Source organism: Mesoplodon densirostris, chromosome 16 (genome assembly GCF_025265405.1).
Source record: "Mesoplodon densirostris isolate mMesDen1 chromosome 16, mMesDen1 primary haplotype, whole genome shotgun sequence".
Lineage (NCBI taxonomy): Eukaryota > Metazoa > Chordata > Mammalia > Artiodactyla > Ziphiidae > Mesoplodon > Mesoplodon densirostris.
This window is the reverse complement of record NC_082676.1, coordinates 49591679-49735857: the sequence shown is the minus strand read 5'-3', so window position 1 is coordinate 49735857 and position 144179 is coordinate 49591679. Positions and strand designations below refer to the sequence as shown.

The following is a 144179-nucleotide window of genomic DNA, read 5'->3' as shown; positions in this document are numbered from 1 at the left end:
ATTTCTTGTATCAACCAAAAATAGTGGGCAACTCATCATTTGCCCAACACTCAAATATTTATTGAGTGCCTCCCATGTATTAGACACTGTAGATACTAAGGTAAATAAAATAGTTAGCTTCCCAGCCCAGAGTCAGATGGTAGGTACTAGGAAATGGAACAGAAGCTTGGACAGCTGCCTCAGTTGAGGAGACCATGAGGAGGAAAAGGTAGACACTGGATACCAGAGGAGCAAACATTTGAATTGAACTGTGAGCTTCTAACATGCATGGCAGAGAGGGCAATGCGATTGTTCCCATGGTCACAATGGAAGGGGAGAAAGAGAAATCTCAAGGAGACACAAGGTTTCCTCCATTGAAAGTGTGCAAAGGCATTTCTGATGCATAACTTCAGGCTGGGAACCCTGGGCTACAGAGGCCACCTGCACTTCTCAGTTAAAGTTGATGATGGGGGGAAATTCTCTGGTGGTCCAGTGGGTGAGACTCTACACTCCCAATGCAGGGGCCCCAGGTTCAATCCCTGGTCGGAGAACAAGATCCTGCATGCATGCCGCAACTGAGAAGATGGAATGCCGCAGCTAAGAAGTCCGCATGCCGCAACGAAGATCCCATGTGCCGCAACAAAGACTTGGTGCAACCAAAATAAATAAATAAATATTTTTTTTTTAAAAAAAAGCTGATGATGCGACACCCAAACACAACTCAGTGCAGGCAGCTCTACTGAAGTTCACAAATAGATGCCTGCAGGCTGGCCCTGTGCCACAGACACCTGTACGTATGTTACCTCTCTGAAGATCTTTACATTTAAAAAAATTACTTAAATTTTTAAAATCGGGGATTTTCCACAAAATCATCTGAATTTTGTCAAAAATCAGAAGACCTGATGATTTGTTCCTGATGGTACAATCAGCTGGAGTAGGTACTGGCAACCCTTGTAGACAGGTGTCCATGCTCCAGTGTGTGGGGACCCCAGCACTCCCTGTTACCATCCTGACACCAAAGCCGCAGGCCAGTCACCATTTGCCATCACACTTGCCCTATTCTTTTGTTCACACTCAGATGCGCCATTTATTTATGTCAAGTTCCTGCCCTTGTAGGCATTTCTATATTCAAGTTAGTGACTGCCAGGCTAAGCTAATAAGCTGAGACAGAGTTTCCTGGTGATCCCTGGGGCACGAGGGGAGCTCAGGATCCTTAGAGGACTCAGTGCTCTTTAGATCAGCCTAGAATTGTTTGAGATCCACCTCACCGAGGAGATGGTGTCCTTCCCATTCCTCACATAAGCTGTAAAAATTTACCTGAACCCCTGCCCTCTTTGCCCTCAGATGACAGGCTAGCCTTCGTTTCCCTCCCCCCACTGAACCCCATACTTCTCTTTGGGGAACCCTCATCATCCACCAGACCATCAGCTCCATGAGGGCATGGACTGTGTCTATTCTGTTCACTGCTAGATCCTGGGCACCTAGAGATTCTCAATAAACATGGCTGGATAAGCAAATAAAATGTCTGTCCTTCATCCAAGATTAATCATCCTTCTGACTCTTAATCCCACTCCCTTCAAGCATCCTTGGACGCTTTGCCCTAGTGAGGGTCTCCCCCAAACCCAGCATCAAGCGATCACCTTTCCTGTGCCCCAAGGAAAGGTGAAGTTTGAACATTCTAAAATTCAAGGCAGTGTAGATGAGGTCGGCAGAATTCTAAGACGACACCACGATTTCCTGCTCAAATCCCCAGGACTGTGGATATGATGCAAAAACATGCCTGTGATCACATTACCTTATGTGGCAAAAGGCATTTTGCAGGTGTAATTAAGGTTACTAATTTGTTGCCTTCCAGTTCATCAAAAGGGAGATCATCCAGTGAGCTTAATATAATCATGTGAGCTTTGGGCTTCCTTGGTGGCGCAGTGGTTAAGAATCTGCCTGCTAATGCAGGGGACATGGGTTCGAGCCTCGGTCCGGGAAGATCCCACATGTTGCAGAGGAACTAAGCCTGTGAGCCACAACTACTGAAGCCCGCATGCCTAGAGCCCACGCTCTGCAACAAAAGAAGCCACCACAATGAGAAGCCTGCGCACCTCAACAAAGACCCAACACAGCCAAAATAAATATATATATAAATATTATTATTATTATTATATTGGGGGTTTATGAACAATGTCTGGCTCCCACGAGGCAGGCTGTATGTAATAGATAAGATAACATTATTTTGGGCCAAGATCACACAGTTATTAAACGGAGCCAGGATTCAATCCAGGCAACCCGATTCCCAATCTGTGCTCTATGCCACCATGGCCTGCCACCTCTCCGGGATAATCACCAGCAGCTTTATTATATCATAATATAATTGTGACACTAATGCATGGGACTTCCTCAGAAGCCCCAGGAAGAGTGCTCAGGCATGAGAAGGGACACTGCAGGAATTCACAAGAAGCAAGCCTCCAGGACAGCTGTGCTCCCAGCCCCAAGCAGAAGAGATCATCTCGGCAGTTATCATCGCTGAATCCCTCAACTGCTCCCAACAGATGGAAAGGATTAGGAGGCAGGGACAAGGTTGGAGCCCTGGAGAACACTAAATACTGGTGCAGGACTTTTAGAGCCTTGGTATCAGCGATTTCAGCTTGGTTAGCTTTTTAGGACACTGCAAACAAATTGGATGTGGAGGGGCAGGTGCAGGGAGCAGCCTCTGGTCCTGGAAGGCTGCCATGCCACCTGCAATGGGAGAGAGCAGAGGAGGAAGCTCATTAAGCGTCCCCGGATCATTAACTCTTGGTCCCCAGCAGCACAATCACTGAGTTTGGACTTTCCCTTTTTGTCGGTCTCTCTGCAGGAGTCCCTGGGGGCTCCAGCCTGGGCCGGGGCGCTCATCTCAGGAAGAAAGTGGTACAAACCTCTCCTCTGGACAGAGGAGTTAGTAACCATTGTTATTTGGGTAGAATAACAAAGACTACAGTTTACTGAAAGCAGCTCTGCTCAGGTGGGGAAACTGAGGTTCCGATAGGTTAATTAACTTGCCCAGGGCACAGTTTGAAAGTGGAGGAGCCAGAGGCCAAAGCAAACCCATCTGATGTCCAATCCATATTCTTAACCATCACCTTGCCCTCCTTTTTGTAGGATGGATAATAACAGTTCTCCATGGTCAACGAGAATATCCGAGAATGTACTTCAGGGGCCTCAGGAGCAGGCAGCGGGGTGCAGGCAGGAGGAGAGCTGGGCAGACGGCATGGGTTATTCAGGTAAAGCATCGATGGCCCCTTGCTCAGTAAATAAATTTGTTGGCTGATATTTATTGAGCACCTCCTATTTTTGAGGCCCTGGGGATGGAGGGGGCAAATGGGAGAAACTGGGTCCCAGCTCCCGCGGGGAGGGTAGGGGAGAGGGGACCGCGACAACAGTCATCTCAGTTGGTGGTGGGGACAATGATAGGATGGAAAAAAAGGACGAGGCACATAGTAACAGCGACACAGACTGCAGGGCCATCTCGGAGACGCTCCTGGGGAGGTGACACTAGGCTGAAGCCAGAACAGTGAGAACTGACCCCTGGGGAAGTCTGGGGAGAGAGAATCCAAGGGAAAGAAACAGCAAAAGCCCTGACACGAAGAACAAATCTGAAAGCAGCAGCGTGTCTGGGGAGCAGGAATGACGGGGGTGGGATGAGAGCAAACCAAACAACTGCTGCCCCCAGGCTGACTCCACGCCTCTTCTCTGACCCTCACACTTGGATTCTACTTTTCTGTGTCAGGTTTGCAGGCCAGGCTCTAATGGGTCCTGGCACAGGTCTGGGCACAGGATCGGTGCTTAATTGGTCTTCACTGAACAGATCTGACCTGAACCCACAGGGAGAAGGTGGTACCTGTCGGCAGGGTTTGGGTGACAGCCCCTAAGGCCACCGGGCAATGAGGTCAAGCTTTGCTGCTGTAATGAGATGGGAGCGACCGCCCAGCTTGGCTTCCCTCAGAACTGGGGATTGTTTAGGGCTTTTTGTGCGGAGTCAGGGGTCTGCGTCTTGGCTGCTACAGGATTAGGCAAAGCGCTGTCCTCTCTGCCTGCACCCTCCTCCTGCAGGACCACGTGGCTCCCTCACCTCTTTTAGGACTTTCTTTAAACCTCACTTTGGGAGAAGACTTCCCTGATAAACCCTCCTCCAAGCTCCAGAACTTTTCTCCCCTTTCTCCATCTTATTTTTCTCCGGAGGACTTATAACTCTTAACACGCCATAGATTTTACATATTGACTTTGTTTCTCGCCTGTCTCCCCAGCACTAGAATGCAAGCTCTGTGGAAGCAAAGATATTTGCTTTTTGGTTAATTGCTGTGCCAAGCTCAATAAATATTTGTTGCATGAATGAGTGAAAGAACAAACGAATGAATGTTACCAGAGCCAGATGACTTGAGGCAGAAGAAGCATCATCTGTAGGACACCAACTAAGCAGGGGCAGCCCCAAAATAAGACAGTTTGCATTTCAATAAACTTACTCAACATTTGCCAATTAGCACATCTAGGAGGAAGCTATTTCAACATGTACACTTTGTGTTTTATGCTTCAGTATTATTTTTATTTTGAAGTAACAGTGGTGATCTGAGGAATGAGATCTTTTCAATGCTTAAAGTCTTCAAATCCAGCCTTAAACATTGCAGCTCTCCATCCTGCCCAAATTTATCTATCAAACAGAGCCCCCTAGTGAAAAACTCAACTTCCATTGCCTGCGTATTTTTTAAACTTTCCTCTAAAATTCAGAGCCTTTCTCAGTTCAATCTCAATCTTTCCTTTGACTTAGTTTTACCTAGCTTGGGTATGGTTTAGTAAAATGCAGATTTCTGGGCCCAGTGGGTCTGGGGTGGAGCCTGGCCACGGACTTTGCTGTGAGAAACACTGGTCTCACTGCTGTGAAGGATGGATTTAATGTTGGTATCCATCGGGATGTGGGGTAAAGGAGGGGGACTCAAGCACTACAATGGTTAGTAAAAAGCGCATATCCTCCAAATATCCCAAGTAGGCATTAAAAAATCCTAAAGTGATGAGGAGTCCAGGAAGAGAAGATGGGGATCTGCACAAGACAGAGCAGCAAGTGAATTTCTCCCTTGCTCCTGACAGTATTCCATCCCCGACCTTGCATCCTGCCTGGTTACACAATATGGCTACTTCTAATGCTGCATGGGAGAGACTAAACTTTGGGAAAGACTGTTTATTATTGCCCTGGGAGAAGGTGTTTCCTACGGCCTATAAGTTTTAGGCAAAATCATCCCCTTGGATATAAGCTTGGAGGAAGTAACTAGATACCTGAAAATGTTTAAACATCACAAATATCTAGTCAAGGTAGGAAATCAAAACAGCCCTTGGCTACCTTCTCATATAAACATCCACCACTGCTACTGAGTGTGGATGAAAACATGGACACCAGGGTCAATTTCTGGCTATTCCACTCAGTGGCTGTTTGCCCTTGGAATTTAATTAGTATTGCATGCCTCAGTTTACTCATCTGAAAAATGGAGATAATGCTTGTATCTACCTCATTAAGCTGTTTAAGAGAATTAAAGTTCTTAGAACAGTGCCAGCCAGAGTAACAGCTGTTCTCTTCATTTGAGATTCTGGAACCACTCTTCTTAGGTCATTCTCTCGTGCCATGTTTTGGAGGGAGTCACAGGCAACTCTCACTCTGAGTTTCCTCATCTGCCAAAAGGAGATGAGAACAGCTGCCTTTGTTGCCTGGGATTTGACCCAGGCATTGCTGAGTAGGCTGGATTCTAGATTCAACATTGAATGGGAGGAAATGCAGGTAAGTGGAATGCGGCGAAGGGGAGGGTGTGGCTGGAATGAAACAGGAAATATGGCATAAATGGAAGAGAAATGAGTGGAGCAGGCAGCAAGCAGAGGAGGAGTGTGGTTGAAGTGGGACGGGGTGTGGTGAATGGGGGAGAGAGGAGGGAGGGGTAGTGTGAGGCAGAATGGAGGGAGAAAGGAAGAATTGGTGAAGTGGGGTAACATCAGATGGGACCTGCCTCCTGACCAACATGGGGTGCCCCAGCATAGCTGTTATCTGACAGGGTATCAGGGATGGTGTGGGGAGGGGGACCTCAAGGCTGCCTTCCTGATACAGGTGCAAGAATGGATCCCCCTACATGCTTGAACTTCCTGACACTCACCCACTTCAAAGCTCACCAAGACTTGTGCTTCCCTCTCCCTCAACCTGTAGAGCAAGCTCCCAGAACCTGGCTATGACCTCAAACATTCTTTGACGACCTCAGTGAGGTGCTACGACCTTTATGCTATGATTTCACCCATGGTTCTGGTCTAGTAACTAGCAACAGAAGCCTCCAGGCTTCCAAAATTAGCCTTCATTGGTGGGGACAAATCCCAGGCAATGAGGGCAGCTATTCTCATCTCCCTTGAAACTGGTGGTGGCGCCCCATGTCCCCAGCTAGTGTCAGAGCCTTGGTGAGAATCTGCATTCCCAGAGTCCCACTGTTAAGTCATTTTGGAGATGAGCTGACAAATGAAGTGGGAAACAGACTCTAAGGCATAGCCTCCAAGGAAAACCCATTGTAGATTGGAGCTTGCTACACCTCACCTCAGAGGCACTGATCCCATCTCAGGACACAGCCTTCCTTTTCCCCCTCCTCAGACAGGGCTCAGAACACGCTACAGAGGGAAGCTCAGATTAGAATCTTCAAATATCTGGGAGTTGGCCAGCTCTCGGCACATACAGGGTTGTGAGTTTACTAATGAGTTCCGAGGTTGAGTAGGGCTTGGGCTGGTGGGCAAAGTGCTAGGAGGCATATAGCAGGTGGGAGGTTATATGCTGGGACTCTTTGGTTGCAAAGAATAGAAATGATACTCAAACATAACTTAAGCACCCAAAAAGTAAACATATTGCTTCACATCCCAAAGAAGTCCATGAGTTTGAATGCTTCAGATATGAATACAGAGAGATGACATTGATATAGATATACATATAAATATAGACATAGATGATATAGATATACATATAAAGGTATTTATACATATAAATATTGATATAGATATATAGACACAGCTGCTCAATTTTTATCATCAGCTTTTCCCTCCCTTCCTCTGTCCCTCACCTCTGATCTTACTTTATTTTCAGGTATACTATTTCTACATGGTAGGAAAATGGCACTCAGAAATTTCTGTTTCAATGGTCCTTTTAGAACTAGAGAGTCTCTCCTCAGTGTCCATGTTGATCCCTCTAACCCAACATGGCTTAGAATAAGCTGCAGAGTCAAAGAGCCCTCCTGCACCCCTCCTCTCTGCTGTGGGAGTGGTGGACACAGAACTCACATGCCCAACCTTGAATGTGGGTAAAAGCCTGGGCCTTGCTACTGAGGTCTCAAGACCCCTTGATTGATCACATCGCTAGGCTTAGATGGAGAGAGGAAGGGGAAGGTCCCAGAAGTAGAGGACATAACAGTCTTTTATCAGATGAGGAGGTGGCACAGAGCAGAGGATATGAGCCCAAGGCTCTGATGAGCACAAGTAGCTTGATTGCCCAATGTGTGGACTTGGACGAGGGTCTTTGTTTCTTCCCTCTGTCCTCTCTCCATCCATTTCTCTCATTGACATCAAAAAAAAAACTTTTTATTTTAAGAAATTGTAGATTCACGTGCAGTTTTAAGAACAAAATAGAAAAAGATCATAGAGAGGAGCTTCAAGATGGCGGAAGAGTAAGATGCGGAGATCACCTTCCTCCCCACAAATGCATCAGAAATACATCTACATGTGGAACAACTCCTACAGAACACCTACTGAACGCTGGCAGAAGACCTCAGACCTCCCAAAAGGCAAGGAACTCCCCCACATACCTGGGTAGGGCAAAAGAAAAAACAGAGACAAAGAATAGGGACGGGACCCGCACCAGTGGGAGGGAGCCGTGAAGGAGGAAAGGTTTCCACACACTAGGAGCCTCTTTGCGGGCGGAGACTGCGGGTGGCGGAGTGGAAGCTTCAGAGCCGCGGAGGAGAGCGCAGCAACAGGGGTGCGGAGGGCAAAGCGGAGAGATTCCCGCACAGAGGATCGGTGCCGACCGGCACTCACCAGCCCCAGAGGCTTGTCTGCTCGGCCGCCGGGGCGGGCGGCGCTGAGAGTTGAGGCTCGGGCTTCGGTCGGAGCGCAGGGAGACGACTGGGGCTGGCGGCATGAACACAGCCTGAAGGGGTTAGTGCACCACGGCTGGCCGGGAGGGAGTCCGGGGAAAAGTCTGGACGTGCCGAAGAGGCAAGAGACTTTTTCTTTGCTCTTTGTTTCCTGGTGCACCAGGAGAGGGGATTCAGAGCGCTGCTTAAAGGAGCTCCAGAGATGGGCGTGAGCTGCAGCTAACAGCGCGGATCCCAGAGACGGGCATGAGACGCTAAGGCTGCTGCTCCCGCCACCAAGAAGCCTGTGTGCGAGCACAGGTCACTCTCCACACCTCCCCTCCCGGGAGCCTGTGCAGCCCACCACTGCCAGGGTCCCGGGATCCAGGGACAACTTCCCTGGGAGAACGCACGGCGCGCCTCAGGCTGGTGCCATGTCCCACTGGCCTCTGCCACTGCAGGCTCGCCCCGCATCCATACCCCTCCCCGACCCCGACCTGAGCGAGCCAGAGCCCCGGAATCAGCTGCTCCTTTAACCCCGTTCTGTCGGGGCAGGGAACAGACGCCCTCAGGAAACGTACATGCAGAGGTGGGGCCAAATCCAAAGCTGAACCCCAGGAGCTGTGCAAACAAAGAAGAAAAAGGGAAATCTCTCCCAGCAGCCTCAGGAGCAGTGGGTTAAACCTCCACAATCAACTTGATGTACCCTGAATCTGTGGAAGACCTGAAGAGACAATGAATCATCCCAAATCGAGGAGGTGGACTTTGGGAGCAATGATATATATATTTTTTCTCCTTTTCCTATTTTTGTGAGTGTGTATGTGTATGCTTCTGTGTGTGATTTTGCCTGTATAGCTTTGTTTTTATCATTTGTCCTAGGGTTGAGTCTGTCTTGTTTTTTTTTGTTGTTGTTGTTGCCTGCCTTTCTTTCTTTCTTTCTTTCTTTCTCCCTTTTATTCTGAGCTGTGTGGAGGACAGGCTCTTGGTGCTCCAGCCAGGCATCAGGGCTGTGCCTCTAAGGTGGGAGAGCCGAGTTCAGGACACTGGTCCACAAGAGACCTCCCAGCCCCACATAATATCAAACGGTGAAAAACTCCCAGAGATCTCCATCTCAACACCAAGACCCAGCTCCACTCAATGACCAGCAAGCCACACTGCTGGACACCCTATACAAAACAACTAGCAAGACAGGAACACAACCCAACCCATTAGCACAGAGGCTAACTAAAATCATAATAAGGCCACAGACACCCCAAAACACACCACCAGACGTGGACCTGCCCAACAGAAAGACAAGATCCAGCCTCATCCACTAGAACACAGGCACTTGTCCCCTCCACCAGGAAGCCTACACAACCCACTGAACCAACCTTAGCCACTGGGGACAGACACCAAAAACAACGGGAACTACGAAGATGCAGCCTGTGAAAAAGAGACCCCAAACACAGAAAGTTAAGCAAAATGAGAAGACAGAGAAACACACAGCAGATGAAGGAGCAAGGCAAAAATCCCACCAGACCTAAGAAATGAAGAGGAAATAGACAGTCTACCTGAAAAAGAATTCAGAATAATGATAGTAAAGATGATCCAAAATCTTGGAAATAGAATGGAGAAAATACAATAAACGTTTAACAAGGGCCGAGAAGAACTAAAGAGCAAACAAACAGTGATGAACAACACAAGAAATGAAATTAAAAATGCTCTAGAAGGGAACAATAGCAGAATAACTGAGGCAGAAGAACAGATAAGTGACCTGGAAGACAAAATAGTGGAAATAACTACTGCAGAGTAGAGTAAAGAAAAAAGAATGAAAAGAATAGAGGACAGTCTCAGAGACCTCTGGGACAACATTAAATGCACCAACATTCGAATTATAGGGGTCCCAGAAAAAGAAGAGAAAAAGAAAGGGACTGAGAAAATATTTGAAGAGATTATAGTTGAAAACTTCCCTAATATGGGAAAGGAAATAGTTAAGCAAGTCCAGGAAGCACGGAGAGTCCCATAAAGGATAAATCCAAGGAGAAACACGCCAAGACCCATAATAATCAAACTATCAAAAATTAAATACAGGGGCCTCCCTGGTGGCGCAAGTGGTTGAGAGTCCGCCTGCCGATGCAGGGGATACGGGTTCGTGCCCCGGTCTGGGAGGATCCCATATGCCGCGGAGCGGCTGGGCCCGTGAGCCATGGCCGCTGAGCCTGCGCGTCCGGAGCCTGCGCGTCCGGAGCCTGTGCTCCGCGACGGGGGAGGCCACAACAGTGAGAGGCCCGCATACCACAAAAAAAAAAAAAAAAAAAAAAATTAAATACAAAGAAAAAATATTAAAAGCAGCAAGGGAAAAACAACAAGTAACACATAAGGGAATCCCCATAAGGTTAACAGCTAATCTTTCAGAAGAAACTCTGCAAGCCAGGAGGGAGGAGCAGGACATATTTAAAGTGATGAAAGAGAAAAACCTACAAGTAAGATTACTCTACCCAACAAGGATCTCATTCAGATTTGACGGAAAAATTAAAAGCTTTACAGACAAGCAAAAGTTAAGAGAATTCAGCACCACTAAACCAGCTTTACAACAAACGCTAAAGGAACTTCTCTAGGCAGGAAACACAAGAGAAGGAAAAGGCCTATAATAATAAACCCAAAACAATTAAGAAAATGGTAATAGGAACATACATATCAATAATTACCTTAAATGTAAATGGATTAAATGCTCCAACCAAAAGACATAGACTGGCTGAATGGATACAAAAACAAGACCCGTATATATGCTGTCTACAAGAGACCCACTTCAGACCTAGGGACACATACAGACTGAAAGTAAGGGGATGGAAATCAAAAGATGGAAATCAAAAGAAAGCTGGAGTAGCAATTCTCATATCAGACAAAATAGATTCTAAAACAAAGACTAGTACAAGAGACAAAGAAGGACACTATACAATGATCAAGGGATCAATCCAAGCAGAAGATATAACAATTGTAAATATTTATGCACTCAACATAGGAGCATTTCAATACATAAGGCAAATAGTAACAGCCATAAAAGGGGAAATTGAGGGGCTTCCCTGGTGGCGCAGTGGTTGAGAGTCCACCTGCTGATGCAGGGGACACGGGTTCGTGCCCCGGTCTGGGAGGACCCCACGTGCCACGGAGCAGCTGGGCCCGTGAACCAAGGCTGCTGAGCCTGTGCATCCGGAGCCTGTGCTCTGCAACAGGAGAGGCCACAACAGTGAGAGGCCTGTGTACCGCAAAAAAAAAAAAAAAAAAGGGGGGGGGGGGAATTGACAGTAACACAATCATAGTGGGGGATTTTTAAACCCCACTTTCACCAATGGACAGATCATCCAAAATGAAAATAAATAAGGAAACACAAGCTTTAAATGATACATTAAACAAGATGGACTTAATTGATATTTATAGGACATTTCATCCAAAAACAACAGAATATACATTCTTCTCAAGTGCTCATGGAACATTCTCCAGGATAGATCATATCTTGGGTCACAAATCAAGCCTTGGTAAATTTAAGAAAATTGAAATCGTATCAAGTATCTTTTCTGACCACAATGCTATGAAACTAGATATAAATTACAGTAAAAAATCTGTAAGAAATACAAACACATGGAGGCTAAACAACACACTACTTAATAACCAAGAGATCACTGAAGAAATCAAAGAGGAAATCAAAAAATACCTAGAAACAAATGACAATGCAAACACAACAACACAAAACCTATGGGATGCAGCAAAAGCAGTTCTAAGAGGGAAGTTTATAGCTATACAAGCCTACCTTAAGAAACAAGAAACATCTCAAATAAAAAACCTAACCTTACACCTAAAGCAATTAGAGAAAGAAGAACAAAAAAACCCCAAAGTTAGCAGAAGGAAAGAAATCATAAAGATTAGATCAGAAATAAATGAAAAAGAAATGAAGGAAATGATAGCAAAGATCAATAAAACTAAAAGCTGGTTCTTTGAGAAGACGCACAAAATTGATAGACCATTAGCCAGACTTACCAAGAAAAAAAGGGAGAAGACTCAGATCAATAGAATTAGAGGCTTCCCTGGTGGAGCAGTGGTTGAGAGTCCGCCTGCTGATGCAGGGGACATGGGTTCATGCCCCGGTCTGGGAAGATCCCACATGCCATGGAGCGGCTGGGCCCGTGAGCCATGGCCACTGAGCCTGCATGTCCAGAGCCTGTGCTCCACAATGGGAGAGGCCACAACAGTGAGAGGCCCGTGTACTGCAAAAAAAAAAAAAAAAAGAATTAGAAATGAAAAAGAAGAAGTAACAACTGACACTGCAGAAATACAAGGGATCATGAGAGACTACTACAAGCAACTCTATGCCAATAAAATGGACAACCTGGAAGAAATGGACAAATTCTTAGAAATGCACAACCTGCCAAGACTGAATCAGGAAGAAATAGAAAATATGAACAGACCAATCACAAGCACTGAAATTGACACTGTGATAAAAAAATCTTCCAACAAACAAAAGCCCAGGACCAGATGGCTTCACAGGCAAATTCTATCAAACATTTAGAGAACAGCTAACACCTATCCTTCTCAAACTCTTCCAAACTACAGCAGAGGGAGGAACACTCCCAAACTCATTCTACGAGGCCACCATTACCCTGATACCAAAACCAGACAAAGATGTCACAAAGAAAGAAAACTATAGGCTAATATCACTGATGAACATAGATGCAAAAATCCTCAACAAAATACTAGTAAACAGAATCCAACAGCACACTGAAAGGATCATACACCATGATCAAGTGGGGTTTATCCCAGGAATGCAAGGATTCTGCAATATATGCAAATCAATCAATGTGATACACCATATTAACAAATTGAAGGAGAAAAACCATATGATCATCTCAATAGATGCAGAGAAAGCTTTCGACAAAATTCAACACCCATTTATGATAAAAACCCTGCAGAAAGTAGGCATAGAGGGAACTTTCATCAACATAATAAAGGCCATATATGACAAACCCACAGCCAACATCGTCCTCAATGGTGAAAAACTGAAACCATTTCCACTAAGATCAGGAACAAGACAAGGTTGCCCACTCTCACCACTATTATTCAACAGAGTTTTGGAAGTTTTAGCCACAGCCATCAGAGAAGAAAAAGAAATAAAAGGAATCCAAATTGGAAAAGAAGAAGTAAAGCTGTCACTGTTTGCAGATGACATGATACTATACACAGAGAATCCTAAAGATGCTACCAGAAAACTACTAGAGCTAATCAATGAATTTGGTAAAGTTGCAGGATACAAAATTAATGCACAGAAATCTCTGGCATTCCTGTACACTAATGATGAAAAATCTGAAAGTGAAATTAAGAAAACACTCCCACTTACCATTGCAACAAAAAGAATAAAATGTCTAGGTATAAACCTACCTAAGGAGACAAAAGACCTGTATGCAGAAAATTATAAGACACTGATGAAAGAAATTAAAGATGATACAAATAGATGGAGAGATATACCATGTTCTTGGATTGGAAGAATCAACATTGTGAAAATGACTCTACTACCCAAAGCAATCTACAGATTCAATGAAATCCCTATCAAACTACCATGGCATTTTTCACAGAACTAGAACAAAAAATTTCACAATTTGTATGGAAATACAAAAGACCCCAAATAGCCAAAGCAATCTTGAGAAAGAAAAACGGAGCTGGAGGAATCAGGCTCCCTGACTTCAGACTATACTACAAAGCTACAGTAATCAAGACAGTATGGTACTAGCACAAAAACAGAAATATAGATCACTGGAACAGGATAGAAAGCCCAGAGATAAACCCACGCACATATGGTCACCTTATCTTTGATAAAGGAGGCAAGAATATACAGTGGAGAAAAGACAGCCTCTTCAATAAGTGGTTCTGCGAAAACTGTACAGCTACATGTAAAAGAATGAAATTAGAACACTCCCTAACACCATACACAAAAATAAACTCAAAATGGATTAAAGACCTAAATGTAAGGCCAGACACCACCAAACTCTTAGAGGAAAACATAGGCAGAACACTCTATGACATAAATCTCAGCAAGATCCTTTTTGACACACCTCCTAGAGAAATGGAAATAAAAACAAAAATAAACAAATGGGACCTAATGAAACAGAAGCTTTTGCACAGCAAAGGAAACCATAAACAAGGTGAAAAGACAACCCTCAGAATGGGAGAAAATATTTGCAGATGAAGCAACTTACAAAGGATTAATCTTCAAAACATACATGCAGCTCATGCAGCTCAATAACAAAAAAAGAAACAACCTAATCCAAAAATGGGCAGAAGACCTAAGTAGACATTTCTCCAAAGAAGATATATTTGCCAACATGAAAGAATGCTCAACATCATTAATCATTAGAGAAATGCAAATCAAAACTACAATGAGATACCATCTCACATGGCCATCATCAAAAAATCTACAGACAGCAAATGCTGGAGAGGGTGTGAAGAAAAGGGAACCCTCTTGCACTGTTGGTGGGAATGTAAATTGATACAGCCATTATGGAGAACAGTATGGAGGTTCCTTAAAAAACTAAAATTAGAACTACCATACGACCCAGCAATCCTACTACTGGGCATGTACCCTGAGAAAACCATAATTCAAAAAGAGTCATGTACCAAAATGTTCATTGCACTCTATGTACAACAGCCAGGACATGGAAGCAACCTAAGTGTCCATCAACAGATGAATGGATAAAGAAGATGTGGCACATATATACAATGGAATATTACTCTGCCATAAAAAGGAACAAAACTGAGTTATTTGTAGTGAGGTGGATGGACCTAGAGACTGTCATACAGAGTGAAGTAAGTCAGAAAGAGAAAAATAAATACCATATGCTAACACATATATATGGAATATAAAAAAAGAAAGAAAAAGAAAATTGTCAGAAGAACCTAGGGGCAAGACGGGAATAAAGATACAGACCTACTAGAGAATGGACTTGAGGATACGGGGAGCGGGAAGGGTAAGCTGGGACAAAGTGAGAGAGTGGCATGGACATATATACACTACCAAACGTAAAATAGATCAGTAGTGGGAAGCAGCTGCATAGCACAGGGAGATCAGCTCGGTCCTTGTGACCACCTAGAGGGGTGGGATAGGGAGGGTGAGAGGGAGGGAGATGCAAGAGGGAAGAGATATGGGGACATATGTATATGTATGACTGATTCACTTTGTTATAAAGCAGAAACTGACACACCATCGTAAAGCAATTATACTCTAATAAAGATGTTTTTTAAAAAAGAAAAAAAAAGAAAAAGATCTATGATCTTTTTCCCCGGTTTTCCCCAGTGGTAACATCTTGCATAAGTAGAATGTAATATCAAAGCCAGGAAGCTGACACTGATACAATCCACCAACCTAATTTAGATTTCACTCATTTTACATGCACTCGTGTGTGCATTTAGCTCTAAGCAAGTTTACCATGTGTGTAGGTCTGTGTGACCGCCACCACAGTCAAGATCCATTACCACAAGAATTCCTTGTGCTGTTCTTTCATAACCAGAGCCACCGGCCTCCCTCCTCTATTCTCTAATCCATGGCAACCTGGATTCTCCATTTCTATAAGTTTGTCATTTCCAAAATGTTATTTAAATGGAATTTCACAGTTTTTAAACTGTGGGGACTGGCTTTTTTTTCCCACTCAGCCTAATTCCCTTGAGATCCATCCAAGTTGTTACATGTATCAATAGCTTGTTCCTTTCTATTACTGATCAGTAATTCATAGTATGGGTGTTCCACCGTTTGTTTAACGAGTCACCCATTGAAGGACATTTGGATTACTTCCAATTATTGGTTATTATGAATAAAGCTGCTATGAACATTCATGTACAGGCTTCTTTGTGAATGTTAAGTCTTCATTTCTCTGGGACAAATGCCCAAGAGTGAAATTGCTGGATTGTATGGTAAGCACATGTTTAATGTCATAAGAAACTTCCATACACTTTTTTGAGAGAGACTGTATCATTTTACATCCCCACCAGCAATGAATGAGTGATCCAGGTCCTCTACATTCTCACCAGCCTTTGGTGTTATCGCTATTTAAAAAGAAAAAAAAATTTAACCGTCCCGATAGATACATAGTGGTATCTTGTTGTGGTGCTAATTTACATTTCCCTAACAGCTAATGATGTGAACGTGTTTTCACATGACCCTCACTGACTTTTACAGGATCAATCTTCAGAAAGTTTTCTCACTTGGTAAATGAAGATAATAATGACAATAGCACTTCTCACACAGAGATGCTGTGAAAGTTCTCATGAAGCACTTGAAGAGTGATTGGCACATAAATATTCAAGAAATGTCAGCTGTTACTTTCCTGTAAGAGAGGGGTTAATAGTACAAGCTGCAGAGTCAAACAGAACCTTATTTTACTGTAGCTGAGAATCCTCTCCCTAAGTCTTACTTTATTGCTCTATAAAATGGGAAGAATAACATTACTTACCTTACAGGGTTGCTGTGAAACTCAGATAAGACATGTAAGGCACTTACTACACTGCCTAACAAGTACTTAACTCTGCTTTTCCCTCAAGTATTCAGTTTATCAGAGGCTCCTATTAAGCCTTGTCTCCTTAACTGACTCTTCATGCCTCTCCCTTCATTGCTTTCCAGTCTACCAGGGTCACTCTGCGGGGGCTGGGGTGGGGGAATACTGGATACAAACTCTCCCTCTGAGGATTATTATTCCACTGAGGCCCTCCACTGCTCCTGAAGAAACAACAGATTTGGCTGGGGAGCTGGGTGAGATCACATTTATCTAAGAAGCTTCCAAATGAAAACTAGCATTTGTACTTATTGCATTTCACCTCCAAATTTGATTACATTTCTCTTCTGCTGTAAATCTGCCTTTCCCTCTGCCAACTTATTATTAAAGCCAGGATGGAATTGGTGGAGCGATACGCAAAATTTCCATCTTGGCTTTGACATTCCAGGAAGTTACAAACCAATTACAGCTGCTGAGCCTCAGGCCCTGATGAATCACAGAGCACAGCAAGGGATGGAAGGGGCCAGAATGGGGACGTTGGGGAGGCAGTGAGCTGGGAATCAAAGGTCAATTAAAATAAAATGGTCAATTTTAATTTGAATGTCTTGCTTATATTCACATCATTTTCCCATAAATGAGAAAGTAAATGAAGCTTTTTCATTTGTGTGGGTGGAGTGTGTATTTTTTGAGGGCAATGACGGGTTTCGAAATGGTTTCAGGGTCTCAAAGACTTGAACATTTTTTTCTTTGTTTTTTTTGCGGTACGCGGGCCTCTCACTGTTGTGGCCTCTCCCGTTGCGGACCACAGGCTCCGGATGCGCAGGCTCAGCGGCCATGGCTCACGGGCCCAGCCGCTCCACGGCATGTGGGATCTTCCCGGACCGGGGCACGAAGCCGTGTCCCCTGCATTGGCAGGCAGACTCTCAACCACTGCGCCACCAGGGAAGCCCAAAGACTTGACATTTTAAATGTCCCAGGGAGAAAAGAAATCTGGTGACCTGTCCAAATGTCAGCAGCTGCCTAAAAAAGAGCCATCAGCCCAAGCCTTAGGGGTGTGTGGGTCTAATGTCATCAGTTCCAGCTTTGGGAATAAGCACCTCTGGGTTTGGGGCCTGGCTCCACCACTTAATAGCCGTAGGAGCTTAGCCAAAGCATGAGCAACTTCTCTGTGCCCCTACTTCCTCATCAGTAAAATGAAGATAACAGTGCCTACCCCCGCTGGTTATTTTAAATATTAAGATAAATAATGTACCCAAAGTGTCAAGCACATTGCCTGTCCAGGTGTTCAACGTTATTTCCTTTCTCCTTGATCGGTGGACCTGAAGCCAAACCAGATGACCTCAGACAACAACAGTTTAACTAGATCTTTATTTAGTGGTATTCGCCTTCCTGATGGGGACCTAGGTTTCAGGGCGGTTTTAATTTCCTTCACATGGGCTCCTTGAACCTGTTCCTCTCCCAGAGTCAAATGGTGGGAGGGGTTCAGCACCGTGGACAGCTGCTTGCTAGATTATCATGGAGTTCATTCACTGGCTAGCACTTTGGCTCAGGGTTCGAAGAGTTGCTCTGAGCTGTACAGTTGACTCGGTGTTAGGCTGAAGTCTTGTGGCTTTGGCTGTCATGAGTGGGGAACATTTGCTTCCAAGTTCGTATTTCTCTTCTCCAGTTCAGGTCAGGGATTCCTCCAGAAGGAATTCCCAGTCTTTTCTTTGGGGGCTGCTCTGTCTGCAGGCGTGGGTTGCTGGTACGGGAAGGGTGAGACAAAGGTTACTAGGGATAGGACTAGGAATGGGAACTACTCATGATAACCCGGGACAGTGTAGCTCAGGTGGAGAACTAAGAATTTTTTGAGAAGAGCCAAATTCATATGAATCTGAAGGATGAGGAAGAGAGACAAATGGGAGAATGCCTAGCAAATTCAATAGCCAGAAGAGTCAAGTCCACAATAAAGCAAACTGCAATGCATGGATCAAAGTGGTTCAAGAATAAGACAATGAATAGCTAGTGGGCACCAGAATGCCCTTACGAAGTGATGCATAGAATATGCGGAGAAGGTATTCGTTTTAAAGGAGCTAGGTCAGCCTGTTGAAAGCAAAAGATAACCCACCAGGGAAACAGAGACCAGAAATGGAGCCAAGTCCAGATTGGTGGATGAGGAGCAATGCAGTGGCAGTGATTTATTGTCTTTTTCCATCTCTCCATTGACCTTTCCCAGGACACTGAGAAAAATTCTAGCAAATGTGGTGGTGATGGGAATTGCGGAGGGTTTCCAAGAGGGAGGCAAGAAGCGTTTTTTTCCCCACTTCTTTCTCATATTCCTCATCATGCCACAAACCATTGCCTTGGATGAAGAAGACAGAGCAAAAATGTGTACTTAGGGAAAAGTCCCAAATTAAGTCACAGTATGTACATGGGGAGAGTTCAGTAGCAGCTCTAGCTGAGGAGGATGAGGTCATGGTGTTAGTCTGAGATTGAAGGGAGAAGAAGGTAGAAAACAATATCCACACATAACACACCTCTGCCTGGCAGCAATCAACACCTGTTAATTCATTTGCAAGGTTTGGCTCCTGAAAACACCTGCTCCTCTTTTCCCCAAGCATCTGATGTTGTCCTTGAAACCAGAATGCCATGTTCCCAGGGAGAAGCAGAGACACCAACAAACACAGCTGGCAGGAGTCACCCAGCTGACCCTCACTCCTCCTTTCAGCCCTGTACCTTTGCTGGTGAGGCCAACCCACAAGCTTCTCCCTCCCTCTGCCCACAGCTAAGACCCACTCTGCAGGAACCCCTGGCATTCATGTTTGCCAAGGAATCCAGCCACATTTTATGTGACCCATGCTCTGAGGGATCAGGTGAGGGCTCCAGACCAACAGAAGGGAAATCAGAGGAGACCCCTCACCCCCCTCCTGGACCCCTGCCCAGGCCTCTCTGTCTTTGACTGTGCTGCTCCCAGATCTGGTTTAGGTCATACTTGAAGAAGGTTTTCTCATTTCTCTCTGTATCTGTGGTTCTCAATGTGTGACCACACTTTGGGACCTGCAGCATCACCTGGGAGCTTATTTGAAATGCAGATTCTGCAGCTCCACCCCAGACCACAAAAACAAAAACTCTGAGAATGAGGTCCAGCAATCTGCTTGAGCAAGCCCTCCAGAGGATTCTGACACACACTGACGTTTGAGAACCCTTGTCTACAGGAATCACGAGAAGATGCCTCAAATTCCATGATGTGCAATTTTTCCACTGTTCACCCCAGTTGGTGAACTCCTGGATTAATTCCAATTTTTTCTTACAAAAACAAAAAGTCTCTATCGGACATTCTCTCATATACATCTTCATGGACCCATGCAAGTATTTCTGTAGGGCACATTCTTAAAGTGGATTTACTAGGACGAAGGATGTACATACACTCAAACACTGACAGATATGCCAAATGGACCTCTCAATGCACCAACTTGCATTCCCACCACAGAAAATGAAAGGGCATGTGTCCTCCACAGTCTTTCCAGCTTCAACTAAGTGTTCTCACTGTTTTCATTTTCTTTTCCAATCTGAGAGGTGAAAATGATATCTTGTTTTGATTTGCATTTCTTCAGGAGTGAAATTGAGCATCTTTTCTTATGTTTATTAGCCATTTTAGCATAGTCTTTTTTTGGTTATCTCTATTTTCAGCAATCAACATGCATGACTTATATAATAAAAAAAAAGAAAGAAAGAAAGAAAAAAATGCTGGGCCCTTCTTTTCTGCAAAGTGCTTTACAGTCCATGAAGGAGCCAGAGGGATGTTTTATGGCTGAGTGTAGGGTGACCAACTGTGCAACGGTTTGCAGGGGTGAGAATGGGGGTTCCTGGGATACAGAACCCCTAGTGCTAAAACTGGGAAAGTCCCAAGCAAACCGGAGTGAGTTGGTCACCTAGTTGGGTGATTTGCTCAGGGCATCACACAGCAAATCAGCAGCCAGCCTTAGGGGAGGCTCCCAGACCCCTGATCCCCAGTCTAGGGCTCCTCCTTCACCCCAGGCACCTCTCATGGAGAAACAGAAATAGACATGGGTGTGCTGGGTGACAGGACTTGTCAATCTCACCCAACTAGACAGGAGAACCCTTTTGCTCATTTACCTCTTAAGCCCAGTGTGTATCACAGAGCCTGACAAAGAGTTGGTAGCTAGAGTTAGACTAAAGTCATCATCACAGGGTTGAGGAGGGAGAGACCCAACACTGCAGGACAGTCCCACCCTCGAATTTCGATCGCAGTTGATTTAGGGTTTGGAAGGCCTATTGTCTTCATTGTACTACACCAGTTTTTTGTTTGTTTGTTTGTTTGTTTGTTTGCGGTACGTGGGCCTCTCACTGCTGTGGCGTCTCCCGTTGTGGAGCACAGGCTCCGGACGCGCAGGCTCAGCGGCCATGGCTCACGGGCCCAGCTGCTCCGCGACATGTGGGATCTTCCCGGACCGGGGCACGAACCCATGTCCCCTGCATCAGCAGGCGGACTCTCAACCACTGCACCACCAGGGAAGCCCTACACCATTTTATATAAGGGACTTGAGTGTCTGCAGATTTTGTTATCCGTGGGGGTCCCTGGAACAAATCTCCCATGGATACCGAAGGATGAATGTGTCCTGATCACAGAAAATTCAAATCCATCCAATGACTTTATAAGGAAATGTAGTTGAAAGACCATGGGTTTGGGACAGATTTGAGTTCTAATCAGCCAAGTCCAATCACTTACAAGCTACACAGCCTTGGAAAACTGCTCTGATCCTCAGTTTTCTCATCTCTAAAATGGAACACATAATACCTACATCACAGCAGAATGGTTAAGACATGAAGAGGACATGAGGAAGAAAAGGCAAAGAGGGTAGATTATTCTTTCCCTCAAGGTGGGAAGAACCAGCACTGGGGGAGGCTGGCACACAAGAGAAGGAGTGGCATCTGCTTCAGGTCTAGGACTGAAATACAGTCCACACTCTCCTCACTACTACACACTCCCTGGCACAGAGCTGAGTGTGCCCGGAGAAAGTCACTTTTCTTCCTAGAAAGAGCCCTCCCCTTCTAACTGTGTGGCCGGGGGGCTGTGTCTACCCAGAGGAGACATATTTTGCAATTGCACACAAAGGCAATCTATAGGCTGGCAGCAGCCCTGGTCTGCAGCACCTATTTGTGGTCTCTCCATTGCTCCCACCCAGAACATGGAGAATAGTTTCCTCTCCTATGGACCCCAGTGCTGGGTCAGGCTAACCCTGACAGGTCATCTGAGGAGCAGTCTTTTGCTCATTATGAATCATAAATCATTTGCAAAAGAGGACGCTGCCTAAACGCTGGCATGAGGTCTCTGTGAACTACTATGTAGGCAGATGGCTGCCAGTTAAGGAGGGACTGGCCATCGTAGATTAAGTAGGGCCTCAAATGGGGCTTTGTTCAGCGAGATTCCGGCTCTAAACCCTGACACACCTTTATCCCAGCCTGGCCTCATGTATTTACGGACCCGACAGGAACCCAGCTATGGATGCTGGGGGATGTCTTTGGGTAGAATACCAATCTTCCCAGCAGCCAGCCCCTGTTCAATTAAGAGAAGAAGAAAAGATAACTGCTAACTGTTCAGTTTACTTCCATCCCTACAAAGATCCAACCCAAGGGAGAGGGTAATCTAATATATTGTGAGTGATTTAAACTCATTTAAATAAAACAAAGAATTCTGCAGCAATGAGCTGCAGAGAAAACAGGGGTTTGATGACTCCACAGAACAAGCCAAAAATGTGGCTCAGAAAAGAGAGGAAACCCACAGAGGTGATCTAAAGTATGTCTGCTCAACCAGCCAGCTAACCAGCTAAATGGACAGGCAAACCAGGACCAGGAGATGAGCCTGCAACACCTTTAGAAACCAGGATGGATGGGCCTTAGTTCTGCTTTCAATGATAAACCGGAATGAATTATCCTGGAGGAGGGAGCGCCGCTATCAATTAAACTGAAATTATATGCTGATAAAAGACCTGTGTGATAACAAAAATTAAGCACATTCATTCGGATGCTACACACACATCTCACACCCTCTGTTCAAGGTACAGGCTCCGCGTCCGTCACATCCGCATAGACACGGCATCTGCACTCCCTCTGATGCCGTCAGATGCAAAACCCCTCTCCCTCAGTCAGCACACCACTCACCCGGAGACCACCCAGAGACAGTGACTCCACACATAGATCCCCCCAACCCCAATATTCATGCCCCACCCACCCCAGAGCCTCTCATGTACCAGTGGCCAACTATCCATGCCTAACAAGATGATGGAGATTCTGCAGCTCTAGTGGTATCACTCCACTCCTCAGGAAGGTACCACCCCACTGTGGCCTTGCGCGGTCCCTAGCTCAGATCATAGTTCTGCAAGCACAGCTCTGCCCTCCCGAAGGGGATAAGGACCCTGTCAACCAGGGGCTCCACATAGGGAGTCAGGGAAATGTAGTCTCTGGCTGGGAGCCATGTGCCTTCAGACTCACTGCAGGGGGGTTTGAAATCTTTTTTTTTTTTTTTTGTCTCAAATTCCTCTCCTCCATTCTTTTCTTTTTTTTTCTTTCTTACTTTTATTTATTTATTTATTTAAATTAGTTTCTGCTTTATAACAAAGTGAATCAGTCATACATATACATCTGTTCCCCCATCCCTTCCCTCTTGCGTCTCCCTCCCTCCCACCCTCCCTATCCCACTCCTCCAGGCGGTCACAAAGCACCGAGCTGATCTCCCTGTGCTATGCGGCTGCTTCCCACTATCTATCTACCCTACGTTTGGTACTGTATATATGTCCATGCCTCTCTTTCGCTTTGTCACAGCTTACCCTTCCCCCTCCCCATATCCTCAAGTCCATTCTCAAGTAGGTCTGTGTCTTTATTCCTGTCTTACCCCTAGGTTCTTCATGACATTTTTTTTTCTTAAATTCCATATATATGTGTTAGCATACGGTATTTGTCTTTCTCTTTCTGAGTTACTTCACTCTGTATGACAGACTCTAGGTCTATCCACCTCATTACAAATAGCTCAGTTTCGTTTCTTTTTATGGCTGAGTAATATTCCATTGTATATATGTGCCACATCTTCTTTATCCATTCATCCAATGATGGACACTTAGGTTGTTTCCATCTACAAGATATTGTGAATAGAGCTGCAATGAACATTTTGGTACATGTCTCTTTTTGAATTATGGTTTTCTCAGGGTATATGCCTAGTAGTGGGATTGCTGGGTCATATGGTAGTTCTATTTTTAGTTTTTTAAGGAACCTCCATACTGTTCTCCATAGTGGCTGTACCAATTCACATTCCCACCAGAAGTGCAAGAGTGTTCCCTTTTCTCCACACCCTCTCCAGTATTTATTGTTGTTAGATTTCTTGATGATGGCCATTCTGACTGGTGTGAGATGATATCTCATTGTAGTTTTGATTTGCATTTCTCTAATGATTAATGATGTTGAGCATTCTTTCATGTGTTTGTTGGCAGTCTGTATATCTTCTTTGGAGAAATGCCTATTTAAGTCTTCTGCCCATTTTTGGATTGGGTTGTTTGTTTTTTTGCTATTGAGCTGCATGAGCTGCTTATAAATTTTGGAGATAAATCCTTTGTCAGTTGCTTCATTTGCAAATATTTTCTCCCATTCTGAGGGTTGTCTTTTGGTCTTGTTTATGGTTTCCTTTGCTGTGCAAAAGCTTTGAAGTTTCATTAGGTCCCATTTGTTTATCTTTGTTTTTATTTCTATTTCTCTAGGAGGTGGGTCCAAAAGGATCTTGCTGTGATTTATGTCATAGAGTGTTCTGCCTATGTTTTCCTCTAAGAGTTTGATAGTTTCTGGCCTTACATTTAGGTCTTTAATCCATTTTGAGCTTATTTTTGTGTATGGTGTTAGGGAGTGATCTAATCTCATACTTTTACAGGTCCCTGTCCAGTTTTCCCAGCACCACTTATTGAAGAGGCTGTCCTTTCTCCACTGTACATTTCTGCCTCCTTTATCAAAGATAAGGTGACCATATGTGCGTGGGTTTATCTCTGGGCTTTCTATCCTGTTCCATTGATCTATCTTTCTGTTTTTGTGCCAGTACCACACTGTCTTGATTACTGTAGCTTTGTAGTATAGTCTGAAGTCAGGGAGCCTGATTCCTCCAGCTCCGTTTTTCTTTCTCAAGATTGCTTTGGCTATTTGGGGTCTTTTGTGTTTCCATACAAATTTTGAAATTTTTTGTTCTAGTTCTGTGAAAAATGCCAGTGGTAGTTTGATAGGGATTTCATTGAATATGTAGATTGCTTTCAGTAGTAGAGTCATTTTCACAATATTGATTCTTCCAATTCAGGAGCATGGTATATCTCTCCATCTATTTGTATCATCTTTAATTTCTTTCATCAGTGTCTTATAATTTTCTGCATACAGGTCTTTTGTCTCCTTAGGTAGGTTTATTCCTAGATATTTTATTCTTTTTGTTGCAATGGTAAATGGGAGTGTTTTCTTGATTTCACTTTCAGATTTTTCATCATTAGTGTACAGGAATGCCAGAGATTTCTGTGCATTAATTTTGTATCCTGCAACTTTACCAAATTCATTGATTAGCTCTAGTAGTTTTCTGGTAGCATCTTTAGGATTCTCTATGTATAGTATCATGTCATCTGCAAACAGTGACAGCTTTACTTCTTCTTTTCCAATTTGGATTCCTTTTATTTCCTTTTCTTCTCTGATTGCTGTGGCTAAACCTTCCAAAACTAAGTTGAATAAGAGTGGTGAGAGTGGGCAACCTTGTCTTGTTCCTGATCTTAGTGGAAATGGTTTCAGTTTTTCACCATTGAGGACGATGTTGGCTGTGGGTTTGTCATATATGGCCTTTATTATGTTGACGAAAGTTCCCTCTATGCCTACTTTCTGCAGGGTTTTTATCATAAATGGGTGTTGAATTTTGTCGAAAGCTTTCTCTGCATCTATTGAGATGATCATATGATTTTTCTTCTTCAATTTGTTAATATGGTGTGTCACATTGATTGATTTGCGTATATTGAAGAATCCTTGCATTACTGGGACAAAGCCCACTTGATCATGGTGTATGATCCTTTTAATGTGCTGTTGGATTCTGTTTGCTAGTATTTTGTTGAGGATTTTGCATCTATGTTCATCAGTGATATTGGCCTATAGTTTTCTTTCTTTGTGACATCCTTGCCTGGTTTTGGTATCAAGGTGATGGTGGCCTCGTAGAATGAGTTTGGGAGTGTTCCTCCCTCTGCTATATTTTGGAAGAGTTTGAGAAGGATAGGTGTTAGCTCTTCTCTAAATGCTTGATAGAATTCGCCTGTGAAGCCATCTGGTCCTGGGCTTTTGTTTGTCGGAAGATTTTTGATCACAGTTTCAATTTCAGTGCTTGTGATTGGTCTGTTCATATTTTCTATTTCTTCCTGATTCAGTCTTGGCAGGTTGTGCATTTCTAAGAATTTGTCCATTTCTTCCAGGTTGTCCATTTTATTGGCATAGAGTTGCTTGTAGTAATCTCTCATGATCTTTTGTATTTCTGCAGTGTCGGTGGTTACTTCTCTTTTTTCATTTCTAATTCTATTGAATTGAGTCTTCTCCCTTTTTTTCTTGATGAGTCTGGCTAATGGTTTATCAATTTTGTTTATCTTCTCAAAGAACCAGCTTTTAGTTTTATTGATCTTTGCTATCGTTTCCTTCATTTCTTTTTCATTTATTTCTGATCTGATCTTTATGATTTCTTTCCTTCTGCTAACTTTGGGGTTTTTTTGTTCTTCTTTCTCTAATTGCTTTAGGTGCAGGGTCAGGTTGTTTACTCGAGATGTTTCCTGTTTCTTAAGGAGGGATTGTATTGCTATAAACTTCCTCCTTAGAACTGCTTTTGCTGTGTCTCATAGGTTTTGAGTCGTCGTGTCTCTATTGTCATTTGTTTCTAGGTATTTTTTTATTTCCTCTTTGATTTCTTCAGTGATCACTTCGTTATTGAGTAGTGTATTGTTTAGCCTCCATGTGTTTGTATTTTTTACAGATCTTTTCCTGTAATTGATGTCTAGTCTCATAGCATTGTGGTCGGAAAAGATACTTGATACAATTTCAATTTTCTTAAATTTACCAAGGCTTGATTTGTGACCCAAGATATGATCTATCCTGGAGAATGTTCCATGAGCACTTGAGAAAAATGTGTATTCTGTTGTTTTTGGATGAAATGTCCTATAAATATCAATTAAGTCCATCTTGTTTAATGTATCATTTAAAGCTTGTGTCTCCTTATTTATTTTCATTTTGGATGATCTGTCCATTGGTGAAAGTGGGGTGTTAAAGTCCCCTACTATGAGTGTGTTACTGTCAATTTCCCCTTTTATGGTTGTTAGTATTTGCCTGATGTATTGAGGTGCTCCTATGTTGGGGGCATAAATATTTACAATTGTTATATCTTCTTCTTGGATCGATCCCTTTATCATTATGTAGTGTCCTTCTTTGTCTCTTCAAATAGTCTTTATTTTAAAGTCTATTTTGTCTGATATAAGAATTGCTACTCAAGCTTTCTTTTGATTTCCATTTGCATGGAATATCTTTTTCCATCCCCTTACTTTCAATCTGTATGTGTCTCTAGGTCTGAAGTGGGTCTCTTGTAGACAACATATATATGGGTCTTGTTTTTGTATCCATTCAGCCAATCTGTGTCTTTTGGTGGGAGCATTTAGTCCATTTACATTTAAGGTAATTATTGATATGTATGTTCCTATTCCCATTTCCTTAATTGTTTTGGGTTCATTATTGTAGGTATTTTCCTTCTGTTGTGTTTCTTGCCTAGAGAAGTTCCTTTAGCATTTGTTGTAAAGCTGGTTTGGTGGTGCTGAACTCTCTCAGCTTTTGCTTGTCTGTAAAGGTTTTAATTTCTCCATCAAATCTGAATGAGATCGTTGCTGGGTAGAGTAGTCTTGTTTGCAGGTTTTTCTCCTTCATCACTTTAAGTATGTCCTGCCACTCCCTTCTGGCTTGTAGAGTTTCTGCTGAGAGATCAGCTGTTAACCTGATGGGAATTCCCTTGTGTGTTATTTGTTGTTTTTCCCTTGCTGCTTTTAATATGATTTCTTTGTGTTTAATTTTTGACAGTTTGATTAATATGTGTCTTGGCGCATTTCTCCTTGGATTTACTCTGTATGGGACTCTCTGTGCCTCCTGGACTTGATTAACTATTTCCTTTCCTATATTAGGGAAGTTTTCAACTATAATCTCTTCAAATATTTTCTCAGGCCCTTTCTTTTTCTCTTCTTCTTCTGGAACCCCTATAATTCGAATGTTGGTGCGTTTAATGTTGTCCCAGAGGTCTCTGAGACTGTCCTCTGTTCTTTTCATTCTTTTTTCTTTATTTTGCTCTGCATCAGTTATTTCCACCCTTTTATCTTCCACCTCACTTATCGGTTCTTCTGCCTCAGTTATTCTGCTATTGATCCCATCTAGAATATTTTTCATTTCATCTATTGTGTTTTTTTTTTTTTTTTTTTTTTTTTTTTTTTTTTTTGCGGTATGCGGGCCTCTCACTGTTGTGGCCTCTCCCGTTGCGGAGCACAGGCTCCGGACGCGCAGGCCCAGCGGCCATGGCTCACGGGCCCAGCCGCTCCGCGGCATATGGGATCCTCCCAGACCGGGGCACAAACCCGTATCCCCTGCATCGGCAGGCGGACTCCCAACCACTGCACCACCAGGGAGGCCCTATTGTGTTTTTAATCAATGCTTGATTCATCTTTAGTTCTTCTAGGTCCTTGTTAACTGTTTCTTGCATTTTGTCTATTCTATTTCCAAGATTTTGGATCCTGGAAATAGAATCTTGGATCATCTTTACTATCATTATTCTGAATTCTTTTTCAGGTAGACTGCCTATTTCCTCTTCATTTGTTAGGTCTGGTGGGTTTTTATCTTGCTCCTTCTCCTGCTGTGTGTTTTTCTGTCTTCTCATTTTGCTTATCTTACTGTGTTTGGGGTCTCCTTTTTTGCAGGCTGCAGGTTCGTAGTTCCCGTTGTTTTTGGTGTCTGTCCCCAGTGGCTAAGTTTGGTTCAGTGGGTTGTGTAGGCTTCCTGGTGGAGGGGACGAGTGCCTGTGTTCTGGTGGATGAGGCTGGATCTTGTCTTTCTGGTGGACAGATCCACGTCTGGTGGTGTATTTTGGGGTGTCTGTGGACTTTTTATGATTTTAGGCAGCCTCTCTGCTAATGGGTGGCATTGTGTTCCTGTCTTGCTAGTTGTTTGGCATAGGGTGTCCAGCACTGTAGCTTACTGGTCGTTGAGTGAAGCTGGGTGCTGGTGTTGAGATGGAGATCTCTGGAAGATTTTCGCCATTTGATATTATGTGGAGCTGGGAGGTCTCTTGTGGACCAGTATCCTGAAGTTGGCTCTCCCACTTCAGAGGCACAGCACTGACTCCTGGCTCCTCAATTTGGGATGATTTGTTGTCTATTCATGTATTCCACAGATGCAGGGTACATCAAGTTGATTGTGGAGCTTTAATCCTCTGCTTCTGAGGCTGCTGGGAGAGATTTCCCTTTCTCTTCTTTCGGGTTTGAAATCTTGTAGTTGTCAGCCTCACATGTCACCCGCGTGGTATTACAGACATTTGTGAATGATGAGTCCTTCCACATCTTGCAAGTTTGGTGGTTGTCATCCATGCAAACGACCTACTCAAATATTTGCAATGTAGACAATCCAAAGAAGAGCTGGACAAGGCAGGGGAGTGTCTAGGGAGGGCAGCCTTCCTGAGTTCCAAAAAGCCTTACAGGGAGGCACTGGCTTTGGTGCATTTCAAAGGTTCACAGTCCAGTTCTCAGTTTCTTAGGCCGAGTCAAGACTCTGACAGTGAACCCCTTTCTCTGTGGTTGACTCACCTGAAACTGAGGGTGGAACATGAGCTATAATTCCAAAGTATTCACTTACAATGAGAGATACAATCGTTCACTCAAGCCTAGTGGCCTGTGCATTCTTTGCTATAGAGAAGGCTGCATGGGAAGCCAAATTATACTGAAAAGTTTGCCAATTAAAAATAAAGCTGGGGGCCTCCCTGGTGGCGCAGTGGTTGGGAGTCCGCCTGCCGATGCAGGGGATACGGGTTCGTGCCCCGGTCTGGGAGGATCCCATATGCCGCGGAGCGGCTGGGCCCGTGAGCCATGGCCGCTGGGCCTGCGCATCCGGAGCCTGTGCTCCGCAACGGGAGAGGCCACAACAGTGAGAGGCCCGCATACCGCAAAAAGAAAAAAAAAATAAAATAAAAAATAAAGCTGAACAAGGACTTCCCTGGTGGTCCAGTGGTTAAGAATACCCCTTCCAGGGCTTCCCTGGTGGTGCAGTGGTTGAGAGTCCGCCTGCCGATGCAGGGAACATGGGTTCGTGCCCCGGTCCGGGAAGATCCCACATGCCGTGGAGTGGCTGGGCCCATGAGCCATGGCCGCTGAGCCTGCACATCCAGAGCCTATGCTCCGCAACGGGAGAGGCCACAACAGTGAAAGGCCTGTGTACCAGGAAAAAAAAAAAAAAAAGAATACGCCTTCCCACGCAGGAGATGCGGGTTCGATCCCTGGTCAGGGAACTAAGATTCCCACATGTCGCAGGGTAACTAAGCCCACGCACTCTGGAGCCCACGTGCTGCAACTACTGAGCTCGCACGCTCTGGAGCCCACAAGCCGCCACTGGAGAAAAGCCTGCACAAAGCAACTACAGAGCCCCCGCGCTCTGGAGCCTGTGCACCACAACTAAAGAAGCCCACGTGCCACAATGAAAGATCCACATGCCACAAGTAAGACCCGACACAGCCAAATAATAATAAAATTAAATTTTAAAAAATTAAAGCTGAACAAAATCAGTTTGGTTAACCTTGCGTGTGATGGCTATGATGAGTTCGGCCAGGACCCAGGGCCTCTGACTTCTCATTCAGCTGCTGGATGCCACCACAGGCTCTCAAGAGAGGGTATGCTCCAGGCAAAAGCACACTTTGCAGAAAGGGTTTTGTCCAAAATCTAAAACTTTTGGCCCATTCCAGAGGCAGGCCCAAGTCCTCCTCCAATGCAAGCCAGTCTTCCTCCCGGGCCATCCCCCTGTGTCTACTGCTTGATCTTGGGTCTTGCAGAAGATCCGGAGATGAGCCACTCAAGTCCCCCTTCAAGAGATGCACGCTGGCTTCCCCGGTGGCACAGTGGTTGAGAGTCCGCCTGCCGATGCAGGGGACACGGGTTCGTGCCCCGGTCTGGGAAGATCCCACAAGCCACGGAGCAGCTGGGCCCATGAGCCATGGCCGCTGAGCCTGCGCATCCAGAGCCTGTGTTCCGCAACGGGAGAGGCCACAACAGTGAGAGGCCCGCGTACCGCAAAAAAAAAAAAAAGAGAGAGATGCACACTGCCCAGCGGCAAGGAATGTGACTGACTGACAGCCTCCATCAGGTGGCTCCTTCAGGGGCCTCAGGTCACGTTCCTCTTGGGCTGTCCCCTGGCCAGTGACTGAGCAAGGCAGTGGTACTATGGCCTGGCCATTTCTGTTCAATTCAGGGCCCCTCTAATGGGCAACCTGTACTCCAGAGCACTCCCTGGGCTGGCAGAGACCTTTAAAGTTCTGCAGAATAGTCGCACGGCTCCTCTGGCCCATCCTGCCTTCTCCCGTTTTCTTTAGACAGATGTTACTCCTGACAAAAGGTTTTGCTTCTAAGTCCACTGCAGCATCTTGAGGAGCCCAGCCTACAGCCATGCTCTAGATCAGAAGTCAGCAAATTATGGCCCGTGGCCCAATCCTGGCCTGTGGCCTGTTTTGTAAATAAAGTTTCAAACTTGTTTGTTTACTTGTTGTCTGTGGTGGCTTTTGCATTGCAATGGCCAGGTTGAGCAGTTGCAACAGAGACCTACAAAGCCTAAAATATTTCATATCTGGTCCAGAGAAAATTTTGCCAAACTCTGCTCTAGATATTAGAGTTCTGAGGGCAACCAAAGACTAATGCAATGAAAAATTATGGTCTCTTCCCATGAGCCTGAGACACCCACTCTGTGCCTCATTTTATGTGTGGTTCTCCCTGACTCACAACTGGTCTCAGACAAGATCCTAAAATAGATAAGGAACTACAAGTCCAGAGTTCAGAGCCTCAAAGATATTGGAAGGTCAAGGGTAGGATCTGTGTCATCTCACCATGTTCAGACTGGCTTCTCCTACTGGCCACTACCTTCCTGACAAAGCTACAAAGCCACCCTGCCATGCCCAGTGTGTGTCTGGCCTTAAAGGGACCTACTTTTAACCATGACTATGAAAATCAGGAGGTGAGGATGTGGGGTAATCTGTTATTGTTACCCAGCAAACCTCCACCACTTTGGGGAACTGTACTCTGATTTTCCTGGGGGAAACAACCCCTCTCCCACTCATAATCATGTGCTTTCTGTAGAGGCTAATCTCACCTCTGAATCTAAGGATGAACATGTGGACTTAACCTGGCCAATCCGAATGTCCCACTCCTCTGGGCACTGTAACCGGATTAGGGATGGGCATATAGGCTAAGCTGGTCTTTGACGAGAGCTATTCGGAGAAGCGGTTTCTCTATTACCATTGCTGAAAGGCTGATGCATAACCCTGGCACTTGCGGGAGCCATCCTGACACCACTTAGGGAGAGCTTGTCTGAGAGTGATGCCAACACCTTAGGGGGGCAGAGTCAAGGGTGAGGGGGATGGATTCCTATGGGTGTCATTTTAGCACCCGGATTTAGCCATGCCTGAAGCTAGATCCAGCCTTGGAGTTCTCAGTTACATAAGCCAACAGGTTCTGCATTTTGCTTAAACCAATTTGAGTGGGATTTTCTGTCACTTGCAACCCCAAAGACCTAACTTGTACCAGGAGTACCTCCAGACCATATCCTCATGACACACTGGGTATTCCAGAAAGAAGACTGGAACTCCTAGAGAGAAGGAGGGAGATGTTGAAAGGATACAAGGAAGAGGTGACCTGGGCTTGTGCCTCTACATCCCCAGAAGCCTGGGCAGAGACTCAAATCTCAGCAATGGATGGTATTTTTATCTCAAAGCCCTCTGTGGTGATGGTGCAGGCATTCTTTTTGCAGGCATTCTTCCAGTTGTTGTGAAGCAATTCCTTCATGAAACACTCTGAAGTTATTTCCAAATCCTCAAAGCTGGGTAACCAGGGGGATTTTATTAGACGTATTTATTCTATAACCCAGCTTCTCACAAGACATCCAGGAGTTTCTTTTTAAGCTGTCTCTCCTCCCTCCCAGGCAGAATTCTCATGTTGCTTCTCAGACATTAAAAATAAGATGAAAAAGCCCCTGTCGTTCAGGTCCAAACCAGCTTAGCTGAAAGGCTCCTGCCCCCATCCGGCCAGCTGGTGGTCATGCCCACCTTCCACAACCTTCTTGTCTGTGCTGAATCCCTTTTTGGCTGACAGCCTTCATCCACCATGGTCAAACAGACTTTTAGATCCACAAGCCTGAGGAAACAGCTGAAATGAAACAAAACTACGCTGTTTATATTTTCATTTTTATTAGACTTTTATAATGATTTCTTATTGAACTGAAGCTTAAATGGCTCAAGACTGATCGTAATAGAACATTTAATTGTTTGCTTGTCTAACTCTCTCAGCCCTAATTAAATATTGTTTTTCACTGAGCAGCTTATACAGTGATATTTTTTTCCTGTCACTGAATAAAACACGGGGACCGAGGCAGAATTCAGATGAGCCCAGGCTCACTCCGTGCTCTCATCCTATTCATTTTTCATCCAACAATGGGAAGCAGAGCCCTCTGGAGGGAGAATCGCAGAGTTCTCAGGAATAGCTTTCGGAGATGACATCAGGCTGGTCCTCAGAGATGACCAGGGTGGTTAAAAGATGAGTTATAAGAACTCACGTTTTCCTTGTAGCGTTTCCTGTAGAAGGTACAGGTTCTTGGTGTTAAAATCTGGTGAGGGAACCATTGCTGGCACCTTTCTTTCTCTAAAACCCCCTTCTCAGCAGCACTACCTTTAGGGTCACCAAAATCCAGCCACGTCTCATCACCTCCATGCCATCATCCAGGTCCAAGCCACCTTCACCTCTCACCCAGATTATTGTAGAAGCCCCTTAATTGTCCTCCTACATTTATCTCAGCCTTGTTACCGTCTGTTCCCGCCACAGCATCTGGACACCTTCCATGGCCCCCTCCCCACCTCAGGACCCTCCAAAGGTTCCCAGCTCACGCAAAAGAAAGCCCAGGTCCTGACAATGGCCTCCAACCTGCTGTTCCTGTTGACCTTCTCTCCTAATTCTCTCCCCTTTGCTCATTCAGCTCCAGCCCCCCCCTGACCTCCTTGCTGTCTCCTTGAATGCTCTTCACGTGCTTCCTCCTTAGGGCTTTTCACTTGCCATTCCCTCTTCCTGGAATATGTCTCTCCCAGAAAGCTGCATGCTCACTCCCTCACTCCTTCATGTCTTCATCCAAATGTCACCTCTCAGTTGGGCCGGGGGGGTGGTGGGGCGGGGCTCTAACCATCCCCTTTAAAATTCCAACTACCACATACTCCCTATCCTCCATCTCGGTTTTATTTTTCTCCATAGATTTTACTACTAACATACCTTTTTTTTTTCTGACATACCTTTTTAGTTCACCTATTTATTTTGCTTATTGTTTATCTGCCCTACTAGAATGTTAGCTCCAGGAGGACAAGGCTTTTCTCTCTGTTGGTTTCACTGCTGAATCCCCAGTGACTAGAAAAATGCCCAGCACTAAGTAGGTGTGCAAATATTTTTTGAGTGAATGGAGTAAATGAATAAATGTAAACATATATAAATGGATGAATAGTCTGTCACTTGTCTCTGGCCACGAATTCCAATGGCCAGAGTCTACTCTAGGCCAGGAGCCTGGATGCATTTGCACTTTGCATCCTAGGATGCTGGGCATTAAAGAAATCTTCCCATTGGAGATGGAGATGCTAAGGGCATCATCCAGTGAGCATCTACAGAGCGAGGTCCAGAGCTCAGAATGAGCCTTAACATTCCAGCCATAAGTGTTTATTTAATCCTGAGGTAAAATGGTGAAAGAGGAGGGAGCTTGAACCTGAGTTCAAAAAGGGCCCTGGTTCATAGCATGAGAAGGGACAAGTTGACTCAAGAAGCTTCCCTGGAGGCATCAGAGGTGAGGACAGCTCAGAGAATACATAAGGCATTGCTGTGAATACCCACAGAGTTTGTGGGTGCTCTGGGAGCCTGAGGAATGATTTTGTCTGTTAGAGTACCAGAAGAATCCAGGAAAATTTTCTGGAGGGGAAGAGGGAAGGGAGGTGATATAGTCAGACCATTCCCTTTGTACAGGCTTCATAAGGATCATGGGGTCATTCTCCAGGTGGCCCATCTCCAGGACCGAAATGACTGAGACACATCCTTCTCCAAAGGCTGTTGTAGAGGGCGTTCCACTTTATCCCCTATTCACCAGGCCCAGGGTCACAAACTTCTTATACAAGAGTATTTTTTCATGAGACTTCACATTTGAGAACCTCATTCAGTTCAATCTAACATTTATTTATTCATCAAATGTTCAAGGTATGAACATTTTACGTTTTGACAGTTGTGTCAAACCTCTCACCAGAAATGTTGTACCAATTTATATTGTCCTTTACTTGTACCTCACACTGAATATCTACCATGTTTTCACCTGCTTTGAAGGGAGCCAAACTTTCCAGAGACTTGTCTATTTGATTTATCTTTTCAAAGTTCTCGTTGTTGATTTGATTAATCAATTCCCTGACTTTTTGCTTTGTGATTAATGTAGGCTCTTATCTTTATTAATTTCTTCCTCTCACTATTTTGCTATTTGTTTTCCAGCTTCTTATTTTGAATTCTTAATCCAATTGTTCTCAATTTTTCAACATTTAAGCATATTTATTTTAGTAATAACAGCTTTAGATTATGGATTTTCCTAAGAATAACTTTTGTCATATTCACATATGTACTTTTATACAGTGGTCTCATCATCTTAAATGTCTAAATAGTCTGTCTTTTCAGTATTGATTTCCACTTTGACAGAAAAGCCATTTTTTATTTTGCTTAATTTCCAAATGGCTGTCATTTGTCTTAATCTAGGCATACTCTTGCTATTCATGTGACCAGGAAATATAGTTTTCAAAATTTTAATTTGGAGATTTGTTGTGAATTTCTTACCTGATACATACATCACATCAGTCAGGATAAATTAGGTTAAGCTGCAGTAACAAACAACTCCCAAGAAATATCAGTGGTTTAAATAATATGGGTAAGCTCAGAGTTCTTTTCATCACAGTCACTCAGGGACCAAAGCTACATTTTGACACATGCTTCCATGATCACAGAGACAGAGAAAAGAGCCTGGCTCTTGAAGCCACTTCTGTGCCCATTTCATTGGCCAAAGAAAAGTCAGATTCCTGAGTTCAACAGAGCATGGATGTCTTATCCTCTAAAGGGAGGAGCACTGAGTGTTCGTGAATAAACATTTTACCATATGCATTCAACAGATACTTATAAAGGACTATGGGGATACCTCCTACTATATACCAAAGATTGTTATAGACACTGAGATCCTGACAGGTAATTTTTAGTTGGCATCCTGCCTTCTTTCCTCATCCACTCTCCAGCCAGAGGTGGCCATGTGACCCAGATATAAATGGAAGTTGGTGAGGTTCCTGGAAAAGATTTTTCTTTTCTGGTATTGGTGTTGCCCTGTCTTCTTCCTCCTTCTCTCTGTCTTGACTGCTAATGTGAGAAAGGCCAAGAGAATCCCGGAAATATTTGCCTTGACATTGTTGAACATCTGAACCAATACCAGCAGCAGCTTACCTTCAGATTTCTCATATGAAGAAAAAACTAGACTCATGTTTGTACAAGCCACTGTGGTTGCATTTCTTGTTGCCTGCATCTGAAAGAATTCATCATATAAACAAGACAGACAATTTCCATCTTAAATGAATGATAATCCTTTGGAAGTATTCTGTTGTAAGATAATAGAAATATATATATTTGTCTCTGACCCCTGGTTCCTGCACAGAGCTCCTAAAACCCCTGTAATTTTCTAAGCGATAAGAGCACTAGGAGCATCTTTTGTTCTAATATTTGGTATTTGACCACAGTTCCTGACACAGAGCTCCTAAATCCCTTGGAATTTCCTAGATGATAGCAGTGTCTTTTGTTCTAATGAGGGGACTCTTGGTGGACTCATGGATGGAGGCTGGTCACTAGAAAGACCAAGACATAATTAGAAGCTTGGAATTTTCAGCCCTACCCCCCCCCATTCTCCAGAGGGGAGAGGTACTGAAAATGAATTAATAATTGATCATGCCTACGTGAGAAAGCCTCCATTAAAAAAATCCAATAGTATAGGGTTTGGAGAACATCCAGATCGGTGAACACATCCACGTACTAGGAGGGTGAAGCACCCCAACTCCACAGGGACAGAAGCTTCTGTGTGGGAAGTGTTGCAAGTGTGGTAGTGGTAGTAGAGTGAGAGTTAAGGGCAAAAGACACAAGAGTGATGAGTTTTTCCAATTCATCTGTAGACATCTGAGAACAATGCTAAATACACTTTCTAAATGCAAAAAAGGGACTTCCCTCGTGGTGCAGTGGTTAAGAATCTGACTGCCAATTCAGGAGACATGGGTTCGATCCCTGGTCCAGGAAGATCCCACATGCAGCAGAGCAACTAGGCCCGTGTACCACAACCACTGAACCCACGCACCCTCAACTACTGAAGCCCGCACACCTAGAGCTCTGCAACAAGAGAAGCCAGAAGCCACCACAATGAGAAGCCTGTGCACCACAACGAAGAGTAGCCTCCACTCACCGCAACTAGAGAAAGCCCACGCACTTTAGCAATGAAGACCCAATGTAGCCAAAAAACATTAAAAAATAAATAATAAAAAAATTTTTTTTATTAAAAAATAAAATAAATGCAAAAAGTTTATATGGTTCCAAATGTCACAAAATCTTTATCCTTAAAAATATGCTGTGATTTTACCATTTATCTTGGGGGTTTGTCTGTCTGTTTCTTTGTTGTTTTGGGGGGGTTGAGGGTTTTGTTTTATTTTTTTCTTCTTCCTTTTCTTCAGTGCTGTGTGCCTTACAGGGTATTGTTGCTCTGGCCCGGGCTTGGGCCTGAGCCTCTGAGGTGGGAGAGCCGAGTCCAGGACACTGGACCACCAGAGAACTCCCAGCCCCATGGAATATTAATCAGTGAGAGCTCTCCCAGAGGTCTCCGTCTCAACACTAACACCCAGCTCCATCCAATGGCCAGCAAGCTCCAGTGCCGGATGCCTTACGCCAAACAACTAGCAAGATAGGAACACAACCCACCCATTAGCAGACAGGCTGCCTAAAGTCATACTAAGCTCACAGATGCCCCAAAACACAACACCAGACGCGGCCTTGCCCATCAGAGGGACAAGATCCAGCTCCACCCTCCAGAACACAGGCACCAGTCCCCTCCACCAGGAAGCTTACACAAGTCACTGGACCAACCTCACTCACTGGGAACAGACAACAGAAGTAAGAGGAACTATGACCCTGCAGCCTGCAGAAAGGAGACCCCAAACACAGTAAGTTAAACAAAATGAGAAGATAGAGAAATATGCAGCAGACGAAGGAGCAAGGTAAAAACCAAAGACCAGACAAATGAAGAGGAGATGGGCAGTCTACCTGAAAAAGAGTTCAGAGTAACGATAGTAAAGATGATGTAAAATCTCGGAAATAGAATGGAGAAAATACAAGAACCATTTAACAAGGACCTAGAAGAACTAAAGAACAAACAAACAGTGATAAACAACATAATAACTGAAATTAAACATACTCTAGAAGGAATCAATAGCAGAGTAACTGAGGCAGAAGAATGGATAAGTGACCTGGAAGATAGAATGGTGGAACTAACTGCCATGGAGCAAAATGGAGAAAAAAGAATGAAAAGAATTGAGGACAGTCTCAGGGACCTCTGGAACAACATTAAACACACCAACATTCAAATTATAGGGGTCCCAGAAAAAAAAAGAGAAAAAGAAAGGGCCTAAGAAAATATTTGAAGAGATTATAGTTGAAAACGTCCCAAGTATGGGAAAGGAAATAGTCAATCAAGTCCAGGAAGCACAGAGTACAATACAGGATAAACCCAAGAAGAAACAACGAGACACATATTAATCAAACAATAAAAAATTAAATACGAAGAAAAAATATTAAAAGCAGCAAGGGAAAACAACAAATAATATACAAGGGAATCCCCATAAGGTTATCAGCTGATTTTTCAGCAGAAACTCTGCAGGCCAGAAGGGAGTGGCACGATATATTTAAAGTGATGAAAGGGAAGAACCTACAACCAAGATTAGTCTACCCAGCAAGGGTCTCATTCAGATTGATGGAGAATTCAAAAGCTTTACAGACAAGCAAAACCTAAGAGAATTCAGCACCACAAAACCAGCTCTACAACAAATGCTAAAGGAACTTCTCTAAGTGGGCAACACAAGAGAAGAAAATGGCCTACAAAAACAAACACAAAGGACTTCCCTGGTGGCACAATGGTTAAGAATCCACCTGCCAATGCAGGGGACAGGGGTTCGAGACCTGGTCTGGGAAGATCCCACATGCCGTGGAGCAACTAAGCCCATGTGCCACAACCACTGAGCCTGAGCTCTAGAGCCTGCAAGCCACAACTACTGAGCCCACGCACCACAAATACTGAAGCCTGTGTGCCTAGAGCTGGTGCTCCACAACAAGAGAAGCCACCACAATGAGAAGCCCATGTACCACAATGAAGAGAAGCCCCCGCTCACCACAACTAGAGAAAGCCTGTGAGCAGCAACGAAGGCCCAATACAGCCATAAATAAATAAATAAATAAATAAATAAATTTATTTAAAAAAACAAACTCAAAATAATTAAGAAAAATGGTATTAGGAATATACATATCAATAATTACATTAAATGTGAATGGATTAAACGCTCCAACCAAAAGACACAGAATGGCTGAATGGATACAAAAATAAGACCTGTATACATACTGTCTCCAAGATACCCATTTCAGACCTAGGGACACATACAGACTGAAAGTGAGGGGACATAAAAAGATATCCAATGCAAATGGAAATCAAAAGAAAGCTGGAGTAGCAATTCTGATATCAGACAAAATAGACTTTAAAATAAAGACTATTACAAGAGACAAGGAAGGACACTATATAATGATCAAAGGATCAATCCTAGAAGGTATAACAATTGTAAATATTTATGCACCCAACAGAGAAGCACAACAATACATAAGGCAAGTGCTAACAGCCATAAAAGAGGAAATCAGCAGTAACACAATCATAGTAGGGGACTTTAACACCCCACTTTCACCAATGGACAGACCATCCAAACAGAAAATAAATAATAAACACAAGTTTTAAATGACATATTAGACCTGATGGACTTAATTGATATTTATAAGACATTCCAGCCAAAAACAGCAGAATACAATTTCTTCTCAAGTGCACATGGAACATTCTCCAGGATAGATCACATCTTGGGTCACAGATTAAGCCTAGATAAATTTAAGAAAGCTGAAATCATATCAAGCATCTTTTCCAACCACAACACTATGAGACTAGATATCAATTACAGGAAAAAAAAACTGTAAAAATTACAAACACATGGAGACTAAACAACACACTACTAAATAACCAAGAGATCACTGAAGAAATCAAAGAGTAAATCAAAAAATACCTAGAAACAAATGACAATGAAAACACGCCAACCCAAAACCTATGGGATGCAGTAAAAGCAGTTCTAAGAGGGAAGTTTATAGCAATACAATCCTACCTCAAGAAACAAGAAACATCTCAAATAAACAACCTAACCTTACACCTAAAGCAATTAGAGAAAGAAGAACAAAAAACTCCCAAAGTTAGCAGCAGGAAAGAAATCATAAAGATCAGATCAGAAATAAATGAAAAAGAAATGAAGGAAACAATAACAAAGATCAATAAAACTAAAATCTGGTTCTTCGAGAAAATAAACAAAATTGATAAGCCATTAGCCAGACTCATCAGGAAAAAAAGGAGAAGACTCAAATCAACAGAACTAGAAACAAAAAAGGAGAAGTAACAACTGACACTGCAGAAATACAAAGGATCATGAGAGATTACTACAAGCAATTATATGCCAATAAAATGGACAACCTGGAAGAATGGGACAAATTCTTAGAAAAGTACAACCTTCCAAGACTGAACCAGGAAGAAATAGAAAATATGAACAGACAAATCACAAGAACTGAAACTGAAACTGTGATTAAAAATCTTCCAGCAGGCGTGGAAAAGGGAGGGTGGGAGGGAGACGCAAGAGGGAGGAGATATGGGGATATGTGTATGGGTACAGCTGATTCACTTTGTTATAAGCAGAAACTAACACACCATTGTAAAGCAATTATACTCCAATAAAGATGTTTAAAAATATATATCTTCCAACAAACAAAAGCCCAAGGCCAGATGGCTTCCCAGGTAAATTCTACCAAACATTTAGAGAAGAGCTAACAACTATCCTTCTCAAACTCTTCCAAAACATAGCAGAGGGAGGAACACTCCCAAACTCATTCTATGAGGCCACCATCACCCTGGTACCAAAACCAGACAAAGATGTCACAAAGAAAGAAAATTACAGGCCAATATCACTGATGAACATAGATGCAAAAATCCTCAACAAAATACTAGCAAACAGAATCCAACAGCACATTAAAAGGATCATACACCATGATCAAGTGGGCTTTGTCCCAGGAATGCAAGGATTATTTAATATACACAAACCAATCAATGTGACACGCCATTTTAACAAACTGAAGGATAAAAACCATATGGTAATCTCAATAGATGCAGAAAAAGCTTTCAACAAAATTCAACACCCATTTATGATAAAAGCTCTCCAGAAGGTGGGCATAGAGGGAACCTACCTCAACATAATAAAGGCCATATATGACACCCACAGCCAACATCATTCTCAATGATGAAAAACTGAAAGCATTTCCTCTAAGATCAGGAACAAGAAAAGGTTGCCCACTCTCACCACTATTATTCAACATAGTTTTGGAAGTTTTAGCCACAGCCATCAGAGAAGAAAAAGAAATAAAAGGAATGCAAATTGGAAAAGAAGAAGTAAAACTGTCACTGTTTGCAGATGACATGATGCTATACATAGAGAATCCTAAATATGCCACCAGAAAACTACTAGAGCTAATCAATGAATTTGGTAAAGTAGCAGGATACAAAATTAATGCACAGATATCTCTTGCATTCCCATATACTAACAATGAAAAATCAGAATGAGAAATTAAGGAAACACTCCTATTTACCATTGCAACAAAAAGAATAAAATACCTAGGAATAAACCTACCTAAGGAGGCCAAAGACCTGTATGCAGAAAACTGTAAGACACTGATGAAGGAAATCAAAGATGACACAAACAAATGAGAGATATACCATGTTCTTGGATTGGAAGAATCAACATTGTGAAAATGACTATACTACCCAAAGCAATCTACAGATTCAATGCAATCCCTATCAAATTGCCAATGGCATTCTTCACAGAATTAGAACAAAAACATTTTATAATTTGTATGGTAACACAAAAGACCCCGAATAGCCAAAGCAATCCTGAGAAAGAAAAACGGAGCAGGAGGAATCAGGCTCCCTGACTTCAGACTATACTACAAAGCTACAGTAATCAAGACAGTATGGTACTGGCACAAAAACAGAAATATAGATCTATGGAACAGGAGAGAAAGTCCAGAGATAAACCCACACACATATGGTCACCTTATCTTTGATAAAGGAGGCAAGAATATACAATGGAGAAAAGACTGTCTCTTCAGTAAGTGGTGCTGGGAAAACTGGACAGCTACATGTAAAAGAATGAAATTAGAACACTCCCTAACACCATACACAAAAATAAACTCAAAATGGATTAAAGACCTAAATGTAAGGCCAGACACCATCAAACTCTTAGAGGAAAACATAGGCAGAACACTCTATGACATAAATCTCAGCAAGATCCTTTTTAACCCACCTCCTAGAGAAATGGAAATAAAACGAAAAATAAACAAATGGGACCTCATGAAACTTCAAAGCTTTTGCACAGCAAAGGAAACCATAAACAAGACCAAAAGCAACCCTCAGAATGGGAGAAAATATTTGCAAATGAAGCAACTGACAAAGTATCAATCTCCAAAATTTACAAGCAGCTCATGCAGCTCAATCTCAAAAAAACAAACAACCCAATACAAAATGGGTGGGAGACCGAAACAGACACTTCTCCAAAGAAGACATACAGATGGCCAAGAGGCACATGAAAAGATGCTCAACGTCACTAATCATTAGAGAAATGCAAATCAAGACCACAATGAGGTATCACCTCACACCAGTCAGAATGGCCATCATCAAAAAATCTAAAAACAATAAATGCTGGAAAAGGTGTGGAGAAAAGGGAAGTCTCCTGCACTGTTGGTGGGAATGTAAAGTGATACAGCTACTGTGGAGAACAGTATGGATGTTTCTTAAAAAACTAAAAATAGAACTACCATATGACCCAGCAATCCCACTACTGGGCATATACCCTGAGAAAACCATAATTCAAAAAGATACTTGTACCAGAATGTTTGTTGCAGCACTATTTACAATAGCCAGGACATAGAAACAACCTAAATGTCCATTGACAGATGAATGGATAAAGAAATGTGGCACATATATACAATGGAATAATACTCGGCCGTAAAAAGGAATGAAATTGAGTTATTTGTAGTGAGAAGGAGTCTGTCATACAGAGTGAAGTAAGTCAGAAAGAGAAAAATGAATACCGTATGCTAACACATATATATGGAATCTAGAAAAATGGTACTGATGAACCTAGTGGTAGGGTAGGAATAAAGATGCATGCAGGCTCAGTAGTTGTGGCACACGGGCTTAGTTGCTCCACGGCATGTGGGATCTTCCCAGACCAGGGATCGAACCTGTTTCCCATGCATTGGCAGGCAGAATTCTCAACCACTGTGCCACCAGGGAAGTCCCAGATTTCACTGTTCTTATTTGCAATAACAGCTTTATTGAGATATAATTTACATATCATATAATTCACCTATTTAGTGTACAATTCAATAGATTTTGTCAATAGTATGCTCACAGAATTGGCAACCATCACCACAGTCTATTTTAGAATATTTTCAGCACCCTAACAAGAAACACTGTACCCATTGGAAGTGCTTCCTATTTCACCCCAACATGCCCCACTCCTCTCACCCCTCCTTCACTCCACTCTCATCCCCAGCCCTAGGCAATTACTAATCTTTTTTCTGTCTCTATGGATTTGACTGTTCTGGACATTTCATATAAATGTAATGATACATTATATGGTCTTTTATGACTAGCTTCTTCCACTTACCATGTTTTTACAGTTCATTCATATTGTAGCATGTATCCTGAATCTTATTTCATTGTATGAATATACCTTGTTTTTATTCATTCATTCATTCATTATTCATTTATTATTTATTCATTATTCATTCATTCAATGTTATTCATTCATTGGTAGATGGACATTTGAATCGTTTCCTTTTTTTCTATTATGAATAATGTTGCGATGAATATTCCTATACAAGTTTTTGTTTGAAGACCTGTTTTTGATTATTCTGGATGTCTACCTGGGAGTGGAATTGCCAAGTTGTATGTTAATTCAATGTTTACCTTTCTGAGAAACTCCAAGCTGTTCCCCAAAGTGGCTGCACTGTTTTGCATTCCTACCCACAGTGTATGAGGGTTCCAATTTCTCCACATTCTCTCCAACCCTGTTATTACCTGTCTTTTTTATTTTAGCCCTTGTAGGGAGTATAAAGTAAAATCTCATTGTGGGCTTGATTTGCATTTCTTTGGCAGCTAATGATATTGACATCTTTTCATATGTTTATTGGTCACATGTGTATGTTCTTTGGGGAACTATTTAAATTCTTTGCCCAGGACTTCCCTGGTGGTCCAGTGGTTAGGACTCTGTGCTTCCACTGCAGGGAGCATGGGTTCGATCCCTGGTCGGGGAACTAAGATCCCGCATGTCACGTTGTGTGGTCAATAAATAAATAAATAAATAAATTCTCTGCCCACTTTTAAATTGGGTTGTCTTTGTATTGTTGAGTTTTAAGAGTTCTTTATATATATTAGTACAAATTTCTTATCGGAAATATGATTTGCAAAAATTATCTCCCATTCTATAGGCTGCCTTTTCATCTTTTGATAGTGTCCTTCAAAGTACAAAAGTTCTTAATTCTGATGATGTCAATTATCTATTTTTTTCCCTTCTGTCTGTGCATTTGGTGTCAAGGTCACAAAGATTTACATCAATATTTTCTTCAAGAATTTAATAGTTTTATCATTTAATTTTAATCTTTGATCCATTTTGAATCAATTTTTGTATATGCTGTGAGATAGAAGTTCAACTTCATTCTTTTGCATGTAATATCCAGCTGTCCCACCACTATTTGTTGAGAAGACTATTCTTTCTCTCATTGGGTTATCTTGACACCCTTGTTAAAAATTAATTGACTGTAAATATGAGGGTCTGTTTCTGGATTTTCAATCCTATTCTGTTGACCTATATGTCTGTCCTTATTGCAGTACCACACTCTCTTGACTACTACAACTTTCTAGCAGTAAGTTTTGAAATCAGGAAGTAAGAATCTTCCAACTTTTTCTTTTTCAAGATTTATTTTTGGCTATTCTGGGTCCCTTAAATTTCCATATGAATTTTAGCATCAGGTTGTCAATTTCTTCAACGAAGCCAGCTGTGGTTTTGATAGGGATTTCATTGAATCTGTAGGTCAATTTGGGAAGTATTGCCATCTTGACAATATTGTCTTCCAATCCATGAGTATGGGATGTCTTTCTATTTATTTAAATCTTCTTTAATTTCTTTCAATAATGTTTTGTAGTTTTAGTGTAAAAGCCTTGCATCTCCTTTGTTAAGCTTATTCTTGAGTATTTTATTTTTTGATGCTATTGTAAATGCAATTGTTTTCTTAATTTCACTTCCAGATTGCTCATTACTAGTGTAGAGAACAAGAATTAATTTCTGTGGATTGATCTCGCATCCTGCACACTTACTCAACTTATTAGTTCTAATTGTTTTTTAGTGGATTCCTTTAGAATTTTCTACATACAAGACCGTGTCATCTGCAAATAGAGATAATCTGAGTTCTTCCTTTCCAATCTTGATGGCTTTATTGCATTTTCTAGCCTAATTGCACTGACTAGAACCTCCAGTATGATGCTGAATAGGAGTGATGAGAACAGACATCCTTCTTGTTCCTGATCTTAGGGAGAAATACTCAGTCTTTTACCACTAAGTATGATGTTAGCTGTGGGTTTTTCATAGATGCTCTTTATCAGGTTGAGGAAGTTTGCTTCCATTCCTAGGTTGTTGAGTATTTTTTTATAATGAAGGGGTGTTGAATAGTGTCAAATTCCTTTCTTCAGCTTTTGAGATGATCATGTGGCTTTTGTCCTATATTCTATTCATATTGTCTATTAAATTAATTGACTTTGGGATGTTAAACCAACCTTGCATTGCTGGGATAAATCCCATTTGGTCATTGTGTGTAATCCTTTTTATATATTGCTAGACTTGGCCTAGTTTTTGTTGAGGATTTTTGCATTCCTATTCATGAGATATTGGTCTGTACTTTCGTTTTGTTGTGAAGTCCTTATCTTGTTTGGGTATCAGGGTAATACTAGTCTCATAGAATGAGTTGAAAAGTGTTCCCTTTCCTTCAGCTTTTTGGAAGAGTTTAGTATCAATTCTTCTTTAAATATTTGGTAGAATTCACCAGTGAAAATTTCTGGGCCTAGGCTTTTCTTGGTGGGTAACTTTGTTTCGTTTTACTAACTCAATCTCTTTACTTGTTAAAAGTCTATTCAGATGTTCTACTACTTCCTGAGTCAGTTTTGGTAGTTTACATCTTCCTAAGAATTTGTCCATTTTGTCTAAGTCATCTAATTTGTTGGCTACAGTGTTCATAGTATTCTCTTATAATCCCTTTTATTTCTGCAAGATCAATAGTTACGTTGTAAGGAGAAAAAAAAAACTGCTTCTTCTCTCAGCTCTCTACTACTATTCTCAGTATTTCATGGCTGACACCCAAATGTGAGAGGGTTTTCTCCACAACAAGCAATTCTCCAATTTTCTGCAGACACCAACTAGATGCCCCGCAGTTCAATAGCTCTGACACTGTCTACTGCGGTTAGCACAGACCCCACAGGCAAAGAACTCAGTCCAACAAGACTGCACCCCCACCCCCACTTCAGACACCAACTGCAAGTCCAGGTTGTTACTTGTGCTTCTGGCTGACTGGCTATAAATCACAGGTTCCCATGACCTCCTCTTCAGGTCTGATAATGTGCTAGAATGGCTCACAGAACTCAGGAAACAGTTTATTTACTAGATTACAAGTTTATTATTAAAGGATACAACTCAGGACAGCCATATGGAAGCGATGCATAGGGCAAGCTATATGGGAATGGGCAAGGAGCTTCCATGTCCTCTCCAAGCAAGTCAACCTCCCAGAACCTCTGTGTTCACCAACTGGAAAGCTCTCCAAACTCTGTACTTTAAGGATTTTTATGCAGGCATGATTGATTAAATCATTAGCCATTGGTGATTAACTGAAACTCCAGCCTGTCCCCCCTCCTCCCTGGAATTTGGGGGTGGGACTGAAAGTTTCAACCCTCTAATCAGGTGGTTGGTTCCCCTGATAGCCAATTCCCCCCTCCCCCAACCCTTAAGAGCTTTCCCAAAGTCACCTCATCAACATAAACTCAGGTGTGATTGAAAGGGAAGTGTTATTAGGACTAAGAAAAGACACTGCTTTCATCTTTATCACTCTTATCACTTAGGAAATTCCAAAGGTTGTAGGAACTCTGTGCCAGGAACCTGATGATGACCAAATACATATTTCTTATTATAAATCACAAATGTCTTGTTTTTCATTCTTGATTTTAGTAATTTGAGTCTCCTTTTTAAAAATCTTTCCTTAACTAAAGATTTGCCAATTTTATTGACCTATTCAAAGCACCAACTTTTTGTTTTGTTGATTTTTCCCTATTTTTCTATGCTCTATTTTATTAATTTCTACTCTAAACTTTATTGTTTCCTTCTGCTTGCTTTGGGTTTAGTTTGTTCTTTTTCCCATTTCGTTTTTGTTGTTGTTGTTTTTTGGCTGCGCAGCATGTGGGATTTTAGCTCCCTGACCAGGGATCAAACTCACACCCCCTCCATTGGAAGGGCGAAGGCTTAACTACAGGACCGCCAGGGAAGCTCCATCTTTTCCCCATTTCTTAGCATGGAAGGGAATGTTATTGATTTGAGACATTTCTCTCTCTCTCTCTTTTTTTTTTTAATGTATGTGTTTACAGCTATATATTTTTCACTGTTTTAGCTGCTTCCCATAAGTTTTGTATGTTGTATGTTGTATCTCCCTTTTAATTCATTTCAAAGTATTTTCTAACTCCCTGTGATTTTTTCTTTAACCCATTGGCTGTTTAGGAGTGTGTTGTTTAATTTCCACAGATTTGTGAATTCTCCAAATTTCTTTCTGTTATTTTTACTCCATTGTAGTCAGAGAACATTCTTTGTATGATTTCAGTCCTATTAAATTTATTGTGGCTTGTTCTGTGGCATATCATATGACCTATCTTGGAGAATGTCCCATGTGTGAACTTGAGAAGAATGAGTATTCTGCTGGTGCTGGGTAGAGTGTTCTATAGGTGTTTGTTAAGTCTAATTCATTTAGAGTGTTGAAGTCTCCTTGTTGATCTTCTGCTTAGTTTTATCCATCATTGAAAATGGGCTATTAAAGTCTCCAACTATTACTGTTGAATTATCTATTTTTCCCTCAATTTTGTCCATTTCTCTTTTATGTATTTGGGGGCGCTGTTGTTAGGTGAATATATATAATTGTCATATCTTCTTGATGTATCAATCCTTTTGTCATTATAAAATGCCCCTCTCTTATCTGTTTTTTTGTTTGAAAGCCTATTTTGTCTGGTATTAGTATAACCATTCAGCTTTCTTATGGTTGTTAGTTGCATGTTATTTCTTTTACATCTTTTTACTTCCAAACTACTTCTATCTTTGAGTCTAAAGGGTATCTTCTGTAAATAGCAAATAGTTAGATCTTGTTTTTAAATCCGGTCTGACAATCTTTGCCTTTTGATTAGATTGTTTAATTCATTCACATTTAATGTTATTATGTATATAGTTGGAACCACTGTTTTTTGAATACCAAGTCTTCCTTTTGTTCAGTTCCTTATTTTGAATTTTTCCATTTTGCTGGAGAGCTGCTTCCAGTAAATTTCTTATGGCTATATGTGGATGGTATCTTTTCTGAGTTTTTGAACACCTAAAAATATTTGTCTTTTTTTCTTATGCAAAAACAATAGTTTGAAAAGGTGTAGAATTATGGGGTCACAATCACTTTTTCTCAGAACTCTAAACTTTTTTGCCATTGCCTTCTAATACTCACTGTTGCAGGGGAACAATATGATGCATCTTTTTTTTTTCTGTCCTTTTTTAAAATTTATTGTATTTTGGGCTGTGTTAGGTCCTCATTGCTGTGCACGGGCATTCTTTTTTAGTTGCAGTGAGCAGAGGCCACTCCTCTCTGTGGCACGCAGGCCCCTCACTGCAGTGGCTTCTTTTTGTTGTGGAGCATGGGCTCTAGAGTGCAGGCTTCAGCAGTTGTGGCCCACGGGCTTAGTTGCTCTGTGGCATGTGGGATCCTCCCAGACCAGGGCTCTAACCCATGTCCCCTGCACTGGCAGGTGGATTCTTAACCACTGTGCCACCAGGGAAGCCCTCCTGTCCTTTTTAATCATCACATTTTAACCTACCTAACTGACCTTAATATTTTTTTATACCTAGAATTTATAAAAATCCACAAAATATATCCATGTGCAGGCTCTTTTTTCCAGTTAATCCTGAGGATAAATCAGGAAAGCCTTTTGACATAAAGATTTAAATATTCAGGTCAAGTAAATTTTCTTCAATTATTTCTTCTCCTCCATCTACTTCACTTTGTATTTCTGGAATTTCTTTTACATAAATATCGAATCATTTGATCTAGTTTGACATCGTATTTGTCCTTTAGGATTTTTGTTTCTTTGTCTTTTTTAACCAAGTTCTAGAGGAGTTTCTTAATAAAGCCTTTTAATCAATTAATTTGATTGTGCTATTCCATTTTTTTAAATCATGCTTTGTAGCTCCAAAAATTCCTTTTGCTTCTCTAATACCTTTTCATAGTATCCTGCTTTTACTTGTATCATTGCCATATCCTCCCAAGTCTCCCTGCAGTAATATGGCTTCACAACATGTCACTTGTTTTGAGTCCTCAGAGTCTCACTCTGATGAATTTCTTCATGTGTTTAGAGAGTTTTCTCGGAAATGAGGTGAAGATAGTTCAATGTCAGTAGCTGAGGGAGCTTCATTAATAATCCCTCACGTTGACGAATTATGAGACCAAAGGAGAAGGAAATTCTACATTAGAATGTCTGTTTATCTAATTGACCTCATTTGCAGAAAGTTGAGATAAACATACCCCTCTGTTTATGGCATATGACCATCTTCAGGCTGTGAAAATCCTTCTTCCCTTATTTTATTTATGCATTTATATAGTTTTTCCCCTCATCCTAGAATTCTGAATGTGCCAAAGTTAGTGCCAAAGGAAGCATATATTAGTTAGGGTACAGGCTATGCTGTTGAGACAAAGACCTAACAATGTGATACCTTAAATAAAATAATAGGCTTTTATTTTCTCTCATACAAAAGTCCAGAGCTGCTGGATTGCACTGCCCTCCTGACACGTGGCTTCCATTTCTGCTCCAGGTGTTATCATTTTCTGGCCAGCAAGAAGGGGGAAAGACAGGAAGTGGAGGGAAACCTGCTTCCTTTTAAAAGATGTGATCTGGGGCTCCCCTGGTGGCGCAGTGGTTAAGAGTCTGCCTGCCAATGCAGGGGACACATGTTCGAGCCCTGGTCTGGGAGGATCCCACATGCCGCGGAGCGGCTGGGCCCGTGAGCCACAACTGCTGAGCCTGCGCGTCTGCAGCCTGTGCTCCGCAATGGGAGAGGCCGCGATAGTGAGAGGCCTGCGCACTGCGATGAAGAGTGGCCCCCGCTTGCCACAACTGGAGAAAGCCCTCGCACAGAAACGAAGACCCAAACACAGCCATAAATAAATAATTAAAAAAAAAAAAGATTTGATCTGGACATTGTACATACCACTTCCTCTTACACTCTCCCAGCCAGAAGTTAGTCACATGGCCATACCTACCCTTAGGAGGCTGGGAAATGCAGCCTCTGGCAGCATAGAGAAGATGCGATAATGCAGGACAGTTATCAGTATCTACTGCAGAGAATAAGATCATCAACCCAGAGAAATAAGTTCACTTCTCAATGCCTCTTAGCACTTGCTTAAGTGTCAACAGAAGTTCATGGGCCAGAGCAGGAAACCGGATGGCCCCCCCAGCCCCAAACCATAGTGAATGATCTACCCCAGGGTATTTCTGAACGCCAGCCATTTTAGAGCCAACTTCACAATTTTTGCCATATTTATCATCTATGTCCCATACAAAATCATGTCGTAGCCTTTATACCCGAGGTGCACGCAGCTTCCCGATCTGTCATCACTCCTGCAGATGCTCCCGACTCCTTCATCATGTCCTCCCCTGGTTAACAAGGAATGTACTGCATCTGGGAACCCCAAAAATACCCTGTCATCCAGGCCTCACCTTAGACCCATCAGATCAGAATCTTAGGTGAGGGTTCTAGACTTCAGACAAATTTTAAAACTCCCCGAGGGGTTCTTATGTGAAATGAGTGAAGAGATCCACTGCCTTAACATTAAGGAATAATCCTAAATTTCCACAAAGAGCAGGAAAGCTTTCTTCCTTTTTATTTCTTAAGAAGAGAGACCCTTCATATATACAATGGAATATTACTCAGCGATAAAAAGAAACGAAATTGAGTTATTTGTGGTGAGGTGGATGGACCTAGAGTCTGTCATAGAGAGTGAAGTAAGTCAGAAAGAGAAAAACAAATACCATATTCTAACACATATATATGGAATCTAAAAAACAATTTTTTTGAAAAGGTTCTGATGAACCTAGGGGCAGGACAGGAATAAAGATGCAGACATAGAGAATGGACTTGAGGGCACGGCGGGGGGAAGGGTAAGCTGGGATGAAGTGAGAGAGTGGCATGGACATATATACACTACCAAATGTAAAATAGATAGCTAGTGGGAAGCAGCTGCACAGCACAGGGAGATCAGCTCCGTGCTTTGTGACCACCTAGAGGGGTGAGATAGGGAGGGTGGGAGGGAGACACAAGAGGGAGGGGATATGGGTATATATGTATACATATAGCTGATTCACTTTGTTATAAAGCAGAAACTGACACACCATCGTAAAGCAATTATACTCCAATAAAGATGTTTAAAAAAATAAAAATTATGGTATATTCTCTCCCCGCCGCAAAAAAAAGAGTGCCTTGCTCAGCCCTGGCTTGGATGAGGGTGGTTCATCTTATAAACCTAACATCACATTTAGGCTTATCCTAGGGGGGTAAGGGAGGCAAGGGGGATTTTTTTTCTTTCAGTGGCTCAGGCAGACAGAAGAGGATGTATATTTTCCCACCGCCATTCACCAGGTCAACAAGCTCCTAACTCCCTCGTCAAAGCTCCAGCCACACGACCTTTCAACATGGCCCAAGCCTAGGTCACTGAGCTCTAGGGCCTTTCCTCATCCACTCCCCTGGATGAAGATCAGGGAAATCCCATCATTAATCCAATTAACACCAAGCACCAGACATTTTTCTAAGTACTTTACATATGTGACATTGAGGCATAAAGATGTTAAACAATTTGCCTAAGGCCAGAGAGTTAGGAAGTCAAAAGCTGAGATGTGAACCCAGGTAGTCTGGCTCCAGAATCCATGATATTAAACTGCTACATTAGACCAACCCTGCTGCAGGAAGGAGGTGGCTACTCCCACCCCTATGACCACAGGTCAGAAAGAAGCCAACTTGAGATTCAGAGTGAACAAACCTTTGCTGAGTATTTAAATGTGCGGGGAAACTTCCACTCCACCGTTTGTGGAGGTTCTGCAGCAACAGAACCTTAAGCCTTCCCCTCTTCCTCTCCTTGCCCCCTCGCCCGCCTGTTCCCCAGGTTCTCCCACACTGGAGCATCTCTGGAACGTCTCTGCCCCAGCCTGCACTCTGACAACCCTCTGGGGGGCTGCCTTCCTCCTCATTCTCTAAGCCCAGGATGATTCAGCCAAGACTGGTCAACTGGTCACCCAGCTCTGACCACAGCCCCTTCTGCTGCTCCCACTGGGGTGGGGAGGAGGGTCAGCACACTCCAGACACACGGTCTGAGCTACTGCGCAGAGGCAGGCTCTCTGCCCTCAGCCTGAAGGGAGGGTCTGGCTGCTGAAGTCCCATTAGCCCAGACACGCAGGCTTGGGAGACTGCAGTCAGGGAACACAAGAGTAGTTGTTAAGTAGAAAGCACCACGCATGTCGCCCCTGTTATTCCCTTTCTGCACTGTCACTCTGACAAGCTCTGACACAGGGGCATTAATTTTTCATGCCACCCTGCTGCAGACACACAGATTTGTTTGGAGCGACAACATACGAAATCCAAATGTGGCTGGAAGCCCAGGGCTAAGATGCTGAGACCACAGGTCACACATCCTGCTCCCACCTCATCCACCTGTCCTGCGACACCTGCAGCCGCCGCTTTACATCTGCCACATCCCGTGGCGCCGAGGAACCAAAGGTGAGTGGCGAGGAGAGGGAATACAATATTCTCCGTGGGTAGCAGGAAAGTGGATTAAGAAAAATTCACTCCCTCAATGCAATTTCTGATCTCATGTTTATCTTCATTTGAACCATCCTGGGTAGATGTGTTTTAATTGCAAGCCACTTCCATTCTTTTTCCAGAAGCAGGCAGGGCATAAATTATAAAATAAATAAATGATTAAGGAACATCTAATTATTGTTATTAGTTTCTTACTTGAAGGTACTTCTAAGCTGCTTCTTATTAAAGTCATTCATCAAGGAGCCACTGTGCCCTTTCTGGAGGCGCTGCTCCCAGGACTGACATGAGGCTCGCTGTCTCTCTCACAAAACCCGCGCTGCGTAATAAACAAGAGAATATTGATGGCTGTGAATTCTTCCCTCAGCCTAAACTCCAGCTTGATGGATTGATGCTTCCTAAACATGGAGAATATTTCTCTGGCCATTCATCAGCCCCACCACAAATACAGGTGTCAGCACGAATAGACGACAGCCTCTAACTGTCTCCCGCAGAGCAGACGTGGAGAGAAAGCCTGCATTTCCCACAAAGGGATCTCATCAATTTTTCATGTGCTGCAGTCCCTTGACTTATTAAATATTTATAACAATGTCACTATTTACCAAACAAGCTACCAGGCTGTGTCCGAGGCCCCCAGAGCCAGACTCCTTTGTGTACAGAGCAGGGACCTCCCTCTGGCTCCCTTCTTCCTTTGGAGAACCTTCTTAGTAGAGGCCGTTGTGTCTGGCAGACAGATTTCTCTGCCTTCCTGCACAAACGCCTCTGTAGGTTCTCCCTAGGCTTTGGTAGAGGGAACTGCGGGGCCGGAGGAGCATCACCCTGCTGGAGACCAAGGCATGAGGAAGCTAAGGTGTCGTGAGTGGGGACTCCCACCGGGAGCCCCCTTGCCATTCCGCCATCCTTGCCACGCTGACCTCACCTTTCCCCTGATCTGCTCCCCATGTCATTCTCTCTAAGGCCACAGTTCAGAGCTCTAATGCTTCCAGGTAATGGCAGATTATGTCTCCAGGCAAGAGACAAAGAATTCATTGGCCCCACAGAGTTTAACTGAGCACCTGCAGGGGCAGGGCGCTGCCTTGGGTGCTGGGGACGATGCAATGCGGCAGACATGGGGCTATCTCCCCAGTACTCATCCCCCACAAGTTTCTTCTCTGCCAGAGCCCATCCTTCCAACCCCCAACACTGGCTGGAAATGCCAGTTACTCACTTCCTTTGCTTTCCTTGCAACTTGGTCACAGGCAGGTAACCAAGATCCTGGTCAATGGGATCTGAGGGGAGGTTTTCAGAGAGCAGGGGGTAGGTCTGAGAAACATTCCCCACCTGGGCAGAGAAAGGCCCTGTCTTTTTCAACTGGATGTCGTCACTGAAGGCCAAATCTGAGGACACAGGCTAACCTGCTGAGAATGGCAGAGGGAAGAGCCTTGGTCCTGGCTGACTCTGTTGAGGCACTGAGAACCCTGCACCTGCCCTGCCTCTGGACTTCCTGTTAAGTGAGGTTTTTAAGATGTCTTTCTTTCACTACTAGAATACCCCAGGAATAAAAAAATTGTTGCAGGCCAGATCCACTACTGGATGCTAAAATTAGTTGGCCAAAGGAGGAGAGACAGAATATTTGCATGATCTAACATTACCTCCCCAAGACATTTATTAAGTTCATAGGGAAAAATAGTAACTTTACAGTGGAGAAACCCAGAAGACACCACCTTAGCCAAATGGCCAAGGTTTTAACATCACCAGTAATAAGACATATCAATGTCACATTCTCCCTCTGATGCACTGCTTTTGGGATATTCTTGCCAAAAAATGCAAAACCTCAATCTAACCATGACAAAGCATGAACTAAATCCAAACTGAGACACATTCTATATAATAACTGGCTCATACTCTTCAAAACTGTCAAGTTCATAAAAGAGTGAGGGCTGTCAATTTGGAGGACCTAAGGAGACATGTCACTTAAATGTAACGTGGGATCTGGGGTTGGTTTCTGGAACAGAAAAAAAGACATTAGTGGACAAACTGGTAAAATTCAGATAAAGTCTGTAGTTTAGTTAATAGTATTATACCAGTGTTAATTTTGAGTTTTAATCAGTATTATGGTCCTGCAGTATGCTGACATTAGGGGAAGCTGAGCAGAGTACATGGTAATCCTCTGAACTAGTTTTGCAACTTTTCTATAAGTATAAAATTATTTTTTTAAGTTTCAAAAAATTAAGCCAAGGACACTCCTAAATTCTGTTTCCAAAAAGTAGCAATTTCCTTAATTCCTGAATTTGCTGTAGTAAAAAATTACTCAGAGATTACACACAAAACAGGACTTTATACAGTGTAGAAGGATTCCCCTACTAGTAACTGCATTACTAAATGCAGTTGAATATGTTAATTATTAAATTCCCTTATTTAATATAGTGTAGGGTACTGGAGTAATAATGTAAAAAAACACAAGTTTTGAAGTAGCAGGCCTAGGTTCATATCCAAGATGTACCACTAATGACTGGTGTGATTTTTAGGTAAGTTATTTTCTCTCTCTGCACCTCAGTATACATATGTATAACACTGAAATAGTGGAGCCTACTTTGTTTGGACATTTTGTTCCTTAGAGCTGACAACACCCAAAATGACTTAAGTAACAGAGCAAAGACAGACAAAGACTCTGATCTCATGGTAAGTATGTTTTGGTAGGACAGACTCATGATCAACTAGTGCTAGTGAATACATAGAGTTTCATAGGTTTGTTTTCTGTATCTGTGACTATTTCTGTTTTGTGAATAAGTTCATTTGTACCATTTTTTTAGATTCCACATATAAGCAATATCCTATGATATTTATCTTTCTCTGACTTACTTCACTCAGTATGACAATATCTAGGTCCATCCCTGTTGCTGCAAGTGACATTATTTCATTATTTTTAGGGGGTAAGGAGGGGGAGGGATAAATTGGGAGATGGGGATTGACACATACACACTACTATATATAAAAAAGATAACTAATAAGGACCTACTATATAGCACAGGGAATTCCACTCAACACTCTGTAATAGCCTATATGGGAAAAGAATCTAAAAAAGAGTGGATATATGTACATGTATAACTGAATCACTTTGCTGTACACCTGGAACTAACACAACATTGTAAGTCAACTATACTCCAATAAAAATTAAAAAAGAATTTCAGAGACTGAGGAGTATTATGAAAATACAACAGGGAAATGAAATAAAGAATGACTGCAGAGCTCTATTTACAATCGCCAGGACATGGAAGCAACCTAAGTGTCCATCAGCAGATGAACGGATAAAGAAGATGTGGCACATATATACAATGGAATATTACTCAGCCATAAAAAGAAATGAAAGTGAGTTATTTGTAGTGAGGTGGATGGACCTAAAGACTGTCATACAGAGTGAAGTTAGTCAGAAAGAGAAAAACAAATACCGTGTGTTACCACACATATATGGAATATAAGGAAAAAAATGGTTCTGAAGAACCTAGGGGCAGGACAGGAATAAAGATGCAGACATACAGGGCTTCCCTGGTGGCGCAGTGGTTTAAGAGTCTACCTGCCAGTGCAGGGGACACGGGTTCGAGTCCAGGTCCAGGAAGATCCCACACGTCGCAGAGCAACTAAGCCCGTGTGCCACAACTACTGGGCCTGCGCTCTAGAGCCCGCGAGCCACAACTACTGAAGCCTGCATGCCACAACTACTGAAGCCTGTGCTCTGCAACGGGGGAGCCCACGCACCGCAACAAGGAGTAGCCCCCAATCACTGCAACTGGAGAAAGCCCACCCACAGCAACGAGGAACCAATGCAGCCAAAAAAAAAAAAATCTTTGAAAAAAAAAAGAAGATGCAGACGTAGAGAATGGACTTGAGGACACGGGGAGGGGGAAGGGTAAGCCGGGACAAAGCGAGAGAGTGGCATGGACATATATACACTACCAAACGTAAAATAGATAGCTAGTGGGAAGCAGCCACATAGCACAGGGAGATCAGCTCGGTGCTTTGTGACCACCTAGAGGAGTGGGAGGGAGACGCAAGAGGTGGGGGATATGGGGATATATGTATACATATAGCTGATTCACTTTGTTATACAGCAGAAACTAACACAACATGGTAAAGCAATTATACTCCAATAAAGATGTTAAAAGAAAAAAAAGTGACTGCAGAGCCGGGCAACAACGACTCTGGATACGGGGGTCCAGAGAGGACGTCCTGGGGTTCCATTTGAGATGAGAAAGGACTTGCCACATGAACATGCCGGGGAAGAGCATTCCGGGCAGAAGAAACAGCAAGTGCAAGGCCCTGTGGTCAAGACACTCAAGTGGCTTCTGTGCCTGCAGTGAAGGAGAGCGACATAAGATGGGGTTGGAGAAGTGGGCAGATTTATTTAAGAGGCTGATGCAGAAGCCCAGTCAAGATACCACAGAGCCTTGGACTTGACTCGGGTGTCATCAGTGGAAAGAAAGAAAAGTGGGCAGGACATAATTGTGGAAGTAGGCTTGGACAGGGCTTGCAAATGGATTAGATGGGGGGTGAGAGGAAAAGCAGAGTCAAGGATGGATCCCTGGCTTCTGGACTGAGCAACTAGAGTGGATGGTGATGCCATTTACTGAGCCCTAGAAGGGGATGGAAAAATGGATCAGAAGCAATATTTAAAGAGTTAATGGCTGAAAAATTTCCCAAGTCCGATTCATGAAGTGCAGGATAGAAACAAACAAAACAATAACCCCACACTAGGCCCATCATAATGAAACTGATGAAGAACAGAGAGGCATCTTCAAAGCATTTAGAAAAATAAAATAAAATACCTTCAAAGGAACTGACTTATCAACAGAAATAATAAAAAGCAAAAGGCCATGGAATGAAAATGAAAGAAAATAACTTGCAACCTAGAATTCTATTCCCAGTGAAAATACCCTTCAAAGGCAAAATAAAGACATTTCCAATCACATAAAAACTAAGAGAATGCATCATCAGCACGGGCTTGAAAAAGAAACATTAAAGGGAATTCTTCAGGAAGAAGGAAAATGATCACAGAAGAAATACTGAAATGCAGGAAGGAATGCAGAGCAATGGAAAGTAAGTATCTTGGTAAATCCAAGTGAATATTGACTTCTAACATTAATAATAATAATGTTAGTTATGACATCTAACATTAACAATAATAATGTTAGTTACATGAGTTATATACACAGTCAGTCATCCCTCAGTATCATGGGAGATTGGTTCCAGGACGCTCCACACCCTGTGAATACCAAAATCCAAGGATGCTCAAGTCCAAGGATGGCGTAGTACAGTCGGCCCTCCATATCCATGGGTTCTGCACACGTGGATTCAACCAACTGTGATATGGAACCTGCAGATAGGGAGGGCTGACTATATGTATGTTAAATACACATAGAATTTGAATACACAACAAATAGCAAATGGCAGAAAGGGTAAAATGGAATTAAAGTGTTCTAAGACTCTGAAGGGGTAAAAGTTACTAGTTTTTCTTAGATTCCTGTAAATCAAGAATGCATGTTGAAATCACAAGGATAACCACTGAAAGAAAAGCAAAAGAATGAATAACAAACAGAGGTGAAAAACTGGAATTTAAAAAAACGATTGATCTAAAAGAAAGAAGAGAAAAAGAAATATAAAACAGGTGGGATAAATATTAAAGAAACAGTGAGATAGTATTATAGATGAAACTAAATACATTAGTGATTATATAAAATGTAAATAAACCAAGCACCCCAATTAAGCCTCCCAACAGTCATATACATACAATTAGACACACGGAACAGGTGAAGAATTTGAGGCACAGGGAAGTTAAGTAACCTGTCCAAGGTTGCTCAGCTAGGAAGTCATGGTACCAGGATTCGAACCTAGCAGCCTGCCCTCGGGGCCTCTGTCCACCTAACACTGCTTTAGGTCAGCCCTTCCACCGGGCTCTACCCAGATTCCTGCAACAAGTTCCTAACCAGGGCTCCCTGGTGCCACATCGTTGCCAGGGTGACCATGCTACGTCACAAACTGGATCTCATCTCTCTCCCAAATTAAAATCTCTTCCTGGATTCTCATTTACCTCAGGACAAATGTGTAAGGTCAAAAAAGGTCCTTCTAGATGAAGCCTCTGCCAACCTCCCTCTCCCTTCATCCACTACGTCCTGCCTTCCTGCCCTACGTTCCAGGAAGATTGGACTCCTGGGGTTTCCAGAAAGTACAAGCAGTTTCCCCAACCTGGAATGTATGAGTCATGCTCCAATGCCCCCTCCTCTGTAGAGCTCCCAGGAAGGTCAGGGTCAGCCCCCCGTCCCCATCCCCTAAGCCCTTTCTCTGTGCCACACACTGTGCTCAATGCTTTACAGGCATCATTCCCATTTAACCCTCACAACTCCATGATGCAAGGACCATCATTCTTCATCTTCTAGATAGGAAGGCAGAAAGGCTAAGTGGATTACCAAGCAAATCCATTAATCCAGTTAGTAAATATTTACTTAGTAACTATCATGGGCCTGGCACTCTCCTAGGTGGTGGGAAAAGAGCAGCAAGCTGAACAAACAGCCCTGCCCTCCTGTGAGCATATATACCATAGGTATGTAGTATACGTTGCATATATATTGTATAGATACTGTGGTTGTTGGTACCAAGTGATATGACGAAAATAAAGTAGGGAGGAGGGAGAGAATGTGAAGCTGGCTGCAGTTTTTTTATAAGGTGGCCAGGGGAGGCCTGAGACGCTGACATCTGAGCAAAGACATAGAAGATAAGGGAATGAGCCATGGGGCATCTCAGAGACAAGGTTTCTGAGCAGAACAGCTGGAAGTGGCTGCCGGTGGGGTGGGAGATGCCTCGAGGGAAGAGCAGTGAGTGAAAGGCATGGGCAGCACACACTGAAATCTTCATTATCTACCAACCAGCCTGACCCCTGACTAGACAGTGAGCCCCGCGGAGTATGGTCCTACCTCCAGACAGGAGGCATTGCTAAACGAAGAAACTTGGACTTTAATTCTGAATAAGACAAGTTAAAGGGGCACCTTCCCCAACACAACCTTTTATGGATTTGGAACCCTGAGGCCGCCACTGACCATCCTTGGGCCACACTGCGCCATCCTCCACCCTGTGCCTTCCCTTCCCCGCTCTCCGAAGGAATCTGACACTGCATCCCTATGCCTTGGGAACAGGATCTGTACACTGTGGGCCTCCACGAAATCTTCCTAAACAAAGGAAAGGTACAGAAGGAGAGCCTGCCAGCGTCAGGGAGGCCTGATTCTAACACTGGTTTCACTCACATTGTCTTCCCACTTTCTTGAAGAAAAACTGAGCTGTTATAAATCCAAAGAGCAAATCAAATTAATGTCACACCACTGCACGCTCTAAGAAACAGGGTGCAAGGTTGATGGGCTATGCAGCATCGTGCCAAAACCTATCCCCCTGGGAGAGGAGAGCCCTGGTCCTCTGTGTGGCAAACGTTGGCAGGGGTGAGAAACATGTCTAAGGCCAGGCCAAGACAAGACTGAATTCCAGAGGGTTCTACAAGAGGAAGAGAGAGAGGACCTCTACCAGATGACCCCTGTGGAGACGCCTGAGACACAGAACAGAGCCACAAAATGAAAAACCGCAACATTCACCTGGGAGAATTTAGGAGCCACCTGGGAAAGACAAAGGAGATCCTGGGGGTTGGGGGGCAAGGGGGCGGCAACAGGCTTCAAGTCACACCCTGTGGAGTGACAGTGGCCTGGAATCACTCGCAGGACCCAGGGCAAGGGGCTTTATCAGGCCCTTGCTTCTTCCAGGAAGACCAACAGAGGAGGGAAACGTGTGCAGGGAGATACTGCTCGTTCAAATATTTGAAAATAATCTTCCAAATTCTAAGGAGACAGAGTGATCCTTCAATACCCGCCTAAAAATTAAATCTATGTATTTTATGGCACGTGAACACTTTCAGACATAAATGATGCCTCTCGAATGATCAGTGTACTACATGGTTACATTCTTTAATACAATCTGAAGCACAGTTTTACTACTTAAAACTAGAGAGGTTTATAGTGCTGTGCCTCGGGTTTTATGGCATATGGTTCACACTCATCCTTGGTTCAGAACAGCCTCCCTGCCCCAACCCTAAACAGTAAGTAACACTGTGCTGTAGGAAAATAAGATGTCCTGTGATCTGTATTCAATTTTTAGGAAAAATGATGGCTGGTGGTACTTATCAAAACTGAAACCCATGCTCACTTTTAATGCTCCTCAACTCGTATTTAATAAGCACTTCCACAGAGGCTAAGAACTTGGAGGCTGGACTTCGAAAATACCTTTGATAATGGTGATCTCTAGTGCCCCCAAGTGGTCATAAGTGATGTGACGTCCTCAATAGGGATTCCCGTCCTGAGAGGTGGTAAATTTTGCCACCTGGAAATTTTTATCAGAACAGGATGGTTGAAAATGAAGATATCAGGGGCAACAGAGGGCCCAGAAAAGAATGGTTCCTTTTATACTATTTCCTCCCATCATAAAAGTTTGGTAGAAGAGGGAAATAATACAAAGCCCATAGGAATTGAGTTAGAATGTGAGTTCTTGTCCAGTTCCATGGCCCAGGACAAATTGCATCTTGGAGAAAATGGCTATATTAATCCTTGGTTGTGAAAATTAAATAAGCATGGATGTGATTTTTTTGCTTTAAAATTTTACTTACAGAGTATCTGTATGTATCCTTCTGTAACTTGTTTTCACTTAACACTACAATTTTAAAGCATTTTGTATCCATCAGTGTAGTACAAGTATCTGCTTAATTTCCAAGGTTAATTAACACCAAAAATACAGAGGTTGGCAAGGGGGAGAAAGAGGAATATGGCTTGAAGAGGGCATCATGTAATAAATTTATTATATTTGTTACATTTTCCACTTTTCTCTTAATTCCAACTGTATACTATATCATCAACTGCTGTTCCAGAAATAAAACGTTTTAAACATAAAAATATAAATTCTGCTTCTTAAAAGTGCGTACACTTTGAATAATAAAACATACAAATAAATAACAGAAGTCAGTGACACATCTCATGCACTTGTTCTAAAATAATTTAAAATGTATGATACACTTTGTTTCCAGCCTCAAGGAAAGACATCCTGCCTTCCATATTACTGTACAACTAAAGAAGAAAATTATACACAAATCACTATGAATGGTGCATGAACAACACCAAAGCATTTTGTATACAGTGATATGACATGCAGCTTTTAAGACAACTATAGAAATTCCAGTGTAAAAACTTAAGAATTCCATCAAGAAACTATTTTTGTAATGGGGCTTGAATTCAATTTTAACCAGTGGTGAGAGGCACAGTTGGTGAGCAAAACTATAGGGGACATAAATGCATATTTAAAAGGCCTACAAAGAGAACTTCAGCTTCAGAAACACTGCCTTCCCCATTTGGTATAATGACACCTCACCGTTTAGAATAGCACCTAGGAAATTTCATATTGCGTTTTCACCATTACAACAGGTATCACTGCTCCAGGCGGCCCTTCTAAGGGAGCATTTCCAACTTGGATTTTTACTTATATATTATTCCTTGAAATGTTGAAAACACCAGGTAAATTCTTTTTTTCTGTAGGCAGCATCATGCTCAACAGGAAGAAACCACCTGAGAAGCACAGCAGCTTATTTTGAAGATGTTGTAGTGCATTCAGCTCACCACAGATTAAAACTAAATTTCATTTGCCTCCACAGGTAACATGTACTGCCAAATTTTTGGATTAATATTATTTGATTTTTTAATTACATGAAAAAATACCGAGGGTTACCCGAAAAAAGACCTCAAATAAAATGCTTCACATTCATTTTTAAACTAAAAAAAAAAAAAATCCTGAAACTACATTCTGGATAGTAGAGAGTGAGCTAAATAGGAAATTGGGCAGCAGCCTAGGGTTTGCTACTGTAATTACTACAAGGTGACAATCGGTCTATCAAAATCAGGGACAGGTTTTTCAAAGCCATTGAAGGCTTTACTTCAGCACTTTCTCAGAGTGACCGCCCTGCTCCCTCAAGGGTCTGGCCCTGCTGTGGCATCCAGGGGAAGGGTTCTGGGAAGGAGGCAAACCCATGGGGCACTCTGCCTGCTTCAGCAAACTAAGGACCACCAGTTCCCACCAGACGGCCAGTGCTGAGGCACACACAAAGCTCCAAGCTCCTCGCATCAGAAAGGCCCCTCTGATTTCAAACAGGAGGTTGATCAGTAGCTCTCAATCTTTTTTTTCTTTTCTCTCCAAAGCAACAGAGAAATCTGAGTCACTCCTGAATACTTCATACGGCAGTGATTCTCGCCATAGTTCTCAGCAAAGGGAGGGTGTATCACAGTGGTTCTCAATTCTGACTGCAAATGAGAAACATCTCGGAGCTTTCAATATAAATATGGTAATTCCTGGGACCTGCCCCTACACTAAGTGTATCAAAAGCTTGGGAGTGGGACCCAGGCATTTTTAAAAGTTCCCTAGAAGAGTCTAGTGAACACTGGCTATCAGAATCTCAGATGAGTCATTCAGAAGAGGCTTGACAGAATCCTGGGGGGAGTATGCATGGGAGATTTGAAAAAGCCTCCCCAGTCTGCTATGGATCTCCCTTGCCCCCCAAATTGGGAAACACCAGTCTTAGACGAATGTGAGATGGCTCTAGAACCTACCCCACTGTCAACACTACTGTAAACTCCACAGCTTAGTCTCATTGTGACCAGCCGTTGGGAAGCTCCAAAGCTTTCCAGAACAGCTCAAGTCTCTACAAAAGTGTTTTAAAATTGTTAGCAGTTTTAGAAGCCACATTCTTCCCTTGTGACCACAATGGAACCCTAAAAGATATAAAAAATTAAGATCTATAGAAAATGGCAGGTTATTTTTAGAACAAAATACTTTAGGAAAGTCTTCAGGCTAAATACAGTATATAAACCAGTGTGTGTTCAACATACCCATTTCCACTCCTGCTTGCAAAATACTTATTTTACATACAATTTTGCCAATGATCAAAAAAAAAAAAAAGAAAAAGAAAAATAGGCAAAGAGAAACATGTGCAAAGCAAGAAATCACATTCATGTTCTTTGATACTGATTAAGCCACATTTTAAAAATTACAAATTCAAAAATAGAGCTCCATAATCTAAGAATTGTGGGTTTTTTTTAAAACTTACGTTGAGTGTAAGTAGTCTGTATTTTTTAATTAGTTGCTTGCATAGGTAGTAAGAGCATGCTTTCTGGGTTAGATGGAGGCCACGCAAAATTATTTTCATTACTTGGGGGAAAAATGACTGGTCATGCTCAAAATGCAGCTGCAAAAACACTTTGGGAGTTGATCAAAAGGCAGTATGAGACTGAGTGTTCATTTAAATAAAAGCATGGGATTCCCCCCCAAAATGTGTAATCAGGTTTAGCAACAACATACCCTTTGTGAAATTGCAGACAGACAGCCTGTACAGTAACAGCTATTTTTTGTGTTTATGTTTATGATATAGGCACTGGTTTGTCAGCAAGTTTTGCTCTTCTCAATTCCAAATAATACAAAGTTCAACGCACCTCACAGAATACATTTTATTGAAACTGTGCTTATGGTTTGCATACTATCTCAAAAATCCAACCCAGAAACACTAATTACCTTTGCATCCAATAATTATTATAACCTACACAGGAAACAGTATCTTCAGCTGTTCGGTAATTTGTCAGAATGAAATTTAACGTCAGATGTCAATCTACTTTTTAAAGCATGTTTATTTGAAAAAAATGAGCTTTGTTCACAGCTCTTCTCTGTTCCTTTTTTCCTAAAGGCTGCCACCTGTTTCCTTCACGTTCTGCTCCTGTTTTTTCATGACAGGTACTTTAGAGGGATGACAGTTTCTCTCCCCACCCACCCTCCAAAATCCCCACATCCATCTCATACAAATGCTGATAACCAAAGTCTAATGTAAAGTGACTCTGTAATGGATTTCCAATCCCTAAGTAGTAGAGACAGCACAGTCTGAAAAAGTGGATGTGACAATAAAATGTCTCCAAAGATGAAGAAGGCCACTTTTGGTTTCCAGAACATAACAGACTTGTTCACGAGGCCCACAAGGCTCAGCCGATCACCAGGATCCACTTGATCTTTCTGCTCAGGAGGACTGTCGCTCCATCTAGGACATCACTGGCATCCCCTGGTTCATCAGCTGTGCTCCCAGGGCTCCTCAGCTACAGCAAACTCTCGAAGCTCTCAGCTTGCCTTTACAAGCAAAGCAGGCCCTCAACGAATGTTTGCAGAATGAATAAATGAATGAATGAATGATGAAAGAATGATTACAGAAGAGGTCAGGGCAGCCTCACAGACAATAACAATGTTTTACCATGCCACAAATACTCCCACATTTCTATTGGTCCAGAGGAGCATTACTTACTTTCAGTTAGGCTGCTTTTAGGATAAGAAAATACAAAAAAGGTGGGAGACGGTCTTGAGATGACATGAGCTTAACAGTTTCTTTGTGCTCACATTATATAAGGGATTACAAAGGCAAGGTGTAGGGCTGTCCTACAGAATGATACAGACTCAGTGCACTCGATGTTTATAGGAAAAGAAATCAAGAATAAAGTTTTTAAAAAGCAAACAAACATTACAGATGCAACGCTACTGTTGGTGATTATTTTGTGCCTACCAGGAAATGACCACTCTAATCAGGCCCACCTGGTTGTCAACCAGGACCCCAGGTCTACCATCCTCAGCAGGTGATTTTTAACCCCAAAACACATACAAGCTCACCGTACCAAACATCACTGGGAAAAGAAAAAACAAAACACCAAGTCACTAACTCTACCGAAGAACTGAACTGAACCAAGTAATAATTTTCCCATAGGGTACTTCATACCACAAAGAGCACCTCCAAACTTTTGGGCAAAATATCCTTTTCTGTGGCTTAAAGGTCGTAACCTAATAATTAAGAATGAAGTTTTCATTGTTTACCAAGCACAGAAATATAATAAGCCTAAAGATGCCTAAACAATGCCATAATACTTCTTGATTTTTTTTCCATTTAAATCTGAAACAAGAACTAAACTCCACAGACATATAGTTTATAGATACGGAAAATTTATTTCTAGATCCCATGGAAATTTAATGGAGTTCGTAGAGTTGTTGTGTTTTTTTTTTTTTTTAAAGACACTAGACATAACAGAAAATCCATTCCTGGAGGACTCAAAGAGTAAAAATACTTACCACTGTGAAAATTAAACTAGATTCTAATTAATGCTTAACTGTTTACAGCCCCCAAAAAAGTGTTATTAAAACACTCTGTGTAGTCAACCTATGATTCTAAGACTGTTTCAGAACTTCAGATAGGAGATTTCAAACAAGATTTACCTATTAAAGAAAGACAAGAGAGTCAGACAAACACTCAATTCCGGATATTGACAACCCCACATTTGGTGCATCTTTTTAGGAAATAAAAGTGATTCAGGAAAACTCGAAGTGGCTATACACGGATCAGGTTGTCAATGTGCCGTTGGACGCAACAACAAGATCGAAGGCAGTCACAGCCCAGCAGGGGAGAGGCTGCTTTGGGAAAACAGACGTCTGTATGGTGAAACGAGAACACCAAGCAAAGTGGTGAGTCAGGATCGAGTGCAATGGGCAACAGGCTCACAGTAAGTGAATTTCATGGAGCACTAGCGTAACTCTCACAAGGCTGAACGTGTAAGTCTTAAACATTGCAAGGGTCTAAAATTCCAGCTACCCTCAACATAAATGGCCTCCAGACCTGCAAGTTACCTGCTAATGCTCAAATTAGCAGCAAAATAAAGTTAAGTAACTTACTGGAAACATTTCCCAAGAGGTATTCATAGAAAAGAAAGAAAAAACAAAAAACAGGGCAGTACAGAATTCATAGCTATGCATGTAATATGTGTTATAGTTACTTCACACAGAGCAATACTGAAAAGGGAGATTATAAATGGATCTGTGCACAAAGAGTTCAGGAAGAACCTGAAGAGTCCATGACTTAAAAAAAAAAAAAAAGTTAATATGTAAAAGCATATAAACTTAGCATGCTATATTTCATGGCAAAGTGACAAATGCTATTCAAAAAGAATCAGAACTGGGCTTCCCTGGTGGCGCAGTGGTTGAGAGTCCGCCTGCCGATGCAGGGGACATGGGTTCGTGCCCCGGTCCGGGAAGATCCCACATGCCGCGGAGCAGCTGGGCCCATGAGCCGTGGCCGCCGAGCCTGCGCGTCCGGAGCCTGTGCTCTGCAACGGGAAAGGCCACAACAGTGAGAGGCCCGCATACCGCAAAAAAAAAAAAAAAAAGAATCAGAACTATGACTCTCTTGACATTTAAAAAAAAGTGAAAAAGAAAGAAAAAAAAGCAAAAAATTCCAGAATACCTCCTAAAAGCCTGAAATTATATATATATATAATCTTGCTTATCTTTGGATTTCTGTGAGGTTCCCTTTTTTTCTAAACAAGAAACGCAACTTGCACTGACAATGCCAGATGGAACATGCTCCATCCTGCTTGTGAGTTTAAAGAGATTGTAAGAGATTAAATCTTCAGCACAAAGAAGAAATAAATGAGTTCTTGAAAAACAGTCACAACTAAGACTGACAGGCAGGACCAGAAGTGTGCATGTAACACTTTGTCACACATCGTTCTAACATACCATCACGAACTGCTGGCATTAGGCAACTTCTTTCCTCTCCAAATTACAAGATGAGGAAACAAAGGCATGCACACATGGTGCAGCATGGAGTTTTCAACTTCTAACGTGGAAAAAAGCAACACCAGAGAAGGAAAATGGCAGATTTATGCATCCAGTTTAGAATCCATTTTTTTTTCCAGGAAATCTTTCAAAGGTGTTAACTGCTCTACTACATTTCAAAATCCCAATGACCTTAGCTAGCAAATTTACAAGGAAAAAAAAAATTTAACTACTAATGACTGCCTTTCCAGCTATCCAATTTGCCACCTCTTAGGACATATCCCAAAGGTCAAGACAGCTTATGGTACAGACATCTTTGCAGATATGAAGGTGGTGAAGGACTTCATTTCTACCTCTATAAACTTCTATCTGTGGCAGTAGGAGAAATGATAGCCACCCACAGGCCACCTTCTTCTTCGATCCTTTCACTGATATGCGCACCCATCCTAGACTAGCTGAGTATATACCTGAGAAACTTTAGTGTTAAAATATTGCCCTTTACAAAGACTGGTAGATGGGGCCAAAGTGCAGAAAGCGACAGTCTTCCCTCAGTTTGTTTCACTGTTAGTGTCACAGTTTTTAGAGCTTCTGGTGCCACACGACAATCCGCACGCAGTGAGGACAAATTCCGCTCAGATGAAACCCAAGTCAAATAATTCATCCTTCTATAGAGCACACTAATGACAGCTTAACTGGTTCACAGGTTTCAAATCCCTAGTGTCCAACAAAAGTCATTAGAGTTCTCTAGAAAGAAATATGTACAATTGCTAAAGGGACCGTCCAGGGTATCGTCTGCAATTATTCCAGTTAACTTGGTATCAATGCTTTGCCTATGGCTGTTATTTGGTTCAATGGCAGAATAAGGCGATGCTTTTAACAATTTGCAATTGAATTCTACACACACACACACACACACACACACACACACGTACGTCAGGCACGTGACCCAAAAAATACAAAACAAAAGCATAGAGGGCTTTGGTGGGAGGGAAGGGGTTGTAAATAAATTAACATCTTTACAGATAAAACACTTGGATTGCAGGGATATCACTGAGGTTTTTGAGAAGGCCGTGCATTGGTTTGCATGCTAGAAGGTAACTTTTTTGAGGATTTCTCAGCAGACTGCCTGCAACCAGGAGACGAGGGCACTCCAGAATCTAGCTGGGATGACTTGGATTTGCGAGCGGACAGCAGGGAATGCTTAGCAGAAGCAGGGTCCTTGGAGGCAAGCTGCTCTTTTCCAACTGCATTCACATTTGGCTGCTGGGAGCCTGGCGCCTGGGAGCCTTTCTCTGCCTTGTCATCCACTGCACTCTTAGAGACAGACTTGACTGAGCTCCCGCCCACCTTCTTGGACAGCAAGGTTGTCTTGCCAAGATCCGTCGAGCGCCGGGTTTCCTTCTGTCTCAAGGCTGACTTGAAGAAGGACAGCCCCTTGTCCTCCGACTTGCTGTCCCTCTTCAGACCGGCCTTCATGTTCATGCTGGGGGAGCGCAGGCTGGCCATGGAGGAGCTGCGGACGTGCTTTCCGTCCCCACTGCCGTCCCCGGCTCTGGCCTGGCTCACGCGAGGGGAACTGGGTTTGGGGCTGGAGGTGACGCTGGCTCTGTCGGAAACCAGGCTTTGTCTGGAGCCCTCTCTGCTTAAGCTCCTGTCTGAAGTCCTGCTCTTCCCAGGAGGGAAGGGGCCCCTCGGGGCAGGGCCTGAGGCTTTTTTGGCGGATGTGGAGGAAGCACTGTCAGCGAGGGAAGAAGCTGACTTCTGCTTCTGGAGCGAAGGAGATGATACGGAGTCCTGGGATTTGGGGGAGGACTCCTTTTGGGGTGCAGGGGAGGAATGCCGTCCACTGGCCCTGGAAGAAGAATCGGCTTTGCTTCGGGAGCGGGAGGGCTTTACAGAAACTTTTACAGGAACAGGAGAAGAAGGAGATGTACTGGAAAGAGATGATTCCTGGCTGGCCAAGACTGGTCTCCCCTTCCGCAAGCTTCTGTTTGGCTCAGGAGCACCTCTGGAGCTGGGGGATCCCCTGGCTGTGCTCTCCGATTTCTTTGCGAGGGAGTCTGGGTGGCTTGGAGGTTTCACCTCTTTGACTGGAGAGCTGTCTACAGAATCGCTCTGATCCACATAAGCAATCTGGTTATTGTTATCAAATGGACCCGATATGGGGGGCAAGGGATCCCCTTGTGCTGAGCTTTTGCCCTGTGTGTCTACAACACTGGAGTTCAACTTGCGGGTGTCTGACTCATCTTTGAACACACCTTCCATGACAGCCAGAGGGGCCCGACCCACAGCCTTGTGCTCCCGTCGACTGTGACTATCGCTTGAGTCCTGGTAACTGCTGGACAGGTTCCTCAAGCTACCAAAGCAAGAGATGGAAACCTTGTCATCCACTGCTTCCCCGATCTTCTCCAAGGTGGAGGCGGAGGTGTGAATCGGAGAGTCCCCTGAGAAGCGGGAAGGGGAACTGGAGCGCATCTGCAGCTTAGCAGACAGGGACCAGGAAGGTCTGATGCAATTTTCATTGGCGGCCAAGGGGCTGGTGACAGAAGATCTGGATGACAAGCTCTGGCGCTGGACACTTCTCACGAACGGTCGAGTTGAGAAACCTCCTGAATGCAGCAAAGAGAGTGTCGTTAAGCTAAACCTACCAAATGTCCTTACTAGGACATCCATCTAAGACGGTAGGAAATCAAGGGGTCTGGGGTCAAGGAGTAGTCGTGTGATTTTAACTCTTCTGAGCCCAGCTCCTTTACCTATAAAATATGGGCACTCTAACTTGGGGATCAGCAAACCACCTTCTTGCTCGACATCAAGGGTCAGCAGACTTTTCCTCTAAAGGCCCAGAGAGTAAGTATTTTAGGCTTTGTGGGCCAGCTGCTCAACTCTGCCACCCTAGTGCGAAAGCAGATGCAGGCAACACAAACAGATGGGCGTGGCTGTGTTCCAATAAAACTTTTTTTTTTACACAAATAAAGGCAGGGGCGATATTTGGCCTGTGGGCTATAGTTTGCTGACCCTTGTTGTAACTCACAGAGCTACTATGAGAATTAAATAAAATCTTAAAAGTCCTGTGCCCAGCAAGGCACCTGGCACTGCACAGCTGCTCAATAAATGTGAGCTGCTTCATTTACAGCTTCTTCATCTTATTAAGAACACTGGGGCCCACAGCAGTGCAGTCCTTGCCCAAGATCACACAAACAGAGGCAGAGCTAACACCAGAACCGCAACCCCTTCCCCCCAACTCAATGCCACAGGTAGGCAGGCCTGTAATCGTTGACTATGAAAGCAATCAGTGGAAAGCCTCCAAGGAAAATATTCATAATTAGAACACTATACTCCTATTTTAAGTGACTTAAAACTTCCACAGAAAATATTCTAAATTCTCCACACACTTGATCCTGTAGCTGTGGTATTAATAAAACTCTGTCTGGATGAGATCCTAAGAGATAGGCCCTGTTCTGTGGGCACCACCCAGCACCACTGCATGATGATGGTGCTGGTATCGATTTCACCAACTACACCGTTTAAAAACAGACTGGGGCCAAACCATATCTAGGCTTACTGTTAAAACAACAGTGAATTCTAGGCTTAAAGGCTGTGTTGAAAATAACCTCTAAATAATAAACAAGCCAAGGTTCACTGGTCAGTTTTTCATAAAATGTCAGGAGCTACAGACAGGAGCTTCAGTTACAGCCCAAGACTCTTTTTCTACAAAAAAAGAAGCAACAGCCAGAAGCAGGGGTAGAGCTGGAGCTGCGATGGAGCTCTCATCTGGCCTTCCTCTTCCAGCCTCCTGAGCGCCACTAGGAGCAGCTACTAGATGTGATGGAACTGGCGACCACAGAATGAGGCTTGCTGGGAGATGAGTCACCGTCCTCGTTATAGAAGCTGAGCTCACTCTCCCCTGCTCCTCGCAGCTCTCAGGGCTCCGGCTGCCCGACCCTCCCCACACCACCTGGGGTCCCTGTGAGAACCGAGGGCTGTTCCGCCACTACTCAAGCGGCAGCTGAAGGCAAAACACCGGAGCTCAATTTTTATCAGATTTTCAAAGCTTTTATACTGTGACTATCTTCAAAATTCCTAAAAACTACCTTTATGCAAAGGCAACGGCTTTTGTTCTAGATGCTTCTGCACCCACAAGGGCACACCACAGATCCCTCCAGGGGAGAGAGCGCGGTGGGAAGGCGAGAAGCTGAGCGAGTCAGGAGCCTCCACGCCAGGCCCCGCACACCAGGCGGCCCTCGGCAAACCACAACCATGCTGAGTCCCCTCACAGCTGCTCTGAAGATTTCAAACAGCCCTTTGAAAAAGAGCATACATTACTGTACAGAGTTAAAGCCCCAGCCTCCACATTAGACCTTAAAAGTGGAAAACAACGGAGTGGAAGAAAGAAGTGCTAGGTCACAGAGGGAGAGCAAATGACCCTGTTACATAAAATGCTCCTCAACATGAGGGAGCCCGTGCTGTGTCCATGAGTTGCCATTTTGGAAATCTGTCACCGAAACCCAGACCCACCATCATCTTCACTCCTTTCCCCAGTCATCTCCACAGACTCAGACAGCGAGGCTAGGGAGGTGCGTCTGGAGGAAGCTGCAGAGGTCACGCTGGCCTGCTTGCTCCCCGGGAGACGGCTCACCCAGTGTTCACACAAGGAGGAACTTGTGGAGCCTGCAGGGAAGGAAGTGGGCGCCGAGGTCAGGCCAGAATCCTGCCTGTGCCACACACGCCCTCACCAAGGGCTGCTGCCCGGGCGGCGGGTGATGTCACCGCCAGGTCAGCACTGACTCCCAGGCCCATGCTGTGCCCGCTCGAACGTCGCCTGTTGGGATGAAAAGGACAGACGCTCACACACGTTTGCAGTAATAAAATCCAAGTACAGGGATGGCTACTTCAGAACGCAAAGTCCGAGTCTTAGTGCTGGCAACAGAATGGAACAGACACAACCGCGCATATATTCATCTATTCTACAAACATTTATGAAGCACTACACGCCAGGCACTGTTCTAAGCACTTGCAGGAATACTTCTGACACAGAGACAAAAAAGCAAGCAGCAGTCTACTGTTACCTTCTTGGCCTGTGTGGTGGAATTTTTAAATCATTTTCACAATATTAATATATAAACACACACACGCATGCACACACAAGGCCACATGCCATTCTGTCCTGTCTGTTCCAGGGAGGCCCTTAAATATATACTGGAGCAACAGAAACTGCTCTTGAAATGGAGAACATGAAAGCACATGACTATCTAGAGTAGACCTCAAGGAGGGTGTCATTTCTGAGCATATCTCAGACTCTGGAAAGCACTGAGGGATGGCACTAGAGCCCTGGAGTTCCCACTTTCTGGGAACTAAGAGCAGCTACGGGCAGACAGCTGTACTGGGTGGGGTTTGACTCCAGCAGGGCTCACTCTGCTTCACTGACGCTCCCTTTTAGCGGCTTCCAACTTACCCCTCACACGCTTCAAGGGGAGCAGGGATTAATAACTGATCACACACTGCCATGTCCCAATCCTCTGTCCTATTCTCTAAACTCCAACTCTGCATTAGGAAGCATACGTCCTCCTGTTCGGATTGCGTGTGGCTGCATCAACATCACGCGTGGGTACTGGTTCCTGCATTTATTAATAAGCACAACACGCTAGATCCCATCAAACTAAATCCAAGCCATCTAATATTTTCATAGCCTTCAATCCCTCCCCTAACAGAATAGGCCAATCTTAGCAGAAAAAAGAACGATGTCTAATAGTGCTTTACCCTTTACAAAAGGCTTTAATGCACGTTTACCTAACCTGTTTCACACAACAACCCCATGAGGCAGGTAGGATCAGTACACCCATATTACAAATGACAAATATGTGGCTTGGGTGGGACATGCTCGAAGATAACCCGACCAAAATGTGGCAAAGCCAAGTCTCAGTTCTATTTCCAGTCCCTCGACTCTGAGAGCAGTGTGCTGTGCTGCTTCTTAGCTCCCTCACTCGTTTATTTACTCCGTAAGTAAACACCACGAGCGTGCTTAGAGCCAGGCTCCACTCCACCTCCATGGGAACTCCTGGTTCACAGCTGCTGGCACATTCCACTCCCATTTCCTTTAACCGCAACCATTCTGGTTTCCACATTAAATGCAAACCTGAGAATTAATCTGATCCAACCAACAGAATCATGAGACCTCCTGGAGAAGTTCTCTGGACCATCAACTACAATCTTCTGCTCTCAAAAAAACCACCCAAGAGTAGAGTGGCCTTACCTGCCACCGAGCTGTTGGCCGACCATGACGGTATAGCTGTCCGCCTCTGGTAGAAGAGGATGTACGCTGTCTGCGTGCAGACCTCGTCTTCCGACAGCTGCTGCACGTCACTGTCATCGAAGCAGTACCAGAGGCCGTCCACGGAGTTCTTGCAGTATGCTGTCAAAGAGAGCCCACCAGCGATCAGCACCAGGGCGGCCGCAATGGCCACTCCACTTGACCCACAGACACCATGTCTTTGGCTCATATAATTAATTCAAGAACTTTTTAAGGCTGCAGATAGTAATACAGAAAGAGGTAAGAAATCCAAATTCTGAATCAAACTCAGGCAAAATGTTTCAAGAAATTCCAAACTATTCCAAATGGATGAAATTCTATTTAATTTTAGAAAACACAATATACTTCTTTAAACCAGTGGATTTCAACCAGAGATGATTTTGCCCCAGGGGACACAGTTTTGACTGTCACAACTGGGGGTGGGGGCGTGGGGAAGATGGGATACTAGTGCAATCTAGTGGGTAGAGACCAGGGGCGCCACTACACATCCCACCATGCGTGGCACAGTACCCACAATACAGAATTACCCAGCAAAAATGTTACTGTACCAGTATGGAGAAACCCTGTTTTAAGGATGTTGTAACAGTTTAGTGTTTCTTAGAGACAGAAAACAATAGAACTAGAAATGATGATATTAATGAGAGCAATAGCTAACATTTGTTTAGCACTTATTACGTGCATCTCATTTGATCCTATGAAATGTGTTCTATTATCATTGCCATTTTACAGAGGCTCAAAAAGATTAACCAGCTTGCCCAAGGTCATGCAGCTGGTGAAGGGCAGGGGCCAGCTCATTACAGGATTATCTAGTCCCGGAGCTTAAAGCCTTATCCCACCCTGCCTCCCTCAGATGGAAGGCCCCTGGAGAACACTGGAGCTCATGAATGCATGCGGCCTTCCCTCCAGTCCAAACTCTAAGCTGAGATAAAAATAAAGAGCACTCAAGTACCAGCAAGGACACAGCTTAGTGTTCATGGAGCCACATCATCCTGTGAAGCTATCAAGGAGTGTGATAAGCTTGATCCAGAAAGGTACACTCTTACAACACTTTCTAAAAAGACCCATTTATTGGGGTGAAAATAAACGAGTGCTAGAATATTTAGCTGAACGCTGGAACAGGCTCAGTAGGGCCCCGGGGGCAGGACACGTAAGGTCCCGAGTGGCACCAGGAGTGACTCCCTCGATAGGCCACAACCACTTTGCTAAGTATGGACTCCTAGGAGACGAAAGGGACCCGGAAGAGAAAGGGCTATACCACACAGGTCCCAAAAAAGAAGAGCAGAAGAAGAACCTATGACTGTAGGGAGGAAAGTCGGCTGCAGCTGTGGACTCACTGGAACCAGACGGCAGAGAAAAGGAGACACAAGCAGCAAATGGAGCTGGTAAAACAGCGACTGCTTGGTCAATGGCGTCATCAGGCTTTGCTGGATGACGACCCAGCTGGTGAGGGGCTGCTATTCGGGAGTGGGAGTGGGAGGCCTGTAAGGGGGAACGCGCCCGAGAGGAGGTGACGGAGCAGCCTGTACCAGCTTCAGTCCGTTTCTCCTCAGGATGATCTGTCCTCCATCACGGTGTGGAAACTAAGGCAGCACAGGGACTCATGAATGGGTCAATGATGTATTTATAAAATAATTCTATGTGCTTTTCTTCCCAGCGCTATTTTCTGAAGTATTTCCTAGACCAGTGCTACTCAAATTGTGGCTCACAGACCAGTGCCGGTCCATGAGATAAGCACCAAAACGAGGTAAGCATTTAAAAACATTCATAGCAATCTGATACTGTATGATACTTTTATTGTGTTTTTGCAGAAGTACTGGTTCATGGTTCATGAAGGATTGGACATTTTAAAAAAAGGTTTAAGAAATTTTTTAAAAGGTTCCTCATCACAGATGGTTTGAGAAGCACTGTTCTAGACTCCTTACACAAGTCAGCCATACATGCACCATGTAATTATAGTTAGAACCAGTGCAAAATAAAAGAACACATTAAAATAAACACTCCAGGGCTTCCCTGGTGGCGCAGTGGTTGAGAATCCGCCTGCCAATGCAGGGGACACGGATTCGAGCCCTGGTCTGGGAAGATCCCACATGCCGCAGAGCAACTAGGCCCGTGAGCCACAACTGCTGAGTCTGTGCATCTGGAGCCTGTGCTCCGCAATAAGAGAGGCCCCGACAGTGAGAGGCCTGCGCGGCGCGATGAAGAATGGCCCCCACTTGCCACAACTAGAGAAAGCCCTCACACAGAAATGAAGACCCAACACAGCAAAAATAAATAAAATAAATTAATAAAATAAACACTCCAAATGAAAGCTTAAAAACAAGATATGTTTAACTCAACAATGCTGAGGTACTTAAAATGTCCTCATCAGAAAAGCAGTGGTATGGCCTAAGCACGGGAAAGGGGTAACAACGCAGCAAATATCCGAGCCCCTTGTCAGTAACAGGCCCCAGGAGGCAGGCGCGAGCACTTCTGGCTCCCTCACATGGTTGCCACGTTTGAATAAGGTTACCCACCTAAGGTCACAGAGCTAGGAATACGTGTCTAGCTTCTAACCCATACTCCTCTCACTAATTTGTACTGCCTCCAAGGCAGTTATGGGTTTCCAGGCACTTTCCAGAGTCTATGCTATACAAAGAGCAACATGAGAAGCGAAAATCTGGCACTGTCCGATTTTCCTCAACAATTTCTTGCTAGAAACCACACAACGGGCTCACCCATATTTTCCTGAGAAACACTGTTATACACAGGAGGTTCTTTACCAAAGCTGAAGCTACATGAACACCAACCAGTGATGCTGGCAAAGGCATTACTTCACCAGCTAATTAGTGAAATTAAATTCCCTCTAAGTCCCTTTCAATTCTCAGAGTCCCCGAGTATATAACTGTGACTCAGTATCAAAGAACGCAGATATGACCGGGAATGCCACAAAAGCAAAAATCCAACTAGACACACAACACTTATGATACAAGTGGCCCCCCAAAATATAAATATAACATATGTAAGACACAAAATACAGTATTAAAATTTGGCTTAAACCAAAACACGAGGTAAAACCTACTGAAGCATTTAATTAACATTAACTTTGTCGTCTACGGACTTTTCAACAGATCCTCTGTCCCCTTTTTCTCCTTCAAGTACTTCCGAGGGCAAGTAGAGGCTGTCCAAACGGCTCCACCACGAGATACACTCCAGGTCGGGATCATTCCCCTCACAAGTGACTGCTGCCGGCAGCGTACTGAAAGAACTAGAACTAAATGGGTTTCGAGGACAAAAGATTGTTGTGTCCAGTCACACTCCACGTCCCCTGTCTCCTAAGGAAGAGCAAGTTGAGAGAGTAACTGTGCTGGGCCAAGGAGGGGGTCTGGGGCCCGAGAGGCTCCTTCACCATGTTGCAGGGTTCTCAGGGTTAACTGCCAGGGAAGAGTCTCAGAGAGACTGAAACACCAACTGGAGGAGCCTACCCTCCTCTACCTCCCCCTACCTTTATGAATCACTAGCACCCTGGGGTCTTGCTGCAGAAACCACTGAACTGCAGAAACAAAAAGTCCCAGAGAAGTGTTCACGCAAAATAGGCTGAGTGAGAAGGATGCAGAAAGCCGAGTCCTGGCCACCTACACAGTAGGAGGACCCTCACATCAAGTCCCCCGACATACAGATGTCCAAGCAAGAAGCCCCCAAATCTACCTGCCTCCCCAGCATGCATGAATGCCCTTAACCCAATAATTCCATTTCTGAGACTCAATCTCAAGGAAATACAGAATTAAAATACAGAAAAGGTGACTACACACAAAGATGTCCATCAGTTATCTTCAAAGTCAAAAACCAGAAACAATATATGTGTTCAACAATGGGGAATGGGGAATATTCAACTGAATATTCTGTGGTCATTAAAAATAATATTTACAAAAATTAAGCGTCTGTTGGGACTTCCCTGGTGGCTCAGTGGTTAAGAATCCGCCTGCCAATGCAGGGGACACAGGTTCAAGCCCTGGTCCGGGAAGATCCCACATGCTGCGGAGCAGCTAAGCCCATGCGCCACAACTACTAAGCCTGCGCGCTAGAGCCCATGAGCCACAACTACTGAGCCCACATGCCACACTACTGAAGCCCGCGTGCCTAGAGCCGTGCTCCACAACAAGACAAGCCACCACAATGAGAAGCTCGTGCACCACAATGAAGAGTAGCCCCCGCTCGCTACAACTAGAGAAAGCCCGCGTGCAGCAACAAAGACCCAACACAGCCAAAAATAAAATAAATAAAAATAAAAACAAACAAATAAATAAATTTATTTAAAAAAAAAATTAAGCGTCTGCCCCATTAGCCCATAAGGGCCTCACGTGTAGGCAGCAGGTTACTAATCCCAATAGCTTCTCCTGACCCTCCAGGAGGAGGCTGCTCTGACCACTCTCTCCTCCAGCCCCTGCTCTGTTCACACTTCAACCACAGAACCTAATACACATCCTGCTCTTTCATTGAAAGTGTGCCTACACCGCCCCAACCACTTGATTACACTCTTGGAAGACAGAGGTCGAGATCTTTTCATTGCCAGTGTGTCTGTGATGTGACACAGCCCAGTGCAAGCAAGACGTAGAGGAGGTGTTCCATAAAGGTTCACCTGAACAGAGCATACCAGGCCAATCACCACAGTATAAAATAATGGCCAAAACTTACAGAAAAACACTGGAAGGAAACACCACATATCAAAATGTTACCTACATACAATGGGATATTATTCAGCCTTAAAAAGAAAGGAAGTTCTGACAGACGATACAAAGTGGGTGAATCTTGAATGCATTATGCTAAGTGAAATAAGCCAAACACAAAAAGACAAATACTGTATGATTCCACTTACATGTGGTACCTAGAGTAGTCAGATTCATAGAAAGAATGGTGGCTGCCAGGGGATGGGGGAGGAGTAAACAGGAAGTTACTGTTTAATGGATGCAGAGTTTCAATTTGGGAAGATGAAAGAAACTCTGGAGATGGACAGTGGTGATGGTTGCACAAAGATACGAACGTACTTAATGACACTGAACCGTAAGCTTAAAAATGGTTAAAACGGTTAATTTTGTTGTGTATATTTTATCACAGTTTCTAAAAATGTTACCATTTTTTGAGCACTAATCTCATGGGTTATCTCTGAGTGATAATCTCGTGGGTTGATGGCACCGTTCCGTCTGCCTCTCTCTAGTCTCTAAATTTCAAATGATGAGCACTATTGCTTTGACAAATGAAAAAGTAAATTTAACCATACAGCGAAAAGAAAACCCCTTCCAAGTCACTTTAAAGACACTATATAAGTGGTTCACAACCACTCCAAATAAGGGATATGGAAGCACAGCAAAACCTTAAACGGGGCATGCAGGTGAGGTCAAGAAAGCAAGTCCTGGGTGAGCCAGACGATGCCACCCATCTGCACACACCATTCCCTGCTTGGGTCAGAGCCCGACCAGACGATCTAACTCAGGGCAGAGAACCAGAGGATGAAAACTGCCCTCACGGTTGGCACACTGCCTGCTGGAAGAGAAAGCGAGGTTCTAAAGCAAAGCAACCCTGTCACAAGCAAAACATGTCGGGAGGAATCGTCAGCACAGGCGCCCGGCCTCTCGAGCTGCAGACCTGTGTAGTGCCCCCCTTGCATGGTGCCGTGATGATTGCACACAGCATACAGGTCATAGATGTAGTCCTCAGGGTCCCGCCCGAGTCCGTAGGGCCGTCTCCATGGAGACCAATGGGATGGCAAACTCCAGCTGCTCTGGCTTCTCTTAACTACGTGAGGTGTCATGTCCAGGCCAGTCAGAGGGAACTTCACCATGTTCTGAAGTTTCATACGCTTGTCTCCTTCCTGTGGCAAGAAGAAAAACAAGTTCTGACAATATTTTCATGCAAGCAGATGGTAGATCAGTTTAGCGTGAAAGGCAGACCATCAACTGAAGTAGGGTTGAGTTACCTATCTGATGTTTCCGAAGACACATACAACACAGGGAAACAGATTAACAGTTTTAGCTAACTGGAGGAACAAGTTTTAATATCACCAAAAATGGAACCAGCGATGATTTACATTTAAGGGATAATGAGCCTTCACATTGCCTTACCCGATAAAGGGTTCATCCTGAAACCTCTGTCACGAAAGAGGCATGAAAAGCAATGGAATAACTACATATGTGAAGGGAAAGCACAGTGCTGGCACAGAACAGCCATTCACGGAACAGGGCCTCTTTCCTTCCCAACTCCTCCGACAAATACGTTAATAGTTAACAGTGACTTAACTTAATATAGTCATTTAGTTGACAATCTTGGGCAATCTGTATTTCCCATTAAGCCCACTGGGAAATCCAACCATCAGTTGAGTAGATATTTACTGAATGTTTCCTGTGTCTATGGGAGCTTTAAAAAATCAATCGGGCACAGATAATGCCCATCCCAAGGAACTATGGACCTACAAAGGGAAGAAAAATATTCCTAAGAGAAAAGTAGGATGGGTCTTGCGTGGTCAGGAAGGTCAGGCTAAAGAACCTGGACCTTGTTCTGCAGTCAAGGGAGAAGCACTGAGGCTTTGAGGGAGGAGGTGATGCCATCAGAGCTGTCATTAAGTAGTGCCCAAAACATGGCAGAAAGGGAAGAGCAGGGGAGGTTATGAAACCAATGAAAAGACACTGCAACTGCAACCAGCTCAGAAGTATCAGAAGTTGGAACTGGCAGGATGACAGCAAGAATGGGGAGAAGGGGACACGTACAGGAGGCAGTGGAGAGGCACAACCAGGCCGAAGAGGTGACTGCCTAGGTGACAGGGACAAGAAAGAAGAGCCAAAGATGACACTGCAGTTTTGAGTTGAGGCGCTGGAAGGGTGATGATATGTCTTCAAAAGAAACAGAAAGCAAAGGAAGCCAGTCTGTGTGTATGGAAGCAGACAGAGAAGCTGGGTTCAAACCCTCAACTGGCCGTCCCCCTGGAAGATCCCAGTGGAAGCGTACAGCTGGGACACTCAGGGCAAGTGCCCACTCCTCACTGCTACAGGAACTGGACCCCAAACCTGTGTGTGAAAGGCCACCCTGGGGACCATGAGCGCGCCCCTGACACATTCACTTCATCGGCCAGCCCTAGACATCTCTCAAGTCTATCCAGGTCTCTCCATCTCCACTGCCGCAACTCCACTGCGAGCCATTGGCCAGCCCTCACCCCACCGGTGACTGCAAAGGCCTCCTTCAGGTCTCCCTGTCTTCATCCTTGTAGCCTCTAATTCTCCACACAGCAGCCTGAAGGGTCTCTTCCAAGCACAAATTTGGTCATGTTGCTTCTCTGCTTCAGAATCCCACTCTGCCTACAAGGACTACTTGACGAGCAGCCCCTGCCTGCTCTTCTACCTCAACGCACGCCTTTCTCCCCCCGACCCCCCGGAGCTGCAGCCACACTGGCCTCAGCTTTCAGCCTCCTACACATGCTCTGCGCCCGCTGCTCCCTCAGCCACTATACATGTGCAGCCCCGCTCCCAGCTCACCTGGTACAGGCCTCCTCCTAATCTTTCAGATGCAAACTTTCTTACGCCAGGCTCAGACTCCTCCAGCGTTTACCTCTCATTTACCTCTCTTACAAGGGGGCTGCCCAGGACAACTCTAACCTTAGGAATAGAGAGCCTCTGTGGGAAAACTGACTTACAAAGCAACACAACTCAAAGCAGATTTTCTTTGTATATATTTATGACTCATCTCCACAACTGCACAACTGCTCCTTGGAAGCAGAACAACATCCATTATTACTTTAGGCAGAAATAGAATTCTACCCACCCCCAAGAAAGGTGCTCAATTTTTTTTTTTAAATCCCAAAGTACACTTACTTGAGCACAACATTTACAAATCTAAAGCAAATCCTCAGGAACAAAGTAAAATATCTGCAGTATGAACTAAAATAGTTAGGATTTAAAGGGTCACAGGATGCACAAACTTTGCTCTGGGAAAGAACAAAACATGGCTCCAAACATAGGGGCAGATGTGTGTCTGTAACAACACAGGATCACGGGATCAAACAGGGACACCAAAGAACTCCCCACCCAACAGCCCACCAGTAAGGGGCATAAGAAACTTGGTCACAGCTTTTTTCCCTATGACAGAGGGTTTCCTTACCTGTCGAAATCTCTTTAGGTGTATAATAAGCACATCAGGCAGAGTCCAGAGGCTTAACGTAATGCTCCCCTGCTGCAGCTGCTTACAGTGCGGGCAACGCCAGGCGTCATCTGGGGCAAGCTGAAAACAAGGAGCACGACTTCTATTAAGAGCCACTTAAGGCAAGACTTTGTTACAGGAGACAGCCAGACTCACGTCCTGGCCAGGGCACGGCACAACTCTGAATCTCCCCAATCTACGTCCGAGGGGAGTCAACAGAAAAGCACAATTAAAACTAAAAGCCGGCTAGAGCTGGCACCCAAACATTTGCTGAACAGATTATATCTCAAAAAGGAATGACCAACTAGGTAAATACTGCACAGAGATGTCAGATGCCACAGAAGCATCTCATGCTCAGCATACTCCCAAACTCAACTCGTCGCCTTTCTATCAATATAGCTCCCTTTTCTCCTCCTCCTGTATGTCCTACCCCAGCAAATACCACAACCGCCCGTCAAGAGCAGTACACGGGGGGTTAACCCAAAGCCTCAAACCCTTCCCTCTTCCTCTGCTCTATGTCCATCCGAAGTAACACTCTCTGCCATTCCTCACACCCGTCTCCTCCTCTCCATCCACCTTAATTCAAAGTCCTCACTCACTCTTACCTGGACTTCCTCAAGTCTCTTAATTGTTCTCTCTCCCCCAAGCATCAAACTGCTCCAAACAATCCTCCCCATCCTGCTACCAACAAGATCTTTCTCAACATCAATCTGAGACCTCGAATCCACGTATGTCACCTCTGCAGGCAAGGGTTTCAGGATGACAACACAGAGGTACTAACAGAGCATGTCTGGTAAGAGAGATTTTTTAAATCTCTAGATTTCAGAAGATGCATCAGATCTGGGACCATCAACACAATGAGGTAAGGGAAGCCACGGGAACAGATGGCAATGCCCACTCAGATGGAAGAGAAAGAAGCCAAGGACAGAATCTTGCAGAAGGCCGATTTTTAAGGGAAACACAAAGGTTGAGAAACCACCAGAACCTGAGGCTGCATAGTCAGAAAAATAGGCAAATCAGAAGCATTCCTTTTATGCACACCAAGAAAAGAGAGTGGCAAGAACAGGGTGGTTATTAGTACCATATCCCACGGAGAGGTCAAATGCAGACTGAGCAGAGGCCACTGAACTGAGCAAACTATGGGCCCCAAGAACTTCGGAGAGCAATGTTAGAAACGCAAGTCAGACAGATGACAAGAGGTTTGGAAGGGAGGAAAGGGAAAGACCTGAAATCACTAAACGGTAAAGTCACACAGAAAAGAAGAGAAAGACCGGCACAGTAGTTTGAAAGGGAAGCAGAATTGAGGGAGTTATTTTTCCTGAGAGGGAGATCCTGTCATGTGTGTAGGAAAGATAGGGAGAGACAGAAGTCTGGGTGGATAGCAGTGAATCAGAAAGTTAGGCAGGCATAGCACAGGGAGGTCAGCTTGGTGCTTTGTGACCACCTAGAGGGGTGGGAGGGAGACGCAAGAGGGAGGGGATATGGGGATATATGTATATGTATAGCTGATTCACTTTGTTATACAGCAGAAACTAACATACCATTGTAAAGCAATTATACTCCAATAAAGATGTTAAAACAAACAAAAAAAAAGGCAGGAGGAACCTAACTGTCATCTGGCACGTCCACATCTGTGCTAACATGCTAACTGTCTACAGACATGGCCATCAGCCCAGTGCTCGCGGCAAAGGAACAGGTTGTTGTTTATTTGTTTTTTAATTTCCAATACATCATAAACAGATACTCTTTTATAAGATACAGTAAGAATGTCAAGACAATGGCTGGCAGCTTTGACAGTTTCTACAACACTGCTTGACTTCTGTACTTATCTCGTTGTAAACTGCCACAAAGAGCTGCTAGGCCCGCAGAGCACCCTTGGAGCGTGGCCAGCCTCGCTAACTGCCCAGCAAGGAAGGCGACTAGCCCCAGAGGCAGCTGTTCCACTTTCAGGCAGTCTGTTACAAAGTTCTTCCTCTTTTTAAGACAAAATCACTCTCCCTGTAATTTCCAATCTCTAATTCTGCTTTTTAGATAAAATTAAGTCCAATCCCTTATCCACAGGATGGCCCTCGAAGTATGTGAAAATAACTATCAGATCCTCACTTAAGGTCTCCTTCATCAAGATATACTCAGCCGCGGGCTTCCCTGGTGGCGCAGTGGTTGAGAGTCCGCCTGCTGATGCAGGGGACACGGGTTCGTGTCCCGGTCTGGGAAGATCCCACATGCCGCGGAGCGGCTCGGCCCGTGAGCCATGGCCGCTGAGCCTGCGCGTCCGGAGCCTGTGCTCCGCAACGGGGAGAGGCCACAACAGTGAGAGGCCCGTGTACCGCAAAAAAAAAAAAAAAAAAAGAAAAAAAAAGAAAAGAAAAAGATATACTCAGCCGCGCCATCCCCTATCCACACTCTCTGCTTGTGCCCCAGCATGTCGGTCTCTTAACAGTGAACATTTAAGGTAATGAGAAGAGCAGTGCTATCACCATCTGAGTTCTGGACACTGTTTCTAAAGCATCCTTAGGTAGCCAACAGTGGCTGACACCCACATGACACTGTTTGCTGATCATACTGAGCTTGCAGACAACGTGACCCCAAAATTATCGTCACACAGCCTACTGCTAAGTCTGACCTCCTCCTCTTCCATATCTGGAATGTTATTTTTGGACCCAGTGACTGAGCTCCCCAAGGAACACTCATTCATTCACTGCGGCATAGATTTGCTGAATGCCTTCCATGGACCGGACACTGCTAGACATGCTGGGGTTATTTTACGACCGGGTTGGATTCTCTCACCTGCTGTGCCCCAGCCACAGTGGCCTCATTTCTTTTCTCAACCTTCCTCCGACCCCAAGACCTTTGCTTCCTTTACTTATTTGTTTATCCCCACTACACTGTAAACAAGCTGAGGGCAAAACTGTTGTCTGTCTTGGTCCCTGCTATATTCCCAGTTCCTAGCACAGTACCTGGCACATAGTATGTACTCAACAGACATGTACTGAATGAACAAAGCCCTATTAAAATGTATCTGGCTAGCTTGAAAGATCATGAGATGTTTTGTAGAATACCAATGTGGTCATCTAGTAGATCTGCTCACCTTTAAGCTTTGTGACATTCTCAGACATCTCCCAAATCAATTAAAAAAAAAAAAAAAGCTAAATAGGATAAGGTGCTACATACAGCATGTGATCAACCAGTTTCAAAGCCAATTATTTATATAAGCCCAAGATTGGAAAAATACGTCTAATGAAAAACTATTAAAGGAACTAGCTGTTAACTGCTTGGGGGAGAAAAGACTTAGAAGATGAAAACTATTTTCAAATATTTGACGGACAAACAAGTGGAAGAAAATGAAGACCTGTCCTCTGTTCTTAATGACCTGAGAGTTTACCTGCCGGTTGTAGCAACAAGGGACATATTCCATCAGATACCCAAAGAGAAAATGGTGTCTCTGAAAAACAGCGGCTGGATAATCACCTATTTGAAATTAGGTAGAACTCAACCATTAGAAAAAAGACATTTTAAAGCCCCCTCCGACCCTGAAATTGCATGATTCCCTACATGCAAGAGTGAGCAGTAAGAGTCAGTAGCCAGAATTATGATCGTAAACATCAACTCAAAATTAGATGAACTCCAAGTGCTCTCGTCAAGGTTTCTCGAGGCGCCTGAACCTGGAGAGGTTTAAAAACCACAAAGGCCTGTTGCACAGTGAACACCAAGAGTGGCTTAGTTCCTTGGTTTCAACTCTGTGCTAGAGCAATGTCTGTTCTTTTCCTCTACACTGAAAGCTTATTTATCCTTTGTAAAGTATTCAGAAAGTCAGCACATCATATTAGTTGTATTAAAGGGTATGAATGATCCAGAATATCCTTCCATAAATCTGCTTTATCACGAACTATAGTTGCATCTAACTGAAGATCTCTAGTATTAGTGGTGGCTTTGTAACTATGTGTTTATTATAGGATCTTCATCTCAAAATAATAACAGAAGGATTTGAAGCTGCAAAGAAAAAGGCACTTCAGTTTTGGCAACTAGTCAAAATATGCAAAGAGATGAACAGTGAAACACTTACAGACATGGCCAGAACATCTCTACATACTAAAATTCATGCTAAACTTGCTGATGTTTTAACAGAAGCTGTAGTGGGCTCCATTTTGGCCATTAAAAAACAAGATGAACGTAGTGACCCCTTCATGGTTGAGATCACAGGGATGAAACATAAATCTGAAACCTATACAAGCTTAATCAGAGGTCTTGTTTTGGATCATGGGACATGGCATCCTGATATGAAAAAAAAGTAGAAGATGCATACATCTTCATATGCAATGTGCCATTAGAATATGAAAAAACAGAAGTGAATTCTGGCTTTTTTTAAAATAAGCGTGCAGAAGAGAGAGAGAAATTAGTAAAGACTGAAAGAAAATTCACTGAAGATGGAGTTAAAAAAATAATAGAACTTTGAAAGAAAGTGTGGTGGCGATTCAGATAAAGGATTTGTTGTTATTAATCAAAAGGGAATTGACCCCTTTGCCTTAGATGCTCTTGCAAAAGAAGGCAGAGTAGCTCTGCACAGACCTAAGAGAAATGTGGAGAGGCTGACGCTTGCTCGTGGTGGGGTAGCTCTAAGTTCTATTGATGACCTAAATCCTGATTGTTTGGGAAATGCGACTTGTCTATGACTACACACTGGGAGAAGAGAAGTTTGACTTTATTGAGAAACGTAACATCCGTCACATTACTGGTCAAAGGACCAAATAAGTACACACTCATGCAAATCAAAGATGCAATCAAAGGTGGCTTGAGAGCTGTTAAAAATGTTACTGATGATGGCTGTGTCATTCCAGGTACTGGTGCAGTGCAAGTGGCAATGGCAGAAGCCCTGATTAAATAAAAGCCCAGGGCTTCCCTGGTGGCGCAGTGGTTGAGAGTCCGCCTGCCGATGGAGGGGACACGGGTTCGTGCCCCGGTCCAGGAAGATCCCACATGCCGCGGAGCGGCTGGGCCCGTGAGCCATGGCCGCTGAGCCTGCGCGTCCGGAGCCTGTGCTCTGCAATGGGAGAGGCCACACAACAGTGAGAGGCCCGCGTACCGCAAAAAAAAAAAAAAAAAAAAAAAAAAAAATAAATAAATAAATAAATAAAAGCCCAGTCAGTGTAAAGGGCAGGGCCCAACTTGGGAGTTCAAGTATTTGCTAATGCAGTGCTCATTATTCACAAGGCTCTTGCTCAGAACTCTGGTTTGGAGCTTCAGGAAACACTAGTTTGAGTTCAAGCAGAACATTCAGGTCAGCTTGTGGGTGTGGACCTGAACCCAGGTAAGCCAATGGGAGGCATATGGGAACACTACTATGTAAAGAAACAGCTTCTTCACTCCTGCACTGTAATTGCCACCAATATTCTCCTGGTTGATGAGATCATGAAAGCTGGAATGTCTTCTCTAAAAGGAAGGCTGAATTGAAGCTTCCTTTGTATCATCTGAATCATGAAGACTCTACAGAGTGATACTAAGAATACAGCTATAGAATTTTGCTCCAAGCTTCAAATGATTTTCAAAGGAATTTTCTTTTCCCATATGAAAAAAGGACAGAATACTGGCACCTATTCAAATTCTGAAGTTCTGAAATTATAATTACAGTATTTTTTAAATTGCACTGCAGTGTACACACATACAGCAGGCCATATTTATCCAATAACAGCATGTTTTGCTTTAGCTTCAGTTATATAAAAATATGTTAGATAAACATGTTATCTACCTTGTTATTAAATATTCCTGTTAAAAAAAAAAACACACACACACAGGCAAGGGTCCTATCCACTATTTGTCCATCCATTCATTCAAATATTTACTGAGTACCTACAATCTGCAAACACTATGCTAAGTGGTCTAAAGCACTGTCCAACAGAACTTTATGTCTATAACTACACTGTCCAATACGAGTCACTAGCCACATGTGTCTCCTGAGCCCTTGAAACGTGGCTAATGCAACTAAGGAACTGAATTTTTAATTTTAATTAATTTTAATTAAAATGGCACCTATGTTCTTAGTTCCAAAAAGTTGAGAACCACTGATCTAGTCACTAAGGAAAATAATTTAAAATCTCTATAAATTGAAACAAAAATATAACTTTATCATTAACCATTAAAAAGTAAAAAAAAAAAAAAAAAAGCAACTATACAAAGGTTCATGTCTAGAGCACTTCATTTTATCAAGGTTTTCCAGAAATTTAAACTACTTTGTGTTAAAATCCTAAGAGGAATAACACTAAGATGCATATCACATGTGCAGAACCTATGTAAATGCAAAAATCCTTGGGGAGTTTTCTGGTGCATAATTTGTTTCTCCACTGTCATCTTGCCCTGGGCCCTCCCTACTACCCTCACCACCCAACAAATGCTGCCCAACCCTTACCCGCTCCTCTTTGGTGTAGAGTTGGAAACACTGGGATAAAGTGCAAGTTTGAGGCTGATGGTGACGCTCCCTTTGCAGCCGGACACTTTCTGCATCAGGGATATACTCATCTTCGGTATTTACAAACAAGCTGCGATCAGGGGAGAAAAAGCATGTATTAGAGAATGTCTTGGAAAACTGACACAAAATACAATTAACAGCTTCACAACGTGGCTGTAAATTCATAACCAAAAAGGTCAATATGTAAGAAAATAAAAGTGGCAATCCAACTTTTCTATGTTCCAAAATGTTGTGAGACATTCTCTATCTATGACATTATTTTCAAGAAATAACTTGGAATTGTTTTTTCTGGGATTGGGCACAAACTGTACTGATTAATCATATATTCTTGTCCTCTGTATCAAAGGGCATGCATTTGGCATAACTTGCTAGAGTTAATGGGTCTGTAATAAAAATCAAAGTAATTTGACCTACACAGTAGTTAATGAATATATAGCTTCTGTCTCATTAGCAGCAAACAAATGTTCTAAGGTTTTGGGATCCAGACAACAGAATGTGTAGGAGAGAAATAATAAATTACTTAAATAAAGGATCAGCAACACACTTGGATACTTAGCTAAAGAAAACAGAGGTTTGTGTTTCAGCTAATTTGAAAGATCAAAGGTATGCTATTATAGTGATAATTAAGACAATGACTCTACAAACACTAAGTTAAAAAAATACTTACAAATCTTTTGTCTCCTTGTCCCATTCTACCACTAATTTCACGTGAGCAGTGCCACCTGGTCCACAAGATTTTAGTGCCCTAGAGGATGGGGAAGGAAGTCACGTATTACTTTCTAAATAAATGATTTTAATTAAATATACATCCTATCTGAAATCTGAAATCATAGTGTGATTGCTGAAAATCTTCATCATCGTTCCCCATCAGAAGAGGTTTCTGACCATTATAAACTCTTATTTAATAACTTGATTACAACTGGACTGAAAAATCCTTAAATTAAAATATTCAATATGGATATAAAGATACTGGAGGAAATTTAGTACCACACTATAAGGTTATCCACAATAACTCTTAGATGTTAATGATCTTTCCAATTTTTGTCCAATATCTCACCAAATCAATAGAGACTGGACGGGACGATAGTCTCTCTGGGAACAAACTCTGCTCCTGCATCTCTCCACCTACCCCCATAGGCCATGCTTGGTCCCTGGACCGTGCCCACACCAATGTAAACTGTGCCTTCCTACAAGGCATCCCTCAAGTTTCACCTCACTTATTTCCCCTGAGCTCCTTGGCTCCTTCACCATCTCCTGACATACTCAGCATTAACAGTCAGTATTACCCATCAAATAGTTTTTAAGTTTTGCAATGTTTTGGATCATTATCTAATCTATTAACTCTAATCTCTAAAACCAAACAGTGAGTTGCTTTCAAACAGAACCATGTTGTATACTTTTTTGGAATCCTGAAATGCAGGGCACTACGATATTTGTTGAAAAAGTCATTATAATAAAAACAATAATGTGTTTTTATATTTATATGTATCCATATATGTATCGTGTCTATATATACATATCTCTATTACTTTATTAATAACAGAAGTATGTAAAAGCACAGAGATAGCAGAGGGGAGAAGATAATTCTAAGGGAGAGAGGAGGGACAGTGTGAAGAGAGGCTCAAAAGGAATGAATTATCAACAGAGGAAACTACACGTGCAAAGGCACACATAAAACCATATTGTGCGTTCAAACAACCCTCAGTACTTTGATGCTGCGGAATGTTTAATATAGTGGGGAGAAGAAAGAGGCCTGACAGAAGGGAAGTAGTCAGGGTTCAAACTGTGGAGAACTTCACATACTGTGGAAACTGGGCTTTATCTTTGAGGCCACGGTTATCATTTAAGGATTTCAAGGAGGAAAGTGTTATGATTAGAATTCTACTTTGGAAAACTTTGATCTTGGTGAATATGAAAGTGCAATTCATCTGTGGTCCTGAGACCAATCAATTTACTTTCCTAACATCAGTACTCCAGGCTTTCCTGATTCCAAAAAAGATCATAAAACATAGCCTACTCAAATATAATCAAAAGTAAAATAAGTGTTTACTTTCTAAGTGAGCCTGGAGGACCTACCACACTTATGTGGAAATTACATCAGACATCACTAGAAATTACACACAAACATATATGAAAGTCTAGAAGGTGATTTTTTTTTTTACCTTTCTACTGTTGGGTGGCACAGGGGCTGCTCCTCCTGGGGCAGCAAGTATGTTATCCCCACAACACTGACCACTCGCAAACTGAATGGACACACCTGCAACAAATGGCAAAGGCAAATCAGGCTGAGTTTCTCTTCGAGGGCATGTGGTTCACTGGGGCATTTCCAAAACAGATTAGAGGGAGAGCAAACTGTTTTGCAAAATGCTTCTCTACAACATTCTGTGAGGCTGTTGAGCCACTCTAATACACTTTAAATATGATTGCCCCAAATGCAATTTACATATCAAATATGTTATGCAAGACAAGTAATATTTACTTTAGCTGAACATTAATATAAGTTTTCCACGGATACCTTAACAAAGAAATCATAATTTTGAAAATATATAGATAGTCTACAAAATCTCTCCAAGCCGATCATGTGCTAAACTTTATTAGGCAAACATTATAAAGGAACACCTGGCAGTGCATGGAAAACCGTGCAGTGGTCAGCTCCCTTCATAAAATGAGGGACAGTCCTCATTCTGGAAAACCTGAACACAGCAGATTTTACTACGCAGCTTTTCTCCAGGGCTCCCCAGCATTCCAGCTCAGTGTCTGGTGTTTCCTAAGGGCAAAGGTCTGAACTTCCAATCTCACTGTAATGACTTTCTTCACTGGGTACACACATGCTATGCTGGAGTACCAAAAGGCTTACACACCTGAATGCCAACTGTGGGCCTCAAGAAATACTTCATCTTCTCCAAGATTTCCCTCTGCAGAAGGTCCCATGCTATTGTCTTCTCTAAGTGCAGCACAAAAGGTAGTCCAAATCTAACACACATAAATGTTATAATCACCTTAAAAAGTATGACAATTCCTTTAATACTGTAACTCCTTATTCATGATCTTTTTAAATGGAATCACAATACAATTAGTTTTAGGACAGTTCTCAAAATAAAACAAACAGGAAATTTAATATCATAAGTGGATGAAACAGTCAGAAGGGAAACTGAGATTTCTAAATGAAATTTAACAACTCATACACCAAAATGGCGTCTAACAGAGTATGGTGCCAGGTAGTAAGATGACAGGATTAGTGGAGATGGGGAGGAAAGCAGGTGGGAGTGGACACGAGTCTAGCAAGCAGCATGGGTCAAACATATAAGGGGTTAGGTGCCAGAGGAAAAGATAGGGCTGGAAGGTCTAGCAGGGAGGCAGCCACATCCTGGTGGCCTGACAACAAGGAAGGCACTGGCAAGCAACACTAAAAGTCAGCTCCTAGCCTAGGGCAGAAGTCACGTGGCCCCTGCCAGGTTTCCTATCCAGTGCTGAGCTCACAGGTGTTATAGAGAATCAGAGGCAGAGCCATGGTTCTCAGCAGTGGCTGCAGGCTGAAATCAGCGAGGGAACTTTAAAACACAGTGATTCCCCCGAGATTCTGCTGCAATCCCTCTGGTCTGTGGCTGGAGCACCAAGGCTGTTTGAGGAGCTCCCCAGGTGATTCTAATATGCAGCCAACGTGGAGGAGCACTGGCCTAGCCTTAACTCTCACCCAAGCCCCAGCCATTCAGACCTACATGCTGTGCTCTGAATGCGTCCGACTCACACCACCAACGTACAGCCAGTCCCTCAGTCTGGACTACCCTTCTCACTCTTCTTTTATTTTATTTTTTTTATTTATTTATTTTTTTGCTGTACGCGGGCCTCTCACTGTTGTGGCCTCCCCCATTGCGGAGCACAGGCTCCGGACGCACAGGCCCAGCGGCCATGGCTCACGGGCCCAGCCGCTCCGCGGCATGTGGGATCTTCCCAGACCGGGGCACGAACCCGTATCCCCTGCATCGGCAGGCGGACTCTCAACCACTGCGCCACCAGGGAAGCCCCTCTCACTCTTCTTTTAAGCTATTTCCTACTCATCCGCAGAGGGAGCCACTGGCACCCTGTTGATCTGTTCCCGGAGCTCTGCTGCACTACAAATACTGCCTGCTTATTCTGATGCCTCCACCGACAGACTGTGTTACCTGACACAGGAACTGTGGCCGACTTATGTTCCTAGCCCAGACAGCCAATACCTAGACAATAGTAGATGCTGAATGAATGAATGAACAAGTGAATAAACAAACAGATAAACCCTGACTCAGGCCAAAGCAGGGGTGCTAAGGTCACCAAGAAACCCACTCCTAACAAGTACCAGTTTACTCACAGTAGTACTCAAGAGTGAGCCTACCTTCCTAAAGACAACTGTGATGCGAAATAAGTTACAAGCACAATGTGTAAATCGGTAGCCATATTTTTCACATGACAATGTCCTCACTTTTAAGAGACTAGCATCATGAAAGGGATTTCATAATTTCTTTCTTTCTTTCTTTCTTTCTTTCTTTTTTGCGATACGCGGGCCCCTCACCGTTGCGGCCTCTCCCGCCGCGGAGCACAGGCTCCGGACACGCAGGGTCAGCAGCCATGGCTTATGGGCCCAGCCGCTCTGCGGCATGTGGGATCCTTCCAGACCGGGGCACAAACCTGCGTCCCCCGCATCGGCAGGCGGACTCTCAACCACTGTCACCAGGGAAGCCCCCATAATTTCTTTATTTTATATAAATACGATGAGCTGCCTTTTCTTCTGTCCCTTAAACATGCCAAGCTCCTTCTAATCTCAGCAACTTCTTTTCTTTTTAATTTTCATTGGAGTATAGTTGATTTACAATGTTGTGTTAGTTTCAGGCGTACAGCAAAGTGAATCAGTTATACATATACATATATCCACTCTTTTTTAGATTCTTTTCCCACATAGGGGATTACAGAGTACTGAGTAGAATTCCCTGTGCTATACAAGTAGGTCCTCATTAGTTATCTATTTTATATATAGTAGTATGTATATGTCAATCCCAATCTCCCAATTTAATCCCTTGCCCCCTTTCCCCGGTAATATCCAGAGAAAACCATAATCCGAAAAGATACCTGCACCCCAATGTTCACAGCAGCACTATTTACAGGAATCAAGACGTGGAAGCACCCTAAACGTCCATCAGCAGAGGACTGGATAAAGATATGGTACATATATACAACGGAATATTACTCAGCCATAATCTCAGCATCTCTGTACTCGATGTCCCCTCTTCAGGGGATCCCTTCCCAAGAGGCTCACACAGTTCGCACCTTCCCACTCGGCTCAGCCCAGCTGCCGCGTCCTCAGGGAGGCCCCCCTTGCCTCCCTCTCTAAGACAGTTTTGCTAGAGCCCCCACCAGCACGTTCTATCACACCCGCATGTTTTAACATCTTCAAAGTGACAACGCCTGTCTGAAGTTAAGTGTGTTTACTTGTCTCTAGTGGCTCTGTCTTAACTAGGATGCAAGCTCCATGAGAACACACAGATCCTGCTATATCCCTAGTGTTCAGAATAGTGGCCAACACACTGTAAACACTAAAGTACCTGCTAATGAACATCATAAATATACAAATCAACACATTTTGCTTTTATGTTATTTACCATTCTTAAATAAGAAACTTATTTCAAAGCAACATTTTAAAAAGTTAATATAAATGCTACTCTGACAAATATTAGAAACAGTATCCTTCCTCCCTGAAACACATCCATACCTTGATATTACTCAAGTTACATTACTATTGTAATAAAGTTACTTTAAAAGTAACTCCCATACAGAAACTAACATAACATTGTAAAGCAAGTATACTCCAATAAAGATGTTTAAAAAAAAAAAAAGAAAAGTAACTCCCATAAATTCTTACAGAGAGAAACAGATTTGAGAGAGATTTCTAACTCCCAAATGTCTGACTACATGCAGCTGAATGAATACTGGTGCCATTTGCCAAGCCAGGAAATACTGGAGGGTCAGGTTTATAGGGGAACACAATGAGTTCAGTTTGGAACACAAGACTGAGGTGCATGTGCCATCCAAGTAGATTTGTTAAGAATTAATAGAAGAAAAAAATGTTGTAAAGAAAGTAGCTGGATATAGGTCTATAGGTCTAGAGACCCAGAAGGATCTTGAGCTGAAAATATACAGAGAAATGTGCCTTTAAAAACTACATGAGCTTGGGAGCCATTCTAACTCAGATCTTATCATCCTAATTTTATCTTCTCCCCCTCCCAACCCCTCAAATCAGGTCAATTTACACACATGCTCTTTCTAAATATCAGAATCAACAATTAACTACTAAAAGTAAGGGGGTTTTTTTATCCTTACTTTTAAAACATTTGAAAATATTAGACTTTTAAAGTCTCAATATTTATTGGAAAATAAGTTGGTCTTCACCTTTTCCCTTGCTGCCCAGTGCAGGCTCGGTTACACACTAATAGAACAATCTTGTCGCTTCCTGCTCTCGCGGGGGTTAAGTCTGCTCTCCCCTGCTTTGCTGCTGCTTGTGTAGAAGAAGACAGTCTATAATGATCCAAGCCAAATTTCAAGTGGTTTAGGTTGTTGTTTAAGTGGATTCCTAAAACAAAATGAAAACTTATTTTATCTCTTCAAAATTTTTTATTCTTTCATTACAAAAAATTTACCCATTAGAGAAATTAAGAAATTGTCATTATGGTATTTAAGCTGCAATTGAAAAAAGGAACAAATGACCTACTTTGAGATTACTCATCTAGTCATAAGAAAATTTTTTGCATCCATTATTTCATTTAAACTCGCCTTACCTACCTACTACCTTAAAAACTGAAAATTAAAACTCTTCACTTCAATGAATATTAGTTTTAGAATGGCAAGTTTGCAGAGATGACCCACCAAGACAAACTTAAAGTGAGACCATACAACCAGCAACCAAATAAAAAAATTTTAATAAAAAATAAAGACTAGTACATGTAGAATGATCTTCAATATTCCAACAGCAGCTTCTTTTCCTCACTTTAGACCCAGACTTATAAGAAACTCACAGCCATTACGGAACTTTAATACAATCAACTAGCCTGGATTGACCTACAATAAAGTGAACAAAAATATATGTTTGACAGGCACAGTGCTGGTTGCTAAAAACCAGGTCTTCAGACATGCCCCAAAGCAGAGCTATCTGTCAATCAGAGGTACTTAGCAATTCAGCACCTAGCACAAGGTCCTGCGCTTAGTAGGAACTCAATAAATGCTTGACTAAATAATTGCTCATTTCTTTAATCCTTTGGAAGTATACCCTAAGGAAATGATACCTCAAACTGGAGAACAGAAGAAGCCCTCCACCACTACCACACCAAAGAAATAATAACAATATCACCAAAAGGAGAATAAAATAAAAGGTGGTTTATACAAAAGTATCCATAGCAAAACTCCAGCAATAACCTAAATATCCAGCAACAGGAGATTTGTTGAACCTATTAACATACAGAGTTAATACTAAAATAAATTCCAGATTAATTAGAGTTTAGAAATGAGAACATAGAAACTAGAAATAAGGAAGAACTGAATCTTCACCAAGCTATTAGAGGGAAGAAAACTTTTTAAGCTTAAATACCATAGAGAAATCACAAAAGAGCAGCAGATTTCACTTCACAACCATTTTAAACTTTGGTATGAGAAAAATAAATAGAAGTCTGAATTTGAGACAATTAACAGGCTCATTTCCCAGGTTCTTGGCAGAAGTAAGGCTGGGAGGACCAGTTCTGCTAAAAGTGATCAGGATTCCCAATGAGATGAGAGGATACCACTCAACTGCTCAGAAATCAAGCTCCATATTCATAGTCCAGGCCCATCACTACCAACTGTGTGACCTGGGCCCATGACCTAACCTCTCTAAGTCTCAGCTCCCTCACCCGTGAACTGGGGAAGACAGTAGCCTCATATGCACGAACAAAATATTGATGAGGCCTTTGTAAAGAACAGAGGCTTACGCATATTCACTAAGTGATATATTCTTCCAACAAAGGTACTCTCTGGCTAGACTATATAACCTTGGACCTCATCAAATTCATTTATAAATAGAAACTTAGTGTTAACCGTAAGCAACTGGGGTATGAAGGGGGCTTGGGGGAAATTTTCAGTTAAACAAACGTTAACTGGGCTTTCGCTGTGTATTACGAAGTACACTAAACTGCTAGGTACAGAAAGATAAAGCAAAGTGTAGTCCCAACTGCAGAGAATTTCACAGTCTGGTAGGAAGGACAGAGCTGAGAGCATTTCCATACAACATGCTAGTGTCAGAGATTAGCAAAAGCTACACTGGAACATGGGAGAGCAGAAGTCAGTCAGCCAGTCTGGGGTGGGGGAAGTGAGGAAGGGTTTTCTGTACAAGGTGATGATTGGCTATTTTTTACTATAATGCAACTAAAATTAGAAAACAATTTAAACAAACAAAAGCACACGCCTGAAAACACAACAACTAGAAAATAAACAAAAAAGCTCCCAAGTCAGAGAATGACAACTGAAATAAGACTCAAAAAAATAATAATGTAAATATGAGTAGACCAGAGAAAACTGAATCCTAAGCTGGCAGTGCAGAAAGCCGACCAACCCAAAATACAGAATTACCAAAGGTTCAGAGACTAGAGGCATCAGAGACCTCTAGAAGTAGAGATGAAGGAAAAAAGGAACTAAAATAAGAACTTTCAACAGGGGTACCAAGGCCATTCAATGAGGAAAGAATAATCTCTTCAACAGTGGTGCTGGGACTACTGAATACTCACATGCAAAAGAATGGAGTTGAACTCCTACTTCACACCACATACAAAGATTAACTCAAAATGAATCAAAGACCCAAATGTAAGAGCTAAATTAACTCAAAATGAATCAAAGACCCAAATATAAGAGCTAAAACTATAAAACTCTTAGAAGAAAACACAGGTAAACCTCATGGCCTTGGATTTGGTGATGGATTCTTGGATATGACTTCATCAAAATTAAGAACTTTTGTGCATCAAAAAACACTACGAAGGAAGTAAAAAGATAGCCCACAGAATGAGAGAAAATATTTGCAAGTCATGTATCTGACACAGGTCTAGTATCCAGCAGATATAAAGAACTCTTACAACTCAAAAACAAAAAGACAAGCAACACAATTTTGAAGTAGGTAAAGGACTTGAATAGACATTTCTCTAAAGAAGATATACAACTGGCCAAAAACCACATGAAAAGATATCAACATGATCTGTCATTAGGAAAATGCAAATAAAAATCACAATGACATACCACTTCACACCCACTAGGATGGCTATAATCAAAAAGACAGAAAATAACAAACATTGGCCAGAATGTGGAGAAATTGTAACCCTCATATATTGTTGGTGGGAATGAAAAATGATGCAGTTGCTATGGAAAACAGTCTGGCAACTCCTCAGAAAGTTAAACATAGAATTACCATATGACCCAGCACTTCCACTCCTAGGTACATACCTACAAAGGAACTGAAAATAGGTATTCAAACAAATACTTGTACGTGAATGGTCATAGCAGCAGTATTTCATAATAGCCAAAAGGTGGAAACAACTCAAATGTCCATCAGCAGATGAATGGATAAACAAAATGTGGCATATACATATAATGGAATAATACTCAGCCATAAAAAGGAATGAAGGACTGATATATGCTACAATGTGGATGAACCTTGAAACACTATGCTAAGTCAAAGAAACAAGTCACAAGAGGCCACATATTATATGATTCCATTCATATCAAAGTCTAGACTAGGGAAATCTATAGAGACAGAAAGTAGAATAATGACTGCTTAGGACTGGGTGGGATGGGGAGATTGGGAGGTGTCCTTAGGGGAGACAAAGTAGGAGCTAATGAGACGGGAGCTGGAGAAATGAATTTTTAGCAAAGCAAACAGTAGGGAAAGTATAAAAGCATGTGGCATGTTCCAGAAATAAAGAGTAACTTGGATAAGGTACATGGGGAAGAAAATGGAATATAGTAGAGAGGCTGGAAAAAAGGCAAGGACCAAATCATGAGGGGCCATGCATTCTTCCCAGGTATTCAGATTTAATCGCAGACAAAAGGGAAGCACTGGTAAATCAATAAGCACGTAACATGGTCAGAACTGTATGTCAGAATAAGTCTGGTGGCGCTGTGAAGAAATAACTGAACAGGAGAAAGCCCAGGGGTAAAGAAGTTACTAGAAAAGCCCAGTTGAGACTCGTCTGCACTGTGTCAGTCGCAGTAGAATGCAGAGGAAAACTTCAGTTGTGAATTTAAGTCAAAATCTGAGGGAGAAGTGTTTGGGTCCAGCTTGGGTGAAGAGAAGGATGGTGATGCCGTATTTCACAGAAGAAACGCAAGAGGAACTAAGAAAGAAGCGCTCAGTGTAAGATACCTGTAGGATTATAAACAGAGATTCCAATGGACAGCTGGAAGTCAGGGACCAGAAGAAAAGTGGGGGCTAGTAGAGAGTTTAGCTCTAAAAATCACCAGTAGAAAATACTGGTAAGACTGGGTAGAGCAGCGGTTCTCAAACTTTCATGTGCATCAGAATCACCTGCTAAAAACAGATTGCTGGGCTCTGCCCCCAGCGTTTCTGTTCAGCAGGTCTGGAGTGGCACCTAAGAATTTGCATTTCTAATCAGTTCCCAGGAGACACTGATGTTTTGACAACCACTGGAGTAGAACAAAAACAATAGAAGCCCTAGGATCTTGAAGAACACTAAGGCCAGGAAAGAAGTTTTTCCCAAGAACTGCCTTCTGCCAGGGAAATATGTTACCTAAAATTTATACCATCATAAAAAGATGTGTTATGTGTATTTTACCACAAGTTTTAAAAATTATACCATCATATAATAATCTAAGAGGGTAGACATTTGTTAGACCTGCAAACCCAGGTGGTATTATGGAAACAGATACTCATTTACCTCTTTGACTGAGAATTCCTTCAGGCCTAAATATTTCTGGAGTCTCAAAGGCAAAAATGCAGTCGCTTTCATGGACTGTTTCCAGGTCGTCTGTGTCACAAAAGGAACGATGGAACCCATCATAGTACATTTCTGTTAACACAATCTAAAAACGGGAAAAATGTAAATAGTTGGATAACTGGAAAGTCAATATGAATTGATCTCCCAATCCAGCTGTGAACGTCTCCAGACCAGCAGGACTGCAGTGATCTGAGGGCTTGGAAACACCTCATCAAGCCGAAGGGATCTGCCTTTAATAAGAGTCTTGGAAGCACAATATCTTCTATGATTGTATAACAGCATACTCTGATTTCAGAGTGCTGTGGCACTAAATCCAGTTTCCTCTAAGTTTTGGTGAAGAGACTCAGCAGATACAAAGTCTAAGGCCCTTCTTTCACAGGGGGAAGAAACTAAAGAGAGATGGAGTGACTTGCCTAAGGTTATACAACTACTCAGCCTCGTAGCGAGGATAGAGTCCACACCTGACTCCGAGGCTTTCTCCTACCACTAAATTTTCTTATTTTCAGATTAAAAAATGTCAAATAATCATGGACATTTGTGTTGGAAAAAAAATGAAATCAACTCAAGTGTCCAACAATAGGAACTAGTTAACTATACTATAGTTCTACTGGAATTATAAAGCGCTTCCAAAGAATGACCTGCATATATCTGCACTAACGTGGAAAGATCTACCAAGTAAATATTAAAAGTAGGGAAAGAAAAATGTGAGTACACGGTTCCATTTTCATAAAATATTAATATAGTACATGCACAGGAAAAAATATGAATGAATATACAACACAGTATTAAAGTTAGTAACCCTTAGTTCTTAAGATACTTCGTACAAGATACTTTCACTTGTAAGTTAAGTTTCTGAAATGGTTGAGTAGTTTATAATGAAAGAAAAACAAAAGATGGGGAAAAAGACAATGGAGACATTTAGAGACCTCATTACGTGCTCAGCAGCACCCTCTAGTGAAAAAGCACTGGACTGAGCTTGAAGAAGTTCCAATTCTGCCTGCCACCAACCAGCCCTGTGATCTTGAACCAGTCACATCGTTTCTCTGGGCCTACTTCAAATGAGGGGGTTGGACTGGACCCCTAAGGTCCCCTCTACTATCACAAACACTATGAGTTGATGAGGTGAAAGAGGATTGGTGGCATATTCCACAAACAGTCCAAGAAAAATATTCCTGGCCCTCTTTTCTTCTAATGGTTTTAACGACCGTATTGTTTTCCTGAAGGTGAACATGCAAGTATAATTCACTTTCTCCAGCAAGCTGAGGTCAAAAACAAACTTGTAATTACACCACTCATTTAAACAATGCAAAAAGAGCCAGACAGCACTGGAAGATTTAAAGATACAGACAGATCTGCCTCGGACACACACCTAAGCCTCCCTCTTTCTGTCTTTTCCCTCATCTTGAATTTAAAATCAATCAATCAATCAATCAATCAATCAATCAATGAGCACCTCAAAGTAAGGAAAAATGTGAACGTTTTAGCAATCTGCCAGTACTTGGCCTATGAAAAGATGAGATATTTGCTATATCAGGGCAACACTACTGGTTGTTTTTGTTTTACTGTGGTAACTTCTCAAATGAGGTCACGGGAGGCCAAAGTACAAAACACCTTTATTGGTCACATGATTACACAGCAGCTTCCAGAAGTTATCTAGGGGAAGCTATTCAGCCACTGAATCATCTTTCCTTGGTAAATTTTAAACAGGGAATTTTTTTCCAAATAAAACCCCAACAGTGAATTGAGTAAAAGAGTATGCAAAAGTATGTCAAGTCACAAACAGGCCCAAATTATTTTCGGTCAATATAACTACTTATCAAAAATTTACCCAAAAAAGAAAGGGAGGAGGTACAACTTTCCTTTCTCTTATCTAAACAAGGTAAAAGACTCTAGCCTAGCTTTAATCAGGAAATAAACCAAACTGAGCACCTATATGTACTGTACTAGAAATAGGCCCATTCTTATCACCATAATGGGAAGGGATTTTCAAGAGCCACTGGTTGAGTTTTCTAAGCCTCTCTGACCTTCAAATACCACAGGATGCTCTTCCTATTGCCCACATGAGCATCCTCAGAATGATTTAAGAGGGATTAACTAATTATACTTTATAAACAAAGCTGAAAGAAGGTCTTGGTGTAAAGTCATAGCTTTTCCTTTTAAATATATATATACAATTAAATGAAGCATGAGAAGGTTTTGTGTATATTTTTCTCCTTTGGATCCTGACTTTTTATTTTTCCCTCAACACTAGAAACAACTGGTTTTAAATTGCTCTCCAACCATGTTTGGCTGAGAACTGTTAAAAAATTCCAGAAGAAAAGAAAGCAACACTTTTGTGGCTCGTGTGTAATCAGTCTTAGCAAGCTTATTACCTGATCAGTGGGGATCTTTGTTTCCATAGACACTGCTTCCCGAAGTCTGGCGACAGTCCCAGACAGAGGCACGGCCACACCAATCCGCATGCAGTGAGAACATTTCCCTTGATACACTACAGTGACATACAGAGGCCTGTACAGATCAAAGTCAGATATTCTTATTAGTCACTTACTTCAACTAAAATATAGAAGCAGAACAACCCTGATCTGGAATCAACAAAACTAAAGCTAACCCACACCTTTAGTTGGACCTAAGTAGAACTATCAAACAACAATCAAGAACTCTTTGGAGGGGCTTCCCTGGTGGCGCAGTGGTTGAGAGTCCGCCTGAGATGCAGGGGACACGGGTTCGTGCCCTCGTCTGGGAGGATCCCACATGCCGCGGAGCGGCTGGACCCGTGGGCCATGGCCGCTGAGCCTGCGCGTCCGGAGCCTGTGCTCCGCAGCGGGGGAGGCCACAGCAGTGAGAGGCCCGCGTACCGCAAAAAAAATATATATATATATATTGAGGGACAAATCATGGAGAATCTAGATCATTGAAAGCAATGGTTTTCCTTTAAAAAAAAAAAAAAGAACTCTTTGGAAAAGGCAATACAGCATAATAATAAAGGCAACACAACAAAAATACAGCATATCAATACTTGGTTCTGTGCTTTGTATTTTCTTTATAACAGCGTAACTCCTAGAAATTTTAAGGAACAGTTCAAATAAAGCAGCTAATTAAAAGTGGAACGTAAGGTCTCTAGAGGCTCTAGAAGGCATTCAACAACCTTCTCTGGTCCTCATACTATACGTGGATGACCTATAGGTGGAACAGACTACAACCAGACCAACCAAAAAGACTTGCTTGCCCCCTGCACCTGCTCACCCTGCAAACTCAGACAGGCATTTATAAATTTCTATAAGGCCTTAACAATGCCTGTATTCAATTTATCACTAATCCTATTACTTGTTTAAATATGCAAGAAGCCCCAACAGGAGCCTACAGAGGAAAAGGAACATATAGGAATATAGTCTTAATTTTATTAACTCTGTTCTTACCTTGTGTGGGGTAGTGGAATTGGCAAAGAAATGCAGAGGAAAGGATCAAAAGTGTTGCTCTGCTTCTGGCAATGAGGACATGTCAAAGAAGATCTGCAAAAATAAAAATGTAAGACACTCACATTAAGTTCACCTAGAACTACATAAGCACACAACATAAGGGAAATTTTAATTTGCTCGTACCTGTACTGGGCTTGAAAAAGTTCTTGTACGAAAGTGCTACAGACAGGAAAAGATGGTCCCTCGGGCATTGTATCAGTCTCTGATGGTGGCTAAAAAAAAATAAAGTACAATTTCACAGACTAAAAGTGCCAGTTCTTGATTAAAGATGAGCCTAAAAATGTCACAAATGTCCTTGACCTCCTTTACAAAATCTGCATCAGATCCAGATGTTTCAGGGAAAGACATCTGCTAAAGGGACCAGAACACAGATGCCAGGGTGTGGGTCAAATGGACTCATCGCCTCACAGGCTCTCCCAGACACAGTGCTTATCCGTCTCTCCACCCCATCCAGGCAGTCGGGCAGTCCTTCCCCAGAGTGCTCCAATCCCCCTCCAACTCTCAAAAGGCCCCCTCCAACCTCTTCCAGGAAATAATCCCAACTATTCAAAAGTACCAATTCCTCCCCTGCCTAAAGAGAATTTTTTGTGTGGCACCTATTACCTCTGCTGCTTATTTGGGCCTAATCATTCTACTTCACATTTTACTTAACCTTTTCATGTCCCTCCCCCTTACTGTTACTGAGCATCAGCTACCACGTGCAGAGAGCAATGCAAAGGGCATTAAGATACAAAGATAATAAGACACAGTGCCTGACCTTGAGTACGTCTCAATCTGGTGGGAAAGTCAGCCGCAAGCATACAGTCAAAAGATAGTACAGAATGTTCAGGCACAAAGGACCTTGAATCAGAATACTTTAACAACTTACCAAAACTAGAAATTTAAAACTTGAGGTATATACAATGTTCACTGCAGCACTATTTACAATCACCAGGACATGGAAGCAACCTAAGTGTCCATCGACAGATGAATGGATACAGAAGATGTGGCACATATATACAATGGAATATTACTCAGCCATAAAAAGGAACAAAATTGAGTTATTTGTAAGGAGGTGGATGGACCCAGAGTCTGTCATACAGAGTGAAGTAAGTCAGAAAGAGAAAAACAAATACCGTATGCTAACGCATATATATGGAATCTAAAAAAGCGGTACTGATGAACCTAGTGGCAGGGCAGGAATAAAGATGCAGACATAGAGAACGGACTTGAGGACACGGCAGGGAAGGAGAAGCTGGGACGAAGTGAGAGAGTAGCACTGACATACATACACTACCAACTGTAAAATGGATGGCTAGTGAGAAGCTGCTGCATAGCACAGGGAGATCAACTTGATGTTTTGTGACGTCCTAGAGGGGTGGGATGGGGACGGTGGGAGGGAGGCTCAAGAAGGAGGGGATATGGGGATATATGTATACGTATAGCTGATTTACTTTGTTGTACAGCAGAAACTAACACAACATTGTAAAGCAATTATACTCCAATAAAGATATAAAAAAATAATAATAAAAAAATAAAATAAAATAAAATTTGAGGTACAGAAAAGAATTATCAAAAAATTTTAAAGCTGCGAGAGGAGAACACTTTATTTCTATTATATAAATCATTTTACCCATCATACTAAGATTACATAAATAAAAATTGAGAATGAATCACTGTTTCTCAGTAAGTATATTCTAAGGGTTCAGTTCCTGTACTCAAATCTAATCCTAACAGCAGAGACATCAATACATTTCCTTTTAGATTGTGTATTCACATTCCAATGATCTACAGACTATGTCTCACTGGAATAGAAAGCAAATTTCTGCTTTAAAAACAGTTTAGTGAGATGGAATCCCTTAATGTCAGTCTAAAGCTAGTCATACATGCAAATGTGTCCCCTCTCATGAGAGTGTAAGCTCCTATCTGACACTGCCAGCACAGTGGTAAACAGAGGAAATAGTCTCTAAGTATCCATGAATTTTATACTCACCCAGAGCTTAGTCAATTTTACTATATTAACTAACTGCAAACTGCAACGACTCCTCAGAGGAGGTTTGGAAGAAGAATCTGCACTCACTCCTCACTAGGTTCACCGGTTCACCGGTGGCCTGTGCTGCAACCACTCACTGCTCTCTGACTGCCCTGAGGGCGCGCCCTTACCTTCAGAGGAGGCTGGCCACTCTGCTTCACAGCATGATTGAGGTCTTCATGAACTCGGTCCAAAAGCCACAGCAGAAACTCCTGGGCGTCATGCTGGGAATTTCCCCGATACTGCAGTGCATTCTTTGACACAATACTCTACACAGGTAAATAAATCAGCATGAATAGTTGTGAGTTCCTGGCTTTAAACATAAACTATTCATAATCCCAAAGAGGAACGCAAGATCTCAAGGGTGTTAGAGAGTACTTCCTGGAAAGACAGCAAATATGAAAACAGATGCTCAATGTAAAAACCTCACCCATGTACCAAAAACTTTTAAACGCACCTACCCAACAATCCTACTTTTAGGAATATATGTAAAGGAAACCATCAACACAGCATGCCAAGACTTCTAAGATATTCATTCACTAATAGCAAAAAACTGGTAATAACTTGAACATCTTTAAAATGAGAATTGTTATAAATATCAAATCATTATGTTGTTAACCTGAAACTAATGTTATATGTCAATTATATCTCAATTTTTTTAAAGTAAAAGAAAAAAATGAGAATTGGTTAAATAAGTATCACAGTATTAGATTATAAACCAAAGTATAAAATAACCAAGTCTACATAAGGTAAATGACTGAATGAATAAATAAGTGGGAAGAGACAAATCTTCCTTAAAGAAGAATTCTGAATAATTTAAGTCAATAATCCCCCCTCCAGGAGTTGGACCTTAACCCCCCAACCCCGCCCCACAACCCTGAATATAGACTGTGACAGTGACTTGCTTCCAAACTAGAGTATGCAAAGAGGGGTGGCCATGAAAGGCTGTAGGTGAACTGGTTAATTAAAATTAAGATTATGGGCTCTGGAGCATATAGCCTGAATTCAAATCTCTCTACCACTATCTGTGAGGCCTGGCCTACACTGCTCCAAAGTAAAAAGGATAATAATGGTTTAGTGTGATGGTTAAGTGAGAATGCATATAAAACATTTCACATGTAAATGATATATAATAAGCACTCAAATTTTAGCTATGAGTATTGGATTTGGAAGTAGGGAGAAAGGAGGGGAGACAACTGCACAAAGAGAGAGCAGTTAGGAGACAAATGAAACTATCAGGCAAGAAACAATAAGGGTCTAAATTAAGTCTGTGAGGGCAAATTTGAGAGACATTTCAAAATTGGGGCAGTAGAATCAATAGGATTTGTGACCTAATGAATGTGGAAAGTGAGGACGGAGGCATTCATGTCATTCAGGTGTCTTATCTGGATGATGGGCCACTGGTGGTTCCCTTCATCAAGACAAAATAAAAAAGGAAGAAGTCTGGAAAAGAGGATGATGAGTTCCCATTAGAATCCACTATATCTGAAGTTCTGTGGAACCTCCAAATGGAAGTACCTGGCAAACAACTAAAAAAAACAGTGGAAGAGTCTGCGCTCAGGACAAAGATTTGGGGGTCAACAGATGGGTGGTACTTGAAATCATGAGTACGGCCAAGACTGCCTAGACAAGATCATGAGAGATCAAGTCAGAGGACAGAATCCAGAGGACTTCTATATTTAGGGGGCCCTAAAAGAAGACTAAGAAAAGGCCATCAAAGATGTGGCAAGAAAATCAAGAGAACGGAGTCCCAAGAGTCAAGAGAAGAGAGCTACGAAGGAGAGAGTGATCAATTGTATTAGAAGTTGAAGAATGACAAAGTAAGCCAAAGAACTAATAACTGCCCATTGTATTTTCTAATTAATGATAAGAGATGAAAAGAAGGGATACATTTTTAATTATGAAGAACCATCACAACATGATGATCAATTAGATGTGAATAACAAAAAGATGATCTACAAAATTCGAATTTCAGGAGGAAAAAAATCAAAGCAATGCAAATGAGAATATACAAGTGTCATTGGCAAAACTCACTACCTGAAGAACGAAGTGAACAAGGGAGAGAAAGGACCCTGGTAACAAACAAGATTTCAAGTGACTTGAAGGATACCACTTGGGTGCCACCTCAGAAACGGTTATACAAAAGGCGGAGTGAGTGTGGGGAAAAGTCTTCACTACACTACAAAACTTACCCCAGAGGTCAGACGCCACCCACATCATCAAATCTAATTTCTTCTTTCTCAGTCTTCACCCTTTTCATTCTCCCTGTAGCATTTTATATACTTGACATCTTACTCCATCTTGAAATGGTTTGGCTTGCGGCCATGATTATGTTCTCATTTAGGAGAATCAAAACTAAAGCCACTGGCATGAAGAGCAGAAGAAAGTGAGCTACAGAAGAAAGAGACCTCCTAGCAAAGAAAAACGGATCAGTAAAAAAAAAAAAACATCAGCAGCACTAGCAGGTAAACCTGTGGCTGATTCAGGATGGAAGAGAAAGAGATGACTGGTGACACTATAGTGAGTGATATAAAGAAGAAATCAGGGATGACACCGAGGTTTTTAGTTTCGGACTTTGGTGCATAACGAAATCAGGAACTGAGGAAGAGACTGGGGACTGCAGAGCTTTGAACATGTTGAGTTTGAGGTACCTACAGGATCTCTAGTGAGGTTAGGTCTGGTGCTCAGGAAAGAGATCTGAGCTGGAAAATTAAATCAGAGCACATACACCTATCATATGAGCATAGAGGAAATAGGGAACATTTAATGAGAAAAGGAGGCAGCTGGGGCAGAATCTTATAGAAGGGACAAGTCACAGAAAAGAAGCCCAAGAAGAAGATAAGAGGTAGCAGCCTGGGCCTCCCTGGTGGCGCAAGTGGTTGAGAGTCCGCCTGCCGATGCAGGGGATACGGGTTCGTGCCCCGGTCTGGGAGGATCCCATATGGCGCGGAGCGGCTGGGCCCGTGAGCCATGGCCGCTGAGCCTGCGCGTCCGGAGCCTGCGCGTCCGGAGCCTGTGCTCCGCAACGGGGGAGGCCACAACAGTGAGAGGCCCGCATACGGCAAAAAAAAAAAAAAAAAAAAGAGGTAGCAGCCAGAAGAGAGTGGCATCACACAAGCTGACGGAGAAGAAATCTCCAAGGAGATGGAAACAATGACGTAAACCACCACAGAAAAGTCAAGTAAGACAAGCACAGAGATGGGTCCTTTGGAATTGCAAATTAAGAGATTGATTGCCTGTGCAATTTCAGTGACACTGATCAGAGAGGCTAAAGGAGAAGAAAAGGTACGGAAACTGAATGGTTACAAGAAGACCACTGTTCATATACAAGAAGCTTGGTTAGAAAAGGCAGGAAGAAAGATGCTGTAACTCTCTGGAGGGGGCACCTACAGGACAGAGGGACTTAAGTGCTGAGGGAAGAAGCTAACAGAAAGGAGATACTTGAAGAAAGAGGATTCTTCAGTAAGGGGAGAAGGAAAGATTCAGAAAAGAGGTAGAGGAACTATCTTAAACAGGAGGTAAGAGAGACAGAAGAGAAGGAGGTAAGGATAGTTATGGATTCAGAGAAGTTATAGACAGGAAGGCAGGGAACCTTTGTTTGTTTTGTGGAGGAAGCAGAGGCCAATTGCCAAGAGGAAGTTTTAGGTACAGCAAGGGTAAAGACAAATCTCATAGCATATAGTTGGGGCACACAAAATGCTAGAAGCATAACAAGCTTCTGTTCAGGACCCTCTCCCTTATTTACTCCCAATGGGGAGGGAGAGTTAGTTCTCAGCATATGGATCCTAAGAAACAAATTAGCTGAAACCAAATGCTTCTTCTTGTGTCAAAGCAGATATTTTATGCACGGTGGCCACCAAATTCAGGGTGGAGACAACATTCAGTTCTTTATCAGGATTGCATTAAATCTGATTTATGCTTCCTGCCACTATCACTTCAACTCAGCCAGCATTTATCCTCCAATCACTCTGTAAAAGGTGCTGTGCTGAAGCTGCTCAACAAGATTTTTGTTGGGCACGACTAAACAAGCAACAGGACTTCCACAACCCTCTGTAACTAGGGCCAAAACTGCTCTGGGTCAACCCCGCCCTAAATCACTATATCTCAAACTAAATGAAATTTTAAAGGAAACCTCACTGAACATACACAACACAAAGGCTCCTTTTTCCCTTCACAATGGTGACTTCTTCCCACTGCAGAGAGCCAAGGGACTATTTATTTTACTTCTTCCCCAGAGAAACCATAACACAGAATAACCTAGTAACCATCCTTTAGTGTGTGTTACAGAAGGAAGAAACATAGTAGGAGTCAAGAAACCTGGGCTCGGGCTTCCCTGGTGGCGCAGTGGTTGAGAGTCCGCCTGCCGATGCAGGGAACACGGGTTCGTGCCCCGGTCTAGGAAGATCCCACATGCTGGGGAGTGGCTGGGCCCGTGAGCCATGGCTGCTGGGCCTGCGCGTCCGGAGCCTGTGCTCCGCAACGGGAGAGGCCACAACAGTGAGAGGCCTGCGTACCGCAAAAAACAAGAAAGAAAGAAACCTGGGCTCAAGCATGGCTCTGCCACACACGGATGGTTATCTTAGGTAACTCACCAAACCTGACTCCTGGTCATACAATGAAGCAGTTGAGCTGGACCACCACAGAGACCCTGGCATCCCATATCTTCACCCAAGGTCTGCCCCTAAAGTCCCAGCAAGTGATTTGGTTTTTCTTTTGGGCCACATCTGACACTGCTTTGGTTTGTCTTTTATGATTTTTTCTTCCTAATAAATCTTGGTTTATTTGATGTCCTAAAATTAATACTTCTGTATTTTTGCAGTTTTTTAAAAAGTTGATTATCACTAGAATATGTCATCTGTAAATATAAGCAATGTTACAATCTGAGAAATCATTAAAATTAAATTTGTCACTTCTATGAAAAATAGAGAAGAACCTTCTTAAAATTAACCTTACACAGCTGTGTCTATTTTATAGAATTTGGGTATGATTCTGGTTTGTAAAAACATTAAACTGAATCTGTTGCTTTAAATCCTTTACATCCTATTACAAATAAATGTAACCATCATTCTAATTTTCCATTCAGGATGATCCCTAACATCTAGTTACTATAAAGTAAAAGTCAAACACATTTGTCGGGCCTTCAAGCCTCATAAAATTTCTTTTTACCCTTCAAATAAAACCTTAAGGACTAGAACTACAGAGAACTTTTTTTTCCCCTTAAAGGGGAAAAAAAATGAGTTGGAAGCATGGTCCAGAAAAGGAAAAGAATGAAGTCTATCCAACTGGAGCTATAAAACTAGACATGAGGTTCTTTCTTTCCACAGAGCCCTAGTACAGAAGCAGCAGAATCCTGGGCTCCAGCAAAAAGACAGTAACTGGTTCAAGACATCCTTTACCTGACTCCAAGAAGATGACAAAGTAATGGCTATTGGTGATTTCCTTCCATGGGGTCTGACATGACTGATCAGGAGTTGGCTTACTCTTTGGGGGAAAGGGTGGCTTGCCAAAACTCATCAAACCAAATCATCACTCACTTTCCTTGATTCTATGCCAGAAGGAACATATAATTTATTTTCAGTGATTCTGGGAAAGAACAGAAGAACTTGGGAGGACAATATATTTACATCTTAAGAGAAAGATGAAGTGTAAAAAAAAAAAAAAACAGCTGGGTTCACAGATGGTATCTAAAAGTGAAACTTGGTTTCTGGACTGTGCTGGAAAGAACAGAATGATAAGCACTTGTCTTGAGAAAAGCTTCATCTCTAGTATTTGACTTTCTGGACACCTAAGTTGATGAAGAATAATTAACTAAAAACATAGTGGATGAAATTGGTACAAATGGATGAATACTGTAAAACCAGATATGACCCATAAAAAACAGTGATAAAGTGTCCATACAACAGAATTCCATGCCAGGGTACAGAACACAGCCACACTCAACGGGGCTCTCTGTGACCTTCATTCAGCCTTTCCTCCTTTTATTGTCACCTCTGGTGGGGAGGTCTGTTCACATAATAGTACATATGAGGCAGAGAGGCCCTCAGTACTAGCCAGCCGTGGCAACTATGGGCCCTTGAAAGAGACCGTAAGGCCTCCAGACTTTCACACACTTTCCCTATGCCTGGAATGCCCTCCACTCCCATCTCCCAAATGCACTGCCCCCGCCTCCTTCCTCAGCAAGAGGGAGCTGGGACCCTGGTGGGAGAGGAGAAAGGAAGGAAGCAATGGGAAAGGAGTTTCCTTCCAGGATGGAAAGACAACTCGGGAAGAATAGTAGAGAACAGGTTGTGTTCTGTTCATGTGTTCATGTCTGGCCACAGGGAAACACAACACAACCTGTTCATGTGTTCATGTCTGGCCACAGGGAAAAGTGAGTTATTCTGAATCAGAGCTCCTTGATCCTTCCAGACAGAGAACTGAACAAAGGTTACGTTACCTCAAGTACTGGTGTCCCTTATATCCAAGTTCTCAAGATCCAAACTCAGGAACTAAAACAGATTTGGACAACAATGGATATTTGCAGTTATAAGATTAGTTTTCAGTATTAAACAAACTCATATATACCACAAAGACTTGGTGGCAGGGACTCACCACTGAAATAAAATATAGGAAAGGGTATATTCTTTTATAAAAGAAAAAACTGTAAAAAAAAAAAAAGGACTGAAAAATGGCTACAGCATTTCAAGAAATTATAGCTGAGGGTGGAAGTATGGTCAAGAGCATTAGAGCCAGAATAAAAGGAAGAAACATAAAAAGAAATATACAAGTGGTTCAGCCAGATGAACAATGAGCAAAGATTTCTCAACAGATCATAAAGTTGTATCAGTAGAAAACTTAGCAGCAAGAGAAGACCTTTAAGTATTTAAACAGTGGTTGGAAGTTTCTGCTAGAAATGCAATAGAAACAGAAAGACTGGATTCTGAATACCTTGGTTTAAGTCTATCCTTTACTTAAGGTGTAGTTTTTCTGAGCTTCGGCTATCTTTTCTGCAAAATGGGGATGATAATACTTTTCTAAATTTATCAATGTGAGGCTTTAATGAGATCATAAAAGCATTTTAAACTCTAAACACCTGCCATTGTGTAAGTTTCAAAAGTCAAGTAAAAAGCAAGGAATTATCCTATGGTATAGTATAATCCTGGAAAACACCAAAGAAAAAGAGAAGAAAGTATCTAAAGCATTGGCTCTTAACCCTTGGCTGCACATTAGAATCACCTGGGGAAATTGGTAGCAGCCCAGAGATGCTGATTTAATTAGGTGTATGGTGGGACCTGATCATCACTAGTTTTTTGTCAAATGTGATTTTCTTTTTTCACAATTCTATTTCTAACGTGAAGCTGCGACTGAGAAAGAGCATGCTACACCAGAAAAACTCTGAAGTTTCAGTTCCAAAAACATTAAAACTTATGGGAGGCTCTTTTGTCATAACTGTATTATATCAGTTATTACATTTTATTCAAATCACCAGAATATATAATCTTATGTCTGTCTCCACCACTAGACAGTGATCAGGAATGTCTTATTCAATATTATTTCCCCCAAGCCTAGTGAATAAAATACTTGACACAAAGAATAACAATAAGTTAATATTTGAGTGCCTGTAATGTATCAGGCTTTATACTAATTGTTGATAGCTGTTATTTCCTATAAAATGAATCCCCAGAAATTCCCTAGGCTGTTAAGTATTAACATCACTATTTACAGATAAAAAACCTTGGGCTCAGTAAAGTGAAGTAACTTGTCCATAGTTACCTCTATTCTTCAACCTCATCTGATTAAAACGGCATTAAAATATTTTTGCCCATAATCATTTTGTTCAATAAATGATTTTTTCCCTTCTACAACTCAGGATCATGTAGGGCTTGAGGTTCTTCATTCTGAACGCCATTCTCAATGCAGACACAAAACATGTGTTGGAGACTGAACTACAGCTGCACCAAGCCTGAGGCTTCTGGGAGTTTATTTGCTTTTAAATAAATCCTTGTTAATCAGTGTTTGTTTTGTTATAATTTGCATTTTTTTCCTATGACTGAAACATGGCCCAGAAACAAAAATGCAGTTTATCTAATGGAAATGTTATTATTCGAGAAATAAGGAGGAATTCGGACTATGTCAGAAAATCAAGGTGCAGCATGTGAAGAACTATACCCTGCCTGAGTGTCCCAGGATGCTAGAGAAAGGAAACCAGAGAGAGTCGACCACCATCCCTCGGAGAGCTGCATCTGTCTCTCATCAACAAGTGTAAAGGGGAGTGTTCACCTTATAATGCTCAAGCTGTTCTGCTGGTGGAGATGATTCTGATGCCGTCCATCCCTCCCAGAACACTCTAACAGGCCAATCCTAGCCAACTCCAAAGTCAGCTTGGGTCACCAAAATGTGTTTTTATGTATACAATCAAGTAACTCAAGAGTGACTTCCTTTTAGTCTCCTTGACATTTTCCTATACAATCTAAGATTCTTCCCAACTATAGTAAAATAGTGCTTTTTAAAAGCTTTTTTTTTTTTAAGACGGGGAATTTTGGCTAACTACCAACACAATCAAAAAAGCAAACACCCAGCCCTGATGTGACTAAAAGGTCATCATACGGGAAGTGTAATAATCTTCAGCAGTTAGAACTCAAAACGGAAAAACTGGAAAAGCCATCTAAATATCTAAGAAATTATTATATATTCCTACCATGGAACATTACAAATGTTTGAGAGTTTTAGAAAATTCAAAGAAATAAATACGTAATAAAATTAAGTGGAAAGAAGATAAAACTACATATGAACTTGATTTCAAACTTTTAAAAAACATTTTAAAAGACCTTTTTGTTTTTTATCCTTGTAAATATACACCAAAACATTAACAGTCATTATCTTAAAGTGGCATATTTTCGGTGAGTTTTCTTTTTCTTCTTTACACATTTCAGTATTTTCCACGTTTTCCAAAATGAATTTGTTGATAATAGTAACCAAGTGGTACCTAAGGGTGATCTTATGATAGCATACCCTAGTATTTCTGACCAAGGAACCCAAATCTTATGCAAAGGAAACAGGGCTGACAAAAAAACAAACAAAAACAGACCTTATTTCTAGCTGAAGTTTTGGCCCCAAATCCCTAGAGTCAGGACGCACTATGCTAAGAATTTTTTTCTCTGCTAGACAGACCTAGGGAGCCTTAAATCAAAGTTTTCTGCCTATATTAATCCTAAACCCAAAGCCCAAATCAATCTTTGGATCTTACCACTGGGGGTAAAAAAAGCAGCCAGCATCAAAGAAAAATTAGGGAAAGAGAAAGAAAAAAAGAATTCATGCCTATAGCCACCCATCAGGGGCCTTTTTAGGCCTCCCTGGCTTGCCAGGTGGGAGGTGAAAGCTTAACCCTAGTAAGAGAAAAAAAGAATAGCAGCATTAGCTTCTTGATCAAGTGGAGGGAAGAAGAGGGGGAACGTGGGCTTGGCTTATGAACTCAGCACATGGCCCTGCTCACCAGCACAGGGGCTAATGATGTTCTTGGCTGAGTGTCACTCCTCTTTGGGGTGGAAGTAAAGGGACCTACACGTCATCAGAGGTGAAACAGGGTGGGAAAGACAAGGAGTGGGGTAGGCATGAAGCCTTGAACTACTCCAAGGCCAAACGTGCATTTACTTCTTCTATAATCAGTGTGTGTACGTTCACTGGCAAAGTATACATCCTCTTGATTTTGAATATATTGGAATTTGATGATAAACATCTAAAATGTTTATGACCGGGCCTCCCTGGTGGCGCAGTGGTTAAGAGTCCGCCTGCCGATGCAGGGGATACGGGTTCGTGCCCCGGTCTGGGAGGATCCCATATGCCGCGGAGCGGCTGGGCCCGTGAGCCATGGCCGCTGGGCCTGCGCATCCGGAGCCTGTGCTCCGCAACGGGAGAGGCCACAACAGTGAGAGGCCCACATACCGCAAAAAGAAAAAAAAAATAATAATAAAATTAAAATGTTTATGACCAAATAGACAATTTTATAAAGGGATTCAAAGAATTCTGGAAATAATCTTGCTTTGAATCAATATTCTGTTATTGCATTTTGATACCTAAAGCATCAATTAGTAGTAATCAAGAGATGTTATTCATAAGTAGATAGAGATCCAGCAAGTTTCTCTATAAATTATGCATTCATATTGCCATGAACCCAGAGCACTCCAAATAAGTTTTAACTGGCTAAAGAAGCATTCAAGTCATGGGCCTGCTATATCACTCTTCTCCATACCCAGCACTGGGCATGTCTGATAGTTAAGCCAAGCGGACTAGTAAACTGCACACAGGTGTAGTCTCCAAATCAGTCCTGGCCTCCACCAGTTCTTTCAACCCTCACCACAAGAATCAGGTAGCAGGGACTTCCCCGGTGGCACAGTGGGTAGGAATCCGCCTATCAACGCAGGGGACATGGGTTTGAGCCCTGGCCTAAGAAAATCCCACATGCCACAGAGCAACTAAGCCCATGTGCCACAACTACTGAGCCCACGTGCCACAACTACTGAAGCCTGCACGCCTAGAGCCTGTGCTCCACAAGAGAAGCCACCACTATGAGAAGCCTGCACACCACAACGAAGACAGTAGCCCCCATTCATCGCAACTAGAGAAAGCCCGTGCTCAGCAACGAAGACCCAATGCAGCCAAAAAAAATTAATTTTTTTTAATTGAAAAAAAAAGAATCAGGTAGCAGACAACTAGCACAGGTGCAAGCCTCCAGCTTATCCTGGCTCCAGGCTTTTCCTAGCAAAGTGCAAATTAGAACCTTCCCAGTCTAGATCTGGTCTGACTGCCCCAATCTCAGCCAATGCTAGTTGGTACAGGTCTTGTTCATTTGCCTGTAGAATGTGAACGCTAACTGGAAGGGTGTGTGTGAAAACACAGAGAGCAAACAAGAGAAATCTGTGAAATCAAAACAGGGTAATTCCCTAAATTATCGAAGTGTTACTCTCATATAGATATCCTCCCACTTTAACTTTTTTTTTTTTTTTTTGGTACGTGGGCCTCTCACTGTTGTGGCCTCTCCTGTTGCGGAGCACAGGCTCCGGACGCGCACGCCCAGCGGCCATGGCTCACGGGCCCAGCCGCTCCGAGGCATGTGGGATCTTCCCGGACCGGGGCACGAACCCGCACCCCCTGCATTGGCAGGCGGACTCTCATCCATTGCGCCACCAGGGAAGCCCCCCTCCCACTTTAAAGAACAGATGAAGCTGTCCTACCTCACTATCAACAAAAAAATGAAAATAAAACAATAAAATGCTCTTTTCCACTTATCAACTTAAGGGTTTCTTCTTTGCGACAGAGCGGTATGACAGACATCCTTACACTGCTAATGGCACAACCCTTCTGTAAAATAAACTAACAATATAATTTAAGAACCTTCAAAATAGATAAATAATGACCAAGGAATTTCACTTCTAAATATCCAAAAGAAATAGTCAAAATGAAAGATTTATGTAAAAAAACATGTTCACTGCAACCAGAAACCATCCAAAAAAAGGTTTATAGTACCTTCATACAGTGATCTAAAGAGGTTTTTTTGGGCTTCCCTGGTGGCGCAGTGGTTGAGAGTCCGCCTGCTGATGCAGGAGACACGGGTTTGTGCCCCGGTCCGGGAAGATCCCACATGCCGCGGAGCGGCTGGGCCCGTGAGCCATGGCCGCTGGGCCTGCGCGTCCGGAGCCTGTGCTCCACAACGGGAGAGGCCACAACGGGAGAGGCCACAACAGTGAGAGGCCCACGTACCGCAAAAAAAAAAAAAAGAGTTCTTGTGAAAAAAATGACTAATACAATATGAAAAGATAATCACATAATGCAAAACTATATACACAGTTTATCCCAATTATGTTAAAGCATACACAAAAGGAAAAAATATACTATGCCAAACAACTTCTACACATTTTCAATTTTCCTCTTTCAACTTTTACATATTTTCCAAGTTTTCTACAATATTTTAGATATTACTCTTATCAAAATAGATGTTACTCATAATGAATTTTGACAAAAGAAACCAGACACAAAAGATTCCTTACTGCAAATAAAAACCCCAATGAGATACCGCTCCACACCCACTAAGATGGCTATAACAGAAGACAGACAATAACAACTGCTGACAAGGATGCAGAGAAATGGGAACCCTCACACACAGCTGGTGGGAAAGGAAAATGGTGCAGCCGCTGTGGAAAACTGTTGGGCAGTTGCTCAAAAAGTTAAACATGGAGTCACCATATGACCCTGCAACTTTATTCCTAGGTATACACCCAAGAGAAATAAAAACATATTTCCACACAAAAATTTGTAGATGAATGTTTATAGCAGCATTACTCATAACAGCCAAAAAGCAGACAATCCAAATGTCAATCAACAAACGAATGGATAAACAAAATATGGTATATTCACATAATGGAATATTTTTCAGCCATAAAAGGGAATGATACATGGTATGACATGATGAACCTTGAAAAACATCATGCTAAGTGAAAGAAGCCAAATGCAAAAGACCATGTGTTGTATGATTCCATTTATATGAAATGTTCAGAATAGGAAAATCTACAGAAACAGGAAGTAAATTAATGGACATCTAGCACTGGGAGGTTGGGGGCAATGAACAATGACTGCTGATGGATATGGGGCTTCTTTGGGGATAATAAAAATGTCTAAAATTGTGATGATGCAGGCACAACTCTGTGAATATACTAAAAACCACTGAATTATACACTTTAAATGGGTGAAGTATATGGTATGTAAATTGTATCTCAATAAAGCTCTCTTTAAAAAGAACATATACTTTTACTTCACTCATAATAAAACTCAAAACCAAGCAAAATGAATCAACGGTGTTAGAAGCCAGGCAAGTGGTTACCTTCGGGGAGGAGGGAGAGGGTAGGGTTTGGGAGGGGGCAAATGAGGAAGCTTCTGAAGTGCTAATGACAACCCATTTCTTGATCTGGTTGATATAATATCACATTAGGATTTAGTATTCATTGAGCTGTACACTAATGATGTTATGCATTTTTCTGTATGTAGGCCATACTTTATTTTGAAGTTCTTAAAAATTGACTTCAAAAAGGAAAACCCTAGGGCTTCCCTGGTGGTGCAGTGGTTGAGAGTCCACCTGCCGATGCAGGGGACATGGGTTCGTGCCCCGGTCCGGGAGGATCCCACACACCGCAGAGCAGCTGGGCCTGTGAGCCATGGCCGCTGAGCCTGCACGTCCGGAGCCTGTGCTCCGCAACGGGAGAGGCCACAACAGTGAGAGGCCCACGTACCGCAAAAAAAAAAAAAAAAGGAAAACCCTAAAGTTTCTTAATTTAGCCAGACTCTCAGGCCCTAACTCAGCATATTTAGTCTTATTTGAGCCAATTCTATTTATCTGGTTATTTAACTAGAAGCAGGTTAGAAACTGCAAAATGCAGGAATGAGGAGGTAGGAGGTATAGGCTCCCAGGATAAAGTAAAACAGGATAAAGCAAGAGAAAACTAAGGAAGGACCTTGAGGGACGATTGTAGGGAGCAAGAAGGAGTATTACTAAAAGCAGAAGTAAGATTTCAAACAATACAGCAAGCCAGGACCCTTCATTAAGTCCTACATAGTCCCACTAGCCCCAAAGAAACCTCCATAGTACAGAAGAAGAGTGCAATAGATCATGCTCATAATAAAGACTCTAAATCACCAAAGAGCGTAAAGTATGCCCAGGATTCCCTCCCTGAGAAAGTGAGTGTGTAAAATATGCTATATCAAGCCATCTATCAAAAAAAAAAAGTTAAACTTTTAAAGACTTGATATTTAAATAAATAATTATCTAGGAAATAACTTATATGAAAGACTTACTCCCTCGAAAAGCCAGATGAATGGGTTATTACTGTGTTACTCAAGAAAGATCATACAGGGGTTTCCAAAAGCAGCCATAAATAAATAAATAAACAAATAAATATTAACCAAGAAAAAAAGAAAGATCATACAATGACAACAAAATGGCACAGAATATATCATAGTGAGAGATACCCTCTTGGGGGACAGATGCCTCAGTGAGTCCTCTAGCACTGTTACACTGGAGATTTAAATACCACCCTTTCAAAAACAGTCTACAATTCAAGAGGTCAGCACACATGCATGAAAGGTGAGCTCAAAACAATTACAGTCACAAGGCCAGACCCAGAGCAAATTTGGGGTGGAACACATTTATCTCTCTTCAGCACTTAGCTGTGGTGTAGGATCCTCCACATCTTCTTCCTACCAGGGTCCCTTTCCTATGTTCTAGGCTTGCTTTCACAGGCTGGGTTGGTGGGTTTTTCCTGCTAAAGTGTTTCCATCACTTAGGTGTAAAGGAACCAGTGGTTATTCAACACCACAGTCTGTGAGGCTGACATTACCACATGGCAATGAAAAGGAAAATAAGGAAACTGAGGCTCAGTGACCACCCCAAGATCTCAGCCATACTAGGATTCTAACTAAATTCAAAATTCATGGGTTCACAGATTTTCAAAAGGAAAGGAGCAGACCTGCACCCTGGCTGCCCTCATCCTCCTCCCAGCACTATCCTCTGATGCTGACAGCCTGAAGTCTGAGAATTGGGTATCACCAGGAAGTGGGTGGGGCAGTTACAACAGCCTAACTAGCTGCCTGATGTCACAACAGAGCCTCAAAGGGTAACGACCAACAGGCCTCCAACCTAGCTAACCCTTCCTCCTGCTGGATATAAGATAAAAAGCTGCCAATGCTCCTCTTTCTCTCCTGCCTGCAGGGAAATGAGGCTACCCTCCTTCCTTCCTGTCACTATTAAAATCCTGAAATCATTAACTAGTAGCTATTTCCCATGAGCTATTGCTTTTTAAGGAGTTTGTCTTTTCTTTAGCTATCCTACTTTATTATAACTTCAGTGGAATAAAGACTCTAAAATGAGGGAGATTTACCAAGCTGTCACTGCACTGTCAAAAAGGGACTCTTATTTTAGGGTAACATTAAAGAATGTTCCAAGTTAATGTATCTTTGTAATTGCTGGGACAACCTCTGGTCAGGAAAAAGGTTCTTTCTACTATGTGTTCTTCTCCAGCTATACAGAGCTATGGACCTCAAAGAAAAGGTTGAATTTCCTTTCCTACAGTTTAAAAACAGCCTTTCTCTGCTCCCATCGTTGCTCAAAGTAAAGCAGTTACAAAAGTGAGGTCCTGCTCATTCATTCACTCATGAACAAGCACACGAAGGACAGGACCTGATACTATGGGGAATTAATGAGAATCAGAGAATTAAAGGTCTGTAGAAATGCCTCTGTTTCTTCATCTGTAAAACAGAAATAATAATATGTATATCTACCTTACAATGTTATAAGGAATACATAAAATAATCCACTGTGCAGGGCATATGGTAAGCACTCATATATTATCTATAGGAAAAAAGCAAGATGAAGAAAATCATGTATGTATGGTGTGCTACTATTTATCTGAATAAGAGGAAGATTATGGGGCTTCCCTGGTGGCACAGTGATTGAGAGTCTGCCTCCCGATGCAGCGGACACGGGTTCGAGCCCTGGTCAGGGAAGATTCCACATGCCGCGGAGCAGCTAGGCCCGTGAGCCACAACTACTGAGCCTGCACGTCTGGAGCCTGTGCTCCGCAACAAGAGAGGCCGCGATAGTGAGTGGCCCACGCACCGCGATGAAGAGTGGTCCCCGCTTGCCGCAACTAGAGAAAGCCCTCGCACAGAAACGAAGACCCAACACAGCCAAAAATTAATTAATTAATTAATTAATTTTTAAAAAGAGGAAGATTATGAATACATGTATTTGCTTATATTAAAACAATGAAAGAATAAATCATAAAATTTAACGAGAAAGGGAATAGCATATAGGAATCAGAGACAGAAACTAGACTTCTTTGAACAGATCTTGTTTTATAGATTTGACTTCAGGCAAATGAATTTTATTTTTTACATAATTATGCAACAAAGCTAAATTTTAAAAAACGACTCTTCAAAACCAAAAGCAAAAAGAAACAAATCAATTTAACTGTATACCACATTGGTGACAAAGCCACACTGAGAACTATTCCAAGTGACTTTAAAACGTAATAATATGACTATACAGTCCTAGTAAGACATATCCTATGGACAAAAATAAATAAATGAATAAATAAATCTTAAACCTTTTTCAAATACTCATCCTGTTGGTGGTAGTACTGGATTATTCTGAGACTTATGAATGCACTGTGAGATAATGTAAATGAGAATTTACATTAGTGTTAAGAACAGGATTTTCAGCATGGAAGAGAGGAAAAACAGATGTAAGATCAATGAGGTTAAATAAAAACCCTGAAATCCTGAATGGAACTATCAATATGAATTCTTGATTTATTACACCTTTAAAACAAGTCACACATTTCCTAGCTCTGCCTACTTAGACAAAGAGAAACCAAGTACACCCCTAATGCCCAGACTGTGGTGTCTTAGTACCATCTGCCACCAAAAGGAACTAGGGCTCCTTGAAGAAGAAATGACTGATTCCAGATCTGGAGCAGGAAACATATAAGATGAGCCTTGAAAATCTTAACTTCCTGCATTTTGGTTTGACATCACAGACTACTAGCAGTATTGTGTCAAAAGGACTTGGTAGCCGACTTGTCCCAATAGGCAAAAAAGGGACAAGTTGGGCATAATAAGGTCAATAACTGTAATTGACTGAAACACATCAAATATGCATTTAAATCCATTCATTCATACAATTACAAAAAAAAAAAAACCTCACTAACTACATTTGGAAATCAAGTAATTATTTTGAAATCCAGAAAATAAAGGGAAAAAAACCACCACGTATTTATTTCGCCTTTCTTCTCCAAATTTACTTTGGGATAACCAAACAACCAACAAGGGCGAGAGTCTCTACAGAAGTTCTCCAGCTAATAAGTGAAAAGGAATGTTAAAATTAAAACATCATGGGCTTCCCTGGTGGCGCAGTGGTTGAGAGTCCGCCTGCCGATGCAGGGGACACGGGTTCAAGCCCTGGTCTGGGAAGATCCCACATGCTGCGGAGCAGTTAGGCCCGTGAGCCATGGTCGCTGAGTCTGCGCATCCGGAGCCTGTGCTCCGCAACAGGAGAGGCCACAACAGTGAGAGGCCCACGTACCGCAAAAAAAAAAAAAAATTAAAACCACCATTTTTCAACCCTTATTGAACTAATGGATCAAGGACTAACCATTGACGACTACTAACACTGCAAGAGACACGACCAGACACGACAGGCTTCCTGATGGAAGTTTATAACACCTCCCACAAACTAGTTTTACCAAAAAAAAAAAGGGGGGGGGGTGCTTAAAAAAAACCCTCAAACCTGAATCTCATTAAGACTTTAGATCTAACTACCATTTTACAAGAAAAGCAAAGACAGAAAAACATTTTCATTGAAACTATGGGAATAAACAGACAAAATCAGACCATGGGAAGCTGCACAGCAGTGCTCTTCAAAGTATGATCCACAGATAGGTGCCTGTCTGTGAACTTTTTTCACCAGTCCATGATGAGATAAGTACAGAAATCAGAGTAAGCATCAGAAACATTTAGAGCAAATTAACAGTAATTGTGTGTCTATTGAATCTAATCATGTTTTTTAATGGGGCTGGTTTTATGCATGCCTTTTTTATTTTATTTTTCCAGAAAAGTTTAAATGCCAAGCTAAGAAATTTATACCACATTTTGTATATAAAATAAAAAGTAAAGGCAATTTTTGAGAAGAGAAATAATGTAGTTACAGATAAGCTTTAAGATTACTCTGGCAGCAAGAAAAACTGCCAATAGGACAGAGTTTAGAAATGGGGAAGGGTACTCGGGTGGCCACAGACTTGGAATGAGCACCTTCCTCATCACCACCTTCCATTTCTGGAATACTTACCATGTGCAAGTTTCTGTACTAAACCCTTAATTATATCTTCTCCTTTAACCTCATAAAAACCATGCAAGGTTGGAGTTCTGGCTCTGCTACTTATCAAGTACTAGCATTGAAGCCCTATATCCTAATTGTTTAAATGGAACAGCAATGCTTCTTTCACGGGCTGTTGTGAAGATTAAATGAAAAAGTTGTAAACGAATGTACAGTGTAAATGATCTGGCTCCAGGGACTTCTCTCGTGGTCCAATGGTTAAGAATCCACCTTTCAATGCAGGGGATGCAGGTTCAATCCCTGGTCATGGAACTAAGATCCCATATGCCACAGGGCAACTAAGCCTGCACACTCTAGAGCCCGCATGACACAACTAGAGAGAATCCCGCTCACCACAACAAAAGATCCCACATGCCACAACTAAGACCCGACGCAGCCAAATAAATTTTTAAAAAGAAGGTTCAAAATAAATAAATGGGGCTTCCCTGGTGGCGCAGTGGTTGAGAGTCCGCCTGCTGATGCAGGGGACACGGGTTCATGCCCCGGTCCGGGAGGATCCCACATGCCGCGGAGCGGCTGGGCCCGTGAGCTATAGCCGCTGGGCCTGCGCGTCCGGAGCCTGTGCTCCGCAACAGGAGAGGCCACAACAGTGAGAGGCCTGCGTACCGCAATCAATCAATCTATAATCTGGCTCCACACAAATAAATGGTATTTTCATTATGATTATTATTATTTCTCCAATCTCCTGAGAATCAGACAGCTCTGCCTTGCTCTTAAATATGAGAAGACCAAGAGTTAAAGTCAAGGAATTTAAAAAAAAAAAAAAGAAAGAAAAAGAATTTACTAAGCTGGTGATGAGCTTACAAAGGTTCCTGACAGTAGAAGCAACAAAGGCATTTCCTGACCAGTCCTATGCAATCTTCTAATGCGTGAACTGTTTGTTTGTGGACACACTGTTTGCTACCATCCAAGCTCAACAACTGGAGGGAAGAAGCAACAGATGTTGGGTAAGTGGCCAATTCCTCTAGGAACTGCCACAGTTCGTGGCAGAAAACAATGATTTCTAAATAGAGAAAGATCACAATCAAATGAAAGACAAGATATCCCGATGTGCTCCACTGCAAAAATGTTGTTTGTTAAACATAAAAGGTCATTTGAGGAACAGCCAATTAACAGAGCAAACAAGAATATTTTTGAAGGAAAAAGCTGCAGAGGACAGAATTTTAAATTACTCAGTTTTGAATGATTTCTTTTCCATGACTATATATAAAAGGCTTTTTTTGTGGAAACCATGAGGTCATTGTTTTCCTGAGTCTTCACTATAGGAAACAGCTGTGGGGAACTACACAAACAGAGAACACTGCCCTATTTAGCAGCCCCTCATTGTGACAAGTGTATAGATGGGGACAGGAAAAATCCACCAAACCACACACTAATAACAAAACAAAAGTGGCAGAGTCAAACTAAAAACTTCAAGCCACACAAAGGAAGATGTAAAACAACTAACTCAGGATAAGCATCTGTAACTCAGCACAAGCATCTTTATTACTACATCTGTATCAATTTAAGAGAGATTTCCACATTTTGACCAGATTGGCACATTTCTATGCGGCTCACCAAAAACTTAAAACGATTCACTTTACACAGTGCCTGCCTGACATATGGGAGACATTCAACAAATATAATAACAACAACAAACAAGTTTTCCTAGGGCTCTTATGTTCAAATACTATGTGACCTCTCTAAACTGAACTTATCCACTCACCTCCAGAATCGTTTTCCATTCTGTGCTTCCAGTCTTGAAGAACACCATCCCAAGACACCCTGTTTCAAAACCTCGAAGTTATTTTCACTTCCTCATCTTATCCACCCTTCATGTAAAGCTGCCAAACACTGTCAACTCTGCTTCAAATATACATTTTTTATATGTTCAAAAGTCAGAGGAAAGGAGCAGGAGACAAGGAAAGGGAAAGAAAGAAACTGAATCCAGTCCAATCTATTATGGGGTGTGTAACTCTCCTTTACAATACTACCCAGGGCTCTGCTTAAACTCGTCCAATGATAAAAATACTCAGGTGAGGCATCTCATTCCATTTTCAGACAACTTGCTCAAAAAATTCTGTTACTGAGGCATGCCACCCATCTCCAGTTTCTCTCCTCTTGCAAGGCTTAAAGCCTAAGCGTGATCACAGTCCTCAAGTGAGGTCTGTCTGACCCATGTGTATAAGAGAAGTGGCCCATCATCAGCACATCTACATTTATAACTGAGGCTGGTCTGCAAGCTGTCCTTCCTTGCTTGTGGCATCTTCAGTTCAGATGGACCAATACATTGTGCACCTCCAACAAAACAATGCTGAATAAGACAGACTCACTGCCCTCAAGGGCCTTGCAGTGGAGTGGAGGAGACAGACATGAACAGGTTTAGGAAAAAGAATCTTTTTGCCTCGGAGAGGAAATTTTTCTACACTTTTGACAGTCATACAACATGGGGATTATCTGATCCTTGGAAGAATGTACGAATAAATCCATCCAATTCTGTAATCTTTTGGGGGAACAGGCAGTTCTTTTAATAACTCTTGCAATTTCTTCCTCATCAGTCAACCAGGTTTTCTTACTGTAACATTATTATTAGTTTATGGTTTGTTTAAAGTTATGAATTTTATCAGTGACAGGCAGACATTCAGCAAAGATGGTTATCTGTCCCAAACTAATGTAGATATTTTAACACTAAAATTCACATAGGATTGGTTTTTGAAACATGACAAAATGATTCTAAAATTTGTCTGGAGAACTTTAAAAGAACAGCAAGATAGCTCATCTCTTACCCAAGGTACTGAGTACTTTTCTGCACTGGTTTTAATCATGCTTAATATTGCAGAAGAAAAATAAATGTTTCACAGTGAGGGGAAAAAAGAATAGCATGAAAAGAACAGGCAACAACAATGCCATGTGGTACCAATAAAAGTACTGATGAAACAGAACACAAAATTCAGAAATAGACCATAAAATTCTAAATATGGAGAAGACTTTTACAAATAAGCAGGGTAATAACAAGGCTGGGGTAACAATACCAGTTAACACTCACTTAGCACTGATGGTATGCCAGTCCCTTAGCCAAGTTTTTCTCTTCTTTTTAAAACAACCAAATGAGGTAGATATAGTCTTAACCCCATTTTACAAATGAGGAAACTAAGCCCAGAGAATTAAGTGCCCAAGGACCCACAGCTAATAAGTGCTGCAGCTAGGATTGGAACACAGGCTGTCTGGCTCCCCAGTACAGGTTCTCAACCACTCAATGTACTATATAAGATGGGAAATCTCAAACCTTAAAATAAATCCCCACTTTACACTGCACTATACTAAACCACACTCCAAACTATTGGAAAGAGAAATATTTTAGAACATAAAAAAAAACTAACAAAAAATAAAAGAGAAAAATTATCCTATATGAAAGCTTAACTTTTCAGCTATACATGACAAAAAAAATAAGGGAAAGGTACAGGTTCAAAAACATTAAAACCTTCTGTAATACATAAAAGTTAACAAAACTGAAAGAGCAAGAGACTGAGAGAAGTATCTATATCAAATGTATCAAGGCTTAATGAAGCTGTTACTTTACATCTACACTCTACAAAGAGCTGTTATAAAGTTTTTTAAAAAAGAAAAGAACCTTCAAAATCCCTAGAGACACCATGACCAAGTAGGATTTATTTCTGGAATGAAAAGGGGTTCAACATATGAAAATCAGTCAATGTAATATGTCACATTAATAGAATGAAAGAAAACTACCACACGATCATCTCAATTAATTCAGAAAAAGCGCTTGACAAAATTCATCATTCTTTCATGATAAAGACACTCAACAAACTAGGAAAAGAAGAAAACTTCCTCAATATGATAAAGGCCATATCTGAAAAGCTCACAGCTAACGTCATACTCAACGGTGAAACACTGAGAGCTTTTCCCCTAAGATAAAGGAATAAGACAAGGATGCCCATTTTCACCACTTCTATTCAACAGAGTATTGGAATTTCTAGCCGGAACTAGGCGAGAAAGGGGAAGGGTGGGGGAATAAATTAAGAGTTTGGGATTAGCAAATACAAATTACTATATATAAAATAGATAAATAACAAGGTCCTTCTGTATAGCACAGAGAATTATATTCAATATCTTTTAATAAACTATAATGGAAAAGAATACATATATATGAATATATATAACTGACTTTGCTGTACACCAGAAACTAACACAACATTGTATACCGACTATGCTTTATCTAAAAAAAAAAAAGTGTATCCTAACTGGAAAGGAAGATGTAAAATTATCTGTTTGCAGGTAATATGATCTTATATGTAGAAAACTCTGAGGACTCACACACACAAAAAAAAACTGTTAGAGCTAATAGATGAATTCAGCAAAGTACAGGATACAATATCAACACACAAAAACCAGCTCCGTTTCTATACACTAGCAATGAACAATCCAAAAAGGAAATTAAGAAAACAGTTCCATGTATAACATCAAAAAGAATAAAATACTTAGCAATAATCATTTAACAAAGGAGGTGAAAAACCTGTACATTGAAAACTACAAAACTTAAGCGAAGGAAATTAAAGACAACATAAATATTAAAAAAGACATTCCATGTTCATGGATTGGAAGACAACATTGTTACAATGACAATTCTACCCAAAACAATCCACAGATTTCAGTGCAATCCCTATAAAAATCCTATTTTCTGCAGAAAGAAAAGCCTATTCTGAAATTCATATAGAATCTCCAGGAATTCCAAAGACAAAACCATCTTGAAAAAGAAGAACAAATTTGAAGGACTCAAACTTTTGATTTCAAAACTTACTACACAGCTACAGTAATCAAAACAGTGTGGTGCTGAAACAAAGATAGGCATATAGATCAATGGAATAGAATAAAGAGCCCAGAAATAAACCCTCACACATACAGTCAACTGACTTTTGACAGGGGCACCAAAACCATTCAACAAAGAAAGAATAGTAGTCTTTTCAACAACAGTGCTGAGAAAACTAAATATCCACGTGCAAAAGAATGAAGTTGTAACCTTACCTTACACCATATATCAATACAAAAGTTAACTCACAATGGATGAAAGACCTAAATATACGAGCTAAAACTATAAAATTTTTAGTAAAAAACAAAGACGGAAAACTTCATGACATTAAATTTGGCAATGATTTCTTGGATATGATACCAAAAGCAGAGACAACAGAAGAAGAAAAATAGACAAATTGGACTTCATCACAGTTATCAAGAGAGTGAAACAACCACCCACGGAATGAGAGAAAATACTTGCTAATCATATATCTGATAAAGGATTAATATCCAGAATATATAAAGAACTCCTACAACTCAGCATCAACAACAACAAAAAAATCCAATTCAAAAATGAGGAAAGTATTTGGATAGACATTTCTCCAAAGAAGATATACAAATAGGCAATAAGCACTTGAAAAGATAGTCCAAGTCATCAGTTAGGTCATTAATGACTAATGATTATTAGTCATTAGAGAAATGCAAATCAAAACCACAATGAGATAACACTTCACACATGCTAGGATGGCTATTATTTGAAAACAAAAATGGAAAATAACAAGTGCTGGCAAGGATGTGGAGAAATTGGAACCCTCATGCATTGCTGGTGGGAATGCACAATGGTGCAGCCACTGTGGAAAAGTTTGACAGTTTCTCAAAAAGTTAAACACAGAATTACTACATGACCTAAAAGAATTAAAAACAGGGACACACATAGATACTTGAATGCCTATGTTCATAGCATCATTATTCACAATAGCCAAAAAGCAGAAACAACCCAGTTGTCCATCAACAGATGAATGGATAAACAAAATGTAGTACATATGTATAAAGGAATATTATTCCGCCATAAAAAGAAATGAAATGCTGTAACATACTACAACACAGATGAATATTGAAAACATTATTCTAAATGACATAAACCAGACACAAAAGGATTTTGTGTATTGTACTGTGTAATTCTACTTATATGGGATACCTAGAATAGGCAAATTCATAGAGACAGAAAGTAGAACACAGGTTACCAGGGACTAGACGGGAGTGACTGGTTAATGCATACAGAGTTCCTGTTTGGGATGATGAAAAAGTTCTGGAAATGGACAGTGGTTGATGGTTGCACAACAGTGAATGTACTTAATGTCACTGAGCTGTACTTAAAGGCAACGAAAAGGGTAAATTTTATGTTGTGTATTTTACCACAACAAAAAATTGGAAAAAATGACAATAGACAAATGAGCAAAGAATGAATATAAACTGACAATAACAAATTTAAATTATAAAATCCAACTCATTCCAAAAATGGTTTGTGAGCATCCAACATGCACCATTCACTGGGCTGGGTGAGGTTTATGATCAAACTAGCAGCATTGTAATTTCTGTAATAAGAAGTCAAAAAGATGTCCATAAGCTTCTGATGCTCTGAGAACATGTTTGGAAATTTATCCTAAATAAATAACATGACAAAACAAAAAGCTATACACATGATTCATGTTCATTATAATAAAAAAGAGTCTGGGGGAAATTGCCCAATAAAAGAGGACTGGATGATTAAATTATCACTTAGCAATATGATACCATATGTATCATTAAACGTTAAGCAGTATTATGAATACTATTTAGAAACATGGAAAAATGTTTTATAAGTTGCATGAAAAAAAATTATAATACAAAATGGCCTGGCCAGGATAATAGCAACTATGTAAAATATATGTATGTGGACAAGTACAAAAATGTAAACTGATGGCACTTCAAGGCAATGTGCTCAGTACAGTGAGAGCATAAATGTTATCATCACACTGCCCTGAGTTCAAGTTGAAGCTCTGCCCCTGCATATGTGTAAAGAACCAAACTAGATCAAATCAAAATAACAGATTTAGTGCTAGTTTATGTTGCTGGCTTGAAAGATATTTTTAAAAACTCAGAAGGGGAGTTTAATAACAAAAATCTCTAGCCGAAACTCTAGCCTACACGACTGAGTATTTTCCTCCATGAGTTACCATGGGACCTCAAATACAACATGCCTAAAGTGGAATTTAGCACCTCTGAAAAGTTTTATGCTGCCTCAGTTTCCCAAATGTAACCAGGCTCCAAGAGGCTAAGATATATTCTGTTCTCCCTGAACCCCCCAGTTCTGCCCCTGCCCTCTCTCATCATCACCTCCCCATCCTCAATGTCCCTGGGCCTCTGAGTGATCATTCTTTGAAAAATAATAAAAGAAAAAGACAATGATACCACAAGCCTGTCTGAAATTCCTTGGTGCTGCCCTCACAAGATGCTATTCTCTGACATGGCACCCAAAGAACAAAGTCAGAGATCTAACCTTGCCCAAAGCATCACTCAGTGACCTCCTCCCCAACCCATCCACCACCCTATCCTTCTGCTCCAACCACACTAGACCTTGAAATTTTCTGAATAAGCCAAGTTGTTAGAGGTTCTAAGCCTTTGCACTTGATGGGTTTTCTCCCCTGGAAAGGCCTTTCCCACCTCTCCCCTTATCCACCTAGAGGATTCCGACCAAATCCTTCCAGACACAGCCAAGGTGTCATCTCTCCAGTCCCCCCCAAGCCTCCCTTCCCTCCCTGGGGTCTACACGGCACTTCTATACATACCTCTATCACAGCACTCATCCTACCCTTCTGCAATTGTTTCTTAACCCCTGCCTTCCCTTCTAGACCCTGCATTCCTTAAGGGCATGGACCATCTCACTCATCCTGGCACAGCTCAGTGCTTCTCAACACAGGACCAGCACAAAAATGTGCTCGATAAATTTGTAGACTTAATGAATCATGAATACAATATATCAACCTGAATTTGATTCTTAATGGGTATATAGCATTTTTTAAAATTTATTTATCTATTTATTTATTTTATTTTTGGCTGCGTAGGGTCTTCGTTGCTGTGAGCGGGCCTTCTCTAGTTGCAGCGAGCGGGGGCTACTCTTCGTTGCGGTGCGTGGGCTTCTCATCGCAGTGGCTTCTCTTGTTGCGGAGCACGGGCTCTAGGCGCGCGGGCTTCAGTAGTTGCGGCTGGCGGGCCCTAGAGCGCAGGCTCAGTAGTTGTGGCGCATGGGCTTAGCTGCTCCACAGCATGTGGGATCTTCCCAGACCAGGGCTCGAACCCGTGTCCCCTGCATTGGCAGGCAGATTCGTCACCATTGCACCACCAGGGAAGCCCCTCTTACTGGGTATAAACTGACGTTTCTGCAGCTCTACACTGTACTCGGGGCTAAGAGCAGGAAGTCAACCTAAATAAGCCAGGTTTCCTGACTCTGCTTTCCTGGTTTTCCGCCTATCTCTCTGCCCCTTTAACAAGTCCAACAAGTCCCTCCCTCCTCCTATCCTCTTATTTTTAGTTTCCCCCAAGGGCTTGGCCTTGGGCTTCTGACTACACACAATGCTCCTGGATTCAATTATCACCTCTATGCAGCTGAATCCAAGTCTACACAGCTAGTTCTAAATCGCACCATATTTCCAACTATTAAGACTCTCCTGGGGCTTCCCTGGTGGCGCAGTGGTTGAGAGTCCGCCTGCCGATCCAGGGGACACGGGTTCGTGGGAGGATCCCACATGCCGCGGAGCGGCTGGGCCCGTGAGCCGTGGCCCCTGAGCCTGTGCATCCGGAGCCTGCGCTCCGCAACGGGAGAGGCCACAACAGTGAGAGGCTCGCGTAACGCAAAAAAAAAAAAAAAAAAGACGCTCCTTAGATATCCTATGACCCCCAACCCCACATGTTCAAATTATATTCATGATCTTCTCTGCTCTTAGTGCCCTTTTTGGACTGCTCCACCTCTGTCAGATATCCCCTTATTTTCTCCATCACCCAGGTCTGAAACCTCGGTGTTTCCTTTACCTCTCCATCTCTTGGAGTTTCTTTAATGACGTCATGATGTCCTCCAAAACGTCTCTTAGATTCACCCTTTCCTCCTCCTTTTCCTCATGTCACACCTGTGATTGCCCTTTCCACGCACTTACTTTCTCCTCCATCTGATTCGTTTTTGCTCACCATCAGAACCATTTTTCTAAAACATCTTTTTTCATCAAATCAGAGTCTGCACAGCTCAAGAAGCCTCAATTGAATCACTACTGATTGCAGCCTCAAGGCTAAATTGCTGTGACAGACTTTCAAGGGCACCCATCATCTGTCCCCTCTCATCCCCTCAGCCATCTTACATTTATTTGCCCTTCTCTCCAAATCAGTGGTTCTCAACCAGGGGCAATTTTGCCCCCCAGGGGACATGTGGCAATGTCTGGAGACAGTTTGGATTATCATGACTGGGGTGGGTGCAGGGGAGTACTACCAGCACCTAGTGGGTAGAGGACAGGGACACTGCTCAATATCCTAATACACCAGGACAGCCCCCCACAGCAAAGACTCATCTAGCCAATAATGCCAGGTATGTCAACAGTGCCAAGGCTAAAAAAAACTTCTGCAAATCAATTCCACACAGCAGACAGCCCAGTGGCCTCCCTGATCCTAGACAATGTGCCATGGCTGTGCCTTTGCGCAGAATATTTCCCCAACAATATGGAATGGCATCTCTCTTTCCCTTAACTATCCAAGCCTTATTTATCTTCAATTCCCATTCCAAGCAATGTGCCACAGTTTTAAATACCACCTATAGACCAAAGAGTCCCATATCTTTATCTCTGGCCAGCCCCAATCTTCTGAACTCCAGACTTCCTTATCCAGCTGCCAACCAGATATCTCATGAGTGTCCTATTTAATACATCTGAAACTGAACTCCCGATCCCCCCAGAACTGCTGCTCCTCAAGTAAGTGCACAGCACCAGTAATCACTCTCTTGCTCAAAACAAACACCAGGGTGTTATTCTGGCTGCTCCCCTCGGCCTCAGTGCCTTCCCCAGAATCAATCCTTTAGCAAGTCCTGTCGAGTCTACCTCCAGATATATATCAAATCTATCCGCTTCTCCATCCCATCCACCACCTTCGCAAAACCTCCGAACTGGCCTCCCTGCTTCCACTCTATAGTCACTATTCAGACTCAATGATCACTTCACATTTCAAGGAAATCATGCCAGAACTCTGCTTAAAACTTGCAAAAGCTCCCCACTGCTCTTAGAATCAAATCTAAACCCCTAATCTTGGTCTACAAGGTGGTCCTACAGGATCCGCCTCTGCCTACCTGACCTTCTTTTCCAGCCTCATCTATCCCACACCCCTCCTAGCTCTCTAAGCCATGAAAAAGGCCTGTCAGACTTTCATATGGACCCCCAGCCCTGCCCCCTGCAGAGCCTTTTGAATACATTTTATCACTCCTGCCTGGCCACACCCATCATTCTCTCTCATACACCTTATCTTTTCCTTCTTAGCTCTAATAATTTTAAATTTCACATTTACCAGTGTGTGTTTAACATCTGCCTACCCTGTAACAATAAAAGTTCCAAGAAGGAATGGATCACGGGACCTGGCACCATTTTTTTACATTACCATACCGTTTGGTTTACCCCCATATACCCAATGACTAGCACAGCACGTGTCATGGAATTAGGAGTTCCATAAATTCATAAATTTGTAGAAGCTTAACTGCCAACAATAAATGAATGAATCTCTACTTGCACTTCAGCTCACAACAATTTCACCCTTCTCTGAACTCCCACTGAACTTTCCCAGTCAATACAATTTTTTAAAAATTTCCCTATAGGGCTTCCCTGGTGGCACAGTGGTTGAGAGTCCGCCTGCCGATGCAGGGGACACGGGTTCGTGCCCCAGTCCGGGAAGATCCCACATGCCGCAGAGCGGCTGGGCCCGTGAGCCATGGCCGCTGAGCCTGCGCGTCCGGAGCCTGTGCTCCGCAACGAGAGAGGCCACAGCAGTGAGAGGCCCGCATACCGGGAAAAAAAAAAAAAAAAAAAAAAATTTCCCTATAAAACTGGTAAGTTCTCTGAGGGCAAGAACTTTGTCCTATAATCATCATACTTAATCCTCTATTCCCAACCCTCTCCCCTAAACTAGTCCCTTTATACACAATAATTGCTCCGTAAATGTGGTTTAAGTCAGCAAACATGAGTCTATAATTGTCCCGTGTATTTTTATTCCCCAACTAGTCCTCTTCAATGCTTTTCTTGCACTTTCTCATGAGTCCCCTTTACCACCTGATAAGAAGCTGCACACATCAGGCGGACATGTCTGGAAAGTGAGACATACATGTTTAAGAAGAGTGGAGGATAGGCATACCTAGAGGAACAAAACTGACCTAAGTGAAAGAAAATAAGTTTGAAAACTGAAGAATAGGGCAGTCACTTGAAAGAGGAAGCACGTGTCAGCGGCGAAGCCCTAGCATGCAGCATGGATGGGTCAGAGTCTTATCCTACACAGGATTTTGCTGGGCAGTCTGGTGAGGTGCATCAACAGTGTAAATGCACGTTCCCTCTGACTCAGCAACGCCACAGCTAAGACCCACTCCTTAGAAAAGGAGACTGGATATATGTTGAAGGATTGGCTATAATGGTTAAAAATTTTATACAACCAAAACACCCATCAGTGGGCTTCTATACAACTGTTAAAAAGAATGAGGTGGACTTGGATGTATTAACAAAAAACAATGAAAACTATGGCTACCCGTGATATATTTTCAAGTCCAGTATAGGGGCATAAGGGAAAGCAAGTTACAGAACTCTATGGAGAGTATAAGCCCATCAATGTAAAAGATGTGTTTACATATGCATTTAAATGGTCTGAAAGGATAATTTTTTAAGGAAGTCTTCCCAAAAGTGCCTAAGTCTCAGGAGCAACAGCACATATATAAAGCTAGCTGCAGCTGACCTTATTTTCACTACGATTTAGCACCGCAAACTTAGAGGAAAAAAAATGCTACATGTTTCAATTCATCACGTCCACCCTCCCTATTTATGTTTTATGTTGAGACCTGTCGCTTCAGTGGTTGTGCTGATAAGACGACCTCAGAACCAAGGCTCAGTGCATGCATCGGCATCGCGGGGGGTGGTCAGAACTCTGGTTCTGCTCCCTCAGCCTCTAGCCAGCAGGTGAACTTAGTTTCCTCATCCAGAAAGGCTGAGGACCACTCGCATCTCACCCACGTCTCCTTCCAAGTCTAAAATTTGATGATTCTCTCACCGCCCTTCTCCTTCAAAGATGTGGAACTTCACTAAAACAGAACTGACAGCATTTGACAGACGAGAACAGACCAGGAGGAGACATACTTTCAATTTAATACCATCACAAATCTGAATGTGACCAACACAATTTCTTTTTTTTTTTCCTATTTTTCAAATTAATTTGAGGGACACCCTAAAATCAGATCACTTCTTGGGAACCACTGTGAAATGTCAATGTAGTAAACAGCTTCACACAAACGAGGAAAACTTTTATCATAGGTCTGCAGCATAAAATCAGAGCTCCCCAGCATGAGTCCATGACAAAGTAAGGTGTGAAACTGAGCCAGCGGAAGCCCCTGATTGCTAGCTTGTCTGCCACTATTCATTTACACACATATACTCCCTTTGTAACCCAAGAACTCTCACTAATAAATAAGCACCACCAGGCACCAAAGTTCAAGGAAAAACATGTGGGAGAGAAAATTTGATTCATCAATTACTTTTTGTTTTCCTGCAAATTTGAAAGGAGTCCCCACATTTCTTTTATCAGTAGATGACTCTATTCTAGTTGTTCTTTGGAAGCACAGTTTGAAAACTGCTGCTATAAAACCTATCTTTGTTACTTGAAAGATGACCTTCCATCTTTCACTTGCTGCAAAAGGGCACCGAGTACTAGAAATCAGAAAGCATCTGTAGGAACCTGGAGCACTCAAGCTAGCATCCTATTAAAGTTACGACAATAGGCTTATTTCCTCTTAAAGCAGCATATTGAGCATTCAGGTTTCAAAATGATTTACTTACTGTCATAGTTTTACTAAGACAGTGATCCAAGGATCCTGCCAGTAAAGTCCAACCTTTACTCTAGTGCTGCAGCAAACACAGCGAAGAAAAAGTAACAAGATAACCACTAAAGGCTGGGTAAGTACGGAAAACTTGCACTAAGGAAGTTCAAAACATTCCTCCAACAGTTTCTTAACCTCAGCACTACTGACATTTGGGGCTGGATAATCCTTTTTGAGGGATACTGTCCTGCATGTTGTATGACACTTAGCCCCAAACCTGGAGTCTCCCCACTAGTTGCCAGCAGCACCCCACCCCAGTTGTAACACCCAAGTATGTGTCTCCAGACATCACCAAATGTCCCCATAAGTGAGGGGGTAGGGGAGGCAAAAGTGCCCTGGTTGACAACCACTACTTTATCAGCAGGAGAAAAAGGACTGCACAAAAAAAGCAAAAGATATAAGCGGCAGCTAGAGAAGTTTCTTAAAGCTTACCAAGATTGGACCAGTCAACTTCTTTCATTCTGGAAAATGAAAATCCAACCATAACAACCATCTAGCTCATCCAAAACCAAAAATCCATTTACCTGGCAAGCTCCTAAAGCTGAAATCAATGTGGTTAGAATCCGAATTGAAAATCTTACAAACAAAATTGTTAGGAACTTAAAGAAGTTTCAGGACGATAAAAGTACATGCAAAGACATACTAAGTGCTTTTCGAGACCTCAAGGCAAATTATCTCAAGATGGCAAATTGGTTTTATCTCCTCTGCCAACTGGTAGTGGCTGCCTGGAGCCCAGAATTCAACAGGATTCTGAGGCTGAATGTGAGCTCAAGAAGAGTAGAAAAGAGTATCTGCCTCAAATATCAATGTGTGCCACCAGCAGGTGAGGGGGGCGTGGTGACTGGTGTGCCCGCATCCTCTTGCTTGGTGCTTCAACTTCCTTTGTGGCTCACAGGCAGGCACAGTGTCTTCCCCCACGTGAGAGTGCCTGGCACATGGTAGGCGAAGCACTTTGGTGGGCTGCCTACAAGGCAATCCCCTCCTTTACTCATCTCTTCTATTAAGGCAGGAAAACCCAAATACCACCTTCCTGCCTCCGTGGCAACTGGGGTGGTCAAGTGACATGATTATAGTTAATGAGATGTCAGTAGAAGCCTGTTGAGGGGGCTTCTGGAAGAACTTTTATTTCCCTAATGACTTCCTGGATTGACTGGGTAGAAAACCCTGAGGTGACAAACATTAAGGACAAAAGGTCACTGATAGCTAAGGACAACAGAATGGAAACACAGAATGGTATGGGTCCTAGCTGGGCCCATAAAGCCACTGCACCACCTTAGAACCACCTACCTCCAGACTTCTTACAGGTGAGTTAATTCAACATCTTTATTGCTTAAGGCACCATCGTTAGGGCTTCTTCTTTCTGGTGCTGAAGGCATTCCTAACTGACTGAATAAACCTTCAACAGAGGGAGGTGACTGAATGAATGCAAAGTGAAATCTACTAACGGTTCAGAAGATTACATTTTTTAAAAACAAGGCCTCAGGGTAGGGGTGGTGGTGTGATGAATTGGGAGATTGGGATTGACATATATACACTAATATGTATAAAATGGGTAACTAATAAGAACCTGCTGTATAAAAAAATAAATAAAATAAAATTCAGAAAAAAAAAACAAGGCCTCTAAGAATCTGTTCAACTTTGCCAAAGCATGCTTTTCTAGAATTATTGACCCAATTCTGTTACAGCTTTTTAATTGATAAAAAAGTAAACACAATCTCTTAAAAAGCAATGGAAGTGTTCACATACAAAAATGCTGTAGAAATTGATTTTCACATTTTGGAAAAGAATGGAAAACCAAACTTAAAACAGTAGGCTGTGACCTTGAAAAGTCTGCAACTGCTGTGGCTACCTGCAGGCACAGATAGACAAAAAGAAAAAGACCGATAGTATCTGGCTGGCTGCCATTCCCTCCTACTTTCTTATTTTGAGATCTCTGACATGAATCTCTTTTTTTCCAGTCCCTATCCCAGTCAAGTATTTCCATTCAAATTTCCAAGATCAAACAACAACCATTTTTTTTCTTTTTGAGAAAAACAGGGTAGAACATAAATAAATATAAATAACATGTAAGTAAAATGTATTTAATGGAGAGGAGTGGACCTTGGCAGTGTTGTTCCTCAGTAAGACAGTAGGTCCTCAACCAAGCTGATTCCCTTAGATAGCTGACCAATTTACATTTTAATCAAATCATTTACTCATACTTAAATAAGTGTATTTTAGAAAGAAACTTCATAGCACCAATGGAATGACAGTACCATTTGCCATAAATAGAAGACAGGGCTTCCCTGGTCGCGCAGCGGTTAAGAATCCGCCTGCCAATGCAAAGGGTTCGAGCCCTGGTCCAGGAAGATCCCACATGCTGCAGAGCAATTAAGCCCATGCGCCACAACTACTGAGCCTGCACTCTAGAGCCCGCGAGCCACAACTACTGAGCCTGCGTGCCACAAGTACTGAAGCCCATGCAACTAGAGCCTGTGCTCCACAACGAGAAACCCGCGCACCACAACAAAGAGTAGCCCCTGCTCGCCGCAACTAGAGAAAGCCCGCACGCAGCAACGAAGACCCAACGCAGCCAAAAATAAATAAATTTATTTTAAAAAAGACAAATGTAAAGACAAATCCAATGAAGACATAACCTTATTAAATTCTAGCTACTGTTGCCTATTCAGATCTCTAAACTTTAAGCTTATTCACTATTTTTTTCAAAAAAGGGGCTTCCCTTGTGGCACAGTGGTTAAGAATCTGCCTGCCAATGCAAGGGACACGGGTTCGAGCCCTGGCCCGGGAAGATCCCACATGCCACGGAGCAACTAAACCTGTGCGCCACAACTACTGAGCCTGCGCTCAAGAGCCCGCGAGCCACAACTACTGAGCCTGCGTGCTGCAACTACTGAAGCCTGTGCGCCTACAGCCCATGCTCCACAACAAGAGAAGCCACTGCAATGGGAAGCCCGCGCACAGCAACGAAGAGTAGCCTCCACTTGCCGCAACTAGAGAAAGCCCGCGCACAGCCGGGACAACCCAACACAGCCCAAAAATACATAAATAAAATAAATAAACAAATTTAAATAAAAAAGGTGGGGGAGTGAGCAAGAGGTGTTAAAGACAAGCTAACCACCAAGCTGAGACTTTCTCTTGGGCATGATCAGGACAGGAAGAGAACAGAAAAGGAATTAACTTTCTTATTGTGTGATTTCATTCTATTTAGTTCTATTTATATCCATTTCCCACCTAAAAGTATCCCTTATACAATCCCAAATCATCTTCCCCTTATTGCTTAGAGTAAGAGCCCATTTCCTTGTACTACAGCCTAAATTTATGATCCTACACCACCTGGCCCCAGCCCACCACTCACACTCCGCTCTCAGTGCGCAGGCACTCACAACAAGGACCCAAGGCCACATCTAGCCCACTGCCTGTTTCTGTATGGCCTATGAGCTACGAATGATTTGGAGAGATGAATACTTGTAATCAATTTGACAACAGGGAACATTAATTTTGAACTCCAATTAAGTTAAACGTTGTACTCTCCAAAAAAAGAGTCCCATGCTTCCCATTAGTAGACCTGTATTACAAAATATTGTACTCAATTACTATAACATTTTTATTTTAGGCAATAAAAAATGTGTAGAAATGTGTCTTTTCTTGTTATATACGTATCTACATAATATCCTCGGGTTTGCATCTTGACCAGCAGAGCCTAAAACATTTGCTATGCAGCCCTTTACAGAAAGAATTTGCCCATCCCGGAGCTACAATGCGGGTCAAGTACACCAGGCTCTTTCCCGTCTCAAGGTGTCCACACTTGCCTTACGCCTGGGGACCGCTTTCCCCTGAGCTCCTCAAGGCTGGTCTTCCCTGTGGTTACTCAAGTCTCAGAACATCACCTCCTCCGAGAAGTCACGCTAACCCATGTAACATACCCTGCCAGCACATCAGTCACATCACCAGGTGTTACTTCCTTCAAACCACTGTCTGGTACCACCTCTTTAATTTGTTAAAAGTTTTTAATACTAAAAATAATAATGGCAGCAAATACTCATAGCACTGCACACAATGGAAGCATTTTACATACCAGGCTGAATGCTATAAAAGTGCCAATCTGTAAGTCAGAACGGTCAACAGTGGGTAACTTCACAGGGTTCAACCCAACATATCAACTTGTTAGCAGCTCACAACCACCTATGAGGTAGGTACCAGATGAGGAAATTGTGGCACAGAGAGGTAGAGTAACCTGCCCGAGGTCACACCGCTAGTAAGTGGCAGAACAAGGATTTGAACCCAAGCTCAACACTCCCACCCCCAAGAATGTAAGTTCCAGGATGGCAGACAGTCTTGCCCACTGTCCCATCCCTCCCCTGAGCCCATCAAAGGGCCCGCCACGTACCAAGCCCTTACAAATGCGCGATGCATGAATGAGTGAAGGACTGTCCCTCGCAATCAGCGCCATCTGCCCGGACTCGCGGCCCGCTCCTCTTTCCTTAGGCAACCAGAGCATCAGTCCTCCAGCCGCGACGGAAGCGGGGAAGGAAGCTCTGGGCAGGCGGGTGCCCCAGGGGCTCACCTTGAAGTCGCGGCTGTGCTGCGGGGTGTACTCCAGGGTCCAGAGGGCCCGCACCAGGTGCGCCAGCTGCTCGGTGACCTCACCGTGGCCCTGCGCGCCGCGCCCCGCGGGCTGCTCGGGGTCAGGCGAGGGCTCGGGCCGCCCCGCCCGGTACTGGCCGAGCGCCAGGTACTCGGCGAAGAGCTCGGTGTTGCTGAGGCACTGAAGCGTGGCGTTCATGAAGCACGTGTTGCCGTGGTTCCGGAGCCCCGCCACCCCGGGCACCGGCTCCGCGGCGCAGGCGGGCGGCGCGGGCGAGGCGGGCGGCGGCGGGCACGGCGGCGGCGTGGGCGCGGCCGTGGGCCCGGGCGGGAAGCAGCTGCGGAGGCCGCCGCGATCCGGGGCGGCGCCCTCGGAGCTAAGGTGCGAGAGCGTGGACAGCGTCTTGAGGACGCGGCTCATGAAGCTACCCACCGAGCGCGCCGACGAGGGCGAGGAGGGCGCGGCCGGCCCGGGGCCCCCAGCGCCGCCGCCGCCGCCGCCCGCGCGGCCGCTCCGGAACAGCCGCTTGCTGAAGGAGCGCTTCTCCTTCCCGCCCGCTGCCGCCGCCGGCGGCCCGGGCCCGGGCGCCGTTACCTTGGACATGGCGGTGGCCGCCGACGCTCATCACCGCGTCCGCCCGCCCGGCCCGCGTCCCCGCCACGGCCGCCGCCGCATCCCGCCGCGCCGCGCCTCACCGGGACGGGGGTCTCGACGCCCCACACACCTCAGAGCGCCGCGGAGCCAGCAAGCGAGCCGCGGCCGGCGGGGCGGGCGGGAGCGCGCGAGATCCGCCCAGCTGGGCCGCTCACGTGACCCGCCTCCCAGCGCCCCCGCCCCGCGCTGAAGCCGCCACGGCCGCCATGTTGACTCCGGGAACGGAGCTGCCTCCCCAGCCAGACGCGATGACTGGCGGCTCCGGGCGCGGTACTGCTCCGTGAAGCCCGAGGGAGGCCATGTCTAGTGTGGTCAAGGTCCAGGCGCCGCGGGGTAGCGCTGGGCTAGCGCTGGGCTAGCGTTGGGTGGTGGACGCCCCGGGGTGGGACTCCGTCTTGACTGATCTGATGGTGGAGGCCTTGGGAAAGTGCAGGAATCAGGACGCCCCCTTACCATACTCTGGAAGAGGTGATGGACATGGCCCTGACCGATCCTGGGCAAGCCAGCCCCGCCAGGCTCCCGAGGGACCCCGACGGTCTACTTGCCCACTCGAACGCCATCGCAGAGCCTGGCACGTTTCGGCCAGGCTTGTCTTCCAGGCGGCACTTTGGGGTCGCGGTGAAACTATATTATCAGAATACCTTCCTTTTCAGACCCCCCTGAGCTCTACCATCATTCATTCATTCATTCAACAGTTACTGTTAGTGCCAAGCACGGTCCTAGACGCTAGGAGTACGACGAAGTGTGAAACTAACAGGGTTTCTCCGTGCTCTCTTGTTAGTGGATGCTGATAATAGCTGCCGTTACAAGCATTGCGCTAAGCAGGCAATCTCTCCTTCAGTCTTCCATTCAATTCCTTTGAGATTGGTAGACTCTTACCCATTTCAAACCCAAGTATGTTTCAAAGCCCCTAGAGTTGCCTTCTAAACAAAAGGTCACAGACCCACAAATATAGGTGGGTCCTATCAGGTGGTCCTATCAGCGAATGAAGAATTCTGGTGTTTCAATCATACTATTATTACTTTAAGTGACTTGACTTAGTGTTGCGGAGAATATAAGGAATGGCAAGGACTCCGGCAAATTGCAAATCAACATCCTTCTGAAGGGGGTGGCTGCCACTCAGCTCCAGCCAATTGTTCCCATGCAGAAATGAGGGCTCAGATCATCTGATTCTTTAAGAGAAGGTGGAAATCCTATTTTTAAATGTTGGTTCAATTAAAAAAGAAGAAAATAGTGCAAAAAAACCCCAAAAAAGTACATCTTTGTGCTGCCAGATCCACTGGTTTATGACCTCCTCTCTGTAGATTCTCCTCTTTGCTAACCCTTCGCCTGAGTCCTGGTTACTGCAGAACGGAGAAATCAGGGAAAGGAGAGCCTTTCCTCTTTCAAAACATAAATCCCACCTTACACCGTATTTCAAAGTAAATGGCTTTTGCCTCTGACCTCCCACCCCGCAGTAAGCAGGACCCTTATGCTGACACCCAGTGGATTCTTTGCACTAGTCCCCAAATCACCTTGCAGACGTGTTTAAATTTTTTCAAACATGAAATTGTGGCGGAGGAAGGGACAAGAAAAGGAAGAGCTTTTGGTGAAATTTCAAGCAGTTTGACAACATTTTATCACAATATCAGCCATTATGCTGAAAGTTTGTTTGTTTGCTTGCTTGCTTGTTTCTATTATATGGGAAGGGTCTTGGGGCTGTGGGCTCTCTCTGTAGATTTCAATCTAACTTGGGAGTTAGCCCCCAAGCTTTGCTTCCCTATGCTGACTTTATTTATTTGTTTATTTATTTTAGCACTTCTCCATTTTGGACTCATGTCCATAGCACCAATCACACTTGCTCAAAATCCGCAAAAGACTGTCAGCTCTTAAGGCAGAGATTAGCTCTCTTTTGCTGACCATAGATGCCCAGCACTGACCATAGTTCTAATAAATGTTTGGTTGAATGAATAAACTGTCTTAGAAGGAAACTGAGCATAGCAACAGCTTTTCATCCCTCACGTCTTATGCCCTGAGCCTATCTCCAATTTCAGCCTCAGCTATAAACTGTGTAATTCATTGCCACCCACCACCCACCACACCCCCCACACACCCCCGCCACTTCAAAAGCCTGCTGTTTCTTTGCTTTTCTGCTTGAGGATTCTCCCTAACGCCAGGGAACTCACTAGGTGGAGTGGAATTAATAAGCCCCCTCCCCTAAGCAGGGGCAACCTTCAACCAGTGGGAAATATCAGCTGGTGGAAAAACATCCCAGCCTCCCATCCTTTGGATGGACAACTGTGAGGTGCATCCAACAGAGTTCTTCACAGAGTCTCCAGCAAGACTGAGCCCCAGTTGCCCTCCATAGTAACCAGTTCAATAATGCACCCTTTTCTAGATCTCTTTACTTCCCTGTCTCAGTCTTCCTACTCCCTCAGTCCTGCTTCCGGGATCACCTCCCAAACAGACTATCTGCACCCAGGTCTTTGTCTCAGGCTCTGATCTAAGGAGAACCCAAACTGAGATATTGAGTCACTTTAATTAGAACTGGGGAATTC

General features: G+C 42.8%; 1 protein-coding gene, 1 non-coding gene and 1 pseudogene across 3 annotated transcripts; 2 read left to right on the top strand and 1 right to left on the bottom strand.

Moving 5' to 3' along the window:
* Positions 1–64617: 64617 nt before the first annotated feature.
* USP31 (ubiquitin specific peptidase 31) lies at positions 64618–141735 on the bottom strand. 2 transcript variants are annotated; one of them, XM_060120061.1, is made up of 16 exons: positions 140968–141735; positions 105693–105830; positions 103674–103762; positions 103491–103583; positions 102447–102582; positions 100015–100159; positions 95498–95678; positions 91942–92053; positions 91243–91337; positions 89748–89825; positions 89021–89150; positions 82582–82701; positions 80080–80305; positions 74404–74562; positions 72669–72821; positions 64618–70762 (listed from the first exon to the last, which is right to left on the bottom strand). In XM_060120061.1, exons 1-16 carry the CDS (start codon positions 141589–141591, stop codon positions 69201–69203), a joined length of 4041 nt encoding a protein of 1346 aa, XP_059976044.1. In that variant the 5' UTR covers positions 141592–141735; the 3' UTR covers positions 64618–69200. The 2 variants fall into 2 exon arrangements, with proteins under 2 accessions (XP_059976044.1, XP_059976045.1); XM_060120062.1 differs by lacking the exon at positions 82582–82701.
* LOC132477174 (small nucleolar RNA SNORA22) lies at positions 86313–86441 on the top strand. Its single transcript, XR_009530199.1, has one exon. It is a non-coding gene; the product is annotated as a small nucleolar RNA SNORA22 (small nucleolar RNA).
* LOC132476029 (T-complex protein 1 subunit zeta-like) lies at positions 86649–88068 on the top strand (annotated as a pseudogene).
* Positions 141736–144179: the final 2444 nt, after the last annotated feature.

Coding starts and splice junctions, on each gene's coding strand:
- USP31 (XM_060120061.1), bottom strand. CDS start 141,591: ATGTCCAAGGTAACGGCGCCCGGGCCCGGGCCGCCGGCGGCGGCAGCG. Junction 95,679..100,014: donor AGGAATTCTCAGTCAAAGAG/GTAAATGAGTAT, acceptor ATTTTGTTTTAG/GAATCCACTTAAACAACAAC. Junction 92,054..95,497: donor ACTGGGCAGCAAGGGAAAAG/GTGAAGACCAAC, acceptor TATGTGTGTTAG/ATTTGGACTACCTTTTGTGC.